The 144,179-nt window shown below is 37.3% G+C and overlaps 1 protein-coding gene, 1 non-coding gene and 1 pseudogene across 3 annotated transcripts; 1 reads left to right on the top strand and 2 right to left on the bottom strand.

Annotated features, from left to right (window-relative positions):
• Positions 1 to 77,791: 77,791 nt before the first annotated feature.
• On the top strand, positions 77,792 to 130,678 carry Peli1 (pellino E3 ubiquitin protein ligase 1). 2 transcript variants are annotated; one of them, XM_003467482.5, is made up of 7 exons: positions 77,792 to 77,962; positions 116,679 to 116,818; positions 118,955 to 119,084; positions 122,105 to 122,206; positions 125,744 to 125,941; positions 126,572 to 126,760; positions 128,323 to 130,678. In XM_003467482.5, the coding sequence occupies exons 2-7, from the start codon at positions 116,748 to 116,750 to the stop codon at positions 128,887 to 128,889; spliced, it is 1,257 nt and encodes a 418-aa protein (XP_003467530.1). In that variant the 5' UTR covers positions 77,792 to 77,962; positions 116,679 to 116,747; the 3' UTR covers positions 128,890 to 130,678. The 2 variants fall into 2 exon arrangements, with proteins under 2 accessions (XP_003467530.1, XP_063085583.1); XM_063229513.1 differs by lacking the exon at positions 77,792 to 77,962 and adding an exon at positions 106,944 to 107,119.
• LOC106027161 (large ribosomal subunit protein uL15-like) lies at positions 125,986 to 126,558 on the bottom strand (annotated as a pseudogene).
• A 151-nt stretch (positions 130,679 to 130,829) lies between the features above and the next one.
• On the bottom strand, positions 130,830 to 130,901 carry Trnaa-agc (transfer RNA alanine (anticodon AGC)). The gene has a single exon. It is a non-coding gene; the product is annotated as a tRNA-Ala (tRNA).
• Between the last annotated feature and the right edge of the window lie 13,278 nt (positions 130,902 to 144,179).

Below are 144,179 nucleotides of genomic sequence, written 5' to 3'. Positions count from 1 at the left end.
TCAAATGCAACTGTGTCTCAAGAACTAATGAGCTGTATTGAGCTCAGTCTAGGACTGTGGTTTGTGATTATCAGGTCCTCTGTCAAACTGGTCATCACATGAAAACTTTATTTTAAAAATATGATTCCTAAGCTCAGAAAACACTAGTCACCCCCAGCCAGCAAATGCTCCCTGCTGGCTTTCATCTTCAAATCTACACGTTTGTCAGGTGAATTATTTAATAGATGTGACAAAGTTCTTGAGGCTGCATTTGGATCCCTTATAACACAGCTCTGACAATCAAAGAATCTTGAAAGAAAATGCTCAGTAGACAGTTTGTCTTCAAAGTGCATCTCATTTTTTAAAAAATTTGGATGATATCATGAAGAAAAGTGGGTTTCATAGTCTGTCTCTGTCTCTGTCTCTGTCTCTGTTTCTGTCTCTGTCTCTGTCTCTCTCTGTCTCTGTCTCTGTCTCTCTCTGTCTCTGTCTCTCTGGAATTTGTTTTTGTCCTAAAAACAGTTCTCTTCCTTTTAGTCTACCGTTTCAAGACTCTGGATCATATTTGGAACAACAACAAGCTTCAGCCAAATGCTTTATGAGGAGGATATTGCTCAGGCTTAAAAGGATACACAAAGTCCTGCCCTGCCATTTTCCTTGAGGATTGATGTGTTCTACCAGTGCTCACTCTTCCCAGCACATACTGAAACTTTAAGCTTTTTTTTTAAACTATAGTACAGATTCTTTAAAGACCTTTTCTTTATATCTCTAAGATAATTAAGTATCTGACGCACTCACCATATTAATCAATGCTACTCAAATAGCAGAAATTAAGTTACTGGTGTCAAGATCCATCCAATCACTCAGCCTGAAAGCTGAACACAGTGCTACAAAAGCACAGAAGAGACTTCAAAGACAGTAGCAGTTTGCTATAGGGAAAGAAGGTAGGGAATGATTTCAAGTGACACAAAGTAATTATAAAGCACAAAAATGGGGGGGAGTGGGGAACCATACGAGGTATATTATTAGTTAGGCCGGGATTGGCTATGCTAAGATAACAAAGAAAACTCAGTAATCTGGCTTTCTTTTCTCATTTAAGATAAAACAAAACAAAATAATGCCAATTGGCCAGCTTTCCTGCAACAAAAACTCAAGATCCAGACAACTTCTATCTTACAATCCACTGTTTTAAAGTATTACACATCCTGGCATATGAACAAGAGAAAATTAACGTGAACTCAAGAGTACTGTATCTTCTGCTCACTTTTATGTTACCAAGAATTTGGTCACTGTCACAATCTTTCTGCAAAAGAAATGAAGACATGTCTGCTCATCTACTCAAGAAAGTGAAATGAAGTAGTGAATACATCTCATTGTGTCTCCTACAACAGGTTTAGAAGGCTGTAAGAAAACTGGCACACCTGGAAACCAGTGGGGATTATGGGTATAAAGTGGGGTGCAGAGAAGGTGCTTAGACAGTGCTAAAAGGATAAAAAGGTAAGTTGAACCAAAGCCACTGTGACAATCCAGGAGTAGGTAGGGTCGGAGCCTGAATACCATGCTGAGGGTAGTATGCCAGCTCCGCGGAATTTTTAAGATGGAACAGGGCACCAGGTGTGGGAGCACACACTTGGAATTCCAGCATTGGGAATGGTGAAACAGGAGGCTTGCCACAAGTTCTATGCCAGCCAGGGGGTACATGAGCTCAAGGCTAGCCTGAACTACATAGTGAGACCCTGTCTCAAGAGGACAAAAAAAAAAAGGAAAGGGGTAAACACAAGGAGATATGGTCAACAGAAAATCTTAGAGCGAAAACTTCTCAAGCAGAAATTTCCAATAAAGAGCCAACTCCTACCCCCAGGACCAGCCTGTGTTTCCTACTGCTTTCAGAATCAGTGCGGTTTTGTAGAATCTGAGACAGACCTTAAACCATTCTGAAACGCTCACTGCGGCACTATGATCATTCCCCTGGACGCTGGGGCATCCTTCCTCTAGCGCCTGGCACCCACTCCCTCATTGGCTTTCTCCTCCCGGCTGCACCCCAGCTCCCTCAGCAGGCTCTCTCTCCCCCTTCACTCTGGATCCAGCCTTCCTCCTTGACTTTGGCAAGTGCCATTTGAGCCTGTTACTTCTGGTAGGGCTCCGCCTCCAGCAGTGTGTGGCCCAACCCACTTTTCATTTTTCACCAGGCTTGTCCAATCACAAGGTAAAACAACAACAACAATAAACAATACTAAGTGCTTACTAAAAGCCAGGCAGTGTTCATGCCTTTTATGTAAGATGACTTGTTTTACTCTCTGACTAAATTCATGAGGCAGGTGGTGTGATCTTCATTTTCATAATGGAGGCAAAAGAGGCTTAATCTGCCACATTCATAGAGTTTACAAAGGGTCAAGCTGGAATCTGGAGCTGGAATAATCTGTAGCTTTTAACCATTATGCTATATTACTAATTAAAAGATGGGGGAAGCAGAGACACAATGGCTTCGAGTTCTTTAAAAACGTGAGTAGTAGCTGTAATTACGAAGAAAGAAGAGTCTGGGAAAGGAGATGCCACCAAGAATAGAAAGCCTCTCACAGAGTGGGTATCTGTTTCTTTAAAAGGGTCAAACTCCTGGAAAGAACATCCCTGATTTTTTCTCAGTGGAGTTTCACTCGTGCTGGCAGGTGGGTGGCAGATTCAGGGTCCTCCGATTGTGGCCTGTAGCTTGGCAAAGCCCCTGCGCACAGGCCCTCAGAGACCGTCCGGACGCACAGTCAGCCGAGCACACAAAATAAGACCTATTTTTTCAGCGCGCAGCTGGAGCGCACTCTGCGGTTCCCAGCTGCCGGGTGGCTGACCGCGAGCGGGGCCACGCCTCCTGATGAATATTCATGAGCGCCTGGTGCTCAGCGTCCAGCGTTTCAAAACCTCTAAAGGGATTATGAAGACCCACCGGGTTCCTCCTGGGGAATTAGATGGAAGCAAGGAGCTGGGCCTTTTCAGGGCTTGCTTTTGAGGGCTACAAAGAAGAGAGGGCACAAGGAAAAGGCACGTTCGTGGTTGCTAATCACGGAAAGCCAAGTTTATAAAGTTGCTCCCTGCTTCTTTAGCTTATCAAGCCTCTCAGTGTCCCTCCAACACAAACAAGGCGCCACCGTTACTGGTGTTTCACAGACGTTTTCTAGACTGGAAAGCGTGAAAATAACCAGAGCAAGCTGTTCTCAGAATTAAGTTGTCTTCTTAAATTTTAGTTAAACATCTGCGTTGATCATCTCTCCTCTCACGCACATGCCTGGGCATGGTGTTTTTAATTTTTGTTTTGTTTGGTTGGAGTGTTTTTGTTTTTGTGCTGGAGATTAAACCCAAGGCCTTCACATTGATCTACACCCTAACCCTTTGTATTTTGAGACAGGGTCTCTCTAAATCGCTAAATTGCCCTGGCTGGGCTCCAACTTGGAATCCTGCCTCAGTTTCCCTGTGTACCAGGATTATGCGTGTACATGGCCAGGCCCAGCCTGATTATGTGCTGTAATTTGCACACTTGCTTAATGAATCGAATCTACAGTTATTCCTGTCTCTATCAGTCTACGTTGCGGGCTAGTAATTTTCAATTTGAAAAATATATATCATCTTATATTTAGTTGAGATATAACCAGGGGATTAATCATATATATTTGCCTCTAATTTTTATTAATGTGGAGATATCCTGACACAGATCTTTGAAACAGTAAGTAACCCTAAAATGCATTTAATTGATTTATAAATCAAATTGAGCATTTTGGTAGCTCCACTATCTATTGCTGCCAAGGTCCACTTTAGAAGTCATTTAACATAAATTGCTAGAAACTTTGTTGAGTGCATCTATTCTATTAAGAACAGAAATTCTTTTCATTAAGAGAAAGGCTCTGTTTCTCACCTACAATCTGGAAATGAAAGAAATAACATTATTGGGAGGAAACCAAAGAAAAAAAGAATATGGTATAAAAAGTGTTTAGACACTTTAAATGAAAGCTGCTCCCTTACAGAAACTGAACAAATATGCAAATTCAGGGGTCTAACAGCTGTCAGCAGCCTATGAGACACTTTGGGAAGTAAACATGAATCAGCCAAAGGACGGGAACAAATGCCCCAGTGAATGTGGATTCTAGAAACTATAGCAAAGTAAATTTGCTATTAATTCCCAGCAGAATATGTTCAGATTGAATAGTTAAGTATCTAATGAACACTTTAAGAGGATGATCAGTAGTTCAGTGGATGTTCAGTGGAAACTGATCAGGCCAAACTTTAGGGAGTCTTTTTGTTTTTGTCTTTTTTTTTTTTTTTAATGAAGTGCTTGACTTCTTCACATTATAAAAACAAAGAACATCTTGACAAAAGGACACCCTATTTCCCTCATGCTGCATTTGTTTATTCTCCTACACTAGATTCAGTATTCAAAATCACTGAGCTGAACTTTTGGCAGCCAAAGCAAAGTAGACTCTAGAGCAAGAAGACACTAGGTTTTATTGCAGGCTCTGTACTTTACTAACTTTGTGTCTGTATCTGGACATCTCTATGTTTCAGTTTCCACATCTGCAAAATGGGAATAGAATACTTCGTAGATATTTTGAAAAATACAAATCGGGACAAAAAAAAGAAAAAGAAAAAACTAAAAAGTACAAATTGAGTGTGTAGAGTAGGCACTCAAGGAAGGGTGGGCATTGTTAAGATGCAATTTAAAAGATAAAAATTCAAATATACATCTAGGAAAGAAGAGAACTAAATAGTTCTTTAAAAAGAAAGTTTTGTATTTATTGAAAGTTTAATGTGAAATAACCAAATAACATGTTTCAGAAATAAACTATTAATAAAATAGGTATATGTAAGTCAAAAAGAGTTTCCATGAATTCTAGTTGGTCAGTCCTTTCTGAAATTCTGTCACTTTCTAGGTAGTAGACTTGAGAGGAAGCAGGAAAAAAAAAAATTCAGTATGAAGCAAGATCCAAAAACAACCAAAACTGAAAAATAGTTGAAAGAAAAAAATTTTTAATTCAGGAGAAGATGTTACAAAATGCTTATCTTCTAAAATTTGAAGACCTATGATATGGAATATGAAGTCTGATAGAAGATATGGTTATTGTATAAATTTTAAAAATTTATTACAGGGCCAGGGATTTAGCTCAGCGGCATAGGTGCCTGCCTTGCAAGCGTGTGGTCCTGAATTCAATCCCCAGTACAAAAAAAAAAAAAAATTATTACATTAAAAGATACATTGTCATTACTTTACCTCCAAATCTTCCTTCTTGCTTTCAACAGACGTATCCTATCATTTTTGTCACTTGCTGAAGCAGTCCTGGTAATCCTCCTGTGCGATTATCTTTAGTTGTGATGTGTGGCTGCCTCATGTCCTGAATATGTTCAAACATTTACCTTGCATGATCATTTTGACTTTGGGGAAGAGCCAGAAGTCACATGATGCCAGACCTGGAGGAGAAGGGAGATGAGGATGCCACCATGATGCTTCTCGCAAGCCTTTCCGATGCCTTTCTGGTGGATGACTCCTGGTAGCAGCAGTCACTGGATTTTCACTGCACCTCATGAAGACATGCGTAAACTGCTTCGGAAAGTGGCAAGAATGATGAATTAAGTCTGCTTAAAATGAGAGAGAGTGGGGCTGGGGATTTAGCTCAGCGGCGTAAGTGCCTGCCTTGAAAGCAGGCAGTTGTGAGTTCGATCCCTGGTACCAATAAAAAGGAAAAAGACAAAAAATAAATAAATAAATAAATAAATAAATAAATAAAAAAAAATAAAAATGAGAGTATTTTGAGAGAGATTAATGTAATGCATCTTTCAATGTAATAAACTTTTTAAATGTAAACATTCACCATATATTTCAATCACACTTCACATAGTGTAAACTTAGTGTGCACAGCTCTACATGGTACAATTATAACAAATGATTAGAAGTTACTATGAGATAGATTTTGAATTCAGCATGTAGAAGAGGTATTTAACAATGCAATGATCATTCTTGAAAGATAACCAGCTCAGATTATTCAAACAAGTATAATCCAGCTGTAAAGAATAGTGTAGAGGGCTGGGGATTTAGCTCAGTGGCATAAGTGCCTGCCTGGGAAGCATGAAGTCATAAGTTCAATCCCCCGTACCAAAAAAAAAAAAAAAAAAAAAAAAAAGAATAGTGTAGAAACTACTGGGGCACTGGAAAAATGAGTGACCTAGTCTTGGATCAGACTTAGTCATATACCATGAGCAACGCAGCACACCCAGCCATAGCAGGCATGATTAACTAATGACAATTTTCTTTCCCAATGAACCAAACTCAACCTGGCAATACTTTTAATGCAGTGCTCCAAGCTATCACCACCAATTCAGATGATCTCTTAATATCTCTAAGATCCTGCAACTTAGAAAATTTCCTCAATAATTATAAAATGTCTGTCAATTAATTAGAAGGAGAATCAAGAGTTAATTGTAAAAATATTTCCAGGTATCAGTATAAGCTTGTGGTTTATGACTTTATGAACATATATGTGGGCTGTCACATACATGGCTTGATTTTACCCAAAAATAGGAATCACATGAGGGAAATAATGCTGGTCACAGGGTCCCTTATATAGTGAATCCCCAACAGACCTTAATGACTTTACTTTATGAATATCTACTCATTTCTCTTCTGCACGATTCAAGTTTTTCAGTTCTTTATTAGATTTCAAACTTCTTGGGCTGGAGGTTTAGCTCAGCGGCATAAGCGCCTGCCTTGCAAGCAGGCAGTCGTGAGTTTGATCCCCGGTACCGATTAAAAAAAAAAAAAAAGATTTCAAACTTCTTTTGTGACTTGTAACTTTTGGTAAATCACAGAAGGTTGGTAGAAAAAGATAACATGATCACTTGACAGAAACAGTACTAGGGTACTTACAAGCCCTCAAGAAAAGTATCAAGGTATCAATGTAATAAAATTTTTAAATGTAAACATGTAAACAAGGTATCAAGAAAAGTGAGGATATTGTTGATAAGCAGATACGTTCAAAGAGATGTCAATAAGGAACTAAATTACAATGCTCAAAAGTATTAACAAGCTTAGAATTCAAGATAATGATTCTAAGCTAAAAGATAGGCAACCTGTACCTCTTCTAAAAAGAATAGTAGTTGAAAAAAGTGGATACAGGTCAATCTTGGCTCCTGAGCTAGCAATGAAGAAGAACAAAGAACCCAGTCTAACTCCCAAGGAGAAGAATGTTGATAAAAGAAATTCAAGGAAGAGAAAATAATCTTTAATAAATAACTTTGGACTAATTGGATATTGATGTGCAAAAATAAAACACTTTGATCCATACCTCACCATATACAACCTTAATCTAAAATGAATAATAAACTTAAATATAAAACTTGACTAGTCAAGTGTGGTGACACACATTTGTAATCCCAGTACTCAGGAGGCTGAGGCAGGAGGCTTGCCACAAATTTGAGGCCAACCTGTGTTACAAAGTGAATTTGAGGACAGACAAAACCGCATAATGAAAACATGTCTCAAAAAGACAAAGCAAACAGACAAAAAACAAATAGAAGCTTTAAAACTTCTTGAAGTTTTCTTTAAAAAAGTTAGAGTATTTAAATTTTTAAGAGAATTCCTGAAAAGTACAAGTAAATAAAAACATGTACAATCAAGATGCACATTAGCAAAAGTCATTCAATTGGTGCCCCACCACAGTGCCTCCAAAGGACAAGGGAGAGTGTCTTCGCCCCATCTAGGCAGGACATATTTAGCACAGAATTCTGGTCTCAGAAGGAGCTCCATCGTGTGGGCGTGGGAAACTGTGTGGGAAGAAGATTAGAGGAAGCTGCTGTTCTCAGCCCAGCAGTTCCCTAGAGTCCCTAATCTCCAGTCTGGGAGAAAGAACATGAACCCTGCTTGTCACTGGCCTACACTTGTGTGGCTACTTTTTAGCAGCCTGACCTGAACAGTTGGTGCTTAGCCAGGCAGGCCAGAACCCAAAAGAGGGAAGATACCAGTACTTACAGCTGCCTGAGCTAAGGAAGGAAGGAGGTGTGCACTGTACATCTCATGTCTTAAATTCTTGGACATAAAATTGTGACACCAGTTACAGCCTCCTCTTTCATCAGGATGAAGTGCCAATATGTCAAGAATTGTAAGAGAAGGTATGAAACAAATCTCTTGAAGGGATTCCTCTGGTGGTTGATTTTCTTAAAAAGTACCAAAACATTTCTTGCTTCTGGAACAATCAAAATCTTAGAAATATAAAGGCAATATGCTGTGAAAGTTTAAAATCTTTATCTATGGTATCAGGTTGTCTGGGCTCCAATTCTAGCCCAGACAACCTGACCAACATCTTTTATTAGCTATAAACTTGGCCTGGTTTTATTAAGATCTCTAATCTTAGTTTTCTCTTTGATAAAGTGGAGATGACAAAAAAAAGAACAAAATGTAGTACAGATATGCATTTTAACAGATGGTAAATATACGATGAGATAGAGATACAGGTTTTGGAGGAAACATTGGCAGAGCAAAGCCCAGAGACACTGGGGATCTACCCAACATCTCACAGCTAAATTAGACACAGAACTGTTTTTGAAAGATTGAAGTACCATCATTTTTCATTTCAGTCTCTTTTCCTGTCTTGATAGTTGGGATATTTTTCTGTTATCTCCTCTTTTTAAAAACGTCATCATCATCATCACCATCATTATTATTATTGATTGGTTTTTTTGAAACAGAGTCTCCCTTTGTAATTCAGGGTGGCCTTGAACTCACTATGTTGCCTCGCCTGGCCCTGAACTCATGGCAATCCTCCTGTCTCAGCCTCCAGAATGCTGACATTATGGGTGTGTACTACCTTGCCGAGCACCTCCTCTCTTTATGCCAGGCTGACAAAAACTTGCTCGTATTTTGCTGTATGATTTTCCTGACTTTACTGTGACCCCACATTCTTTCAGCACTCCTACGCTGCAAAAACTGAATACCATCTGTCATTTGATCAGTGTGCGACATCCCCTCAAGAGCTTGGTAAATACCTTTCCAGTGAAGCACCCTCCGTTTTAAGCAAAACGCAGTGTTATAATTTCACTTTTAAGATCCACTCAGGATAGAAGGGATGATAAGACAGGTCCATACACCATCACTCCCCACTGCAACATGACTATAAATATACCAAGATGTGCAGTTCCAGAGCTAACAACAAATTACTTAATGATCTTCCACTTCTAGGCTCTTAAGAGCCCTTCTCTCAGAAAGAAAAATAATGTGCTGGTTTCTACATCATCTCTTCAAATAATAGGCAGAAGCTATTATTCCCAAAAGATCTTCTAGTCACATAAGCTAACCCAGGTGGAACTCTCCTTTGCTCTCCTAACTCTTTTCCCTGAAGTCTATAGGGTAAAGTCAGAAACTGGCACAGGTTTCACTAATAACAGCTCACCAGAAGGACAAGCTGTTTGGAAATTAGGTCACATTCTAGGGCTTTTTGCCAGACTCATACACAGAATAGTAACATCAGTGCCAGAAGTATCTTTGGACACAAAGAAAAATGACAGATACTATTCTTCTGCTGGGAAATGCTAACCGGCTAGATTCCTAGTGGGTAGGGTCTTCTAGAGTGAAATTTTTCTAACAAAAATAAAGAGATTGAGAGGCAATGCTTTCAATGCCTGGTTTTCCAAAATAGAATTGGTTTTCATACTGTAATTTATATTCCCCATGCCTAAAATTCCTGGCATGGAGTAAGGAGTTAAAAGGAACAGAAAAATGACCATCTATTTTATTTCTCTTCCTCTATTATCCTATACCACATTATCTCAAGCATACTCATAAATAAGAACAAGCCTGACCATTGAAAAGCTCACTCCTTGTTGGTTTTGTTCTTGACGTTTGTGGAACATTTGATCAAATCTTCATGTCATCAAAGGCCTTTGCATGCTTACCGCATTGGTCTTGTTACATTACCTTGGAAGCGTACTAAGGAAAAGGACAAGTTTCTTCAACAGGTAGCCACTAGAGGCTGTTGGGAATGTAGATTCTCAGTCTCATCCCCAAAATCAAAATCTGCATTTTAATGAATCCCAGGAGAGCCGTGCAACATTCAGATTTGAAAAGCACTAGTGTAAGTCTGCTGGAAAGATGGATCCTCCAAATTATACTCACTGACCACTCTGCCCTGAGGGTGCACATCCTGGATTTATGTGGCCAGTTGACAATGATTTTTCAGAGAAGAATGAAAGACAAAAGACAAGGAGCCCACCAGATTTTAAAAGCTAACAAATTGACGAAGCCTTCAGATTCATGGCGAGGGACAGAGCATCTGCTTCAGGGGTCAGAGGTATGTTGTCAGCACAGCTAAATGAGTGGAATTCATTTTTGTACTTCTCAGCAAGACTCTGAATCTATCCAGGGTCCCTTGTTATTTTTCATAAAAACTATTGCCAAATCATTTCAAAAGTTGAAATTACAACCGATTGTCTAGTTGTCTATTAAAAGAATAAAGCTCCTTAGATGCACAAATTCCCATTCTAGAAGAAGTCAGTAGAAAATGTTAATCTGTCTGTGATAAATTATTTTATGTATTGATTTCTATGGCTTTTAGAGCTCTTAGCAGTAGAGTAAAGGCTAATCATTTTAGAATGTATGTGCACTTAGAGCATAGCCCCAGAGAGTAAGGAGCTAGCCCATTAGTCAAGACTATTTTATAAACAAATTGTAGACAAAAATTCCTTTCGCATGATAGAATTCTCCATTTCAACTCCTCTTTAGCATTTATAAGGCAGATAATACCAAGGATGGACAAACATTTAACAACCATCTGCTTTGCATGCAGAATTGGACAGAACAGTTCACATACAGCATACAGTTCACATCTTTCCTCTAAAATACTGCCAGCAGCATTTTTCAATGACACCCTCTCATTTGGTGCAAACTCGAAAACATGTGCCATGCCACTATTCTACTGGTGAAGCAGCATTTGTTATGAGGTTGTTTTAAGAGATTATATTATGCTTTAAGAGACTGACACACGACAGATAAAGGATGAGAGAAAATACTGGAAGCATCTACGATATATGCTCCTTTTTAGATTGAATTTGTTCACAAGTGTCTCACTGCTTACATGCTTCTCTGGATAAAATCCTATTAATTCTTCACAGAGCTCCTCTGTGAAACCATCTCAGAACCCACATGCTGGACTCCTCTATTCTCTGTGTTCTCATAGCAAGTCATATGACCTTTTAGTATAACATAGAACTCTATCTTACAGTTATTTGGCATGCTTTATTTCCATTGCTACACTAAATGTCCCTTTAAAGGTACTCCTTATAATCCCTCTTTAGAGCTGTTCCTTATTAAACCAATCTATCACAATGTTTGGCATACTGTGTACAGTCTACAAGTAGTCATTGATTTTAACAAACAAGGGTTGTTGAGTTCTCATTACTCATTATCTTGTATCTCAGTTTGACCAAAGAAAAATTACTCTGAAAAAGCAAATACTAGAAAGAAAGCAATGAGACTCTACTAAGGTTTAATTCTCTTGATCAACCAGTCATCCAATATTTAGCACCTACTGTGTTCTTGGAGTAAGAAAATTATAAATCAAGGAGAAAGAAATTCCAATTATGTTATAAACACAAAATGAAGGGGCAAGTAAAAGTCAAAAATATGTAGTAGCCAGAGTCTTATCAATTCTTTTTCTATACTATCTGTCTTCTTCCCACCGATTTTCTGAGGTCTTCAGTTTCTTAATTCCTTTGTTATGTCCCTTTACATGCATCAAGTGTAACGCCTATAACTCACTATTGTAAATAAAGAAATTCAGTTTGAGTCTAGGTGAGTTGGGATTCCCATCTGTTTCCCAGCAATGACTTGAGGACTAGCCCTGTACTCTTAAAGTAAGTTTCTGAAGGAGAATTTGGAAAAGACTGTGATCATCAAGGACTTTGGGGAAAAGGTGGCCCAGGAAATAAAGTACATGCAGCATGAGCGAGAAGAGAGGCGTTGTCTTCATCTTACAAGGTCAGCTGGGTTGTAATGAAATGTGGGCTGAAGGAGAAGCCATAGTTTAACACTGTTCCATTCAGTGTTTGTGTGTTGAGGAACTATAGGTGTCAGGCACTGTTCCACCACTGATGAATATAAGGCTGAAAAAAACAGACAAAGCTTCTGCACTGGTGGATCTTACTGCTCCCTTGTGATAAGTAGGAGACATTGTCTCAACAGAATACATGTTCTTTGAAAAGTGCTCCCAACTCCAAAAAATGAGGCCACTGGCTGAGTTTAATAAGAACATATGGTTTCAGTCACTCTCCTGGATTAAACTAGCCTCTTCCTCTTTGGATCAGGTTAGTTTGAAAAAAAAAAAAATGCAATTCCCCATTTTGAGCTGCTGTAGAGATACCGGCTGCCAGTCGGGCTGTCTACTACAGAGATCTCTCCCTCCTAAAGTTTTTGCTACAACTTTATGAAACAATATGAAACACTTTGCACTAGGATAACAAGCAGTATTGTTTTCCATCACCATTAAATAAAAATTCTCAAAGTAAGTAAATGCACAAGTAAATAAGAAGTACGATAGCTTGAAAGCAGCAGCCATGACGGGAAAGAGCAGAAATGGAAAAACATAAGCAGCCCTCGTGAGAGTCTACAGGAAAAGCCTGGCAGAAGGCCAAGACCCTACAATATATGTGGGGGAAAGCCTGAAAACTCTGGGTTATTTCTCTTACGAGTATCATATTTGCATACCCAGAGGCTGGCCAAGCCTGAGCAAATTTGGGTTTATACTTATTTTCTTCCCTTTTAAATGGTGAACACATTGAAGATAGAGACTATAATCTCAGGAGCTCCTAGAAGAGTGACTGGTATAGCTATTTGTCTAATCATGATGTGAGGAAGGAAAGAAGGAAATAAAAATATTCAATAATTGCAAATATTAAGATGGGTCTAGAGTTTAGCAAATGGCAGAAATTCATTCTGAGCCAAGCTGCGTGACAACATATCTCTATTAATATCAAATGTTAACATGAAGTGAAGGCATTGGAGATATTTCAAAAATACTTTGATAAATGGTAGCATTATTGGAACAGAACTCCAAGTTGGGACTGCATTTAAGGAAACACTTTGGATGTCTGAGCTGTGGCATGTGTGCTAAAATCTTTCTGATACGTTAGAGTCACACCTCGTGTGTCAAGTGCGAGATTGTGTTATTGATTATAAAGTCTGCAGGAATTCAAAAAAGAGCTCATTACCAGGGAAAGTTTTCCTCTATCTAATTTTTTAAAGGACTGGCATTATATTCTTGCCAGAGAAATACTGAACTAAAGAAATGGAGGGGGGAAAAAGGAGAGAGGAATGCTATTTTTAAAAACCAACCAGCATCTTAACAAAAAACTGAGAAAAATCATTACAATGGTGCCCCAAAAGAAAATCTAAAAAGAATGCAATGGATGATTTGTTTACAAATAATAGAAATAAATTTGGCTAGTTTAAGTAACAAAGAGGACTTGGAAGAATAACTGTAAAGCGATATTTAGCTAACTCATACCTATATCCTACACGTTTATGGTTGGTTGAGATTTATACTGCATCCTCTGTTAAATATTTTGGCCATCAGGTCACTGGAATTCTTCATAGAAGTCAAGGGCAATATGCAGTTATGCCCCCAAAAGGATAAGAAGCTATGTGCAAAATATAATAGTTTCGGGAAAGGTAACAGAAAGCTGATTCAAACAGGCTTATAACAGGCATTGGAAAACAATGACCTGTAGGCTGATCTACTGGAACACAGCCACATGAACTTATACACATACTATACAGGGCTACCACAGCAGATTTAACAAAGACCTTAAAATAGTTACTGTCAGGCACTTTGAAACTTATATAATAAGTCATTTTTTATTTAATATATTTTATTCATTGTCAAGGTGGGCTGAAAATGCCATTAAATGTCCAGGGATTTTAGAATTGTCTTTGCTGCATTTTTATGTGTTGCCCTTAGAGTCACCCTCATGGGGACAGGGGAGTGATAATGATAATCAGGATTATATGCTTCCTTCTTCATGACTAGCAGAAGAAAGAATAATTTTTCTGTGGGCATGAAGTACAAATCTTCAATCAGATTAGACCAGTTTAGGATACATCCCTATCATTGGATCAACACAGTCACTAAAGGATTGCCATGCACATATTGTTCAAAGTCCATCTGCAAACCCCTCCAGGGATGGATGGATCCAAAACCACCAGCACTGAGAAATAAAGTGCATGCTAAGTGAGTGTGCAAGACAGTGGAGGACTATGGGAAACCTAGGACTCTTATCTCTCTTCCATCTCTAAATTTCTGCTGTTCTCTTTGACTCTGATTCACTGTTTTTTGTTGTTAACATGGTTTCTTTCACTTCTCAATAACTCAGACATATTTACAGGCATAATATTTCATCTCAAACAGCTTGATATCTCTTGTTCTCTATCTTATTTCCAAGTGTCTGGGGGAAGATTTTCATTGGCTTAGGGAGAGGGTCAGGATCTCATTCGACCAAAAACAGCATCAGGTTCTAGAGTTTGGAAATTCTCACTATTACTATATAAAAAGCAGTGAGGAGTGGGTTAATTCTGGAAAAGGGTGTTGAGTGTAGAAGTCAACGGATGTCTGCTTTGGTATCTTTATTTCTTCATGTCAGACTAGATAACTTAACATTGTCTACTACAGGTGATTGTGTGTAGTAGGAATATTTTTTATTTTGAGAAACAGACACAAAAAAATAGCTGGTAGATCATTTCTGCTGCCTCGTCTGCCGTGCTGTCCTTGTATTCAAGGTTCAAGATGGCCTGCTGAGCTCTTGTAAATACATTCTCAGTGGTAGGCAGAAGACAGAGGAAGAGATAAAGAAGGAGAAAGAGTTATACACCAGCTGTCATCTCAGGAAAGTCCATGAAGTTTCCATATCTAGGCTGAGCAAAAGTCCCTTTTCTTTTGCTTGAACATCTACACACCCAGTTTAAGAAATCAGGGTTTCAAATGCTATCAAAAAAGCAGCATATGTTATGGGACAAATAGCAATTTCTGCGCACTGGTCATTTAGTGTTAGACTATGTCACAGGCTAAAACATGCTCTTTTTTCTTAGCTTATTTTTCATTGACAGCAATTGTATTTATTTATTAAGTACAATGTGATGATATGATTTGTTACAGAAAGATCTAGTCATGCTCCTTGACTCATGCATCACTTCTCCAACTTACTATTTTATGGTGAGTGAGGATGTTCAAAATCTATTCTCTTAAGCAATTTTTAAATAACAGTACAATGTACTGCATACATTTAAAAAGAGTTTCTGTGTAATTCAGGAATAAAAAGATACTTATGGAGGGAGGCAGGGGATAAGGTAGAGAAAGGTGATAAAAAAAGGAATTAAGTGTCATGACACAAACCAGCTTCATATAAGTAATATAACCATGAGAGGCAAACATGCACTAATAAATGTATTTTTAAAAAATTAAAAAATGGACCATGTTGGCACTTAGGACACTGGGAAACCAAGCAACCAGCCTGCCTCCCTGCTAAGCAATAGTGAGCCTACTGGTGCACGGCCTAGAGTCAAACATCCCACTTCCCCTGCCCCCTACTCCCCACCCCTCCCCGTTAGCAATTGGGAACCAGAAATCTGAGCATCTCCTGGGAGGCTGACCATAGCAAGTAAGGGGGACTTCCTTCTACCATCTCTTTGAAGGCAAATATTTTTATTACTGTTTTGCTCTATTCTGATTAATGGTACTGCTCTATTCAATATTCTGTTTTGATAAGTTCTATAATGTATTTCATTTTATTTTGATATACGTGATTGAAAGAACAACTATTGTAAAGATAACAAAATATGCTGTGATACCTATTACTGTTATCCCGGTAACCTGTTGTGAAGTTCTGTACCAATTTCACTGTACGATCTTAGTTGGCTTTATTCTGTCTTGTTCTGTTGTATTTTACTACTTTTAAAATTAAAAAAAAAAATTTAAAAATGAAACATGCTGGAGAGCTTAATCATGCAATTCATATCTTGCAGCTCTATAATTAAAAGTTAAACACATTAAAGTAATGGGAAAAGACACAAAATATAGTCATTATTTACTTATATCACTTACACCCTTCTAATGAAGACAATGTTCTCTCCTAATAAAAAATGATCTTCCAGCCTGTAACAGCCATTTTAAACAAAATTCTGTATAAACCTGTAAGTGCTGTGCTATAAAAGGAGACAGATTAATAGTCCTTAAATTCAGACACAGTCTTCGAAACATGAAATGCTGAAAAGTCATTATTTACATTCAGGAAACTTATTTTACTAAGCTATCAAAATGGAAATGTCCAGAATGACCTAGCATACTTGCCCAACTAAAGAAAGTATTCCAGTTTTTGCCTGTTGCAATGGTAGTTTGTAACTTGACTTTCAAATTTCGATTTATGGGCCTGCCTTTCTTATAGTGAATTTCCTATGAAAGAAGAGTCGCCTGATCTTCACCATGCTGCTCAGGTCTGTCCTTAATTGTGGCTGCCTTGAGATTGACTCAGTCAACTTAGATTTAGAAAAAAATTATAAAGCACACATCTAAAGCCTGTGAATGAATAGGGACTAGCGGTTTTGGCTTTTGGTTTTATTTTGTACCTGAAAATTTCCTGCAAAAGACAGCGTCACTGCCAAGGGTGTGCCAGCCATGTAGGGCAACACCCTTCCTGCAGTTAGGAAGTAGAAGAGCAAGTACATCAAGTATTATTTGAGAACAAGAATAGAACATTATTCTGAGCAATAAAGTGTTATTCAGATTCTACCAAAGTACACAGATGCTGTAACATGGTAATTATTCTAAGAAATAGTGTTTAATTTAGAAGTTACCTAACCTTTTTGGTTTCTATTTTTGATGACATTTGTAATCTAAATGAGCAACAGACCTGTTTCTCTCAGCCTTTCACATCAAACTTCAACCCTGATTTGCAATTTTATTTTAGGATCAGCATCCCAGTTTTTACTGTTCAGTCTGCATGTCAGGATTTAAGGTCTTTCTAGACTCAAGCAATCTGGAGACAAAGAATGGAAAAGTAAAAGCAATTATTAGTGCTGTTATTTTCAAGCAAGGAAAAAGAGTGACCATGTCACAGGTTGATTGTCCCTTCCTCTTCTGCACTGCCCTTACATGTCTGAGCAGAAAAGGACGTCGCAGAATGGCTGATGTTTGTTGAGTGTTGAGACTTTGGTCTTTCCATGTCAACCAACAAAGTAACCAAATCAACATCAGCTGTACTTAATTAACTTGTATATCCACTTATTAATTCATTCCTCCAGCAATAGTTTCTCAAGCACCTATCTGTCTTGAACTCTGTACTAAATTGTACATAAACCTCAGAAGGGAACATTTCAGGCTAAGGGATCAAACACATCTGAGATATTGAAGAACAGCAAAGACACCACAGTGACTGGATTGAAATCAATGAAGGTGAGGTTAGCAGGAATTGAAGCCAAAAAAATGAAAACAAATAGGTCATATGGGTTGTGTAGATATTTGTAATCATTCATATTTACCCTGCATGAAAAGGGGTACCATTAAGTGAACAGGAACAAGATATGTCTGACTTACATTTTTGAAGCAGCATTTTGACTGGATTTTTGAGGGTAGGCCATCTAGACTAAGACTATCAGAGCAAGGGGCAGAAGCAAGAAGACTTGTTAGAAAGCTTTTGTGATAAATCCTAGAGAGAGATGATGATGCTTCAAACCAGAAGGGCAGTAGTGAAAGTGGTGAAAAGTAGTTAGATTTGGTTATATTTTGAAGGAGAAACAATTAAGATTTGGATGCAAGAAAAAAAGAGAGAGGGATGAAGGAGGACTCTTAAAGATTTTGGGGAGAGTCAGCATCAGTGGAGATATTGCAGGTTGCAGATGAGCAGGAACACGGGTTTAGATTTAAGTCTGAGTGTTGAGTAGCCATAGGATGAAGGTCTACAGTTCGGGAAAGTAGTCTGAGCTGGAGATACACAATAGGTGGTTTCTACCTGATGGTTAAAGCTATGAAATTGGGTGAGATCACCCATAGAATAATGAGAAGAGACCCAAGAACTGAGCCCTTGACCCTTCACAATTAGAAGACCAAGGCAATAGGAAGGCCCAGCAGAAGAGTCTGAGAAGAAATGCCCAGTGGGCAAGAGGAATATGAAGAAAGAATATGTCCTGGAAGATAAGTGATTAAACTGGTCAGGAAAAGGGAGTTACCAACTCAGTGAGACACTATGGACACACACCTAAGATGCAGCCTGAGAACTGACCAGTGAACAGTGTAAGTCATCAGTGGGTTTGAAAAGACAGTCTAGATAGAGCATCCATGGGAGGAACACCTGTTTGGAGAGAGATTAGGAAATGACAAGAAGAGACAAATTATAGGCAGCAAACATAGATAATCCTTTGGGGGGAAAAAAACTTTGCTTTAAAAAAAAAAGATACAAAAGTGGAGTTGAAGCTAGTCCAATTTTTCTTAAATGTTTTCATTGTGTATTCATGTAAAAATTCAGTAGTTAGGGGCTGGGGATTTAGCTCAGCGGCATAAGCGCCTGCCTTGCAAGCAGGCAGTCATGAGTTTGATCCCCGGTACTGATAAAAAGGAAAAAGACAAAAAAAAAAAATTCAATAGTTACCAAATGAATGTCATATTTTTTTCCAAGCAGGAGAACATGTTTTATGTCTTATAAGTATCTAATAAATATGTTGTACTTACTAGTAAATTAATTGCTTACTATGAAATTACTTGAACTATAAATACTCTTTCCTGTTTAAGGTCATTTTAGAGATTATAAAAATCATTTAATTACAAAATTCCTTTATGCAAAAGAGACTTTCTCAAATTGATAAATGTTTTGGATTGCATATTGTCTTTCATCTCAAAATGCTACCATTGGGGCTGAGGATTTAGCTCAGTGGCATAAGCACCTGCCTTGCAAGCAGGCAGTCATGAGTTCGATCCCCGGTACTGATAAAAAAGAAAAAGACAAAAAAAAAAAAAAATACTACCATTTATCTCAGAAGGAACATCACGGTGAACATAAGCGCGGTGACCTTTGCTGCTTCCCAGGGCTCTGCACCTCTTGCACCTCTTGCACCTTTCCAGTAGCCCAGAAGGGAAGAGCGCGAGGGGAAGATGAAGAGAGATGAAGAAGAATCTTTGATGCCAGAGTTAACTCCAGTGACTAATTCTGAATCCAGCTCTAGTGTTTCATTCTGATGACTTCAAATCCAAAAGTGTGTGCACATTTGTTTTGTGTTAGTCAGCTTTGTGTCATTTTAACAAAATACTCAAACCACAACATGTATGTTTTTAAGATTGCTTTTCTTAGGCAAGGGTATGCAGAAACAGCAGGAAATTTTTACTATTTTGTTCTTTAATACATTCAAACCAGGCCTAAGCCATATTATAGTATCTAAGTCACTGATACTATTCTGAAACTCATTTTTTAAAAATCTGATTTAACTTAGTTTTGAAAACATCCTCAAAAGAGATATTAACTATTTCATCTGCAGAGATAAAGGTCATTTGCAAGTAAAGAGAATGTTTCATCTTATAGTTTTTCATTTATGCAAATCATTCCTCACCTAGTTTTATAAATTGTTTCATTTTTCAGAATAAATAGTAAAGTCCTATTTAATATACTACAGAAGAATATATTACTAATGCATTTTAAAACTAACAACTACTGTGCTTGCTTCCTAGCATATATACTAAAATTACTAACAATTACTAATTTTCAGAATTGCAATAACCTGTAAGATGAATACACTATGAGGAAAACTCATTGCTGTGCTGGCAACTGCTCAGTTACATGCAGAAAAATGATCAATAGCACTAGCGCTGCTCCAGGACTGGAAATCAGTGTGGCGACCTAAGAAGTGGCAGTGAAGGAGTGAACTTGCATCTAGACATTGGTGACATGGGCACAGCACAGGACTTTAGAGGGTGGTGTAGAATGGTCTTAAAGGCAGAACATTCCTGGGTTGCAGGACTTTGCATTCCCTTGCAGACCAGCTCCTGTGGGGACAACCTCGTCCCCATGCAGCAGAAAGAGCAATGCACAGAGTGTCACCTGTGAAAGCCCTGGAGACCTGCCAGAAAGAGAAGTTTTGGGACCCGCCAGCCGAGTGCACCTGCAGCAACAGAGCCAGTCCTTGGGTGGATGCAGGAGTGTGGATCTTTGTCCATGGTAGAAGATAAAAGGGAATCAGAATGTTTACCCATATTCATGAGAGGTGGCAGCAGGAATCTTTAGAAGAAGAAGGTGTTTTATTTCTTTAAGTGAAATTAAGATGTGAAGAAATCAAGAATTTCATCATTTGAATAATACGTTAAGTTTCCACTGAACACTTGACTCCCTTTTACGTCTTAATCTATGGAAATGGAAATGGAAGTAAGTGGTAACACATTTGGGGTCAAAGCTAGCACAATCTATAGCCCAGATTTCAGGTAGTCAGAGTGGCTTAAGCAGTGTAGGCCTCCCTTGTCACAGCAAATCAGTGTCCTCCAACATAACGATTTTTCTTCATATGCAGATAACAGCAGGCTGACAGATTCCACTCTTCTGCATGTGATCAGGCGGAGTTTGAAGAGAGTTAATATGTTTGTTGCCAACTTCCCATATACCAGAAGTACCATCAGGTACCAGGAGCACCACTGCACACGTTCTCCATACGTCATGAAGCAACAGCCAGGAGGTCGTTTTCAATTTAAGGAGAAAGAATACTTAAGGAGAGGTATCTTAGCTTAGTTTGGCTTTAATATTTAAGAGTTTGAGACTGATTAAGATGTAGAGCTAGGATTCCTTTTTTTTTTTTCTTTTTGGTACAAGGGATCAAACTCATGACATGCTTACCACGCAAGCACTGAGCTGCTGAACTAAATCCCCAGCCTGTAGAGCTAGGAGACAGTGGTCAAGATCAGAATTTTGAGAGGCTCCAACAGTTGTACCTTTCCTGCCACCAAAACTCAGTTATACTTCTCCTGAGTTCATGTCTGCCTCATCTTTCACCCTGAACTTTGCACAATGCATAAGAGGCCCACAGTATACTGGGGATGGGAAGCAGAGCCTTTTTCTCAGCACCCCCATGATGTTTCCTGCTCTTCTGCAGGAGAATGATGTGAAGGACAGTGATAACACCCTGGCCTCAAAGGAAAAGGGACCTTTGGTGATAATGTGTACCAGGGCCTGGGAGTGAACACTGAAGATGAATTCTTGGCTGCTTAGTTCAAAGATACAAGGTGCTGAATTTAGCAAGACCTGCTTTTCTCTTGAACAGAATGGAGTGAAAGCTTAATCCTGCCATGGCTTGCTTGGTGCCCCAAAGTTGTAGAGCCCTGTTGAGATGCTATAGCAGTCAGGAAGATAAGGAAGTCCTGACCCCCTTAACACTATGGAGGGGCAGTCTCTTTTGCCAGACACCGTGTTCCATCAGGCCGGGGGACTTCTGGGCTGTGCCTGACTCTTCCCTGGCCTGGGTGGTATGCTGATTAGGCCTTTATTCTCTTTCCCTCTGCTTGATTACCTGACATAATAACACAGCCTACATGTCTACTGTTTCAAGGGTATGATATATTTTCCTAGTGGTTAAAAAACAAAGTTTTAGAGCCAAGATGTAGCTCAGTGGTACAATATGTATATAGTAAGCATGAGAGCTGGGATTTGATGCCCAGTACTAAAAAGGAGATAGATAGAGAAAGAGAGAGAGAGAGAGAGGTTTATCTCCCATTTGCCAAGCTCTATACTTTCAATAAAACAAAAACTTGAAATCACACAGCCTGACCTCTGAATCTCAGTCCCTAGATTTACCAACTAGATGTCTTGGAGCCAATCATTAACCCTCCAAGGACCTAGTTTCCTCAGCAGCTAAGACATGGGGGGGAGGAGATGTTATTTTGCCTACCTTCATGGGCGACGGGCAAGAGAGTTTATGCAGGTAAATCGCGGCAACTAGTGAACGCAACAGTTCGTGGCTATCAAAGTCCATTGTGGCTAAGGAGGATTCAGATAGAAGCCTCCTAGACAAACCCTGGAGGGCAAGAGCTATTGCTAAGTGGGCAGGGGCCAAGTTTCCTGGGAACTCGCAGGAATGGCTATCAGGACAGCTCCCAGCACCTCAAATGTGCTGATTTTTCCTCCGGTGGAACTGAAACTATTGAACTTTGCAAAGGTCACCTGCGGCTAAAAATCTATTCCCCCGAGAATCCCACACCACAAAATATACACAGTTGCACCCACACACACAGACACCAATTTTGTTTAAAATCAATCAAAATTCAAAGAAGCCGGTCAGTACCAGAACACGATTTGCTCAAGATGTGAACCTCTGTCTAGAGAGATACTGGAGCTTATCACTTGGAGGATTATTTATAAAAATCTGGATAAAACAAAGAAAGCTAGGGTAGGAACACCATCGTGGCGGCCGTGGTTAGCTGGAAGAGTTTCCTAAAAGAAACAACTGATAGCTTGATTTTGATTTAAGCTCTTCTTATATACTTGTTCGTTCCACCTCATAGGTCAGCAGCTCTTTCTGCAAGATGTATCAAAAGGAGGTGCCTAAAGCTAAACTAAAGATCAACAATATTGCTTTCAAAAATATTTTCACTTCCTATTATTGCTCTCTGCTTCTTCTTGGGATCCTTCCCATTATTTCGCTAATAATAACATCTCAAAGACCCATGAAACGAATCTCAAAGTGATACAGATTTATAGCTGAGTAAATATGAGCATAGGCTTTTGAGATTCCACAGATTTGGGAGTCAGCTTAATACCAGCCAGGATATTTTGACTGTTCTAACTTTCCAGACCCTTGGTTTGCTGTGTTAAATGGATCATTTTACTACCATTTTTTTTGTTGTTGTTGTTTTACCATATTTGGGATTGAACTCAGGACATGCTAGACCAAGCACTCGCACTAAGCTGCATCCCAAATCCCCGCTGATGGATCTATATAAGGCCTACTTCTCTAAATTGTTGACAGGATCAGTGAAAAATGTATGCAAAGTCGCTAATGCTGTGTATATCACACAGGAAGCACTCAGTAGGTGGTACTAAGTAAAAAAGTAATGGTTTCTTTTTTAACAAAGGCGTTTCTCTCCATATGTAATCGGGTGAAATGATCTAATAAAACAATTATTTATGATATTTGTGATGACATCATATAACCCAAATTCCTATAGAGTTTTTAATCAGTCAGAAGCCCACAGCAGTCTCTGGGCCTAATCTTCAAATTCAGTATCTTTGTAGCAAAGAACTAGAGGAAGGGAAAAGGTGCCACTGTATTAATACATCATTGTTCCCTATTTCCCAAAGGCTGTTGTCCTCTTCTCTTGATAACTCTTCAGTTCCCAGAGAGCAGAGACTCTTGGGAAACAGGAAGCCAGTGAGAAAATCCCCAGATGAGTATCAGCAGTATATCTCTTTGGTAACAGTTTGTCAAAAGGGGGAAGTTCCCCCACCAATTCTCAAAAACAGTCTCTCAAGAAAGCTTATAAAAGGTTAATTTGGGAAATCCCCTCAGAGCCAACTAAACAGAAATGGAAAACTGCCTCTGAAGAGAAATCTGAATGAGTAAGCCACTTAGTGGCTGTCTGGGGAGCACTCTGTGTAAACCCTTACTCCTACTTCTGCCTGGCCTCCCCTTTTGCATCTTGATCTGGAGTGTTACCTTGAGGGGACCCATTCGCCAGAGCCACTTGACAGCCACTCACCCAGACTCCCAACCCAGGGAATTAATGCTTCACCTCCTGGTCTGTTGATATGAGCTGCGGCTAAGCCACATTCACTTCCCGTTAGGACCTCCTGTGACCTCCCTCACCCCCACCCTGTCAGCTTGTCAGTTTCCCTTGTCACCTCGAGCCACAGCAAGTCCATCAGGTTTTACTGGGTTGCAATCTAAATGTGACCTTAGGGTCACATTTCTTAGCTGCAGCAAAGCTCCAAGAGGCAGGGAGGAATCCTTCCCATGGGGAAGAATTTTTAAAAAAAAATCACATAAATGTCCTATGAAGGACTTAGAATAGTATATCCACTGGTGAATTTGAGCAGAGAAAGTACATAAATGTGGTTGAAAAGGGGTCCCAGGTGGGGGGAGGGGGGTCCTGGCTTTGGGGATCCTTGATCTGCAGATCAAGGGAGACACAGTTCACCGCTGCAGCCAGCTCTCTGTGAATCACTCCCAATCGCACAGATTTTGTGTGTGTGTGTGTGTTGCTTTATTTCTTTATATATGGTTTAAAATGACCATTTCAGGGAAATAACAAAAAAGAAATTTTGGTACAACAGAAAAGAAAATAGACTCTTCTGTGACAGCTTACATTTCTTTTACTATATACTTACCCAAAATAAATATCAAATCTTGGAAGAGTTTTTAAAAGGAAAAAGTACTCTGAGTCTAAAATTCTATAAGAAAGTATATTCTACTAGTGCGTGTGCCCTTTCATGCAGTGAAACCCATCATTGTGTGATTCACAATGCCAGATTCCACTTCCAATTTTGTTGACTCTTAGAAAACACCTTGGCAAAACCACTCTTCCCATGTTTTTAGAAAAGCATGGCTCTTTTTCACTTTACTTCCTATGGCTTTGTTAAGATTCTTTCTCCAAAAATTGTAAAGATTTTCAGGTACCTTCTTTTCCCCATGCTTGGAAAAGGACTCCAGAGGACTCCATTTGGGTTTGCATGTAACCTAGAAATTAGTGTAATCCTTAAATTCATTTTATATACACAATTAATAATTACAATGATCTTTTGTAGTACTGGGGGTGGAATCTTGAGCCTTCACACTGAGCTACAAACCCAGCCCATATTTTTGTTTTCCATTTAATTTTGATAGATGGTCTCAATAAGTTGCTAAATTGCCCAAGCTGGTTCCAATTTACAATCTCCTTGCCTCAGCCTCTCAGAGTTTTGGGATTACAGGCATGTGCCAGCAGGCTCAGATTTTAAACTACTGTCAAAGTCTTCTACACTCAAAAATTCTAGGTAGATCAACAGCCTACGCTCAAGGATATTATTTCCATTTCTCATTTGGGTACTATGTGACATTCAATTTTAAATTTCTATCATGATCAAGGAATATTCCTGATTTCAGGGAAATTTTTCATCTGCTTTCATCACTACTGTAGTTATGAATTTGCAATCAATTAAGTGAGGGTGCACATCAGCAAAAAACACTGCCTTTAATGCAGGCACAGATGAAAAGGATTCCGAAAAGGATCTGAGAGCAATAAATAAACTAATAAAAAAGGAAGCATGGAGCAACTTTGATGGAAGTAAGCTGTTTGCCTTTGCCCTGGAAAGTTTATAGTGCTTTAAACAATTGTAAACATGTCAGTATACATGGATACCGTTTCCATAGTAGCATAGCAACAGTTAGGAGTTTCTCCAAACATATCCAAAAAGAAACTAAAAATAGCTTGTCTTCAATATCAAAATACATACATATACACATTCAGGCAACAGTACACAAAATGTTGTGTAACTAGAATTTCTGCAGACACCAATCTTTCATAAAGTCAAGTCGAGTTAGCTTTAAAACTCAGGAAGTCCACTACCTTTAGAAATGGGATAGAAACCAAGTAGTCCAAGAGGGAAAGGTAGATGCCACTCTGAATTCTGAATCAGAGCCTCTTACACAACGTCTCCAGCCATTGCACATAACACTTCCCTCGTCCTAAAGGGCTACTATAACCTGGTCACCTTTTGCTCCCACCTAACTTGGAGTTGAATGTACAATACATACAAATATCTCCATCTTGGTATTCTCTTATCTTTTTAAATTTTCCAGTTCATTTCTTTCATCATCCCTATGGAAACTGGACAGGACTTGCATTTTTTAAAATAATGTAAAACCACATGTCACCCTTAAACTGATGCCGAGTGACAGAAACAGTGATTCCAAAATGAAGAAAGACTGTCAGTACATGTTTTTGGCACTGTTTGTACTTTCTATTTATATCCAAGAATTACAAGTATTTCAAAAACATCACCTACTTAAGAAGTACTATTACTAGAGTATACATAATTTATCATCCAACTTGAGACATTTTTGGGAGTGAAAAGGGGTAACTTACAAATACATTGGGGAAGGCTTGGGATTTAGCTCAGTGGCTTAACACTTACCTAGTAAGTGCAAGGTTGTGAGTTTGATCCCTGGTACAAAAAAAAAAAAGGTACCAAAAAGAAAAGAAAAAAAATTACATTGGGGAAGCAAATGTCAGCCAAGACTATCCTATCAGTCCCAGACCAATAGATGTCACACAGGAAAGTGTAAGTGTCTTGGGGGCAGGGATGATAGTTCATATTTTTATATCATTACCATTCCCTGTAATACTTTATGAGTAATTACAGAATTCAGTAAGTGCTAGGTAGAAGAATGCATTGTATTTTTATAAAACCTTTAAAATATTTTCATATGTAAAACTAAGCTGAACTTAATGCCTTTTTTAGGTCTACGATCTGCATGTTAAGTTTAAATAAAATCTCACGCAGCACTAAAGGGTGAATCTTCCTTCTTCATAATCCAGTCTTCTCCATAAAAGTAAAAAAGACAAAATTAGAAAAGTAAAATATATCTATGAGTCATAAAAAGGATAATTCTATCAGCTTAGGCTAGCTTATGAAAGCACTAAGAATGGTTAGAGTATAAATTCAGATAAGAAGCAATTTCATAATGCCTAGAATGGTTGTTATCATGGTTTCATTTTTCTTTGCCAAGAATGTTGGCCCCTAGGGAGAAGTGCAGAGCAAATATCAATTGAGTACACTCTGACATGGAAGAATGCTCTTTGTTTTTCATGATGTAGAGTTGAGAAGAGTACTAGCCGTTGGTGAACTCCTGGGAATAAAGATATGATCATCTTAACTTTCCTGCCTGGATCTGCCAGTAGCACAAAGAATGCCTTCCACTAGTCGTTATCCCGTTGGACGGCCTACAATTTCTGGTTTATAGCTTGCATCTAAGGATTGCCGTGGGAAGTCATCATTATGTTCAAGAAAGCATTTATTGATCCTTCTACGAAAAGTGCTATCAATCTCCTTGCTCCTCAGTAAAGAGACAGCAGAATTTGAGAGGGAGGCGATATTGCCTGCCTTCATGATCTCAGACCTGGCAGTCTCCCATTTATTTGGGCTGGCAGTCAGGTTATTCTATAGGATGTTTCGTAAACTCTCAGGGCTTCAGGTTTTTCATCTTTCAAAGTGGAAAGACAATAATTCTAGCATTACTAGATTAAATGGGGGTTAAATAATAATAGTATAAAATATCTAGGACATGAATATGGGCAAATAATGTTGTCCAGCTTTATATTTCTTTAGACATTTGGCAACAGTGCAACAGGGAGAAAATTTTGTAATTAAATGCAATATTATGCTTTTATGTTTTTAATCCAAATCAAACCAAGTGTTTAACTAAGACCAGAAGGAATCTGCTACATCTTAGGCAACTTACAAACTAGATCCTATTCTTATCCACCTCCCCAGAATTCAATTGCTTATTATTCTAACAACAAGAAGATTTCACTTTTTTTTATTATTAGTATTCATTAAGTGCCATCCAGCTCAAACCTGTTTATGTTGGGCTCTATGGAACCACTCCATTTCATGGAAAGCTGAAGGCCTAAACCAAAAGAATGATATCTCTTTTGCTAACAATTAATTTAGAGATTAGGAAAGTTTCAAAGAAGTGAGTTTTTATAGATTATGCAAAACTTAATATTTAATGAATTTTTGATGGGGGTGGGGGAATAGGCTCTTTGTAAATATCAAATCATGTTGTTATCTCAGAGAGTGTGCCAGGTGGTTAAATAGAGCCAAATTCTGTTTAGCTTGATAATTACTGAATTTGACATTTATAGAGGTTCTTTTTTAATTCTGGGAAAAAGAAATGCACAAACTGATTAAATTACAAAATGTTTCAACTCTATTATCCTAATACAATTACCCCACAGACTACGTTGCCATAAGAAGTCTTTGGGACAACTGCTGATGTTTAGAAAGATGGAATAACAGGGATACAATTCACTCAAATGCCATCACAGTGCAGTTTTAGCAAATGAAATTGAGCATTAATCTTCCTAATCTAGAGTATGGTTAAGAATTCCTAGGGTATTATTACTCATGCCCAACACAGGGTCTTTTGTCCAATAAATGCACCCTAACATTCAAAGTGAAGAATGGCAAAGAAAATAAGACAGTCAAGATGGCAAGTCAAGACAGTCAAGACAGTCAAGTCTGGCTGATGGGAAAATAAATCATATAAGTGTGGGTAGGTATATCTGAGCCAAAAGAAAGAAAGATAAAAATCAACTGTTACCAATTGGACAGGGCTGCCAGGCAAGAATCAATTTATTTGTTATCCAATAGATCACTTATGGTAACTGAATATCACTTTTGAGGCCACCTAACTGATTAGGGTCACAAGCCTAGATTCTATAGAAAGAAAATTTGTTGTACGAAGAGAACACTCTACCCAGTTGACAATGACTGCAAAACTGTCCTTCAAAATTAAAGAATATTCATTTGTGTACCTAATGTTGACAAGTGACCTTGCGCACCTAACAAATTAGTTCCTTCCCACTAGCCTGGTTCCTCTTCTGTTTCCTTCATGCTAACTGTTCTAATGTGCAAGCATTTTGTTAATTTGTTTGTCAGCCTGGTGTCATGTTGGCAGTCTCGGTCTGTCTTTTTTATTACAACATCAGCTTCAACAAAGCAGGATTGATCTTGGCTTAAACATTTCAAAATCCCCAACCTCTAACACAGATCCTGGCACACTGGACTACACGGGGAATGTTTATTGGATAAATTAATCAATTAATGAACAGCTATGAGAACAGATTTGATTCTATTTAAAATCTGGTTACTTGGAGTTAAGTCCAAGAAGCACAAAAAAGTAATCGACCTGTGTCATGCCTAAAAATTGAGGTAAAATACTATAATTTCATCCTAAGTGATTCACAGACCTTAACCTTGGCTCTACAGGTCATACAAGACAGAATTGCACAATGCTATGAGCACTGTTGTCTTTACTAGGATAAATATGTGTCCCCTAATATAATTCCTGGAATGATAATGCTAATTTGAATGTATAATTTGTGCCACTTTTTAAATTATCCCTTTTTTGTGGTTTCAATGAGGTTTTTATTCTTTTTAGTTACATCATTTTTAAAAGCCAGTTTCAGGCATTACCTCAGAGTCCTACATAACTCAAGTATCTTCCATAATGCACAGAGAGGAATGTTCTACCCATAACCCTCACTTTAGAAAACTCCCCAGTTGTCAGCTGAATCTCATAAACAAAGTGTTCTTTCAGAGCTGAAGGAACCGCAACTGAACGGTTGATCAGATGAACCCAGGCCTCCATGGTATAATGACGTCATTAGAAACACAAGAGTCTTACTGAGAAAATAGATCAATATTTAGTATCTTGTATCCCTACTGGGTTTTCCATCACTATTATGGCTTCATGTTCTGCCACTTCCCTCATTTCTAACTCCAGTTTGTCTTCAGGGAAAATAGAAAGGCTGGTCTAGGAATAATAGTAACACAAATGTAGAAACACTTTCAACAAAATAAATTTTTCATCACTTGCTTGTGGTTTGTTAACAGCAAGATTTGGTATTTAATAAATACTTTTTTCTGCTATATTCTAAAACATCTTAGTGCATTTTTGATACTAAGCAGAAGGACTTTAATCTTTATGAACTATCTCTCAGGCTAAGGGAAAGGCAAAATACTGTTTAATTATCTGTAAGTCTGTTTACAATATCAAGCATCCAGCTGATTCTTGGTCTTGTCCACTGTAAACACAACATACTGTTGCCAATTTTCCACTCACACTGTACAACAATTTCTAATTGTCACATGTTTAGCTTACTTTCTTACTAAAGATTAAATTAAGACTAAATCTTGGAATAATATAAGTTTAAACTTCTTGCTGAAATTTTTGGGTTTGGAGCTGATAGCAGAGCTCAGGATTGTTACTGTGATCAGCCTGAAGTGATGTAATCTGATGTGTCGTGAATATCTGTGCCAGGCCCTTGTCACCACCATCTTTCCTGTACATAATATTTCCATTTGCATCACTAAGAGGTTGCCAACTTAAGTATCTTACAGACATGTGTTCTTACAGACCTGTGAAGATATACCAAATCCCATATACAAACACTGATATGCAATAGTCAATCTGATAACTGAGACGGTCACTAAGTGACTGAGTGAGTAGCTGGTATAGTATGTATACACTGGCCAACAGAATGATTCATGTTCCAGATGGAACAGAGTGGGATGCTAAAGATATCATCATACTATTCAGAATGATATGCAATTTTAAACTTATAGATTGTTTATTTCTAGAATTTCCCAACTAATCTCTTCATACTATAGTTGACCACAGGTAAATAAAACCACAGAAAGCAGAATTGCAGATATGGCAGAACTAATGGAACAGCAAAAAATTATTACTAGGGTAAAAATGGGATATGTCAAATGGAGTGTGTTAATGAAAGACCAATGTTGCCTAATGAGACCACAGTTAGAGTATGATGTGACAGAACTGGTTTTTAAAAATATTTCTTAAACAGCTGGTAGCAACAGCACAGAGTATATTTCTGTGATAAAGAACACAAGAATGACAGACCTAATGGCTACACCCTAATGCCTCTTGAGACTCAGATGGCACCAAGGAACTTTTAACTCTCTAGTTTGGAAATAATTAATTGTTCATTGGAAATAACTATTTTCTATAAACTTACCTTTGTTTCTAAGCAGTCTGAGCCATTCCAATATCTGACTATCTCCTGATAGTTTATGCAGGAGTAGAGGAGAAAACAGGCAAAGACCAATTATTCTGAGATTGCAGGAACATTTATAGAATCATCTGTACCTTTAGACCTCAACTTGCCTCTTCAGAATCTGCCAAGAACTTTGGCAGGAGTCTAATACAGTATCTCTATAAGGCAAAAAGGTGGTCCACTGGCTTAATGATTTGTTCTTAAATAATTCAACCTACTAAACAATATAATTTTTTCTCACCCACATAATTGCTCAATGCTGGTGTTTCTGGGTGGCAGCTTTCCCCCTTATCATTCAAATACCCAGTTTATTTTCATCTTGTGGTTCTACCATCTGCACCCAGCCAGCAGATGGGGAGGTAAAATGAAGAAGCCCCACGCACTTTTTAAACATGTGGCCTAGTAGAGACACATAACTGTTTCATCGTGTTTTACTGGTGATCACTTGGGTGTAAGGAGTTGAGGAGGCAGGACATGCTGAAAAATCAACTTCTGCCTTGAAGCCACATCTCAGCAACAACCCCATTATGGAAAGAGGAGAATTTTTGGCTCCATTAGCCATATCTGCCATAAAAATTTCAAACTTACTATTCTGAATATGCTTAGGGTTTATTTCTAGACCCACTTCTCCTGAAATAGAGTGCCCCCAAAATATTTAAGACCTTGTGATTTGGGTTTTTTTTGTTCCTGTTGTTTTGATATGTGTGTTTAATATAGATTTTTACTGGCTCATATAAAGGCATCAGGTGCTTGGAAAATGGCCTCATCCCTCATCTAAGGAAACCTTCTATCATGTTCCAAAGACCAAATTACATTGCATTTCTTGGTAGATCAGAATGAAAAATTTACTAATGATTTTCACAGATTGTCTATTAATTTTCCATTTCCAATTTGGGGTTACACAATCACTTAATACAGTTTGTCTCCAAATGCTTAAATTTATGCATGCAATAACTGAATTGCTTAACTATCTGAGAGAAAAGAATAATTGGTCATCCATAAGCATAGATTCATGAAAAGGGAGAGGAACTTCCCCAAAACTAGGTTTATAGTCTAAATATAGATAGACTAACATTGAAATTGACTTCAGTGATCATAAATAGTTAGTTAGAAGTTGCTGCTTCCCAGTCAATCAATAAGCAGTTTATCACTAAAGTCTTCCAACTTTCACCCACTCCCTAACATAGGCCTTTCACATCTCTAAATCTTCTGATGGTAGCACAAAGCACAGGATATTGGCCAATAGCTTGCTTGTAGTATGGCTCCAGACTCCAGACAACTGTTTGTTTTAATCTAGTAGCACAGTTACATTCTTAGTAGTTTGCATACTACTGAGCACCTCTCCTTCTATATAATTAACTGCTTGAAAGCAGAATCTAAATTATATTAACCTATTTCCCACAACATTTGTCCAGCACATAATCAATGCCTAACATTTTTAAAATTTGAATTGTCAAGTTACAGGTGAACCTGGACCCTCGTCCTACAACTAAGGCTGAATCCAGATGATGCTTCCATGAAGTTAGCTACAGGATGCCCACACTGCGTTTGTTAGCTCGAGTGGATGGGCTCTTAGTTTCCTTCTCATACACTCTCTAGTTCTGTTTCTTTTTCACCAAAGATGCTGATGTCACTCAATCATGCTTTTACAGTTTCATGTGATAAAAAAAGGAACTTGAAAAGGAAAAGGAAATCTTGGCCCACCCTCACTCCTATCTTCCTTTTTTCCTTTCTTGGTTTCCATGTTGGTCATGTGGCAGCCACTAGAAGTGAGAACTGAGGCTTCCTGTAGGGAAGCACATCTGAGCCTCCTGCTTGGTCTTTTCTTACCCTTACTTATATTCAGATACCAAACAGTCATCCTGTTCCTTTTAGTTATTCAGAAAATGGAATCTAACCCCAGCTTTCTCCACTGTGAAACCGAACACACACAGACACCTCAGCAATAGCTACGAAGGCAGCAGAACCCGAGATTTACAGTAAAGAAAGAGGAAGGAAACAAGGGAAATATCATGATGTGGTGGTGGGGGAAACATGGAAAATGGAATCATAACCTCAGATTTGTGATCTGGCTCTTTTCTTTATCATCTGACTGACCCTAGACAAGTTAGGTCATCCCTTTGGATCTCATTCCCCATTATAGAATATGAAATCTCAATTAGGGTATCTTTAATATCTTTCCCAGGCCTGGAAGGATGACACATTAGTATGGCTAACCGAGCTTCCATCTCCAGTCTGCTAGAGATCTGGATTTCAACCCAAGGATCTGCCATGTATCTTTTTGAGTTTTGTCTGCCAACTCAACACATGGACTAGATATAAAATATTACCCAGTGAATTGTTATATTTCTTTCTTTTTCCATTTAGAAGAACACAGAAATACATATCCCATCCCAATAAAACAGAATTCCATTTTTTAAAAAATATAAAATAACACTTTCCTGAGCACAACACCACCCCCTGATGTTATCTCTCCAGGGCTTACTATGGGAGGATAACAAGTCCTAAGTTGCTTCTCCTCTACTTGAGAGTTCAGTAAAGGAAATAATGTCCCCAAGTAAAGAAACAGCTTTAATTTCTGAGCTCTTGTTGGAGTAGAGTCTTGTTTGCCAAAATGTTCTAATGGGCTTAACACAGTAGGAGTTAAGGTATTATCTAGTAATAGGAGAAAAGAACTAAAAATGTTCTGTATTAAAGTAAAAAAAAAAAAGAATTCTGTCTTCCTTGTGAGCACAGGAATTTGGGCAGATACGTTGTTTTTTGGGGGGGAGGGGATGTTTTCTTGCCCTTACACTATACTATTCAGTCTCTAAGAATTGTTGCTTTTTCTTTGTGCATGCTTGTAGCATGTGTGTGTTTAACTTGTATGTGTGTTTATACTTGTGTGTTTATGTGTGCTAGGGAAGAGATGTAAAGATGTAGAGGAAAGATGTTATCATATTCACCCATCCAAAGCCTGCAGAGACAATTAGAAACATCTGCACAAGGCAGGAGCAAAGAAACCTTGGAAGGCACCTTTCTCGGAGGGCTGGAGCTTACTATCAATTGCCATACTAAAGTCCCAGTGTGCTATTTCTTACTGAAAAACTCAGATTGAGAAATGATGTCATGATGTCATTAGATTCCAAGTCCGATGAAAGGAAGTATCTAGTATTGTCCTTTCTAGATTTTTCCCTTCAGCGGAGAATTTTGTCCCTGAACCCAGTTAGTAAGGAAATAAGAAGAGAAACAGAAAGTTATAGATCTCCTAGGTATCTGACTGTTCCTATTTCCTTCTCCCACCTTTAAATCCACTCCAAAAAGAGCAGTAGCTGAACTGGGCATGGTGGTACCCGTCTGTTATACCAGCACTAGAGAGGCTGAGGTAGGAAGACTGCCATAAATTCAAGGGCAGCCTAGTTACAAGGTGAGTTCAAGGCCAGCCTGAACTACATAATGAGACCTTGTCTCAAAAAAAAAAAAACAAGAGAGAGAGAGAGAGGAGAGAGAGAGAGAGAGAGAGAGAGAGAGAGAGAGAGAGAGAGAGAAGAAAAAGGAGAAGGAAGAGGAAAAGAAAAGGAGAAAGGGAGAAAAGAAAGAGAAGTAGCCCAGAAGAGCAAGATACAAATCCAAGATTAAAGAGTGGACCCCTCTCAGTGAGAAGAGGGGAAGTCTGAAACATGGTTAGATCAGAGGGCACCCCCAGAGGAACTATGAAATTGAATGATTTTGCTTCTCTGTGCTGAAACATGCATTTTTCAGTGGGGTGACCACTGCCAGGGGACAAAAATTGGTCCTTAGTGAATGAAAATAACTCTGAAAGCATAATGGTTTCTAATCAGCCAAAAGACCAGAGTAAATAAACAAATAGATTTTTATATCTGGGGTACTTAGATTTCATAGGAAGAGTGGGTGTTGGGTGAGAAAAAATGTCTAAAAAATTTCCTTAAAGGAAGTAATGCTTTAAAAAAAAGTTGAAGGATATTACACTAGAACAATCAAATTTAGTCTTCAGTTTCACTCCTTTGTAATTCCCTTTTGTTATCTCTGTTCTTCATTGTAAAACATCATAAAGGAAGGTTTTAGGCTAGGTATGTAGCTCAGTATAAACGATTTGCCTAGTATGTAGAGGCCCCTACGTTCAATATCCAGTAGTGCAACACACACACACACACACACACACACTTTATATTAGAAGGGATGAATAGGTTGAACATTAGGGGATAAATATGGAAAGAGAGCAGCAAGAAACCAGGGACTCAGGTGGAGACAAATAGCGATGGAAGCTCAAGGAGAGATGACAGCTGCGGGAGGAACCACAGTCAAATAGATAACTCAGAAACTGTCAGGGTTCTGTCTGTAATCCCAGCACTTGGGCGGCTAAAATAGGAAGATCAGAAGTTTAAGCCTAACCTGGGCAATTAGAACTAGTCTCAAAATAAAAAATAAAGGCTAAAGATTTAGCGTAATGGTGCCCCTGGGCTCAGTCTTCTGTGGTGCAATTAAAAAAAAAAAAAAAAAAAAGAGGGGCTGGGGATTTAGCTCAGCGGCATAAGCGCCTGCCTTCCAATAGGCAGTCGTGAGTTCGATCCCTGGTACCGATGGAAAAAAAAAAAGAAACTGACAAGGAACCACTTTCCCTCCAGGTCTCAAATTGTGGTCCCAGAACCAGCCACCTCTGCATCACTGGGAACTTTTTAGAAATGTAAATTCTCAGGTCTCTAGACCAGCTACATCAGAAACTTGGGTTGAGGCCTGGCCAACTTGTTTATGAAACTTTTGAATTTGAGAGCTACTGGGCTGAAGACAGGTGACCCAAAGGCTATGGGGAGACAATCTTTAAGGGATAGGAGGGAATAAAAGGTGTACAAAAAACTTGCCACTCTCAAGTTCTTAATCATTTTTAAATTTTTTTCTTTTAGATTCTAGCAATACCAGAGTTGGTCATTTTCACCAAGAAGGAAAACAGATCTGCAGCCAAATGTGCTGAGCACAAAGTGAAGGGAAGTCTGTAATAAGGTGGCTAATTAAAGCTGTGTGGGTAATCGAGGCAGGCAAGTCAAGGACAGTCAGTTTCAGACTTGTCTTAGCTGGTTCTGCTATCTTCCCTGATCATCTAAGCCAAATAATCAGCAATCGCTTTATCTTATGCTGTGTAGTCATGGCAGAAACGCTCATAAAGTACTACTAATCTATGCCAGAAAGATTAAGTTATTTACTCAAGTTCCTAAGCAGGGAAACAAAGTTAACTATTCAAGATCACACTATCGCTGAAGGGCAAGAAACAAACTCCAAGGTCTGACTCTGAACTTTGAAGTATCATGTTCACATTTTCGAAAAAAAATTCTTTCATTCCGAATGAGCTATGTAATTTTGATTTGCAACTTTAGTTTTTTCTACTTATGAAGACTTCACCAGGTTTTGTCCTAAAAATATTTTACTATGTTAGCAAGAGGAAAACTTAGGATGAATGTAAAGCAGGTGGTGACAACTCACTTTGGTTTGTACCTTCCTAGCCCACTGTCACCTGTATGAATTCACCAAGCCCCAGGTTAAGACCCAGGATTCCTACAGTGTTTTTCTCAGAGTTGATCTGTCAGAGATCTATTATCATAGACTAATTATAGAAGAAACTCCGAGTAAAAATGACTTTCCAGAAACTTCAGTCCTAGTCCTTTCCCTAACCTACGCTACACAGCTGGCCCTCAGTGAAAGCACACTGAGGATTCTTTTCCCAGCTCAAACTGTTGCCAAGTCTGGAAAAACTTGTTTGCTGTGATTTTTGCTCTGAATGTAATAATTATGCTTCCATATTATCTCTCTCTCTCTCTCTCTCTCTCTCTCTCTCTCTCTCTCTCGTACTGGGAATCAAACTCAGGACCTTGTGCTTGTCAGGCAGGTGTTATGCCACTGAGCTATATCCCCTGTCCTCCATTTTACTTCTATATAATAACTGAAATGGGCTTGTAGTAAGTGTTTTGACTAAGGTAGCTAAGATTAATCTAGGATTGTTGAGTGCTCTCTACCATCGAGATTTCTCTAACTGTGCCAATTAATGTATGATGTTTATAATAATTTTCATCCTGTGTTTCTCAAAATTATGTTCTGGTCTTAATGACATGTTAAATTTCAGGTCCTATGAATTTTTGCCTATGTAGTTATTTGGAAGCTCATAGCATATCTTTGGTCATGGGTTGTCAAATCCAATCCTTTGTAGATTTGTAAGAGATCTACTTCAAATCAACATTCTAGTTACCAACTCTTTGATGCACACCAACCTAAGATTTAAAGGCAAGGTATTTCTACAAAAGAGGGGAAATGCTTTTGAGATATGTGAAGCTCAGTCCCCTGCCCCAAACCCTCCACCTAATGTTTTGTGAATTTTTTTTAATATCCTTTTTGAACAGGTGAGGAAATGAGACACTAGCATCTTATTATATTATCAGGTGAGTATAGATGTAAATTTTACAATTTTCTTTGGCATTTGTGAAATAATTCACACTTAGTAGCAGGTGTGATCCTTCTTAAAGTCGTTTCTAACCAGTTGCGAAGCTTGCCCTACCCAGGTGTACATTTTATTTATACTGTGAAGTTATACCCAGCAGAGCCTATATGCCAGAACAGACCTCTCTTCGTGCAAGTTGAATATAAGCTAATCAAACCACACCGCCAACGCAAGCCTCAGCCACAAGTAATAAGGGGTAATGTTTAATGAGCACTTAACTATTTGCAGCACAGATATAAATGTTTATGTGTATTTACTTGAGTTTCATAACAACCTGGTACTTTCATTACCCTCATTTTACAAATGAGAAAAGTCAGAAAAATTAAGTAATTTACCCAAGGTCGCCCAGTTGGTGAGTAGTGGAGCCAGATAACCAAAGCCCTAACATATGACTTGGAAAAATCTCCTCCTTAGTTTTTTTAAATCCCACTTTACGTATTTTATGCCTTGGGGTTGATTAGACTAGAGTCCTGGTTGTCTTTAAGCTCCTTTGTTTCCCTGAGCCCTGTCCTTGGGATAGTCACATCTCTGCCTCCAGCTGGAGTCACACAGAAAGCCTGAACATCTGACACTCATTGGTCATGCCTCCTCCCATTGGAAACTAATTTCATGCTGGGCTTAGGGATGCATGCAAGAGCATTATCTCCTGCTGCAAGCGGAAGCCCCAGGGGTATAAGTATGTTCTCCCTCCAAGGCTAAACTTGGAGAAACTGAGGCACTCTAACAAAGCAGAAGCAACCTCATTCATCACATTGTCACTTCTCTCAAAGCTTTCTCTGAAGACCTGACTGTGAGGTGAAATCCACCTCACACCCAAGTCAAAGTAGATTGTTCACAAGCAAAATTTGTTTCTGTTAGAAGCAAGTGTTTACTGCTCCTTCCTCTTTTGGATTATCTAAGATGATCAGATGTCCAGGTACAAGACTTCTGACCCACATGTATAGCCTTGAATGTCCTGCACTATTAATCAGCATTAGCTTATGAAGTCTACAGAATGAAAAAGTCTGTCTGTGAATACCAAATTCACTGTCCTTTTTCCCACCCCACCAAATAGTTGTGTCAAAAGCAACCTCAGGCAGCAATTGTTCTGTTCAACATCTGTCCATTTGAGATCATCTTGGGGGTCTGCTTTATCTCAGCCAGAGTCCAAATTCAAGGGGTATTTTAGTATGTGCCACTACTGGAACAGGTTAATACTCCTGCATATGACTTTAATAATAATAATCAAGGTTAGTATCCACAACTCATTTGAAGAATTTTCCTAAAATACCTAGGGATTTTGGAGCTTATTTAGGGAGGATTCTAACCATAAGAATAAGCACAAAGCCAGGCTCCCTGGTATGGCTGAACTGCAGCATAAATAATTTCCTCCTCTTTCCACAGTCCACAGGGATTTATAGTGCCTGCCCCAAGCCTGCAGAGGTGAACACCCCAATGACTTCTGTCCTCCTAACACTTCACAATGGCATCTTCAGAAAGATCCTTGGACACCAACTATTTATTTTCAAAAAGTTCAGTGGGAATTATTTTAATTTAAGAAATACCCATGACAGCTGGTTTGGGGGCAACTTTTCCAAACATGCTGTAACAAACTTGGCAATTTTAGCTAAATCACATCCTGTTCTTCAGACGCTTGACTCAAATTTTTCTTTACTACATTAAATCTGTATCTGGAATATGGAAGCTTTCAGGGGTTAGCTATGTCAACCCAACCATAAAGACAGCTTCCCAGGTTGGTTTGCATTTTCTAGGAGAACAAATCTAAATACTTTTATTCAAAGAAAACAATAACAGGAGCATTCAATAGTCAACTTGAATATTTAATATTTAATGAAAAATTTCTGGACTTTTATGGAGGGATACCTAATGAAACTAACAGATTCAAGAAATGCCAAAGCGGCTGGAGATTTAGCTCAGTGGCATAAGTACCTGCCAGGCAAGTGTGAGGAAATGAGTTCGATCCTCGGTGCTGCAAAAAAAAAAAAAAAAAAAGTTAAAAAAAAAAAATAAGGGGCTGGGGATTTAGCTCAGCAGCATAAGCACCTGCCTTGCAAGCAGGCAGTCGTGAGTTCGATCCCTGGTACCGATAAAATCGAAAAAGACAAAAAATAAATGAATGCCAAAGCCCCTAAAAATAAGGAGAAAAAAATACTGTCTTAGCAATAGGCTAGACTGTTTTCCTAAGTGTTAATCACTAAACACTGTTTCAGATTCTGAATGACTTAGTATGTTATACCTGATCCTTGTTCAACAAACAGCTGTCTAATGTTTACTATGTATTGGACATTTTCCTGAATATTTTACTATATTAACCTTTTCACTTAAAATCTTCAGAAAAAATTCTAAATTTTATAAATTGTATACATAATGTTGTTATTTCTGTAGGTGCCTTATAGAAGTTGTGCCTTTAAGAATACTTTTTGCTATGTCACTAAAATTAATGTTGAAAAAGACTGTACATTCTGCATCCCTGAAATAAATATGATATTTTTCGATCAGATCACTAGCATTATGTTGTTTAAAATAAAAATGAATATGGTCTTCAAATGTTTATCTTTCTGTTATTTAATTCTCCTAGTTTGAAAAGCTCCCAATTACTGACAGTTGTATTTTTCTCAAGTTCTGTTGACTACCGCATCAAAAGTGACTGAGATTTGCTTTAAGTCTCTCTTTGTGTTCTGTTTTGTTTGCTTTAAGTTTTAAGAAAATTATTTTTCTATAAAAAGCTTCACAGAAATTACAATAACATTAGGCAGCACAGTAGTCACAAAGAATTCTTTAGAGTTAGAATGTTCAGTCCTGTGACCTTTGGTAGTTACTTAATTTTCTAGATCTCTCTCTCTCTTCATCAGTAAAACAAAAATACATTTTTTATGCCATCCTCAAAGTTACTGTGAGGATCAATTTAAAAAATACTTGTGTTATGGTTTGAACATGACTTGCCTTCACCAAAAGTCAATATTGAGACCCAGCCCTTCATGTAACAATATGGAGAGGTGGTGGGGCCTTTACAAGATGTCTGAGGTCTGGGGGGAATCAGTCTTCACAAACAGACTAATGCTTTTTTTGTGAAATGCTTTAATTAATGCAGAACTCAGCCCCTTCTTCTACATATGCCCACTTCTGCTTTTTCTGCCATGCTATGATACAGAACGCAGTCCTCACCAGATGCCAAGCTAATGTCAATACCATGCACTTAGGCCTTCAAAATTGTGAGCCAAAATAAACTCATTTTCTTTAATAAATTTTCCAGTCTCCTTTATTGCATGACAGGCTGTGTTGAGAGATCTTACATAGTCTATCTCATTTAATCCTTTATAGTCTCATACAGCAAGGAAAGATTCCTTCCCACTTTTCTAGGTTAGGAAAGTAAGGGTCAGAGAAATTAGGTAACTTCTTCAATGTCATATAACAGGGCAGGGATGTGCTACAAGGTTTGTGAGACTCCAAAGCTCATTTTCACATGGAAGCTTAAACTTACCAAATTGCTTTTGCTATATTGCACACAAATATGGATTGTCTCTCATTTTCTCTCTGTCTCTGTCCCTGTCTCTCTCTCTCTCTCTCTCTCTCTCTCTCTCTCACTCTCTCTCTCTCTCTCTCTCTCTCTCTCTCTCTGTTTCTTTCTTTCTTTTGAGACAAAGTTTTGCTATGTAGCTCAGGCTGGCCTTGATTTACTCTGTAGCCCAGATTGGCTTCAAACTAGGGGCAATTTTCCTGCCTCAACCTCCTGAGTGCTGGAATTACAGGCATATACCACCATAGCCAGCTGGATTGCCATTTTCAAGTTTATATTATTTAATATATAGCTGCATGAGGCCACTTATTTTATATTACATTATCATAAATAACAAATGTGTCTTCCACCATGTTTAGCTCCTCCATCATTCAGTTCAAACATACTGTGCCAAAAGTTTTTCTTGGCATATGGAAGAAACTCAAGATCCATAGAAAACAGCAATGCGTGCTTCTTTGATTCCCAATACTAGATGAGGTAAATCTTGACCTAAGTTGGATTTTAGCTATTACTAATCATCTCTATACATTTTTCCTTTTATTCAACAAACAGTTGTTGAATTCTTGGTGCATGACTCATAGATCCTGCCTACAAGGAACTTAGGATTTAATAAGAAAGAGAAAATACATAAAAAGATCAAGTAATGGTAGATGCTAGAAGAAAAGTACAGATAAAATGCTACGGAGTCTCAAGGATAGTAGTTATTTCATACTGGAGACAGAAGGATCAAAGAAGCCTCAGCTACCTTTGTAGCATCTTCAATTAACTGTCCCACCCATGTACAAACTATTCATTAATTTGCTTCAAAATAATATAGAAAGGGGTAAGCAGGTGAGGGTGTGAATGAAAGGAGACTGGCCATGAATCAAGCTGAGGGATGAAAGAAAGTTCATGGAGCTTCATTATACTGCTGTCTCTGTCTTAAGACACTTAAAATTTTGCATGATAAAACCTTAAAATACTCTACAAGACAATTTGTGCAGCAAACTTTATGTACAAGAATGCATAACAGTGGCTTGAGTCTGTTGGCCTAATTGGGCAGAGAGGACATTAGTGACCACAGTGAAATGAACTGAGTTCTCCCTGCATCATTCTTCACAGACATAAACGTACTCAAATAGAATTCTTTTTTTGTACCAGGGATCGAACTCACAACTGAGCACTTGCAAGGGAGGCGCTTAAGCCGCTGAGCTAAATCCCCAATCCATCAACCAGAATTCTTAAATAAAAACTGTAGGTTAGAAAAGATGGGAATAGGACAACAACACAGGGATTCCTCTAGTAGAAATGCCTACTTCCAGAACAGACCGAGCATATACCCTTTCAAGAAAGCAGTCTGCTAGAAAGACCTAACCAGAGGAGTGAATGGAGATTAAAGACAAGAAATAGAGATAATTTTCAAAGAGGGACCTTTGCCTTTAGTGGACAAAGAGCCCTGAGCAACTGGCTCATTTTGCTTCTATCTAATTTAGGCAAGGGAGCAAGCAATTAGGTTGATGGAAATTTCATCTGTTTCTCGTTATTTGCAAAGGGTACCCAGGTAAGTATTTCTCTAAACTAGATCTCAGTCGTCGTCGACTTCTTTGGAACATGCAATGTGTCAGCATGCCAGCACACTGCCAAAAGGGGAAAAGCTTTCTGTTCTCTCCTTTGTGTCCACGGGAAAGGTCAACTGGGCCTTGATCCTTATGACAGAGTTTCCCCACACACCCTGATAAAAACAATCAGTGTGGGTTTTACAGAAAACTGAACTCAGTACAAGTAATAAAGTTCAGAGGTTCTGGAGTATCTGCAGTCTTGAATTGTGGAGTAGCATCCTGTCACTCAGATAACTCATAGAAATCCTAAAATAGGCTCAGAGAAGGACATGGTGCCAATATCTACAAGATAAAAGTTTCCCGAATGTTCTTGATGTGTGCTGTATAGTGATTTCTGTTAAGTAAATACAATACAACTTTGGTATAAGCCTGCATGTTACTTAATTCAGGTGCTCAGGTTTATCAGGAAAAGAATAAAAGTGGGGAGGACAGAGCTCATTTACTTGGCAGCATTCCCGAAAACTGGGAAGATTTGTGAGACACTGCTCTGGTAGAAATTCTACATACACTTCTGCACTCTTTTGAGGATGAGAAAATATCTCCTAGAAATTCTCCCTGGATGCTTTACCAGATGCTTTACCAAGGTGTTTTGAGGAGGCCATGCCATCCTGACTCCAACCCCAATTAAAGTTACAGCAGGTAAAATTAGAGAGTGTCACATGCTACTTTAATTCCGTCCTGCCATACTTTAGTGGCTTCTCATTTGAGAGTACATAATTATCATTTCACAGTTAAATTTGATTATGAGCTAGAACTTCCAAGGAGATTAGAGTTCTACATGCCAACTAGATTCCAATTTTTATTTATTGTCTTTTGGGATAGTTTTGTTTCCTGAACTCTAGGATCAACTGTTTCCCAAATAATCACCATAGGGCACTGGGAAATATTTAATAGAAAAGATCAGTGCTGTTTTATATAGCATATTTACAAGAGATATAATTTGTCTGCACGCTAAACCTATTGGTATTCAGTAAAGATTTATTTTTCCAGTGTCCTAAAATGTTTCTTTAGGGAAATGTAATTCACCTGACATTCTTGCCTTTTATACTTACATGCATGTGTGTACCCACATGAGTGTGTGAATATATATATTTTTATACATGTATGAATTCTATACTTTATTTAAATAACAGAAAAAGAAGCTCTTACAGGGGCTTCTGCTTTATATAATAAGAGTCAAAATGTCTTGGAAACTCCCTGGATATACTGTAATTAACTGTTCTACTTTCAGTTTTGATAGACTTAATACTTCTAAGCCACCAGGCTCTTGACATTCTTCTTCTTTCTAAAAAGAAACAGTGATTTTGTGTACATGTATAGTCAGTATGATAATTATCTAAATTTGCTTCTACCAACCCCGTTTAATCTTTATAGTGTCAACTGATAATATCCATTCCTTTCCTAAGACCAAATGTTTTTCAGATCCCAGGTCACAGGTCATTTCCTTGGGGGACATCAGAAAACTTAAAAGAGGTTGTAAAGCTTGGTTATCCTCACAGAAATCAGTCACATGGGATAAACTCATAACCTTCAGTTCTAATTCCCACCAGCTGTGTGATTATTTGATTAGTGTCTCTTCCCTGAGACTATATAAATTCTATGAAGGTAGTAGGGCCTCTGTCAGCGTTGCGGACCATTATTTTCTTAGTGCCTGGAACAAAGAAAGACCCTGGTAAATACTTATAGATATAACAAATGAATATATATATATATATATATATATATATATGAGTTAAAATTCTCAAGGAGAATTTATCAATAACACTTTAAAACTTCTAGCTTCTAGCACATGTGGCTATTTAAACTTAACTTTAAATTAATTAAAACTAAAACATCCAGTTCCTTGATTGTACTAGCTCCATTTGAAGTGGTCAATAGTCACAGGGAACAGGCTGTCAAACTTGGACAGTGCAGATTAGGAGGCATTTCCATCACTGTAAAATTTCCACTGGACAGAACAGCTCAAATAACTCTAGAATTATAGTTGAAAGACAATATTATTTTAAGATCAATCAAATTATTATTTTTGCTGCCATTAATATTAACTGTGAATTACATTCTTTTTTATGAAACTAGTCCCATTCAATGATGAAATTTAATTCCAAAATATACAACAATCATTTAGTTACTTTGATTTGTGGGAGTCCAAGGGTTTGTAACTCCTATATACTTTCCTGAGTACTCAAAAGAACCCTTGAAATTGGTAAAATACACTTCTGTAAAAGTACATTTATCATACAGGCCAGCTGTGCACTGTTTTGGATAAAAATGAGAAAGATACAGAGTGCTCTAGAAATCATTAGTGTATGAGGAATAGGAATTGGTATTAATTTACTTAATTATGTTAAATACATGATTGCACACATTCTGAAATTGTAATTATGTGTTAAACTGATATAGTCTTCCAAATGAATTATATTCAGTGTATTTGGTAACATCTTTTTCTCCAACAATTAAGCTTTTAAAAAAAAAAAGTACAAGGATTCATTCTTGTTATCTTATTCTATAAATTATAAACAAATATTTTGTTTTTGAGAGCAGAGTTTAGAAAGTTTTCAGGGTTTAAGAGAACAAACATATCACTTATACTTAGTTAAAAGTAATATCTTGATTTATATGCTAAGCAGCTAAAAAGCCTCTTTAATGATACAAATTTTAGAGCAAGTATAAGAGGGTAGTGGAGATGATATAAAGAACAGGACAGATACCCAGAATAACACACACAAACCAGAAAACAGCAAACCAGGAGGAATTTGCAAATGCAGATTACTGCCAAATACCTCTTAGAGAAAGCAAGTTTTCATGTCTCCTTCTAATAAACGAGACTATTCCCACTTATCTCCATCTCTACAAAAAATGAAGATTCCATCCATCAAATTTATGGTTACCTTATATGCATCTATATTTTAAATTATATACCACAAATTTTGTCAATTTTATCAATTTTATTTTCTTTCTTTATTAGAAATCGAACCTGCCTAACACTGGGCAACATCCCCAGCTCTGTATTTTGAGACAAAATCTCACTAAACTGCCTTAACTTGGAATTTTCTTGCCTCATCTTCCAAGTTGTTGGGATTAGAGCTGTGTACCACCACACTCAACTCAAATCTAGGTCCCTTCTCCATAGCTTTTGTTGTTGTTTGTTTGTTTGTGACAGGGTCTTGTTATGTAATTCATGCTGCATTTGAATGTATGATCCTCCTGCCTCAGCCTCCCAAATGCTGAGACTACCAGAGGGTACCGCCATGTCTCCCTCAAATCCAGCATTTGAATAAGTCATTTTAACAACCCTTATTTGGTTTCAGTAAGTTAATCAAAGCTATGAACACTGGCATTGTATTTGCCAAGTAATTTTCTCAGTGCCAAAAATGCTGCTCAATATAACTGAAACATTATCATGTATCATATTATAGTACCTTCAAAATTTCAAAACATCTGTGTTCTAAACTGTAGGAAGTCAAGTTTTCCCTAATAGCATACTTAAAAACTTCGAGCTCTTTAAATTGAGAAGTATGCAACCTTTTTAAAAGTGCATTTGCAGAGACAGAACCCATGTCAGCTTACAACTAAATCTTAGATATCCTGCTTCACTCTTTCAGTCAGTCTTAACATCTCAAGATTTTTCACTTACAAAATGCATGTCACATTTGACAAAGATGAAATTGTATTGTTTTGTTCTCCCACTTGACTTTTTGAGCAATTCAATCTTGCTTCTTAGAAGGACAGTATAAGGTTGTCAGAATGCCACACAGAAAATGTATCAAAAGGGACTTTAAGGAATGGACTGGAGAGAAGGGATCAGTTGAACACAAAATAGAATTAGAAGGTTCATATCTCTAGTCTGCTGGTTTCTACATGGAAAATCAAGGATCTGCCAACCCCTTTGCAATCTCTCCTCTCATAGATAATTAGTTGCTGGGAGTTGGAAGTTTATCTACCCTTTAGGTTGAAGCAGATTAACAATGAAATAAGGTGGGGTGAGAGATAATAAGGACCAATGAGTGAAAATTATGATAAGTCCCATCTGAAAACACTGAATTTTTTTAAAAAGAGTTTTTAAAGCAGTACACAAGCCCACTTTGTACAATCTCTGAAATTGCAAATTTGGAGTTTTTGCTTTAGTAGGCAGTTTGAACTTGGGATATGAGTAAAAGATTTACTTCCTAGAGTAAGATAAGGAATTTTTTGTTTCATAAAAGTCATAAAGCCATGCTTTAAAAGGGACAAGGGAGTCTGTCTAAAGCAAGTTTTTCATGTTTTAGATTATAAAATTATATCTAACTATGAGCTACTTTAACCTTTCTTCAACTTTTTTCCATTTCTCTCCCCAAATACTTCCAACTTTCTCTTAGCTGGATCAAAGTATTTTGTCTAAAGGGCTCCATACTAAGTTCTTCCTGACTATTTATATTATCTCAGACCATTGAGGACACTTACAATTTGCCCCAAATTTGTGTAAAACAATAATAACATAAAAGGAACTTTGAGCCATGTGTGGTGGCACACATCTTGAATCCTAGAATTCTGGGAAGCTGAGAGAGAAAAGTCAAAAGTTCAAACCATCCTGGACAATTTAGTAATTTAGCAGAGCTTGTCTCAAAATAATAAAATAAAATAAAATGAGGGAGGATGCTGAGATCAGGGGAAAACCCCGATATCAATACCTAGAATTTTTTTTAAAAAGTAAAGAAAAGAAACTTTGAGATGGATCCTTTGGTAGCTTTGAAGACACTGTATTTCTGAAAATGATTTTTCTACAGTTAGTATTGCTACTTTTAATGGAAAGAGTATTTAAAATGGTTGGGTTTACATTACACTGGTGTAAACTGGTACTGTGTTTAAAGCTTATGTGATTTGGGGCAGACAAATAATCTCCTAACTTTGATGTCTTTATCTGTTAATGTGAAAGATGATGCTACATCTACTTCATAGGTTATTAAAATTATATATGCTGATGCACAAAAAGATGCCTTGTGGATCACCTAGAAAATATACAACAAATAACACCCAGTTTGTTACATTTTCCACACTTACTAATTATCCTGAACACTGGTGCTATAGTAACAATGATAATGAGAAATTTGGTAAAATGGCACTTAGAACAAAAAAATGGTATGTAGATAAAACAGGACACATGACCGAAAATAGATTAAAAACAGACAAAAAATTCAAATGGAAGCTTTTTAGGTACTTATTATGTGTCTAACACTGTAATAAGTGCTTTCTTTGTATGTACCAAATCTCATTACTTTTCACAACATCCGCATGATTTATGAACTCCCAATAATGACATGTTTAAAATGATGCAAGGAGTTGAAGTAGACCTAGCTTTTCTCAGAATCCTCTTCCTGTATGACCACGTGTAGCATCTGCATCAGATTTGGCAGTCACAAAAGAGGGGGCAGCTGTTACTCTCTGAGGATTAGTTTAGATTCAGTAATGGGCAAAAAGAGGTCCCAGCAAGTCTAGCAGTCTGCTCTCCTCTATTTCACGTCCTGCTAGTTTTGGAGATCTCTGACCCGACCCCCCTCCCCCCAACTGATGAAACAGTGTCACCTGCCTGGTGCTTGAACATAAACTTTCTGTTGCATAATATATGTGATTTAAACTTAAAAACTCTCTGCCAGCTCCTTATGTGCAGCCCATTTCAGCAGCTGAACACGTCTGCCTTCTCAGATGGACCGATGTGTTGGCCTCTCTGTTTTTCCAACACCCTCTTCAGATCTTAACTTCCCCCATTTCCCACAGTAGTGGTTGTTTACCCTGTTGAATCTTGAGTAATACAAGATAGTGACATCAAGGTGAGATTAATTAGTTTACCAAGGTCACTCAGCAAGCCCAAATTGGAGCTTTAATCTGTTTCCAGAGCCCATGCTCTTAATAACCACAGCAAGAAAGACAAGAGATCAAGCTTGCAGACTATAAATAAAAAGGGAGGAAGCAGGAGACAGAAAGACAAGGAGGAGAGGAAGGAAGGAAGGAAGGAAGGAAGGAAGGAAGGAAGGAAGGAAGGAAGGAAACCATAAGATAAGCAATGTGGAGAGAAAAAAAGTGAAGAGGAATCAAAGCTAAAGGGAAAGGGTGGTAGCATTCTCAGTCTATCTGCTTTTCCAATACTTCATTTTTAGGACAGAGGACTGTAAGCATGGTTAATACATACCAGAGGGCTTCCGAGTGCTAGTGCTCAGCTGTAGAAAGCAGATGCCATTTTTATTTTATTCTTCCATTAGAAACTAGGTTTAAATTTTCATAGAAGTTTGTTGCTTTTTGACTGAGGACCTAACCATTTACAGAAATTATTCCCTCTTTTTTTAGCCATTGTTAATCTGGCTTTTACAGCCTTGCATAAGTCAATGATAAAAAGCCTATAAAGTAGCAACCTTTACTATAGATTTTATCTAAGAGTTGAGAAATCAAATATTTTATGCAACAGAACAATGACTAATAATTTAATTGCAGTTCATTATGTTCTACTGGAGTGATTATCAATTTAACTGTGATATTCAACATGCAGGACATGGCAAATTTTGTGCATAGTTCCAAAATAGAGGTGTGAAATATCACTTTCCCATGTGACTGTTTGGTTTACCCTAGATATTTACTATGTATAATATTACTGCTACCAAGGAAACATACAAGTTAAAAACAAGTTGAAAATACTTTTGAGTTTTACTTTCTACTTTAAGGCAGCTAAGATTAAAAATATGCTGTGGAGGGCACTGAAAGTGCTCTTCAAATGTCCTAATGTGCATGGAGGCGAGAAGACACTGTGCCTGACTTTCAGGACAAAGCATCTCACCCTGCTACCATCTGCATGACTGCTCAAGCACTGCTCTGGAGTTGCTTTTAAGCTCTGGCCAGCATGCTTTTGGCAAGAGTGTACCAGGAAAACAGGTTTCATGAGAAGACAGTGACAGACGTTATGACCGTCTTACCCTAAGCCATTCCCTCTCTTAAAGCACTATCTCCTCAAAGCTCCATGCAGCCACTGTCCTTAGTCACAGTTTGGGCTATAAAGATATAAAGGAGACACCAATCTTGTGTTTATAACTGGTTGCCCTGTTTCTGTCCCAAATGGGGTTGAGAACAGCATGTTTCACTCAATACATCCTTTAAAATGCATGTATTGTGAAAGACAGCCTCCTGTCTGTATTTATTTCAATAGATTAAAGTGAATTCTGCCCCTTTAGAGGATAATACAGCCTCAAAATGATATCAGAATGTAGGAATTAAATGTATTATTACTTATTAAGAATAATTTTAGTATATTGCTACAAATTTTATTTGAATTATTATAATAACTAATTGTTCAATGTGTATTATCACTGTGAATAAGGAGATGTAATGTTAATTGTCTGAGACTCCTGAGACAAGACTTGGAAAATCATTATAAAGCCCAATTCCTGGCAGCTGTCACCACACGGAACTGAGCACACAGAGCCCCAACACCCTCAGCCTGTGTTCTGTACATTATTTATACTTATTTTCATAGATAGTTTCCCTACTAGTTTTCAATTCTGTCAGATCTAGCCTTCTGATATTTTCGTATCCGTAGCTTCAGATGTGACCCACGTTACCAGTTCTAGAGTTCATGCCTTCACAACCTCACTCTGCTGGAAAACTATCTTTAGCTACCAGTTAGTGAAGATTTCTCGTAAATTCTGTTATGATTTGTATTCTCTATCCCAAGAAGAATGAAGTTTCCCCAAGCTCCAAAAAAATCCCAGAACCACTTGGGGCAGAGATGAAACATGATAGCCATTTGCTGTTTCTTTAATACCAACTCTGCAGCAACCAACAAAGAGGATTGCATAGATTGGAACAATCTGCAGTTATGATGATGATGCAATATTGGTGACTACAGCAATGAGTTTGGCTTCTTGCATTATCCTCTACTAATCTAATTTTACTTTTGGTGGAGGCACCTTCTTATCATGGTTCATCCTCCTGTTACCAGCTAAGATCTTACGAGGAGCTGGGTTGAAGGAGCGTATATATCTTCAGTACAAGAAGTATCTCACAGAGAAGTGCCGTGGTGACAAATGAATATTATCTACATTTTTCACCTGGGCCTGTAACATATTCACTCATTTCCCCTCTTTTGCCTCCTTGTCAAGTTCCTGACAGCTTTGAGCACCACTTTGCCAACCCACGTGATACTTCCCCTGCCTTAGAAGAGTCAAGATTTTAGATGCAAACTACTGAAATGAACTTTATCTTCAGCAGAAAATAAATTTATTGGAATCTCCTAGAACTGAAGAACTAGATTCCAGAAATGAGCCAGAACTAAGAGAAGCTAAGAGATCAGAGCAGCCAAACAAATATTCATGTCTCAATAAGGTATCTTGGGTCGTTATCACTGAATCATCCCTGCTTCACAACACATGGAAACCCCTTGGAGACTGCATTGCTGGACACTGGGTGCTGCTGCCACCATCCCTCCTACCAAAATAAATATTTCTTGGCTTTGTTTCTCCAGTCCAGGGTCCCTAATGGTCTAGATTACATAATATGGCCTCTTTCCTACAAATATGAAACTGAGCTTCTGGCCTTGCACTTTAATACTGGGAAGCCGGTCCTACATCTACCATTAAAGGAATTTCTTGCACAGAAAGGGGTTTATATATTGATGCTAAAAACAAAACTACTACATGATTGTAATCAGACATGGCATCTCCTAATTTGGCTCAGTATAATCTCTAATCCCAGAGAGCATCAGACTCTACTTTCATATTATAAGCCAGGTTTTGACTTTCTGTACTCCATGAAGCTCCAACTTATACCCATCCTAGTTGTCAGAGCTTAACATCCAGCTAAGCAATTACAATTTATAATAACATTGTCCCAGTGGGTGCCCCAACTTAAAACAATTTTAATAGCTATTTTCCTGCTTCATATAACCAGGTCATATTATGCCCTTAATATATACACATTTAAAATATACTAAGGTATTTGAGTATTTTGTACAATTATCGAAGGATTAAGAAATAATTTTCTTTTGGGTTCTTGGGTTTGAATAATAACATACTTATTAACACTTACTATGCATTGGTACATAAATTCATCACTATTATTCCATAAATATTGTTATCACTTAGCTTTAAAATAACGAATCTGCAGCTCAGTGTGGCTATGTGATTTGCCCACAAGAGGAGTAAAGTCAAAATTTAAATTTATTCTGATTCCTCAGTCTATATTTTCCCCACTAAATCATGCAGCCTCAGGAAACTGAGGCTGGAAACAGTAGGTAGGTATACAATTCTATATGTAGAAGCACTATAAAAATAGACAGATGAAATTATGCATTTTAATTTTGATTCAGATTCTAGGATGCATGCTTACTGTTTCTTGCTTGATGATTTACTTTCCACATGTGCCTAACAGAAAAGATAACCAAGACAGAGTATGAGAGGGGAAAAAATGTGTCCTAATGCCAGAGTCAGAATTAACTTGAGCCTACTTGGCAAGCACGAGGTCCTGAGTTCAATTCCCAGTACACCCCACACACATGCCACATTATCTTGAACAAAGAAAAAAAGTTTAAAAAGGGAATTTTCTTTATGATGAGGTTTATTTTGAACTGCTTGTGCTTCTATGACACTTTTCAAATTATAAATAATACTGGGAATCTGCCATTAAATATTGTTTCTTTAATGAAAATGTTTGCAAGTTTTTACAAGAATACTTCAGTACTTTTCACTGACTCTCTTTCCCTACTTGGCTGTGACTCATGGATAACACCATGATTTATTGGCCTTTTATCACAGTGCCTGACAAAAAGGAAGGACAAAAACAAGCTTTCTCTTCCAACCAGAGAGTTCTTCCTCGCATTCAATATCCTTAATAGTATAGCAACCTCTTTCTTAAAAGGGAAGTAAATTCAAGTTCAGCTAACACTCACCAAGCACCTACTGTATGTCAGAAGCTTTCATGTACAACACTTTATGTTAAAACCTAATAACTCTATACAACTATTATCGCTTCCACTTTTCAGAAGTGAACACAGTCTCAAAGAGGTTAACTACTTTGCCCAAGATTATACAGCTAATGAGAGAAAGGACTGGAAGTTGTATTGGTAGAGATTGTGTTTATGGTAACAAAATACTTGAGGCTAGGAACTTTATAAAGTGGTTTATTTGGCTTATAGCTTGGATCCTGGAAGTCAAAGATCAGGTGACTTCATCTGTTTAGCTTCTTTTGAGGGCCCATTTAAATGAGAATTTGGCTCAAAAGTATTACATGGCAGAGAAGAAGGAAGCGAATTGGCTGAGGGCAGAAGAAGGCAGCATATGAGGTGGCTTTGCTGTGTAACGATTCACTCTCACAAGAACTAACCTGGCTCCTGAGAGAAACTCATTAATCCCTATGGAGGGTGATGCTCCAATAATGTACTTTCTTCCCACAAGGCTCCACCTCTTACAGATTCCATGATTTTCCAAAGCTGCCTCACTGTGGACCAATGATGTATGCTTCTTATTGGAAGAAGACTGTTTCCTCCAATAACAGAGGTCAAGCCTGGTCTCTGCACTCTTTCCTTTCTCACTGCTCCATCTCCACATTACGCCAACCCACATATCGTCTTTCAGTGGACTCATGACATTCCATTTTATATCCCTGAAAGAGGGATGAGTTTTTTACATAGCATCTTAAATTATGGGAAATACTGTAATGGTTTCTCAAAATAATATTAAATGCACTATCCTTATTCTATATTATCATTATCTCTTGATAAGGAGCTGGTATTGAAGATCTTTGTAGTGTTTATACTGTTTCATGATAACTTAGAATAACCTGTGATAACTTAACAGTGGGAAGACATCTCTGATTTTGCTTGTTTGCTTGTTTTTTGAGGAGGGATCTCTATCTAGTTCACACTGGCCTGAAGTCACTACACTGATCTTGAACTCATGGAAATCCTATTCTGCAGCCTCCTGAGGGTTGGACTTATAGGCACATGCCACCACATCTGGCAACATCTCTGATTTTTAAAAATGTTTGCATTGTTTTCATGGATAACTTGTATAATCTGTAGCTAATGTACAGTAGTTTAATTGGTTTCTTTAATATAGTGCAGTCTTTTCAGAGGTAATGAGAGTTTTTGATTGGCAGCTAGAAGGAGAGCAATTAGGGAGTTGAAGCTATTTGCAAAGGCAGTGGGGTATACGAGGGAAAAAATCTCAGGCGAAAGTTAAACAAGAAAGGGGAATGTTAGAGAGTATAGTTCAAAATGGGAATAAGAATTTTAAGAGGAAAATAATGTACCCCAAACACAGTCTACCATACATTAAAAAAGATTCTCCCTAAGAGACTATACTGAGACAGATGGTGACATTAAACCAAAAAGAAGTTTTAATTTATATTTATAAGTTGATTAAATGCCCAAGGTCAACCAAAATAGTCCATAATTTATACTTTAACATCAAAACAAGTTTAAGTCACTGATTATTATACTGCCCTAAAACAACTGTTGATTTTTGTATGTATTATTTAAAAATCCTCAAGGTTGAGTATCTAGTTCATGGCCAGGTGTGGTGGCAAACACCTGTAATCCCAGCACTCTGAAACAGTCAGGCAGGAAGACTGCATGTTCAAGCCCAGCCTGGGTCACTTATGCAATTTAAGGAGATCAAACGGGTCAGAACTCTGCTTTAAACCTTGAGTTGCTCAGTCTAGTTTTCCTATCTCATGTAAGCTCAACAAAAATTTTGTCTCAACTCAGAAGCCGTTGGTCAATTTCTAGGTCAAGACCAAGACCTTTGTATAACCAGTTCCATGCCCAGTAGGCACAGTAATAGAATAATATCCCCACTCTAACTTGGAAGGTCTGTTTGCTGGACACTGCAACATAGTGCCTACCACACAGAGAGTCCCTGTCTCACTGGACTCCACGCTCCAGACAAGGGGAAGAGATCCAAAAAATCTTTAAGCAGAAGTGATCCTGTTTTTTATTTTATAATAATGATCTAATCCCAATAGCTGTTGCTAACTGAACTGAGGAGATATGCCTGACCCAGAGAAAGCTAAGTTGAGGCTCCCCAGTAGCTTATGAAGTGATCTGATTCAAGAGCATTTGAAATCTGATGATACAAGTGTTCCAAAGAAAGGCAACTGGCAATTCAAGTAAATAAGCAAAAATGTGCAGATTCAGAAGAAAACTTCAGTAGTGGACTGGTAGGGATAAACAAGAAAGAATCCTAAACAATCACAGTCATATTTTCTGAGACAGCTGGCTGTGGTTTCTGTTTTCCCTAAAACTCCATTACTTATTTAAATTATCCTGAATTTTCCGGAGCTCCATGCATCTTTAGAAAAGACTAAATTTTGTGGTAATCCTATTTGTGATATAATATTTATACATTCAGCCAGCTGAAAGTATTCAGTTATTCAATTTTTTTTTTTTTTTTTTTTTTTGGTACCAGGGATCGAACTCATGACCTCACACTTCCCAGGCAGGTGCTTATGCTGCTGAGCTAAATCCCTGGCATTGTCAGAGGTTATCACATGCTCAACCACTTCAAAGAGCCAAGAAATGTGATTTGCCAAGAACTAAGAAAACTAGAAATACAAGTGAATCAGACTCCCAAATGTGGGTACTTTGCTACTGTCCCTTGAGCCTCACATCAGTGCCCTATGTGAATCATTTTAGTGGCTCCTCTGCTTCACTGAAACCCATCAGATAATGTTACACGCATGTCATTTACTCACCTTGGATTCACACCTAGCCACACCTCTTGCCACTGGCAACTTTGATACTTTAAAAATAAATAACAAAACATGCAACAAGCAGGGACTTGTTTACATAGATGCTGTCAGTTGTGTTTCTTTCCCTTTTAAAATAAGAATAGTAACAAGAACAATGAATTTTTGCCATGAGGAGGGGAGAAACAAAAGATGAGGAAAGCTAATGAGATCATCTCAGGATAACCAAACTATTGCAATTTATTTCTTTAAAAATTATTAAGGCCAGGTATAGTAGTACATGACTAATTCCAGTACTCTGGAGGCTGAGGCAGGAGGATCACTGCGAGTTTGAGGCCAGCCTGGGCCATATGAGTTCAAATGCAGCCTAGACTACTTAGAAAGACCCTCTCTCAAAAAAATCAAAGATAAATAAATGTAAGTTATTACAGAAGATGAATTCAATCTAAAAAGAAATAAGAGGAACTGAAGTTCACTGATATGTACTATCGACATTACTTATACATAGACATGATTTCATTTATTTACTACCTAGAAACATCTATACATTGTTAACTCTTTGACTGTTCACTAAACTGTGACATGAAGAGGTTATGTGATTCTCCCAAAGTCACACAACTAATATATAATATTGTGAAAATTCAACAGACACTTCTAAAACCTGCCCTCCAAATGCATGTTTCTCATAATTTCATGAGGCATGCAAATCAGCAAATTTAAAATACATTCTAGGAAAGACAACCCAGATTTTCTGGGGCCATTCCAAAAAGAAATATGGTTCAAGAAAGACTGAGCTGATTTTAGGAAAGTCTCCTAGGCTTTTAAAGATGGCAATCTCTCACATATTCATTTACATATTCACTTATTCAAAAGGCTTTAATGAGTCAGGATAAAAAGCAAATGAGGATAAAAAGATAAGTTTGAAATCTCTGTTCTCAAGTTGCTAACTATATTTAGGCATAGATCCATGAGTAAACAGACAATTATGATATAGTGGTATAAGAGCTGTGATAGAAATAAACAAGTGATATTGAGAGTTCTCACCCAGTGTTGTTATTCAGTTTCCTGGGAAACAGATTTCAGATGGAGATTTGTGTGCAAGTGATTTGCTTTCAGGATCAGCACCTGTAGGGCGAAGTGAAAGAAGCTGAATTGGGCAGTGGGAAAAGTTGGGTTGTGCCATACTTGCAACAAAGCCCCCGGCCGTTCTATGGGAGAATTACAGAATTAGAATGGCCTGAAGAGTAGCCACGGCTGGGGTAATGGGACCAGGTTTTATACTTCTATATCAACTAGTCATTGCATGTAGGCTGCTGCTAGAAAGGAAAGCATGACCACAAGTTCTCTTCAACCAAGGCCAATCTTCACAATGAAATAAAGCCAAAACCTTTAGTTACTAACACTCAACACTTATGGAAATGAGGCTCTGGTCCTGCAGGAATAGAGAAATACAAGCAGCACTCCATAGTACCCATCATGTAAAAGCTCATGGACAATTCCCTAAAGGACTAGTAGGAGTCCAGGAATATGGCACATACAAAAACATGGCAGGCCTACCGTGTTCTGGGAGGCCTACCATGACTGTAGGACTGAGTATACTATATAAGGGAAAGCAGAAAGTGCTAAGATTGGAAAGGCAGGTAGAGGCCAGCTGTGACAGTAATCCCAGAAAGAAGAAGAATATTTAAATTGACAAGTCGCAGTAAATGGAATTTGCAGTAGCAGCAAAAATTGAGGGAAGAGAACAGATCCTAGGGATATGAAGTAAGCAAAATTAAAGAAACTTAAGATATGAATTAAATGTTTTGGGTAGGACAAATTAAAGAGTAGTGCATACCTCTAAATCTAGAACTTGGGAGACGGAGGCAGGAGGATCGCCCTGAGGCCAGCCTAGGCTACATGGCTAAACTATATAGCAATAACCTATCTCAGACAAACAAACAAACAGAATGATTCAGGTATGTTTACATCCATTTTTTGATATAAGTCTGGGGGAAAGGTGACAAGTTTAGTTTTGAATATACGGTCTATGAAACATGAAGATATCTCTAACTACAAATGCTGGCTCTTTTCTGGACTCAAGAGATAAATCTGAATTGGGGATAGAACCAGATCAACACAAAGTGGTAGGTAGGAGCTGTGGAGTAGACAAATCAGCTGAGGAGTTTGTACACTAGAGTGTACAGAGACACAGAAGTAACGCAGTGATTAAGGTGGAGGAAAGCCCACAAAATGTGTTTAAATTTAGGAGAAAAAAATGTAGGTGGAAATCAGGAAAGAAGGCTATCTTGAAAGTGAAAGGAATAGAGTATCCAGTATAGTGGCCTCCACTAAAAGATAAAGAAAACCAATTTGTCAGAGTATTGCAATGGTCACAGGTTACCTCCACAGGTAACAATGTGAAGACATGGTCAGAATAAAAGGAAAGGAAACATGGATGAACTTTGTAGATGCTATGCTATGTGAAATAAATCAACTACAAAAAATCAAACACTGCCTGATTTTACTTATTGGGGATACCTAGAGTTATCAAACTCAGAGACAGAAAATAAAATGCGGATTACCAAGACTTGGGAGTAGAGCAAATGAAGAGTGTTTGATGGTCATAGCTTCCATCTGGGAAAGTGAGAAAGTTCTGGAGATTGATGGCAGTGGTGGCTGTACAACAAGGTAAACATACTTGATGCCACAGAACTGCCTATTTTAAAACAGCAAATTTTGTGTTCTGTATATTTCATTATGAAAGAGATTAAAAACAAAAGAATAAATGAAAAATGAGGAAATGAAGGGGCTGAATATAGACCCTCTCAAGAAGCTTAAAAGGGAAGAAAAAGGACAAATAGGGGAATAGCTAATATAAGATGTAGGATCAGGGGCAGACAGACGCACAGCACATTAAACAAGGGGAGACAAAATGATGGTAAAATAGCAGTCTTGAGAGCTGTTTGTGAATCATTCTGGCAGTTAGTGAAGTGATATAATACAAGTAGAAATTGTAATCATGTAGTATGGCAAAAAGTCTGGCTTTCCTCACATAATGGACTCAAACTGAAAAAAGTCTGGAAATCAACATCCAGTTTACTGTGACTGTTTTAAGCAACTAATTGTGGCCCACACAAGGCACTTACAGATTGGATCAGTCAATCAATCAGACAGAACAGTGTACACAATGAATAGATGCACTGATAATGTTGTGATATGTAAATTTTCATCTTAAATTTACATGTTAGATAATGTTTTATTTAAGAAAGTGAAAAATTTTATGAACTTTGAAGATTATTGAATTTGAAGACAAAAATATTGTCTAAAATTTGCATTCTTTTTTTTTTCTTTTTGTCTTTTTCCTTTTTATCGGTACGAGGGATAGAACTCACGACTGCCTGCTTGCAAGGCATGCGCTTATGCCACTGAGCTAAATACCCAGCCCCTAAAAGTTGCATTCTTAAGTATTTCTCTGAATTCAAATGTACTATGTTATTTCTATAGTATGTTATTCAAAATACTTGCAAGAAAATATATTTAGGTGATGAGCTTCCTTGAATTTCAGGGAAAAAATAAGTAAAAGAGTAAATTATTTTCCATCGAGTGAAAAAAAAAAAAAAAAGGAGATTCTTGTTTAAAATGCCATAACTGGGGCTGGGGATTTAGCTCAGCGGCATAAGTACCTGCCTTGCTAGCAGGAGGTCGTGAGTTCAATCCCTGGTACTGATAAAAGTGAAAAAGACAAAAAAAAAAAAAAGTGCCATAACTAATTTGTATAGTTTAGATTTGTCTGAATGGTCTGTAAATTATCATCAGATGCAATGTTCAAATACTGTACTTCATAAAGGTTTATGAAGTACAAAGAAAAGGATCCTTAATGCATTCACCCATGCACATACACATATACTCACCAGCGCTTGTAGAAGATTTGGCTGTTGGCCATGATTACATAAATTTGCATCATTTCCTAGTTATATAAAGATACAAGACCCAGAAATAAAATATAAACAGAACTATTCTCTCAGAAGTGCCCTGACCATGAATTGAGTTTGGGGCTTTCTGTGACAACCTTTATAATCAGTTTATAGAAATATATTGATTCAGGGCTGGAGATTTTAGCTCAATGGCATAAGTGCCTGCCTTGCAAGCCTGTGGTCGTGAGTTCGATCCCTGGTACCGGTAAAAATACAAAAAAAAAAAATCAAAAACTATGTATTTCTCTCAAATTGCACTGAATGCAGTTTATCCCTTTGTCTTTTTGTAGCTTGGAGGGCAGATTATGGATCATGATTAGCATTACAAAACCAATCATCAATTTAGCACTACACATGGGAAAAGTATAGAAAATTGAATTAAGTATGCATTTTAAAACCTATCAATTACATTGTTCTTTTACATATACTCTTTGTTTACCTGAAACCAATTAGACCTATTCAAAATCAACTACTTATTAAACGTTCTAAATTTTGGCCCAGAATACCCGATTTTTAAGTTATCAAGAAATTGCATGATAGGGGAACATCCAATTGTTTTATTTTTCTAATTTGAGTTCCTGATAAATTATATTTTTCAGTAAGCTGTAAAAGACATTTAAAATACTGTATGATTCTGTATTAACACATAAACGTAGTTGGTTTTAAAATGTTAAGACCATTTTTGTTGGACACTGTGACACAAAATAATGTTAATTTTTATTTAATATGTCTATTTATACTATTTTCCAAAGTAGAAAACTTATTTAATCATTTGAAAAGAGGTATTCCACACAGGAGAATTTTCTAGGTACTTTAAGTATATTCCTTTATATTCACAAATTAGTTATATTGTAATCACATTTATTTTTTAACTTTTTAAAATATGTCATATATAACCCTGCTTTCTCAAACAATGAATAGTCAGCAATTTCTTGATTATTGGTGATAATTTTACAGATTCATTATTTTACCATCTTTATATTCAACGATTTATGCATTCAACAAAGCCCTCAAGTTCCAGTCTACTGTTTTAAGTCACTTTCTCATCTCTGGCACAAATACTCCAATTTAAAAGCAGAGAAGTTTATTTTGGATCACCTTTTTAATCCGTAATTGACCAGTTCCAAGGCAGGAAGTCATAGTGCAAGGGAGGAAAGTTGCTCATGTCATGAAGGCCAGGAAGCAGAGAAAGGAAAGAAGAGCCATGGCGATTAACCATTCCTAGTTATGCTTACAGTAACCTGTCACTTCTTACCAGATCCCATCTCCTAACTAAGCATAGCACCCTCATAGTCCCCACAGATCCCTCATGTGAGCACTGAGGCCTTTGACTGACATCCCAGATCTACACCATAACAATGGAGCATGTTCAAGAATGCTGCCTTCTCTGTGGAGTAGCCTGGGAGAGATGCATTTTAAGTTATGATGTTTGTGTGTTTCTGTTAGAGTAGTGGGAATGAAGGGAAATAATTAAGATTTGACGCCAGATAGATCTGGATTCCAATCTTAGATCAACTATTTACTAATTGTAAATTTAGAGAAACATATTCTACTTTTCAAAGCCTGTTTCCTCAGCTGGAAAGTGACACCGTGACTTCAGAATGGTTGCAAAGAATAAATCGAGCACACAGTAATTATCTTTAACCTTCAGTTCTCTTTTCTGTGTTCTGATTTTGGTGTCAGTTCTTGCTCCTGCCAGCACCTGCTTCCTCACTGTAACTCGTTACGTCTCCACTAGGAAAGCAGGAACCACTTGACCCTCATAGCTATATTTTTGGCTTTTGGAGCTTGACTTTCATACCTGAAAATGTGAGCTTCCATGAGACACTCATGTTTGAATCCTGATTCTACCACTGAAAGGTTCTTGCCCTAGTATAAATTACTGGACAATTATGGCGGTGGTCTAACATGGCAGAAGGCTAAAGCAGGATTGCCCGCCACTTCCTGCTTCTTCTTCAGCCCTAATTGCCACTCCCCTTCCTGTTTACACAAAGAAAATTCCAATCAGTTCCTCACACATCATCAATGCCTGCCCCATGCATCATTCCGATCAGAGGTCCTATAACCCTCTGCCTCTCATATCAGGTCGAAGGAGACAGCCCAAATCACCATGGGTTGTGTGCTCCTTTGCACGGCCTCAATGAACCTGTTTGTGTCTTTTTTGTACTTTTCACGTCTCTATTGCACCAGAAAACTCTAACAACCACTTTCTACTATGTGATCCTGGAAAAATTACTCAACCTCCTTCTGTCTCAGTTTTCTCATCTAAAAAATGAGGGGAATCATCATACCTGTCTCAGAAGTTAACTTAGTTGTTTGTGTAATTATTCTTCACACACAGTTAAAATATAATATTAGCATATGTAAGGATTGGCAAAACATTTTGATTGTTTCTGTGTTCTCTAACCAGGGGGTTGAAATAATCAAATGTACAAGTATTTACATGAGTTGAAAATATGAGAAACTTCTAATGAAGTTTGTGAGTGTGATAGCTAATCTTGATTGTCAATTTGATTGTTTTGAGAATCACCTAGGAGATTAGTAAAAAATGACCTTGGGTGTGTCTGCATGGGTGTTAGAGGCATGGTTTAGGGACTGTATTTGGTACCTGGCCCCTTCCTCTCCAGTTCTTCCCCAGCACTCTGCTTTTTGGCTTTCAAGAGTTGAGCAACTTTCTCCACCATGCCCTTCTGCCATGTTTAGTCCTTGAAGCCAGCCAATTACAGATAGAAATCTCTGAAACCCTGAACTAAAAATAAGTATTTTCTCCTTTTTGCTGTTTATGTCAGGTATTTGGTCACAGCATCAAAAAGCTGTGAACTTTATACTTTTTCAATCTTTTCCTCTTCCTTTTCATCATCATCATCGTTATCATTATTATTGTTATTATTAACATCAGCAATACATCAAGGGTTTTCCTTCTACTTCTGGGCTGGGAAGTCCTGTTTTATTGCTGGATAAATGATCTCAAGTCAATTAACATTTTTGACATATATAACTGTAGACAACCTATCTGTTTCTATATTTTTTCTTTTTTTTTCTGAGTATATGAGTTGATTCCATTTACAAATGATTTAAAATTTTCTTCTGAAAGCAAGCAGTCTGCCTGTGCTATCACATACAAATTTTTGCCTTTCATTTATGTGTGGCCAACCTTGTCCACAGTGAAGTCCACAATTCACCAAGTTATCAGCAAAAATTAAGAAGGCTCACATTTATAAATTTTAACACCTAACTTGACCGGAGCCGCGGGAGACAGGAGACCAAACTCGAGCAGGATCAGCTCTCAAACTTTATTACGTACAGCGAACCGGACCTAACAAGGTCCGCCACCCTCAACGTTGATTCCTCTTCCGCCGTTGGGGGCAGGAACAACCTCTTATAAGGGGAAGCAGTATCCAATCACAGAGAAGCGCGCCTAACAAGCTGATAGGCTAGCGTCACGGGTAACTGGGCAGATATGACAATTTGGCGGGCTTGTTCAGGCCGGGAAGAACCCGGAAGCAGGAAATGGGCGCCATTCATAGGCGGCTTCCCACATCTCCCCCTTTTTTATTTATTAAAATAGGATGGTTTGTGGGTCCCTCCAAGGTGTCTATGACGTTGTTGCTGTTAGACACCTAGGAGTGGGCCTACCTTGTAGGCCGAGGCATGAGAGAATGTAGAGGTCTATACCCTGCTGTGCATCACCTTGTTTTGTGCATATCCTTGCGCCAGGACCATGCTCAAGGTGAGTGGTTCATTTTTTCGCAGGGCCAGGCTTTTGTGAACCGAACCTGGATGCATATAGACATTCATTCCTGCCTTCCCCCCAACCTTCGAGGCGGATGGCACTGCAGTACCCTTGGTCTCGCATCTCAATGCCAATAATTTGACTCCAGAAGGGACCCCTGGCCTTATAGGCCATGTATATCTGAGTGGAGCCTGTCTTAGGTTGACCGGGAGGGCTTTTCCCGTCTTACCCGTCATTGGCTTGCCCACTCAGCTCTTATAGCTGATGTTCTGCAATGTGAAGGAGATATGCGGCGGCCTGCTGGCCTGATGGGCCACCTGCTGCCATTTGCATGGCTGCCATAGCTGTGATCTTAACCTGCTGCTGAGTTTGTATGAGGCGATCTAACAAGCATTTAATAACCACAAGCCCCACTAGGAAGGTCACGGCAATCAGGATCCAAGTAGTCAGGTTGGGCCAGGAGAACCAGGAGGTGACGCGTTCCCACAAACTGGCTATTTTTAACAGTGTTGGTCAAATTTGTGCGAACAGGGGTGATTAATAGGAACCCACAGAATAGAAAAAGCTCCAAACCAGACATTTTAGTTTGTAGATGGTCTCGGGCGCTGAGCGTCGATCCCAGAAGGGTCGAGTTGACTTGTGTCCGCGGGCTTATCCTCCTGTGCTTTATCAGGAACTGGTGGGGAGTTTACTGCTCGCGTCAATCTTTCCGGGACCCACAGCGGTTCGCAGCCTGGTTCCTGTGGGAAGACACAAACCGCACCTCGGGTCCAGCTAATCACTGGATCCGGGCCCATCCATTGTCCTGTAAGGACATCTTTCCATCTCACCAGCCCTTTGTCGGCCGGGGACGGGTTATTGTGCTCCATGGCAGGGGAATGATTATTGTGATTAAGATTTAAAAAATTTATGGTAAAGAGTGCCAATGATATTCTTCCTTTGGGCGTTAGGCCATGGCCTATTCCCTCCTTTTGTTTTTGTAAGACATCCTTGAGTGTCCGATGGGATCGCTCAATGATGCCTTGTCCTTGGGGGTTGTAAGGAATGCCATGTTTAAGAGTGACTTCCATTTGTTGACAAAATGTCATAAAAATTTTGCTGGTATAGGCAGGACCATTGTCTGTTTTTAGTATATTGGGCTTTCCCCAAGCAGCCCAGGCTGCCAGGCAATGATTAATAACGTGGGTGGCCCTTTCTCCGGGTTCTGCCGAGGCAAACATAACCTGGGAGGCGGTATCTACCGAAACATGAACATATTTAAGTTTTCCGAATTCTGGGATGTGTGTAACATCCATTTGCCAAATATGATTTGGGCGAAGTCCTCTTGGGTTAATGCCAATAGATTGTTGGGGTGAAGAGATCACACAAGCTGGGCAATACCGTACAATCTCTCGTGCTTGTGCTCTCGTGATGTTGAAGCGCGCCATGAGGGTGCGGGCATTAACATGGAACTGAGAGTGGAATTTTTGGGCTGCTTCCAGAGGGTTGGGAAAGGTGAAGACCCATATCGGGCGCGTGGCCGAGTCTGCCAAGGCATTGCCCTCCGCCAAGGGCCCAGGTAAATTAGTATGGGCTCTGATATGTGAGATGAACACTTTTGAGGTTCTATTCCATAGCTGATGTTGAATACCTAGGAATATGGAGGCTACCGTTGAAGAGGGTTTAATGGGACCCGCCGTCTCCAGAACTTGGAGAGCATTTACCACATACTTGGAGTCCGACAGGAGGTTAACATCGCCTGGAAAGCAACGTAAGACCTCCTGTATTATCTGGAGCTCGACCACCTGGGGTTGGTCTGGAGTAAATTGGATAGTTTTTGGCTCTTGACCCATAACCACATATGCGCCTATGCCTGATTTGGAGCCATCCGTGAAGATTATTGGAGCTCCAGTTATGGGGTATGCGGATGTAACCTTGGGAAAAATCACAGGGTGTACTGTAATAAACTGAAGTAGTGGGTCTTTTGGGAATTGATTATCTATGGTCCCTTGAAATGTACACCGGAGAATCGCCCAGGAATCTAGACATGTTGTTAAGGTCTCAATTTGTTCTCTTGTGTATGGTACATGTAGGGAGGAAGGAGGCACCCCAAAGTGTTGTATGGCTCGTGAGATGCCCTCTAGAGAAAGGGAAGCGACCGCGTCTGGATAATGGTCAATAGCCTTAGCAGGAGACATTTTTGGGTGGACCCAAAGCAAGGGTCCTTGCTGCCAAATGACAGCCGTAGGTTGTCTAGCTGTTTTGAGAACGCACAAGGCGAAGGTCTTTTCTGGATTAATACGCCTTAATGCGGCCGTGGTCAGGGCCCGCTCTACTGCTTGTAGTGCCACTTCTGCCTCCGGCGTAAGTTCTCGGGATGAATTTAAGTCAGGGTCTCCCTTAAGTAAGTCAAACAGGGGTTTCAATTTGCTGTTAGGTAAGGCCAAGTACGGCCTGATCCAATTGATATCCCCAACTAATTTTTGCATGTCATGTAAACTTAGGATCGTATCACGCCGGATAACCAATTTTAATGGTGATACCTGAGAGGAAGTAATTTTTGTCCCTAAATATTGGGCTATCTCTGACCGCTGGATCTTGTCTGGGGCAATGTGCAGATTAGCGGCTCTAAGAGTAGAGACCAGCTGTCTAAGCATTTGCTCTAAGCTCGCGAGGTCCTTTCCTGATATTAGGATGTCGTCCATATAATGGAGGCATCTATTTTTTGGGAATTTATGTCTTATGGGCTCTATGACAGCGTCGACAAACAATTGGCACATAGTGGGACTGTTGGTCATCCCTTGGGGTAACATTATCCACTCATATCTAAGGTCTGGCTTTTCCTGATTAATAGTGGGCAAGGTAAAAGCGAAGCGAGGTGAATCATCTGGGTGAAGAGGGATGGAGAAAAAGCAATCTTTAAGATCGATGACATAGACCGGCCAATTTTGTGGGAGCGCTGATAGTGCAGGCATGCCTCTCTGAACCGCACCCAGGGGTTGCATCTGAGCATTGACTGCCCTCAGGTCATGGAGGAGCCGCCATTTTCCCGAGCGCTTTTTAATGACAAAAATAGGGGTATTCCAGGGGGAGGTTGATGGTCTGATATGTCCCGCCTGGAGTTGGTTCTGAATTAGCTCCAGAGCGGCTTCTGCCTTCTCCTTTGGTAGGGGCCACTGTTGAACCCACACAGGGGTGTCAGTTTTCCAAGTAATTTTTATGGGTTCAGGTGTGAGAAGGCTTTCAGTGACCCCTAGGAAAAACCCAGTCCTTTTTTGTCTTGTTTGGGGCTGCCTTGAATAGGCGAGGTTCGGCCTTGTAGGTGAACGCCTAGGCCCTTTCCAGGGATATACCCTTGTTTTAGCAACATGGAGTGAGCTTTTTGGGAGTAGATGTTAGTTAAGGTGATGCCCATGTCTGTCAAAATATCTCTTCCCCATAGAGATACGGGAAGCTGGAGTACGAAGGGACGGAAGTGACCAGAATGACCTTCCTTGTCGCGCCATGTCAGGAGCGAAGCACTCACCTTAGGGGCGTGGACAAACCCAAGCCCCTGTAGGCTCTGGGATGCCACATCTGTGGGCCAAGAGCTAGGCCAATCTTTTTGTGAAATGATTGAGCGATCTGCTCCTGTGTCAAGCAAGCCTTTAATGGGTCTGCCATTGATGTCAATGGTTAGCATAGGACGTTCTTGCAACGTCAAATGTAAGCCTTCAAAGGTATCCCCGGAAGAGCCGAAGCCCTGAGCGCCTCGGGTCAGGTTTCTCGCGGGGAAGTTTTTATGAAGGCTTGGTAGAACCAACAGCTGGGCTATTTTATCTCCTTTATTAATGATAATCGTGCCTTGTAGGGCTTGAACCATAATTTTGATTGTGCCAGTGAAATCTGAGTCAATTACACCTGGGATGATTGTAAGGCCCCTGAGTGCCACCGAGGACCTCCCCAATAGAAGTCCGACCGTGTCTGGCGGAAGGGGATTTGGCAGGGAGGTTTCAACTAATTGTACTCCCATCTCAGGTGTTAATAGGAGGTCGGAGGTGGCACTGAGGTCCAGCCCTGCTGAGCCTGGGGTTGCCCGCCTAAAGGGACCTGGGGTATTTGTGGTTGCTGGGGCTGGAACTGAAGGAAGGTTTGGGCCAGAGGGGGCCCCGCCTGCAGGAGGGGCCCCCTTCGGCCGTTTTTTGGCTGATTGTCTGGACGTCCTGAAAGCCTATTGCCATCTTTATCGAATATCGACCGGCACTCGGCTGCTGAATGATTACCTTTTTGGCATCTTGGGCATAATCCAGGGCCAGGGGCTCCTCCCTGCCCGATCTGTTTGTTGGGGCAATTACGCTTAATGTGTCCTAGTTGGCCACAGCCAAAGCAAGAAGTGTTGTTTCTATTTTTATTTCTATTGCCCCCTACCCGAGGCTTGCCTCCGTTGGCAGCGCCTTGAAGGGCAGCGACCATGGCGGCAACGAGCCCGTGATTAGTTACCGGGCCGCCCAGTTCACGGCACAGGCGTGTCCACTCTTCTAAAGACCTATTTTTGTTGGACCTTAGGACATCACGACACTCTTTAGTGCACTGTTCGAAAATCAGTTGTTTTATGAGAGGGTGAGCCACCTCAGTGTCTGGAAAAATTCTGTTAGCGGCCTCAAGCATGCGGGCCACGAAATCGGAGAAGGGCTCCCCCTGCTGTTGTAAAATTTTTGTGAGGTGGCCCGTATGCTCTCCCTTTCCAGCCAGCCGTCTCCAGGCCTGAAGGCCACAGCGACTGATTTGTTCATAAACCTGGCGAGGGTACTGGGTCTGATCTTCCTCGAAAGCTCCTCGCCCTAATAACATGTCTCTGTTCCAATCTCTTTGGCCATGTTCCCGGTTAGCCGCCGCCTGCTCTACGCAGAATTCCTCATTCCAAGACTTCCAATCTAAATACTGTCCGGGGGAAAGGCAGGCACGCGCCAGCTGGGTCCAATCTCCCGGAGTTAAATACAGGCCAGCCAATGCCTCTAAAAGCGCCATGGTAAATGGTGCATTGGGCCCATAAGCTGAAACTGCATCCTTGATAGCTTTAAGTTGTTTAATTTCTAAGGGCTCATAATATCCTCCTCCTCCCCTGCCTCCTACTTGTACCGGGAATGCATGAAGACCGGGACACTCAAAGGGAAGCCGCGACCATACCCTCTGGTGGAAGGAACGTCCTCCTCCTCCCCCAGAAGGGGGCGCAGGAGGTAACCCAGGAAATAGCTCTCCCTCTAACCAGGGCGGTGCCATGGATTGTGGGCGCCCTCCGGCGGCCACGGGTGGAGGTGGCAGCCCAGGGAGCAACTCCTCTTCCGGCCACGGCGGTGCAGTAGGGCCTGGCGTCCTAAAGGGGGCGACCATGGGTCGTGAGCTTGCCAGGGAACGGAAGGGCCTAAGTTCCTCCCTCGAAGCGGAGTAGCTCGGGCAGGGTGGTGTTTGGTTCCCCTTTTTATCTTCCCGAGCCCTAAGTTCCTTTTTTAACGGTGTAGGAGGGTCATGCTTAGCAAAGACGACCTCCTCTTCTGAGCCCTCCGAATCCCAATCAGAATCGGAGCCCTTGTGTTTCTCTGGAGGCCCAAAGTCAGGTGTGACTTCGGGCTCCTCCGAGCACTCGGATCGAGCTTTGTCAAGAGCCTGTCGGGCTGAGCAAAGCCCGGGGGTTTGTTTGTCCGTCAGACAAGCCCTAATCAGTTCCCACAGGGGTAAAACCATGGGATCCAAGCGTCCCTCTTCTCGGGCGCATCTAAGATCCCCTCCTAACTTCTCCCATGACGGGAGGGTTAGAGAGCCCGTGGGCCAAAACCAGGGGGCAATCTCATTAACACTATCCAAAAACCTCGAAAGGGTGACCCGGTTTATGTAGATGCCTCGGGTCCGCAGCAGGACTCTTAGGGAGTCAGCGAGGGGTTTGCGAGCAGCGTTGCCCATAATGGCAAAGCGAAAGCGAAACAAATGCAAGGGGAAAAGAAAAAAAAAGAAAAAAAAGACCGGCGTCCACCCGTGTGGCGCTCAAAATCTGTTAGGTGCGTCCACCCAACCCAGGCGATTCAGTACTCACCTGTCCCGGGAACCGCTGTATCTCACGTAGCTGATCAGGGTGAAGAGAAGAGGTGCTCGGGGCCTTCCGTTGTTGTTGAGCCGGGTTCTCCGTCGTACCGCAGGTGACAGCAGTCGCGCCCGCGCGTCGCTGAACCTTCCCCGTGCGGGCTACCAGATGACCGGAGCCGCGGGAGACAGGAGACCAAACTCGAGCAGGATCAGCTCTCAAACTTTATTACGTACAGCGAACCGGACCTAACAAGGTCCGCCACCCTCAACGTTGATTCCTCTTCCGCCGTTGGGGGCAGGAACAACCTCTTATAAGGGGAAGCAGTATCCAATCACAGAGAAGCGCGCCTAACAAGCTGATAGGCTAGCGTCACGGGTAACTGGGCAGATATGACAATTTGGCGGGCTTGTTCAGGCCGGGAAGAACCCGGAAGCAGGAAATGGGCGCCATTCATAGGCGGCTTCCCACATAACTCATTTTATAATTGAATAAAATTGTCCAATATTTGCATTGTATTTCATTTCTTTGTGTTTAAGTATCATTTGTTTATCTTTAACCATTATCCCTGCCTAATCTTCTAGTTGAATGCTGCTGGAATTTCAAAATGGAAAATGAGGATGAATAGCTGTGGTTAAGGAATACGTAGCAACAGATTCTTTAGGATAGAACAATGATCTCGTGATTTATATTCTTCTAGTTGAACAAATAGATCTAGAAATTGAATAAACAAAATTTTAATTAAACCTCAAGTTATGAAAAAGCTTACTTCATGTCAATCTCATGGCTATATTGTACTATGTTCCTTTGATGCTTACTTATCGAGATATACCATATCTTTCAATAGACTCTTAATGGCAATTTCTTTTCTCTGTGTGTCTAAACAGGCACATGTACACTTTCTGTTCTTTTATTCCCTGGACATTTTTTATTACTCAGTAAATCTAAGGAGCTGTTTGAAGTACGTACGTGTTACAGTTGGGTAGTGAGGACTTAGGCACAACATGCTAGAGATTGAAAATCCAAAGTCTTTCCCACAGAGGAAATAAGAACTTGGGAGAGAGGATATTCTTGGCATGATCAGAACATTTCAAGAGGTATTTGGCGTTTGCTCAGTGATTTCAAAATAGCAGAGTTTTTCCAAGGCGAGAAGTAAGAGAAAACAGTACGGGCCAGCTAAAGACCATTCCTAAATCTCAGGTCTGATTTTAAATTTAACATTATATACAGTCACTAATCTGGTCCCTTGTTACCCCTTGAAGCTTGACATGGGATCTGTCTTCAGACAAATTAGAAAAGTTCTGATTTGATTTTTCAATATCACTTGCTTGTCTGTAGCCCCTAACCTAGTCTAATCCTACAGTGGAATAATCTGTCAGAAGTTTCAACTGGAGCATAAAGGATGAGGGAAAGAACTTATTGTTGTATCAATTCTGCTACTTCATGTGAACAAAATGAAGTTTTTACTGAATTACCTTTTATTCTTGTCAATCAGTAAAACAATTTTTTTTTTTTTGGCATGGGGGGGGGTGGGACCAGGGATCTAACTCCACGCCCTTGTGCTTGCCAAGCAAGTACTTGTGCTGCTGAGCTAAATCTTCAACAGTAAAACAACTTTTGAGAGACAGGGCTTTCTTGGATTCTGGTTTTTGGTGAGATAAGAATTACTTCTCAGAATTTTACTAAATTCTCTTAAGACTGGCCCATCAGAAAAGAAAATGTCGACATCTGAAATAGTAATGATAATCTTATTAGCAAAGTGGTGTTCTTCAAAAGTTTATAGAAGTGGACTTTCAACCCCTTTTTGTCTGTAGTAAGAGATTTTTAAAAATGACCTAGATCCAGTCTTTGAAATTCTTATAGGTAGAAAAAAGCAGTGCGTGTCAGGAGGATGCTGGTAGGCAAAAGGAAACCCAGGCTATGGTTTAGGGCATGCTTTTAGGAGCTGTCAGTGTGAGAGCATCTTATGAACAGGGATTCTAAAGAGTTTTATAGGAATCCTAATTGAGTTTGGGATGGACACTGATCTCTCAACATAGAGATACAGGTTAAAGTTTCCAAGATAATATCAGGCTGTCTCTGTGGCTTCTCTCTAAGAAGAATCTTTGGTTGAGTGTCTGATCTAAAAGGAAAGTTTAAGGATGACAGTGAAGTGAAAGTTTAGTGGCTTGTTTTCTATAGTTATTATCCAAAAGAATAGGAGTAGAGACTAAACATATAAAAATGATAAATGTTTAAGGAGATGGAAATGCTAATGAGTTTGATCACTATGTGTATTTCATGTATATATCAAGTTGTTATATTACACCTAAGTACAAATACTGTGCTAAAAAAAGGAGCCAACAAACTACATCTTATGGGTCAAATCCAGCCAGTTGCCTGTTTTTGTAAATAAAATTTCATAATTGTGTGTGTGTTTTTGTGTGTGCACACGCAAAGAGTATTAGTTAACAGCTAATATTTGGAGAACTTGGCTCATCTTAGGCATCCCCCTTGTTATTCCTGAAGTTTTAAATTTTCCATGACACAAAGTATTTCACTTTTTTTTTTTTTTTAGAGATACATCAATCAATGACAGGGATAGTCCTTATTTGGATCTCAGTTGAAAAAAACTATCTGGACATTTAAGAGTATAAGAAAATATTTGAGATTCTTTTTGATGTGATAGTGATATTGCATTTATACTTTTTAAAAAGACACTCCCTTTTTAAGAGTTACTATGGAAACACAAAAGCATGCATAGGACATCAAGAGTTTGTTTCAAAATAAACTAGTAAGTGTGGTAGTTACAGATCAAACAAGACTGATGAATGAACAGCTGAAACTGTTGAAGCTGGATAATATGGTCTTTATGAGACTATTCTCTCTCCCTCTATGGATGTTGAAATTTTATAGAGTAAAAAGTTTTAAAATCGTACACTTTAAACTGGGCGTGGTAGCACATGCCTATAATCCTAGCCCTGGGTGGGGGGGGAATGGTCTGAGGCAGGAGGATCACCCCCAGCTTGAGGCCAGCCTGGGCTACACAGTAAATTTAAGGCCAACCTACAGTAGAGTGTGAGATCCTGTCTCAAAACAAAACAAAACCTTAGAAAAAAAATCTCCCAACAATTGAAAAAGCTCAATCTGGCTAGGTCTAGCAAAGGAGACCGAATGTATGCTAATGTGTGATGCTGATTTTTTCTGAGTAGAGAAAGGCTGGGAGCCCAGGCTGGTACACTAGAAGTGGGCGTGTGATGACTCCGTTGGGAGGCTGGAGCTTTGTGCTGGACGCAGCGGGGTGCAGTTGTGAAGCGACCGATCTGAGAGGTAACTGTGGAGGCTGGACAAGCAGGAGACAAGATGATTCAGCCAGGATACGAAACCACATGGAGGGATCCTCTGAGAAAATATTAAAGCAGTAGCAATTCCAAGACTGTAACTCCTGAAGGATCCATCCTGAGAAAGACAAGTCAAAAAGAAATTTTGGCAAAATCTAGGAATCTTGTACTTAAGGTCTATGAAGAGATTACATACAAAAAATGAAGAGGTTAGAAAATAACTTGCTATTTTAGTTACTAAGGTAAAAGACAACTAGAAGAAAATAAGGAGGAAGGAAGAGGGCTATAAAGGCCCCTGCCTAACTGGAGGGACTTACTAAATTTAAATATAGTTGCTACCCTAAACTCTCCTCCTAACCCAGCCTGATTCCTCAGTATCCCCTAGCAACCTAATAAGGTTGCATATTACCACTCCAGAGGAGGGAAAGATAACAATGTGTTTTATTTTTCCTTAAACACTAATGAAGTAGTATTTTAGAAAGTTTGATGCGCTCTTAAAAGTAGTATTGGTGAAATACTTCGGAAAATAATAAAACAAGTGGTTGTAGACAAATATCTGAAATAGTTTTCCAGCATTAATGAAAAAATTTGTTCCTACATTATGGCAGTCTGAGCTACGCAATTGGGGTCATCTTTTCTGATGCAAATATGTAGAAATCTGGGTAAATGTAACAACAAAAGCAACAATGAGATAAATAACTGAAGTTGAGAGAAAGATGAGAAACAGAAGTAGTTTTTGCCAGGAAAAAAAATGCAGCCGGGATAAAAAAAAGATTGCAGAAGACTTCAAAGCCGGGGATATGAATATGGGCCTAAGTGACCGAGGGCCAGAATTTTACTGCACGTGAAAGGCATAGAAGATGTGATCTACTGCTCTTACTGCAGGCTTTAAGAACTGAGTTTTCTACTTTACTCATTCTGTAGTATTTTTGATATTCCAAAATAACTGCTTGTATACATGTGGTTTGAACAAATACAGAGAATATATAGGCTACATTCTTTGAAGTACAAGCATATTCCTTTAAAACATTAAAATTTTAACTAGTTTGCCTTTGACATTTTCCAAATATATGTAAAATGTCAGAGCCAGAATTTGGGGCCTACAAATCTTTTGAGTGAAAGCCCAGGCCTTCAAATTGTGTGCCATTTACAGGTTTAAAATAGGAACATGTTCTATGTTGGCTATGAGCTATTTGGAGACTTTGAGGACATTAGAAGAGAATAATTTTAATTTTGGAAAGAATGTTGGAAGATAGAATTTGTTTTTCTCACAATTTAAGAGACTCTAGAGTTGGCATGTCTGCTGTATGGACATCAGGCACAAAAATTTCTTCCATATTTCTGTTTCTTCATTCATATTTTTGTGTGCTTGTTTGTTTTTAGGATTTCATCCTATCTCTATTATTAACTTTTTGGTTCTATTTGTTTTATTTTTGATGTGTTCTAAGGCTTAGAAATGCTAACATATCATAATTTATTTTCAAATAATATCACTTTAAGTATAATGTAAGATCTTTCTAAACAATATAATCTAATTTTCACATTCCATTTTTTGAGTAATTTATTTTCAAACATTCTATTTCTACATGTACTAATACCCTCTGTGAGTGTTGTTACTTTTGCTCTAAAATAAATTCTTTAGATTTTTGTTAATGAAGAGGAAACGACTTTCATATTTACTCATATGCTTATCATTTCAAGGGTCTCTTTTTCATATGAATCCAAATTTCACTGTATTTTTCTTACTCGGAAGAAGTTGCTGTAACATTTCTTATAGCACAATTATAGTGGGCACATGGGCTCACCCTCCCGACTCCTGCCATTTTTGAAAGATATTTTCTTTACATGCCAGGTTTTTCTTTCTCTCCTTCAGCACTTAGAAAAAAATGCTTTTTCACTGTATTCTGATTTACAGAGTTTCTAACCTGAAATCTACTGAATTTTTGTCTTAATTCCACTATTTAAAATATGCTTTTCTCTTCTGGCTGCTTTCAATATTTTCTCTTTATCACTGGTTTCAACAGTTTGATGAAAAGAAAAAAAAATTTAAACTACAGTTTGGTGGTGATGTCGTTTGCAGTGGTTTTTATAAATATGCATTTATTCTGTTTAGGGCTTCTTGAACCCGTGGGTTTTTAATTTTCATCAAATGTAACAATATTTTTAGCTGTATTAATTCAAATCACTTTGGTGTCACTCCACCTGGTCTTTCTTCCATCTGGAGCTGAAAGCATACAAGTATTAAATGCTTGATAATATTATCCCACAGGTTACTGATGTTCTATTTTGGGAATGTTTTTCTTTAGTTTTTTTTTTCTTCCATGTGCTTTATTTTGGCAGATTCTATTGCTACATCTTTAAGTATATTAACTTGTTTTTTTCTCAGTGTCTAATTTGCCTCTGAATGTCAGTCTGACCCCAGTGAAATTTTTATTTTAGAAATTGTGATTTTAATCCCTAGATTCTATTTTTTTACAGCTTTGTTTCTACATATAGAAGAAATTTATCATTTACTGAGCTAATATGTTCAAACACTAATTCTATCATCTCTGTTATTTGTAACTTTATGTAAACTGACTTTACTTCCTGGGTTATATAGATTATACTTTTTACTCCTTTCTATGTCTTGGTTCTCTTGTCACTTCTCAGGTGACTTCTTGCCTACTTATTAAGTGCTGTTGTTTTCTGAAGTTCTACTATTGACTCTTCCTTTCTCTGCTCACATGCTGTCTCAGAGTGAGCTCATATATTTCCATAATTTCAATGACCGCCTATATGATGGTATATCCCTATTCTATGTTCTTATCTTCTGTTTCCCTGATCTGTCTCTTCAGAGCCCAACAATTATATGTGTAATGGCTCCCTTTCATTTCTCCTAGATGTCCAGACCCATCTCAAACTCAACATATTCAAAGAGAACATATCAAATTCCTCTTCAAAAGTGTTCAGACTTCTTTGTTCCCTAAATCAATGAATGATATCACTAACATAAAAATACAAGCCAGAAATCTTGGCTTCTTTTTGTAGTAGTTATTATGATCACCTTCCCAGACTCCATTCTTCTTATTCTGGACAATCACCTCAGGTTTCACTGGGATAGCTACACCTCCTCATCCAGCTTTGGGGGTAAACTGGCTCCTTCTGCTCTGGAAGCAGACATATGTCTTCAACTTAATATAATTAGCCGCATGTTAACTCCTGCCACCATTTCTTGTTTATGTGTGGACACGTGACTTTATTATTGATGCTTCTGGGAATGGAATTTTCTCTCTTTCAAAAAGAGTTTCCAAAAGTGACACGTTTTCTTGGACACAGATGGTAAAACTTATAGCCAGAGCAGTTATTGACAACAATCATTTGAACATGTAGCTAATACTAAGGAAGGAAAGGCAAAGGAAATGAAAAAGAAATGTGTCCTTAATGATATTCTCAGGTTGAATCAATCACCCTGGTGGCCATCTCTTTTCCCCTGGCTTTCTAGATAGATGGGTCAATAAATCTCCTTTATTGGTTTAGCCAATAAAGAGATTGAGTTTTCTACAGCTTGCAACCAAAACATCATAATTCATAGCTTTCTTTCACTGTCAGTCCCAAACACAAAAAATTACCCATTAGGTTCTATTAATTACCTTCAGTTCTGTCTCTTCTGCTGCCAGTGCCTTAGTTCAGTGCCCTATCATTTCCACTATAATACTGTATCAGATCCCATATATGCTACACTGCAGAGAGTGTGTTTCTAAAATACGTATCTTAACAAAATTTCATCTGCATAAAATTCCTTGTGGCTTTCTACTATTTCCAGAAAGAATTCCAAGAAGTTTAGTACATTATAAAAGTCTCTTCATGATCTAAATGATCAACCTTTCTTTTTTGAGCATCTTCTTTTCCCACTCCTCCCAACTCTGTCCTATGACTGGCCGTGCTGATGGTAGAACTGTTTGCTGAACCAGAATGTTCTTTGGTCACACGTTCTTGTTTTTCCACATGCTATTCTTCTAGCCCCACTTTCTCACCTACTTCTCTATTTCCCTTTCTCTACTAAATTAACACAAATACATCAATTCCTCTCAAATTCAAATGATCTTTGAAATATTTCCTGACCTTGCCCACAACTGAAGGTACTAAGCACTTTCCTATTATGATTCTGACCATATTATTTATTTGCCTCCTTCTTTTGTAAAGTAAGTACTTTAAAATCAAGGAAAGTGTCTTTCATATGTTTATCTCTATTTCTGGGGGCCAATAAAGTGTCTGGTACATAGTAGACATTCAGTAAGATTTTTTGTGGTCTACAGTCATCAGAGACTCCATATTGAAAACCTTCATTCTTCTTTCACTAAATATGTATCAGATGCCTGAGAATTAATTTTCTTCTTCTAGTGTGTGAGGCTCTGGGTAGAGAGAGAAGGGAAAACAAAGCAGACTTTGTTAAAGGCAGTTACCTTTATTCCTGTGGCGAGCCAGTAATGTATCCTAACTTTCTCCACCCTTCTCATCACTATCTACGCATACCTAAGTGCCCAAACTGGGTGTAGACTTAGCTGGCCAGCCCAACAACATACTCATACCTTGGTTCAGAGTTTTCATTGCCAAATAAAAGTTAGCCAACACATATATACAGAAAACAAATTTCAGCTTTCCAGTTCTCTTTTGAACTTATGGGTATCTTATGGAATTTATATGTCTTAAATATGTACGCTTTAAAATGAGCAAATCTGGATTATTTTTCACATGAAATACACTAATCTTCTTTGTGTGTGTACATACCGGGAATCAAACTGAGGACCTTGCACTTGACAGGTAGGGGCTGCACCACTGAGCTACATCCCTAGCCCCTCGACCACGGTGATCTTAATCCTGAACTTCACCTTTGCTGGTACTAGAGTTACATATGACTAACTGAGCAAAGAAATAATGGGATTGTTAGTCGTGATATTCCTAACAACTTTATGTTCCAATTTGTTAAATTATTGAAAGCAACTAGATTCCAATAACTTAAGAAATTTGAATGTAAGACAGGATTTACTTGAAGGAAAACGTATGTATTTCTCATTTAGAATTTATGGAAGAAAATTAAGCAGAGGAAAGGCTGAAATATCCGGAGGAAGCTGGATTTCATGGGGAACTTGTGAGTGTAGGGTAGTTGTTGGGGGTGGAACAAAGTACATGGGATTGGCTATGGACCGGATCCCCAACAACAGGGTGATACAGAATTGGCCTTGTTTAGTCAACGCAGCCCTAAACTTGCTCGCCGAGTCTGTGACCATGGTAACGCCGAGTGGGGTTGAGAGCCGACCATCTCCTTTGAGCTTGCGCAGTAGTGTGAACTCGGTTGGATCCTAGTCTACCCAGCATTGATTGTGTTCTCGCAACTGGAAAACTACAATTCCCAAGAGAACCCGCGGCCCCGCCTCCTTCATTGGCCCTCCCCGTCCTCCACTCTCAGGCCCCGCCTTCCGGCTAGTCCCCTCCCCTCCCTCGGAGTGTGTGTCAGTGACCCAGAGGCGGTCCGTCGGGGGGCGCCGCCACCACCTCCGCCTCCGCTAGCAGGCAAAGGATCCGTAGCACCCTGTCTGCCCGACCGGATTTGTCTCCAGCCCTTCGGGAGCGCACCAAAAGCGGGCCCGCGCTTTTCCCTCGCGTCGCGGCTTCTAAGCCCTCGGCTCCGCGGTCAACTTCGCCTCACCAGGCTCGGCCGGCTGGCGCGGAAGGCGGCGACGGAACGCCGGGCTGTGTGCTTGCGCTGCTGCTCGCACACTCACACTTCGTCCCCACGCTGCGCGTTTCTGGGGCCCGTGCTGGCATTCCGGCCACCAGCAATTGTCCGGTGAGTGCGGGCGGAAGGGGTCGCGGCGGGGCCAGCGGAGGTGCGGGGAAGGAAGGCGCGCAACTTCCTCGGTGGCTTCCCGGCCGGCCGGTCTCCCAGCCGGCCTGTGTGCCCCCGCATCCCGCCGCGCGAGGAAGCCGAGGGGTTGGAGTTTGCGACGCCCGCATCCTGCGCCCTCGCGGGAGGAAGCGCCTTTGTCAGGACCCGGCCCGGCGCACCCTCCCCCACCTCCCGCGCAGTGCCGCGTCTAACTCGGAGCCCCGCGCGCCGCCGGCCGCGCTCCTGCAGCAGGAGGGAGCTCTGCCGGTGGCGGGAGGCCGAGCGAAATGAAACAGAAACAAAGGGGGCAGTGGGCTTTTCTTTTGTTTATGCGAATCTGATAACTTCTTTCTCCTTCCTTACGTAACGCAGATTTCCAAGTTAGTCATTCTTTTTATTGTTGTGATCGTTGTCATCATCTCTGCGTCTCTCCCATTTTTTTTCATCTTTGAATTTGAGAACGTTTTAAAAACACTAATTTCACCTTCGGGGCCCTAACGAAACAAGTTAGTATGCCGGTTTCCGAAAGTGGGTAAACTGAGGTCTGGAAAGCTCTTATTGATCGATACTCTTGATCCACTGTGTCTCGTGTCTGAGCATCTGAAAGCGTTTATGAGCAATAACTCGTTCTCCAGTGCCTCGTGGAAAAGTTAAAAATGCTAATTTTACTTACAGGTTAACTAAAGTCAGAAAGAAGTCTGGGTAATTGTTAGGTAGTTGAAACAATAATTCTTCTTGCATGGTGTTTGCATGTTAGAACCTCAAAGGGCTTCCCGAGGAATGTTCGGAGTGGGGGAAATACTGTACTGTAAATCATAAACTCGTCTCACCTTCTGCTTTTTTTTTAGGCAAAGGGTCAGTGATGAAGAAGGGATTTTTTAACTGTCCACTTAACAAATTTAGTCAGTACACTCAAGGAAAAGTATTTTGGCTTGAGCTCCACCAACATTCTCATAATTTATCCATTAATGTGTCAATAAATACTAAGCGTCTTACCCATATTAAGTTGTGCTAAGAACTAAAGTTTTGAGGTTGTGAAAGATTGTTTTCTTTTAAAGGCCTTACTTTTTCTTTGCACAATGTTACTTTGTTTACATTGCAAGTGATCTTTTGTTTCGTTGTCATTTTCTTCATTGAATGTCACTCAAAATTGAGGAAAAATGAGTTTATCGTTCAGTTGACGTGCTAGTATCAATTTATATTTTGACTTGTGGAGAAGGTAGCTTTTTGCTGGTCTTTATAACTAATAGAAAATGTTCTCTGAGTAATCAGATTTATATCTTTCAAAACATTGTCCTGTTTGAATAAATACATGAATTCTTTATTTTTTATATATGCTAACAACTTCTGGAATAAAATACTTACTCAGCAATCTTATTAATTTTGATAGCTTTTTTTTGGATGGGAGTACCAAAGTAGAAGTTAGCAAAATTGAAATCAAGCATCATTTCTACAAGATCTTTCCTGAGATGAATAATAATCAGAACTGTAGTAATAGTGGCTACTTATCCTAAATTCCTTTGTATTTAAATTTGTATGAAATGGTTGCATCAGAAAATGAAAGTGAGACATTTATTCTCTCTCCAACCCTCTGACCTAGCCCCTTTCTGTAGTTCAAAAGCTATTGGAATTTAGAACAGTTAGGTGTGTGGACCGCTGTATGTGCGATAGTGAAATGAGTCTAATGTCTCATTTAAAAGTTTAAGGTTTTTAAGGAGGAATTAGTATTTATTGACCTAAAAAAAAAAAAAAAAAAAAACTGCAAATGTGCAGATTTTGAAGTTATCTAAGCGAGTTTTTGAAACTGGCGTTTCATCATTTCCTAACACTGCTGTTCCCCACCTGCCTTTGGCATTTAAGCAATCTAAACAGTTGGGTTATATTAAACTTTTCCTATAGTACTTACCAAACTGATTTACCATTGTCATTATATGTAGTTAGGTAAGCTACTAGCACAGTGTCTTTGTTCAGTCTCTAGACTCCAGAGGCAAAAGTCACTTGATGAAGTCTGACCTTACAAATTTCCTGATTTCTTAGAGATCCTTCAAAACAAATGACCAAAAAGTATTTGCTGAGAAACTGGATTTAGTACTCCAGTTGCCAGTGGGACAAAATATAAGAGGACACTTCAGGGTATTTCAATTTGGCTTAGTCTACCTTTCAGATTGTCAGAATGTCAGTTTTTATTTTACCTTCTGTCATTTCTCAACATGCTTAGTTGTGACTGTCTTGTTGCTTAGATGATAAAAACTATAATTCTGTTTTCTGAACATCTAATGTTTTCATAAAGTAGATACTGTAGCAGTTAAAAATTTTAAGCCAAAAGATTAAAAACTAGCTTTCTAACATATATACAGGTATTTTACCATGAAATATCAGTATAGCTCTGTCCTAGCACTTCAGTCAGAAAAGCTTTTAGGGATTATTTCATTACATATATTTTAATTGCATTAAATTTTGACTATGTATATATAATGGCACTGAGGTAGTTTTAGGAATTTCTTTGGGAAAACTGTTATTCCAATTATGTTTTTTGACCAAAGAAAATGAAGCCAACTGAAAAGCCAATTGAGGTGTAGCTCAGTGGTAGAGCACTTGCCTACCATGCATGAAACCCTGAGGTCATTCCCTTGTGCCACTTTAAAAAAAAAAAAAAGCAAAAGAAAACAATGTGAAAAAAATTGATAAAAATAATTCTGCAGTATAATATTAGTGATTCCTGGTAACATTTATAAATAAATGACAAAATTGTAACAAACAGTGAATTCTGTTTATTCTTTTTATAGATTTTTAGCGATCTTTTCCAGATTCCTTTTATATTTATTACACAAAAGTAAATAGAAGTCATTCTTTGAAGGGATTTAGATGGTATATTGTTGCTTTCTTTGTCAAAGTTTGACCTCTGCTAGACAAGTTTCCTCTGAGTAAAGTGTGAGAACCTCAGGACAAGAAATACTGGTCACTGAAAGATTTGGATATGATTTCAAGTTCTGCCACTACCTTTTTTCACGTTACCCTGAGTAGCTCACTCCTTTTTAATTTTTTCCTTCAGAGGTTGAAAATAATTGCCTAACATTACACTAAATATGTCCCAAATTTTGGTTGCTGAATGAATTTAAAAATGATAGGAAACACAAGACTTTTACATGGATAACAGGGAATTACAGGGTTTTTATTATTAGAAATAGGTAATCAAAATATAAACATTTTGGAAGCATTGCGTTAGCATAGCTGCTTTCAGAAATAAGCTTTGAGAGAATCCATTAGGTGATTTGAGAGAAATAAATTGTAAATAATTTTTGAAAGACCTTATTTATTTTAAAATGTACAATATTTTTCTCTTGTCATGATAAATTCCATTTCAGAAAAATGACGTTTTATATATTACTCATATCACTCCTGTAATACTTTTACAACTTAAAATACCATTTATAGAAAGAGAGAATGTGTTACTGGTGACTATAAATGGGAAAGTCTTTGCAAGTCTTCATCTCCCAGTTAATCGTGACCATTCATGTAGTTTTTTAAAAAAAGTAACTCAATACAGATGTAATTTACTTCCTTTTTGAAGCATTTGTTGCTGATTTTTATTTTATAATGAACCTCTTGGGATGTTACTAATTCAAAAAATATTTGGTATCCCTAGTTTCCTCACCATATTCTGTAGCTTCTTTTTTTGTTTGTTTTTCTTTTTAATTACACTTTTTTTCTCTTACTGTCTAAAATAAACTAAGAAATACTTAAGAAATATAGTCAGTAATTTATACTAATAGGGAGCTTTCTGATTTATTTTGGAGGTGGAAGTACACTTTTGAACTGTATTAGGGACAGTCCGTAGTATCACCTTGAGTACCAAATATGATTACTTGGTAGTGGCTGCCTAGGCATGATGGCTCACGTTTATGATTCCAGCACTTAGGAAGCTGAAACAGGAGGATCACTGCAAGTTGTAGTTCAGCCTCGGCTACATAGTGAGGCCACGGCCAGCCTGAACTATATAGGAGACCCTGTCTCATAAAAAGAAAACCTAAAAGTAGAATTTCTGGTTCAGGATTAGCAGGAGAAAGGAGTACTGGATTCATAATTTCTGCTGTTGGATGGGCAGTGGACTTTTGGCATAAATATTCATTCTGTAAGTATTGAATACTTTTGCATTTTAGGCAGTGGTCTGGGTTCTGACATCATTTAGTCCAAAATCTCTACCTTCCTGGTTTTTATATTTTACTAGCAAGAGCCAGACAATAAAATAGTTTATGTTTCAAGAAAAAAGTGACTTAGATTCCTCAATTTTAAAAAACAAGTAATAAGAGGTGGATTTAAAAGAGATATAAAAGTCATATGCACCAAATGTAATGCATGGACCTTAGATCCTGCCTTGAGCAAATAGTAAAGAGACATTTGTGAAAAATTAGGGAAATTTGAACACTGGATATTTAGCGAAAAGTAATTGTTAATTTTTTTAAATGGTGTAGTATAATTTTTTTGAGAAGATACATAATAAAGTATGAGCTAACTGGGATAGGTGAAAGAAAAGAAAGGAAAAAGATAATAGATCTATGTGTATACATACATATATATAGCTAAGATGATTATACTAATTCTAATAGTTCTTGAAAGAGAACTATTAATACTCAAACGATTAGATCAATTTTGCGTGTCTATATGTGGTAATCTAAGCAAGTCTTGAAGATGGCAATATGCAATATAACAACCATTGTTAAATTCCTACATCTTGTTTTAAAAGCCTATATTATTGTTTTAGGGTTTTTGTTATTTGTCTTTTTTGCTTGTGTTTTTTTTTTCTCTTTAAAATAAAAAAATAAAGTATGAGCTAAATGTAATGTGTGGATTTTTTTTTTGCTTTAAAATAATTTGAAAGGGAGCGTATCAGTGAAACAAAATTAAAATAAATAAAATAGTGAAAATTGTTGAAGGTAGTTACCATAGAGATGCATTAAATTTCATATATTTTGTCTACTTTTGTGTATGTTTGAAATTTTCCATAAAAAATTTTTAAACATACAAGTAAAATTGAGAAGAAGAAGAAAGGGAATTGTGAAATATAGTGTGAGATAGGCGGAGGATAACTGCCCTGAAAAAGACCTCATTGAGCCAAACATGGTGGCACACACATGTAATTCCAGCACTCAGGAGGCTGAGGCAGAAGGTCACCATGAATCTGAGCCCTGCCTGGGCTACATAGTGAGTTCAAGACCAACATGAACTACATAGCAAGACCTTGTCTCAAACAAAACAAAGTAAAATAAAATTTCATTGAGAAAATAACACATACTTCAGTAAAGATCTAAAGTTGGTGACAGAGCAACCATCTGAGTTAGGTTAGGTTAAGACATTCCAGAGAGAGGGAACAGCAAACACAGTGGCTGTGAAATGCAAGTATGCCTGACTACAAGAAACTACACGGCTAGAGTGGATGGATTGGGGTGAGAGTAGCAGGTGAAAAAGTCAGGTGGTAAAGGGAAGGTAGGGAACAGGTTGTATAAGGATTGTTTCAATGTAAAATCTGTACAGGCTTACCTAAAATGAGTCTTATTCTAGAACAGTCACTGGGGAAGCCATGCCTGTGCTTACTGAACAGTTACATTACTCAGAATATTTTAGGGTTTTTAAACCTTGTCTCGTAAATCAGTCTAAGAACCACATGGGAAAATAGCTTATTACTTTGCATTTTCTCCTTGTTTTTAAGGAAAAAATGGTCATTAAACACATGACACTTCATCTTATTTATTAGATATGACTGTGAAAAGGTTTTGATACAAAGAAAACAGGAATAACTTGAGGCTATTTCTAAAAATCATATCCATTCAGAAAAAGGCAATTACTGTTTCTGAAAATCAGATCCACATACCCAGACTAAAAAGCAGTTTTACTAAGATTCTGGGTAATTGTAGCATCATTTGGAATAAACTTGTGAATGCTTTGAGTAACTAACATGAAAGAGCTATGTGCATTTGGATATTAGATTTTATCTAATACTTTAAAACAAACATATACACACAATATCAAGTGCATATTTATTTGTATTACATTTAAGACTAAAGGGGGTGCCATTTTTATATGTAGTAAAATTTATAGCTTTCTGTTGCTATGGTGTATAATTGGGAAACCGAAAGACTAACATATGTGATGTTAAGGATTAATCTGTCAGCTCTTATATTCATGCTTCATTTCTCAGATTAGTAGTTTTAAATTTTAAATCTTCACTAAAACTATGGGGAAAATTGGATTTCATCCAAATTTTAAGTGCCAAGGAAAAACTTTCAACAATTTTGGATTTTTTAGAATAAATTTTACTCTAGGACAGTATGCTTTGCTAGTTTTGAATGGTTATTATATTAGTTCACTCTTTATAGGGTTAGTTTTTGTAGCCTGGGAAACTAAACTTAATTTCAATGATTTTTACTTTAGTGATAATGATGGATAAATAAAATTGTTCTTTTTTCTAATTATTTGTAATAGTGGGAAAGCACAACTTTTTCATTTATATTTTTAACCAATAATATTTATAATTAATGGCAATAAGCAGAATTTGTGAACTTTTATTATATAGTGAATAATATGTGATCACTAAGACTATAAGTGCATAACTGTATAAGGATCAAAGCCTCCTATTTTTAAACATTTTTCATTAAGTTGTTACAAACTAGGTTCTTAAATTTACTCAATTTCTATCCCTTTGGTCTATTCCTGTCTCTGTGTGTATATATAGATAACCAGACCATTTTTATTGTATATATACAATTAGAATTGAGCAATTACAATGAATTATTAAATTATTTTAAATAATAGCCTATTAGCAGAGCCCATGTTTAGTACCTGGGCCTTTCATTAACTCTGAAAGTCTAAAAAGCTATATTTGGTTCATCTCTAAAATAAAAAATGGCAGTACTTTTTCATAAAAGGACTTTGATATTCTATGATAACTATACTAATGTGAGGCTTTATTTTAGAATTACTTTCATTGTGTTTGTTGGTAGGATTATGAATTTCTTTTTCATTTCTATTTTTGTGGAATAAAAAACTTACAATGGAAGGAAAAAGGGGGCTAGGGAGCTAGAGAGAAAAGAAAAGAAACAAACTGATTCTCAGAAAATAATAAACATGGCCAGGAATAATAATTGTAACTTGGATCTACTTAAGCATTGATAACCATTAGAACTAAGAATCAAGTTTTTAAATTACAAACAGAAATAATACAACTTTAAAGAAATTTCTATGCAAAAAGAACATCTTTGTTATGTTAATTTTTAGTATCAATCATGGTACAATCTTGGGAAATAATAGTAAAAGTAACAAGACATGAAAAATCGGTCTAGTGTGCTTTGTAGACTTTTGCAGCAGTAGTTTCCAGGTACATTTCCAGGTATATTGCAAGGTAGTCATCATTCCATGTCCTTACCTCTCACACCTTTATCTCTTTATTACTCTGCTACTGCTTCTCTTTATGACTCTTTGTCACCTGCAGTCATGCCCACTGTTCTTCCACACTGTCTTATAAAATAGATTTAGAATGATTTAAGTACCTAAACAGATAATGTATGAATGCCAAATACCTGCTTGTGCCCTGTGTACTTATCTTTTTAAACTTTCCGTGCTGTGTGTGTGTGTGTGTGTGTGTGTGTGTCTCTGTCTGTCTGTCTGTCTGTCTGTCTGTCTGTCTGATAGAGATGGTGTACTCTGTCAGGCAGTCACCAAGAGAAACTACTAGACCTACAAGAAAAAAAAAATTGTTTTAAAGTTTGCTAATGTGGGAAACAGTAGTAAACTTACTGATTTGAAAATGTAAAAATTCTGCGTTATCCAGGACCTGTGTTCTTCACGTAACAAAGTTTGATAGTTAGGAGCATAGTCGAATTTCAAAGTATTTTTAAAAGCTCTTAATATTGTCTTTTCTAAAAATGTCAGACAATTGGGGACTTTATCAGCACTATAATAATATAGCTAGTCATATATGATATTAAGGGAAAACTGAGCTGCTTTTTTTTGTTTGTGTGTTTGTTTTGTTTTTCGGTACCATGGGTTGAACTCACAATCTCACCCTTACCAGGCAAGCACTTGAGCTGCTGAGTTAAATCCCTGGCCCTTTGAGCTGCTTTTTGACAGCCAAGTAGATGAAAAGATAGATAATGTGATATAATAAGTATAGATCTATTCCTTCCTTCCACAAGAATGAATTAAAGAACTGGTTGGTCGCAGTTTTCCTAGTTGATTATTGTAAGGCTCAACTTGTCAGTTGCCTTTAGGAGGCAGAGTTAAATTAAAGGTTTTTTTTTTAAACAATAAATGTAAACAATTGAAAATTCTTTATTGGTTCCTTAAAACCTTAATGTACTGTATTCCTGGTTCTAGGCAGATACTCACTGTCCTTACTACTTTGTGTTCCTCTGGGCTTATGCCAGATTTAATACACTGCATGTAATAGTACTAAAAGCTGATTTTCCGTCTTTTTTTTTTTTGTCTTTTTCATTTTTATCGGTACCGGGAATCGAACTCACGACCACCTGTTTGCAAGGCAGGTGCTTATGCCATTGAGCTAAATCCCCAGCCCCTGTGATTTTCTGTCATTCTAAACTGTAGCTTACGTGATGGATTTTTCTTTGAATTGTTTCTCACTGTTATTCTTTAAATTTACCATTGAAACTCCAAAATATCGAACTTACAAAGTAGTTAAGTTTATCATTCATAAATGTTAAAAAAATGTGTCTTATTGAAACGACAGCCTATATGCAAACTTTAGTGTATCAGAAAACTTTTTAAATGTACTTACTGCTTCACTGTAATTTCATGTAAAGTAACATGATTTAATCTGTAAACTCGTCCTGTTTGATCACCAAAGTAGGGATGATAAATTTCATGGTGGGCTTACTATTGAACATAGAGCAGATCTGTGGCTGATGATACCAGGCATTTTTAATTCATCACTGATATTTTTTCAACAAAAAGAAAATCATTTTGCTGAAGTGTCTCTTTTAGAAATAGTATATTGATTTATTTGCACATAGTTTGGCTACACTGGTCTCTTAAAGCTTTAGCTAGAATTTGCCTCCTAAAGCTGTCTTTAAAATGGCTCCCAGAAACAATTTGCTAGGTTTCATAACTGAGTAGGCTGTTAATGATTCAGTAAGCCCCCTCATTTTCCTCCTACCCCTTTGTATTGAAAGCTCCTTCATAGTGTCTAGGTGCCCTGAGTCATCATGGGTAAACGCTATAAAAAACAATTGTCATATGGAAAAATTTACCATGAAGTAAAATTGTCAGGAAACAGTCTGAGTCAGAGATCATTCATTGATCACAGTGATACAACCTAAAGGTTGTGGGCTTCATTTAAATGTTTCAATGTACTTACATATATGTCTTTGTTATAGGATTGCAAAGTCTATAATATCTTGTGAAGTCTTTTATTCTAGTTAAATTTTATTGGTTTGATTTTTATTATCTATTACATGAAAAGAAAATTTTAAAGTTGAATGCATATATCAGGAGCTTTTTAAATAGAATGAATGAAGTTAGGGGACCTAGAGTTTTACTATTTTATTCAGTATGTGACTTATTATGTTTTATTTAACCTAATTGGACCTTGCCAGTGACATAGCTCAGTGTCACAGTGCCTGCCTTGCAAGAGCAAGACAACAAAAAATACTAAATCTCTTTGGGCCTTAGTTTACCTATGTTTTCAAGGTCAGCTATTCTATAGCACTTAGGCCCTTTTTGGGAACCAACCCATGGCAAATAAATGTAATGGCTGATCCCTAACCAAGTGCAGATTCCTTTTTTTTTTTGATTCCTTTTTGATAGAGCACTGTCAGGAACTATATAGTTGGCATTCTAGATAAAATCTGTTTGTCATCTCAACCACATAAGTTATTTTCCAGCTCTGAAATTCCAGGACTTTAGTTTGCATAGAAAAAGTTCTTTTCTTGGAGACTGTTGTGTCTTTACATTGAGGGAGCAGGATTGAAACTTATGGTATGAATTTAAGAGTTCTTTGTAGTCAGGTAGAACGTTTATGTTTCATGTAGTAGTGTTTAAAACAAAAAGTTGAACATTCACAAGAACATTTTAAATTCCAAATGGAATGGAATCAAATCAAAATGGTTAGTAATAATATGATTTAAATTCACTTCAAGTTCTAAATGTTCAATGGGATAAACCTCAGATTAGTGAAGTTCAAAGTGATGTTTGGAGTGCATTCTGTAAGGTCAATAGAACAAATGCTACACCCAGAAATAAAGGTTCCAGTTTTGACTCTGCAAACATTTTTTTAACCTGGTTAGATCTTCATCTATATAATCAAACCCGTGTTTCTTGAACGTTAATGTATTACATGAATCATCTAGAGGTTGTATTAAAATGCATATTCTGACTTTGTAAATCTGGATGAGGCTTGAGAGTCTTCATTTTCACTAAGCTTCTACATAGGCTATTGCATGGGCCATAGGCCACACATTGAAAACACTGGGAAATTCGCAAGGCTCCTGATTTAAAGGAAACCTTAACTCTACTTTCTCTCCAACTGTTTTATATCATCACTCCATGTGTTCTTTTGGAAGCCTCTTATACCTGAGCTGAGTCTGTGTTTTCTAAGTCAAATAGCGCCTTGGTTTTGATGTTTTTCCCTCTTCTGAACACATTTGCTATAAGCATTGTTCCGGTTAAAAATAAGGTAGTGTAATAAGAAGAGGTTTTGCTGATATAAAACCTGGATTCAAATTCCTTCTCCACTGATTAGGAGCTTTGTTGATGTGGGCAGTTGACTCAGTTTACTTAATGTGATAAGCTTCTGAATACCTTCCTAGCAATGCTATTGAATAAACGTACTTTATTCAGTTCTCAGTGCTATCAAGGATAAAGTAGATTAATGAAAAATTGAACAATATTTTTATTATTCTTACTGGCATTCTTACATGCTTTGGTAGAAAGAGAAAGAAGAGAGGAGAAAAACTGTCCCTAGTCCAGGACCTCCTATACTCTGCAATTAATTTTTCAACTGCCTACTGAAAATAGTAATTTAGATTTGCTTATTTTTCTATTACACCTCTTTTAAACCTGACAAAGGTTAATGTTTCTTTCTGTACATGCCCTTCAGGAACATGTCATTTCTGCTTAATTTCTCAAGTACTATTTTCCTTTATCTTCACTGTTAACCACTTAGGTCAACTCTACATCATCTTTCATTTAGGTTATTTTTATCTTATCTGGTTTGTTCTAGGCATCACATGTTCCTCATACATCCTTGTCTTAGTTACTTTTTACTAGTCACTGAGACAAAATGCCGGATGCTCAAAGTTAAGGAAGGAAAGGTTTATTTCTTACAGTTCTTGGAGGTTTCAGTCCATACTCAGTACCAAGCCAGGATGGCATGGCGGAGCCACTATTCATAGTCACAGCAAATAGCAAGGTACAAACCAGCAAGAGAGACACACACACACACACACACACACACACACACACACCTTCTTCCCGCCATTATATCATATGCTGGCTTCATCCTAGGTGGCTGTAGCATTCATAGTACCAACTGAGCGCTAGACAACGACCCAATCACAAATGCTAGATTTGGTCAAGTCTATAATTCATGAGGCTTGGGGGCCAAACATAAACCATGACATTCCACCCTTGGCCCCCAAAGACTCATGCACATCCTTTATACAAAAGACATTTAGTCCATCTCTTAAGAGTTACCGAAGTCCTAACAGGTTCAATATTGCTGAAAACCTCAAGTCCTGAGTCTCCTCTGAGATCTGAGGCAAACTCTAAATTGTAACCCCTGTACAAATGAAACAAGGTTAAACATTTCCAAAATGCAAAAACACAATATAAACATTACCTTCCAAAAGTTACAAGAAGGAACACAAAGTATTGGAAACAAAGCAAGTCCAGCATCCAGCAGGGGGAGTTCCATGCTCAGCATCTGAAGCAATCTGGTCGCAAGCTCCAAAAGGCTTGTATGATTCCACCTCCATGGCGCTTCCAGGGATTTCAGCTCCCACAGCTTCTCTCTTAAGCCTCCTTTGCTCAGTTTTTACATCTTTCCTTGGATGATCCATGTTCCTGGCTTTTCCAAACTTCTGGGGTCTCCACTGAACCTTTGGTTTCACCCTTACAACTTTACATATTGCCCTCTGAGGGGCATACTGCTTGGCCTCCCAGGCCTTTTGCAGTCGGGGTGGAAGCTGTCTTATCCTCAGAATTTGTGCATTTTCCTTGCACCTAAAATCAGTGCCATGTGGATGCTGCCCAGGTTTGTTGCCAGCTGGAACAGAGGCCAAGCTTTTCTCTCTCTTGGATGGAGGGGTCAAGTGCCTGGATCGCTGGGCCCTGTGAACCTGATTGTGAGAAAGAACTTCTCTTATGTCACTGCCATTCTGGAACCTGGTGTGGCTGCTACTATTTTGGAACCTCATATGTCTGCCACCATTCTGGAATATGGTGTGGCTGCTGTCATTTTGGAACCTCATTTGGCCTCTGCCACTATTCTGGAGCATGGTGCTCTGCAGCTTTCTCCTCTGAGCAGTTTTTCACTTTTTCAGTTTTGAGTCTACAAAGGATGGAGACCTGCTGCTTGCTGGGATGCCCCCTAGCCATCTTTTTTATTTCTGTATTCCTTCTCAGCAATCAAAGTTTCAGCTCTATCTTTACAATCCACAGCTTTACTGGAGATTTCATTCTGGCCAAACTCACAGCATTTTAAATTATCCTGTTGGGCTTTTTTGCTCTTGATTTGCAACATAAGTCTGGCTTTTTAAAAAAAACCAACAATAGCCATGCCTCAGCCTCAACATTTGGCTGCATTGAAATTTCTTCTCCCAGATTAATCAGTCTACTGCCCTTAATCTTAGTCTCAGGCACAGTCTCTGGACACCAGCAAAATACAGACAAACTTTCTGCCAAGCCATAACATATATCACCTGGAGTTCAACAACCAATGTAGTCCTTATTTCCAACAGAAGCTTCGTGAGCCTAGTCTTTACCAGCAGGCTTTTTATCCGCCTTCTGGTCTCCTGACTTCTGACTAGAATCTCCTCTACAGAACAGCCTAAGCTCTTCCAGCTCTGTGCATTCAGGTGGCATCTTTGAACCTTTCCATATTCTGCCCACAAGCCATTGCCAAAGGCTCTAGAATCACATGGTCAGGTATAGTCACAGCAATGACCCCACTTCACTGGTAACAAATTCTTAGTACTTTTTACTTGCTGCTGAGATAAAATACTTGATGCCCAAAGTTAGGGAAGGAAAGGTTTATTTCTTAGAGTTCTTGGAGGTTTCAGTCCATATTCAGTTGGCTCCAAGGCAGGGTGGCATGGCAGAGCCCCCTCTTACGGCCGCAGCAAACAGCAAGGCGCAAACTGGCAAAAGAGGGAGACACATCTTCTTTCTGCCATTATATCATATGCTGGTTCCACCCCTAGGCAGGTATAGCATTCATAGCACCAATCGAGCACTGGACAATGAACCAATCACAAATGCCAGATTTTGTCAAGTCCATAATTCATGAGGCTTGGGAGCCATTGACATAAATCCTCTGTATTGCTTTCAAAGTTAATTTTCCTAAAAATTCTTTTTTCAAAACCCAGTATTCCTTAAATACCTACACTATAGAAAGTAGTGCAGGCATTGGTTATATGATAAAACAACATGAGGAGTTCAGTCTTAATAAAAATCACAAAATAGATATTAAAATCTAGTATACAAGTAAATACGAATACAAATAAATACAATTAATACTTTGTAAATACAGGACATGAGATATTAACAGGAAGAAACCTTGTTATATTGGGTGCTTAAAGAAAGTTTTCTGAGAAATTAAACACTTGAGCAATCTCAGGATCAAGGACTCAACTAGGTAAAGGCCAGGAGCAATAAATATTGTTCCAGGCTTAGAATAAGTACAACATGAGCAAAAACCTCAGAGAAGGAGAGTATGTTGAGTATGTATTAGGTGTCAAATTCAAAACATACTAATGGTCAAGCTAAGATATGGAAGATGAAGGAGAAGTATTAAACACATTCAGATTGCTCATACAAACAATAGTGCTGTTTACTGGAGCAGAATGACTAGGAGAGGAAATATTGGGGTGAGGCAATGGAACCATTTTAGTTAAGAATCTGAAAAAAATAAATGAAGTTATGCTAGTCCTCTGTACTGTTGCCCCATTTCCTATAAGAACTGTTCCAGATTGTATTTTGGCTTACACTGTTTTTATGTAGTTTATCCAGCTGACTTCTCTAGCTTTTCCCTATCTTTCATTACTGTTCTTAATAATTCTTAATTTTCTCAAAATAGTTTTAAATCTTTGCATATGTTATTCCCTTTTCCTGTAATACCTGTCTCTGACTGAGACCTTTTCATTATTGAAATCCATTCTGAAACATTATTGTATAGAACTGGCTGTAGGTTTAGATTAGGGCCATAGGCCTCTTCACCGAATGCCTGTGTGATCGCACTTAACATATTATTTTGGAATTTTCCTTTTAACATATCTGAATACAATGGGGCTGAGGGTTTAGCTCAGGGGTGTAAGAGCCTACCTGGCAAGTGTGAGACTATGAGTTTGATCCCTGGTACAAAAAAAAAAATCTGAATACACTTTACTAGTGAGCTGTGTACACAGAGATCTAAGCTTATCTTTGTGTTTCCAGGATTTAGGGAGCATAGGAATATCTCAGAAAATGAATGGTTGATGTTGTTTTCATAAAGGTGGCCTAGCAAGCCCTCTCTGAATTGACAGCATACCCAAGCCACTGGAGGGAGAGCCAGACACCAGTCTTTTCCTATGAGTCTGTGCCATGCGGACTGCAGGGGATGAGAACAAGAAGTCATCAAGAGGAAAACCCTCCCTGCAAATAGGTGCTGTGCATGGGCTGCTAGAGGGAGAGCTAGATGCCAGCCCCTTCTATTACTTGTGCTGGAAAACAAGAGGAGCCAATCCCCGCCCCCGAAGCTGTAAGCAACTGGCTGATCCAGAGAAGCAAGGCTACCATGGTGGCTGCTGAGGTAGAATACAATTTAATGCTTGTAGTGTTTAGTGTTTCACTGACTTTGCAGGTCCAAAGCTGGTGGTCTGATCATCTATTCAGAGGATGGCAATACATAATGTAACACCTACAGGGGATCTTCTTCTGCAGGTGGTGACCATTGTTGATTGCTTATTATCTTGTTGTGAAGTCCTGTATCATTTTCATTGTTTTGTTGGGTTGGGTTTTGTTTTGTTTGATTTTATTGTATCCAATGGTATGGGCAGCTATTTCCAAGATAACAAGATATATTATGGTAACCATTTTGGATTTACTATTATCTTGTTTTAAAGTCCTTTATTACATTCATAGTTTTGTTTTTATTGGTTCTATTCTGTTCTGCTTTGTTTAATTTTTACTATGTCTGAAGGTATCTGCAGCTATTTTGAAGACAGCAGGAGGCATTATGGTCACCACTGTTGATTTCCTATTGTTTTGAAGTCTTATGTCACTTTCACTGGTTTGTTTTGATTGGCTTTGTTCTGTTTTGCTTTGCTGGGTTTTATTCTTTTTAAAATAAAAATAAATAAAAGCAGCCTAAAGTACTCCTACCCTTCAAACTGGGGTTAGTGTTCTTTATTTCCGTCAGACCCAAACTGCTTTTATACGTTATGTTGACATTTAATTATCTGACGTAAGTTTCTTAAGGGTGGAGACCAAGTCTCCCTAGTGCCTTATACAGTGGTCAAATTGCAATTAGGAAGATTCCATTAAATCATAGTTTCGTTGTGGAATTTCTCACAATAATGTCCTTAGTGGGTGAGCATTAATGAAGTATTGTAATAAGAGGAACAAAGATCCAATATCAATAATATCTCAAATGCTTGCTTGCTGTTCTTCATTTTAAAAAAGTGTATAATGATGCTAATTAAATAATAAAATCACAGTATTCTTTGAAATAACTGTGGAGATCACTTATATCTCCATGTTTCTAAGTCCAGTGACATTCATGTTACTGAGTTTGTTGTCAGCCTTGCTTTTAGATTTTTTTCTTACTCCACATTCTTTCTAGGTAGTTCATCTGTATGTTGAAGATGTCCAGATTTATATAGTTCTAGTCCATATCTCTTCTTCAGGTTCTAGACTCATATGTATTATCTGTCCAAGATGTCTCAACTGTACCTCAAACTCCCAGGTCTAGGAGCCTCAAAAGTATCAGTCTAAAGAGAATTTTGAAATAATGTACTACTTTTCATAGAACTTAGTTTCCAGCATTGTTTCTTCCTATCCAAAATTCTCTTCACCATGAAATAGTTCCCATATAGTAATTTCTAAACAGTTCATAAATTTAGGTAACTAGAAATTGACTGTCAGAAGAACTCTAAAAGTAAGCCTTATTGAACTCTACTACTATTCGTAAATTATTTGTCTTGATAGATCTTTGAGGTGAAGTAATCTGAAGAGGGTGTGATGATTCCAAGTATAGGCTCTTAATCAGATTAAGACTTTTTAGGTTCCAATTGCAGATATCAGCCCTACCACTTTCATTAGTTTTGTGACCTCAGACAATTTACTAAACTAACCTACATCTCACTTTCCTCCTCAATAAAATAGAAATGATATTATTTATTGCCTAAGAATATTATTAGGAATTAAAGAATATGTAAAGCTTTATGAAAAATACTTAGCAATTAACATTAAGACTGCATATGTTAGTTATTGTTGCTTATTATTATCTGATGTTTACAGGTGAAGAAATTGAACTGTAGTGAAACTGGTTCACTTCTACAACTATTAAATGACGGTGCAATAGTCAGTCTGACTCCAGGACTCCTTTAATCATTCTATTTTACTTCAGTTTAAATCGCTATCTCATCTTTATGCATAGATTCCATAGTCTCATCATGATCAGAGGACTATTGTAATGCATAGTAGCACTCATCTGAGATCTAGAACTAAAATAAGTAAAGTCTCACCTCAGTGTGATCTAAAAAGCATGAGAATATACATCTCAACTCTGTTTTATTTCATGTGCATTGTTTTTCTCCCTTTCTTGTTAGCAGTTAAGTCACTAAAGTTCCTAGAAAGTGGAAGTACGTTTTAAATTAGTTTTTTTGCAGTAGCTTTAGTTTTATCTTAATTCGGTTAAATTTTTTGCTAACCATTTTGGAAATGATTTGGGGACTTGATAGCCATAACCTCAGAGTCCTTAAAATCAGGAATTTTTGTTAATATGATTAGCTATCAACTTTTTAAAATGTTTTGCCTGTTGCTGTAAGTTCCAAACATTTTAATTTCCCAAGAAGTTATTTTCTGAATTTTAATTTTTATCAGATACTTTTTGAATAAGAACTTTGATTTTAGTATTTTGATGTCTCTATATTAAATTCTGTATATAGTTGAATTGACTTCATTTTATAAGCTTCAGTCACTGACACTCATTTATGACTTACCAAAAATGAAAAGCACATTTGGTTGCTGTTTAAAGTTTCTACAGATGATTTGTTTGTCCCTTTCCCCATCTTCCCATTAGTTGTTATTTTCTTTTTTCCATTGTAAGTTTTTTATTCTTTGAGGCAGATTTTTTCCCTTGGTATTAAGACAATAAGAGACAGAAGATTCAAAATCTTTTTTATAAGTTTGAATTTGGGGCAGGAGGACCTTCAGAGGAGGACACACTTTGAAAACAGCCAGAGTCACGTGAGAAAGTGTTGAGTTTGAAACTGAATTTTGTGACTGAAGTGTTTATTCTTGGGAATGCAAACACACTATTATGAAATAGTTTTGTATTAGTTAAGATTCTTTTTGTTGTAACAGAAAACTCAACTCAAAACAAAATTAAAGCAGGGAAAAAAAACATATGTATTAGTTTGTGTAAATTGGTTCAGAATACATGGGGCTTCAAGAATGGCTCCACTCAAGTCTGACATAATGTTATGAAGGTTCAATTTGCATACATTTCTTAGCACTGCTTCCCTAATATTGACCCTATAATCTACCTATAGGTGAGCAAAAGATAACTTCCACTCTTTTAGCCCCTAAATCCTCAAGGTCATGATTGGCTGAAAAGGGTGACCATCTTTTTCCTCGAAAAACTAGCAAGTCTCGTTACATCTCACTGGCTCTGACTGACCCATGCCCTAGTGGCCAGGGGAATCTGAAGCTCTGAGTTTTAAGACAGAGGTACGCCCAGCTGAGAGTGAGAAAGTAATTAACTCCACCAGATAGACATAAACTATAGGTAAAAGAGGGTTTTCCTCCAAAAAGGAAATAAAGATCCATTATACCAAAGGAAGGGTGAATACTTGGTGGGCAGCAAAAAATAGATGTCTGTAATGCTGGATAGTACTTTTTCCATTGTAAAAATTAACATTCATCTAGGAAAGACTTTTAAAATACTATAAAATGCTCTCTCCCTCCATTTTATACTAATTTTTGTTTTATATGAATCCACTTCCAGATTACTATTTTTTGTGTGTTTTATTTGTTTTGTGCCAGAAACAGAACTCAGAACCAGGCTCTTGCGAGGTACATGCTGTGCTGCTGAGCTATCTCTCTAGCCATATTAATATTTTAAAACAATATATAAATTGGATTGCTAAGACTTTGCATCTGAGGGCTTTCAAAACTTGGTGTTACTTTAATAAATACAATATTTTTGTTAGCTGTAGTAATCAAATTTGTTGATGCCTAGTTCTTTAATGTCTTAAGCAGAATGGTCTTGGAACCAAGAAATTAGTACAGAACCATGAAAGACAAGATCCTCAACTAGGATCTTGGCATTGAGCAGAGTGAGACTTAAGAGTGAGGGCTCTGAATAGCACTAATAGGCTTTATGTACTAATTTCTGTAAATTATTTTAGTCTGAAAATAAAAACTGGGTTCTTAACCAAAAAGAAAAATAAGATACTTATGGTGTGGCTACTATTCCTTTTTAACATTAAAAAGTAAGAAATAAAGTAGAAAATAATACAGTATAGTGTCTAGTACAGTCATTTTAGATGAGTCCTCCTATTTATGTTAATTTGTATATCAATGAAAATATTCATCCTCAAAAGACTTAATATTCCAGTGTCTAGAACTGTTTTTAAGTTTGTTGATCCCATAGAAATATTTTTGCTTTATCTACCAAATTAAATATTTAATAAAATCTAACTTAACATTGTAAAAATACCTTCTTTTCCTTTATTCTTTCAGTTTTAAGCACTGAAAAATAAGCAGGACCATTTCTGCCTTAGAGAAGTATTCAGTTTCAATAGGCAGTGTAACACAAGGTCCTCGCTGTCTGTGATGCAAAGCTAGACAAGGTTGGAGATAAACTATGGGAACTAAAAAATGAATATACCTGAATTAGGGAATAAAGACTCCCTGATTGAAAATGGCATGTCAAGTAGAGATTGAAGTATTATTAGAGTTTTTTTATGTTTATAGTGATAGCATTAAAAACAGGTTTTCGCTGAACATTTAATATGTATTGTTTCATTTTTGTCGACAATATCGTATGTGTGTAATACAAAGAGGGACAGCATTGTCACTTTAAATTTGGGTAAAAGTTGGAAATAATTTGCATTATGGCAGATCCAAAGGGAACATGGTTTGAAATCTTAAAAACTCAAAGTTAGTGAAGTATATTGAGATGTATCAAATAAAGAACTTTTTACTACAACTACCACAGAATCATCTCTTAACAAAAAATTACATTGCATTTTTCAGCAGATAGTGTGAGAATTTACCAATATGTACATTGGCTTAAAATGATGAATTTTAATCCTCTGTCATTTACAGAAATTCTGTGGTTGTATGAATCAGTAAATACTAGAAACTATAGACTGTATGCTACATCTTCTAGAATTGGCATTGTATTTGTTGTTTATATAGGTCTTGTGTGTTTTACAGAGAGAGGATGGTTCATATAAACTCCCCTTTCAGAGATACAATGACTTTAACAGTGGTCTTGGAAAATTTATAGCTATACATTTATTGAAGAATATTTTTATAATTAGAAAAATAGAAGATAGTATGTTCTGTGGGTTAAGAATTTCAGGCTCCAGTAGTCTTTTTAAAAAGATACTAAGAGCAATGAAATAAAACCTATTTAAATGTGGTTTTAATTGCAGTTTCTGGGTTATATGTTTTTTTAAAAACCAGCTCACTTAGTTTAAATAAATATATCTTACTTTATGGTATTCTGAGCCTCATATTTTTTTCACTGAATGCCAGGGGTACTTTAAAATGCCTCCATTTATGTTTCTCTACAAAGGATTGTTCTGACTGTAAGTTTAAGTGATTTTCACAATTTATTGCTATCTAAAAATTTCCCTTGACTTCACATTTTGTTCTGATGTCTTGGTTTCTTTGCTCTGCCCACACAATGCTGAAACCTAGGGAAGCAAGAGTTGCAGAGTAATCCAATGAATTTAAGAACCCTGGCTTTCTTTCAAAACAAAATAACCTTTATTATAAGATTGTTTTTATTGATACCAAAAAAGGAGAGGCTTTGGCAAGTGTTCAATAAATGTGTGAATAAGCTAATTGATTTTGTTGGCATGAATAGGAAGCTTTGCTACTTGTCCTTGTAGATATTTGGCTCAGTAAATAAAATGATGGTGAAAGGTTTTTAAAAAATTCTGGATCCAAATACCAGCAATGTGTGTCTCTCTTTTGTTTTTTTAAAAAAGTAATCTAATAACTAGGCATTTGTTTGTATTTATGAAAAGGAATCATGTTAATTTACCAAACCCAGTGGTTTAGGAGCCAGGGATTTACCTCAGGTATAAGTACCTGCCTGGCAAGTGCAAGGTCGTGAGTTCGATCTCTGGTACCAAAAAGCAAACATCAAACAACAAAAAATCCCCAGTGGTTTGAAAATGTTTAATATATGAAAATATTGAAGGGTCCTTGCTGAGAATACTAAGCTGTGTGTGATTTAGAGACATATATAAAGTTTAAACATACTATAATACATTGTATAATTCCAGTAAAGACTTGAGACAAAGGACAAATAATGAGAATGATACGAGCAAAGTAAGAATTTAAACTCATTATGGATATCACATTAGTCCAACACAGTCTTTAACTCCATTTAGAAATGTAAAATTTGGGAAATCTTTAAGATTCTGATAAAAGAAATTCTATGGGTGTTAGAATAGGAACAGAAATGTTAGTGGAAATTAGAATGTATCTGATTACTCAGTTTAAAAGCAGAGATTATTTCACAAATAACTATTTACTTTTAAGACTATTAGGTAATTGAAATAGTAAATCTCAGAAAAATTCGAGAAAAAAAACTCATTAGCACCTTCAAAGTAGGAACTTTTTACATCAGTGTTTTACCACTATGCAGGGCTACAGTAGACATTTTATAAATGTTTACTGAACTAATGTAATACTTAAAAAATTTTTAGGTAAGACAATATTATTTTTCTGGGATTTAAATCTGCACCTCTTCTTCTGCACCACTATTATATCTCAGTTTTTATACAAACAGGTTCTCCGATTTGATTGTGAAGAAGAAAATTGATTGATACATCTGTCTACTAAGCTTTGCCCAGAGTTAAAATTACTTGAAGAGGAACTTGATGCAAGAGTTGTTTTCTGATACCTAGTTTAGAAGAGTGATGCTAAATTACATGAATTCATATATAAATCGGCAATACAGATAAAAGTGAGAAATGATTTGAAAAAAGGAATAGAGTCCTGTTTTGGTCCTGTCATGTCTTCTAGGCTACGTATTCTTGAACTCTTTATTGTCCTGCCTTATCCTCCAGTGTTGGAATTGCAGATGTGTGCCACCACACTGAGCCTAGATAGCCTGGGTACTGGTGAGTCCTAACAGTGTGTTAAAGGGAAGTTAAATTGCAACTTTCAGGTGTCAGCTTTGCCAACAACCTAGATTTTCTAGGTTAGTTCCTATTTCAATTAGCGCTTTGACAATGAGGAAAAGAACTACAGTTAGTAAACTCAGTTGTTACAGACAAGGTCCAGTTACAAATAGTGGAATTACAGGGAAGATTAAAATAACATTTACTTTTTTTTTTTTTTTTTTTGCCTTTTCCCTTTTTTTTTTTATCGGTACTGGGAATCGAACTCATGACTGCCTGCTTGCAAGGCAGGCGCTTATGCCGCTGACCTAAATCCCCAGCCCCATGACATTTACTTTTAATGCAACAGAAGTTCTCAGAAGACATCCTTTCCAGTTCAAGGCACATTTATCAGTACTAACAACCAGATTCGCTTAACATTGATTAGACATTGCTGTGATGTTATGATCTATTAAAGTACAGTATCCCGAAAGTTTGTACAGAATCATTGCCTCTCTGGAAAGTTTTCAAGTAAACTTAATGAAGTAGAACTTGATAGATTTTTGTGCTTTCTTTATTGCTTGTTTTATAACAGCCTGAGCTTTTACATATTAGTATGCTTTAAGGGAACTTCTTTTAGGTCTTGATAAGTGTATCATTGAAAGAGGGGGAGAATCAATAATTTTTACAGTTTTTCTTGACACTGAACTGAATTTTAAAAATAGATTTGACGTACAAATATTAATAGTTATGAATAATTACTTTTGTTCCAGACCACTAACTCCTACTTATTTTTATCTATAAATAAACTCATATTTGATCAAATTTGTCCTGTTTCTCAATACCTAGTTGTGAAGATTATATCCAGTATGAGAGATTCTATCTGATTAATGTTGGACTGGCTGGTTTTACATAATTTAATAATCGTTCTCCAGCTTTACATGCAATTTATTTCTTTAACATGCTTACATCCTAGAAATGTGCAACCCAGCTCGCTTGAAAGAAGAGCCACACTACCGGTCTATTCTTGATCCATTCACATTGTGGAAAAAAAAGGGGGAGATACAAAGCTATCCCTACCTGGTGACAGGCTCTTGCTTTCCTTTAGGGTGACTTCCTCTTGGGAGAAATTGAACAGTAACATACACAAGCACCCTGTATTCATCATATGGAGTTTCATGAATAGGAATTACCAAGATGTGTCTGGAGAATTAGTAACTACAGAAAAGGCCAGGCTTTGTCTTTTGTGACATTAGTTTATAGCCTACATCTTTTGTTCTATCTTAAGGCATATGCCATATCTTTCTCCATCATTAGATTAACCTCTCATATATCACTTGCATCTATTATGAAATGTAACTCTTTGAGAGATGATTGCCCAAAAACCCTCAAAGTGTATTTTATGTGTGCCATACAGCCTATATTTTTTAATAAGACTATCCCAATACTCCACTCAAATTTGGCACAATAATAGTTTACTACTGTAATTTAGTAATAAGCAGACAATTTTAAGTTTGATGTGACACATTATTTTTGTAGTCACTACTGTTATCATACCTATTTTACATATTAGTATGCTTTAAAAATAGATTTAACGTACAAATATTAATAGTTATGAAGAAGGTGGTGTTTGTTTAATTATGCAGTATAAAATAGTAAAAATGCTTAAATTAGATCTCAACTTTTGCCACTTAGCTTGTACATCACTGTAAGCTAATTATTTAGCCTGATTTCTTCATCTGTCGTAGGACAGTTGTAAAGATTGAGTTCAACATATGTGAAGTTCTATCCCAGCACTCAGGAAACTGAGGGAGGAGGATTGCTGTGTGTGTGAGGCCAACCTGGGCTACCTAGTAAACTCAAGGACAGTTTGAACTACACAGTGAGACATTGTCTCAAAAAAAAAAAAATTGTGAAATTTTTAGTACAGTACCTGCTATATACATTTTTTTTTCTGTTTTCTGAAACCTCATTAAAGGGTTTTAATTAAGTGATATTCAATCCTTGTCCTGATTCTGAAGGCCCACAATATCAGGCATTTCTTATCTTTCCAACTACATCTCTCTCAGGTATTAAATATTTTCCTGTACTTGCTGATACGAAGTTACGAAGACATGGTACTTGATTTCCTCAAACTTCGTCTTTATTGGTCTCCTGAACAACATTTCACTCCACAGTATGTACTGACTTAGCTTTTCTTGAGCATACAGTGTACCTCCCACACTGAATCACCTTTATCTCAGTGCAGTTGTTTCTCCATTTATTAAAATCTAGGCTGTTTCCCAGGGTTTAGCTCAAATACTTTTCTTTTCATGAAGCTTTTCCATGAGTCCTTTTTCATCAAATGGCAACATTTTTCTTTGAAATCTTACAATACTTACATGTTTTGCATTAATATTATATCTATCTTGTACTATCCTTCTTTCATAATCATAAATCAACAAGTGTTGTTAACCAAACTTACATCTAATGTACATTTTCTCAAAAAAAAATTGTGTGGATTTGACAAGTGAAAAACTGAGCACATGTAGATCTTCAATAAAAACTTACTGCACAGTAGCAAATGCCATTTGTATGAATTGCATTGTGGGTTAGAGGAACATGACCTAAGCATCATCCTTGAGGCAGAACTAGGAAGAAATAATTTGCACATCTGTTGAAAGTATGGCCAGAGGTAATGACTATGAGGAATGAGTTCTTGTTTATATTCTTGGAAATATTGGAGGTCATTAGAGAAGAAGCAAGCTATCAGAGGTCATTTGTGTTCAAAGGTAAAACTAAGCCTAGAGTATGACAAAAACAAAAACAGATCTGTGAAAAAAAATCTGAAAAGGCCTACAAATTGTGAGGCAAGGGTACCTTATTTTGAATATTTTGCGAAGGAGTGATTTTTAAAAGTTCCAGGGTACTGAAAGCTTACCATTCATCTCTGCACTCAGCTTAAGTAATTGGCACAGGTTCATCTAGACTCAAGTCAAGAATAATATTAGAAAGTTTAAGATACTGTAAGCCAAGCTGGATATGTAAGAGTATGGGAAAGATCACTGAGATTCAGGTTCATTTGCTAAAGTGATCACTTTAACTTGATTCCTACCAGCCAAAACAGCTACTTAGTTTTAATTACGATTTTTTGTTTGGTTTGGGGTTTTTTGGTTGCTTGGGGGGGGGGTCTGTTTTTGTTTGGTTGATGGGGAAGTGTTAAACACAGGGCCTGGCATGTGTTAGGCATACTTTGCTCCCCTGAGCTCCAATATCAGCCTTGGTTGCCTTTCATTTTTGTTTTTGACTGACCTCTACATTATTACTAATCAAACATCACTGGAAATAAAAGCACGTATAGAAATAAAAAGGTGTTTTTAGTACTGAGAATTCAGACTGGGAAAGAAAAATTTAATTTTAACCTTTTATCTCTAAAGAATATGATTCTTTATCCTGTTATAAAAAATATAATAGGTTAGAAGATATGGAGGTTTTATCTTTATTGCCTTCTTAGAGCTGTGTGAGAAAAATATGTTTTCTTAGATTACTTGATACAAACCAGGGCTTGAATATATAAAGATTTTTTATACTCTTTAATGCTCAGTTTTTATTAAGGTAGAACGATGATATATCAGATGGAATGCAAATATTTCAGTTACTTGAAGGTTCAGTAAGAAATCAATTTCCAAAATTAAGGGAGTAGGCTAGGGATTTAGCTCAGCGGAGGAAGTGCCTGCTTGGCAAACGCGAAGTGGTGAGTTTGATCCCCAGTACAAAAAAAAAAAAAAAAATTAAGAGTTAATATTTTAGTCCAGAAAATAGCAGGTTGTGTTCTGGAATCAAGCTGAAAGTATAATCAGTCACACTTGCATCTTTATGAGTATTGAACCTGTCATGTCTAACTCGTGAGCAGTTTCATCAGCTTAGAATTGTATGACAGGATCCCTAGATAACAGAATCTTAAAATATAGCCAGATCATCTTTGTAGGTAAACTTTTGAACTGAATGTGTATATTGGACCAGCAGGATATCTGAGCAGAATTATTTTACTATAATGCAGGCGGGCCTGCTGCCAGTTTCTCAAATAAGCAAAAGAAGAGTTGGGCAGATTTGTAACAACAGCTTCAGGACATGTGACACAGTTATGGAATGCTAGAAGGAATAGAAATAAACTGGCCAGCTACAGGAAATGATGGCTCATTTTGTTCCATAACATTGGTGTCAAGGTGCTGTTTTAGTGATGTTCCCTAAAAGCATAGCCCTTCTGTGAATCAGAGCTATTGTCCTGTGTACACATTGTTGAGAATCTTTTGTAGGTAAACATATTGCCACCAAAATGTATTTTTATGACTCTTTAAAAGGTAACTATTTATAAGTGGGACATTGAATAATTCTAATTAAGGTCACAAAGGATACTTACTGACTTTACAGTTATTATTAGTAATGTACTGTTCCATATAGTGTAATTAAATTAAATCTCAGCTAGTCTAGATAGCCATTTGCATAGGTGACTGTGGTCTGTGAGTATCTATCAAGTTTAGGGGTCTGGTAGAGTTACTTTTTACAGTAGGGTTGAACAGTTGGGGGGTACAAAAGAAATTTAATAAGAATATCAAGTATCTAGATTCAACTTGAATTTCACTTTAATGGGTGAGGTACCTAGATTTGTGGTGCATTAACATTTACTCTGATGACTTGATTTTAGAATTCTTAAAAAAAAAAAAAATACCTTGGAGATGTGGTATTTTCCTAGCTTGTGCAAGGCCCAGTACCAAAAGGCAGGGGGGGGGGGGGGATTTAGCTCAGCAGCATAAGCACCTGCCTGGCAAGCGCGCTGTCTTCAGTTTAATCCCTGGTACCAGGAAAACAAAAACAAAAAAATTAAAATTCTTAAATGTAATTAAGCACAAAGCAGGTTTACTTCTGGCTATTTAGAGGAAACATTATCTCCATTTACAACCATTCTCCATTAGAAAACATCTCTTTTTTTCTGAGGAAAGTTATGGGGAATTGGACTAGCAGGCAGTAACTCCTCAAATGGAATCGATAAATGGGATATCTAAGAACAACAGAAGCCATTAAATAGGGACCCTTCCCCAGCTATTAGATGAAGCTTGTCCAATCCCAACTTAACACAGAGAACTGCTTCATTCCTTTGTGTTCGTGAGCACCCAGGAAATCTTAATTTATTTAAAGAACAAAGCTAGAAATAAACAAGCGTTATCAATTGACAATGTAGTTGGATATTCCCCTATTTTTAGGCCTGGGTTAAGTATTTTGTGACCAGATCTGCTCCCCCACCCCGTTTAATAGTGCTGAAAAGGTACACTTTGTTTATGTATGAATTTACTTTTTTAAATGAAATATTTAACAAATTGAGTATTACACTAAATCTGTTACAATGGGCTATTTTACTACCGTGAAAAGATTGTTCAGTGTCTTACACTTCATATATAGAGCATTTATGTGGTTCATTTAGACAGCCTTTTAAGAAATAGAATACTCTTTTGAAGTACCTTATTTCATAACTTGATGTTAAGCCTGTATTAAAAATTATTCTTTGCTGCTGTTTACTTCCGTTTCTTCCCTTTTGGGCCATACACTTCCTAAGGGAGAAGTGAAGTGGATTTTCATTTCAACCAATAGGATCTGGAATTATGCAGTGTTTACCTATTTTGCGTAATGCAGGCCCACCCACACACGTTTATGAAGTGCGTAAGTGAAAGAACACAGAGCAGATAGCTAGCTATTCAGTGTGATTCCAAGTATAATTGGCAGATGCTTTAGTACTATCTGGATTTTATCCTCTGGTGAAAAGAAAGGTTGTTTGTATAGCAATGGAAAAAAGGTAGGTATTCTGTGGCTTAATTTTAAGTATTATGTTGCTGATGCTTTAGGTTAAAGTAAGCTTGAAAAAGGAATGATTTGAAGCATAATCAAATGTAGTTTTTTCATGTTCGGCTTTAGAAGTATGTTTTATGAATTAAATTTCCTTCCATCTTAGGGAAAGGGCTGGATAAATCTCAAGCTCATCTTCCATCAGTCACAAAGGAAGCCTAAGAAATATAACTACAGGTGTTTTATTGTCTGTTCATGATATGTCAACAGAATACTGAAAGCTTTTCATTTCTAATCTATTTGTACTCCAAGCAACAGTGCTTAGTTTTTTACATGCTTTAGAATATAATATTTTCTGTTATTTTCTTTTCAGTTTCAAATTTGAGAATTTTATTGCTCTCAGAAGGAAATTGGTAGCCAGAATGATTGGTGCTATCATTGTACTTTGCTTAGCCATTAACAGTTTATTGACAATCTTTATTTTTTAGCTGTAAATCTTTTCTTGAGAATCTCTCAAAAAAGCAATCTGGGCCTTTGTGATAATTAAATTTTATTATTTAGTATTTGAACATTATTATAAGGTAGAAGGGAATCATAATTTTTTTTTTTTAGAATATTAACATTCGTACTTTATGGGGAGTTTAAATAATGTTAGTACCTGAATATTTTTGTTAATCATGTGTTACAGTAGGAAGAGATTTAATGTTCAGGTCTGATGATTCACTAGGAGTACTGTGTTAAAAATGGACAATTTTTTTCATCAGTGTGATTTTCTGAATTTTCTTTTCACTAAAGGAAAAATATAGTTGAAAATTTTCTTCCTTTAGGAAATACTTGAAAAGTTTAATCTGATTTCTAGAACATGAACATTTGTAATCATTTTTTAATTCAATTTTCTAATATATTTGTGGGAGAAATACCCTCTTGTATACATGTGAAATGTCAATGAGAAAAGTTGCAAATTAGAGGGGAAATTGATCATAATATACCTAATAGAAGTAATTATAATGTGATAATGTAATAATCATAGTGGAAATGGAAATTCATATTTCAGAAATATGTATTTATCACTTTCCTAATGAACAGAGTTAAGAATACCATATTGAGTGATTTAAAATAGTCATTGTACTTTTTAAAAAAATAAATGTTTTAGCCTCCCACACACAGTCTTTACTGTCAAAAAAATTTACAGGCAACACATAATAATTTGACCAAAGAAAAATCAACAACTGTTTTTAAAACTTTCTATAAAACAAAAAGATGAAACACTTTTCTGACGGTGAGAGTGGTAATAATGTTCATTTCTTTTTTTTTTTTGTAGGTTGTAGTTGTAGGAGACACACCTCTCTCTCACAATCCCCAGACCTGAGCAGTACAGGGGATGGAATCCAGGGCTTATACAGTGAGCTATGTCCTTAACCCTTTACTTTATTATAAGAGAGGGTCTTGATACTGTGTGTTATCCAGGCTGGGCTTCAGTTTACAGTGGTTCCCACCTTAGCACCCAGAGTGCTAAGGTTTACAGGTATGTGTCACTGTGCCCAGCTCTGTCTTTTTTTTTGGTCAGCTTTTAATAATGATTTCTTTCTATTGATAGTTGATGTTAAGAGATTTAATTTGTAATTTGAAGTTTTGACTACATTTTTCTTTTTTCATTTCTTTTGAATGAAGCTCATTAAGGAATTTTGAAATGAAAAGATTTTAAGTTAACTTCTCTATAAAAGGAGGCAATAGATGTTGCAACTTACTTGATTTAGATATCCCCTTTGGGAATTCAATATATAGTGTTAAACCTTGAAACAACTGTTATTTCAGTGGTTTTTTAAAGGCCTTTGATTGTGGTTTAGGATCTGTTATATATTAGGAACAGTAGACGAGGGTTTTCTACATTCAAATTTTCTACAAAGAATAAATTATAAATATTTATTAAGATACCAAAAAGTAAAGATGAATCTCTGAGACAGTAATTAAATCTTATGTGATGGGATATATGACCATTAAGTCAACAAAGTAGTAAGATACATTTTGAATGCCTAACTGAACACATCAGAGGAATTTAACAGATGCTTGATTTTTCTCATTATATCTTTAGAAATTGCTTTTAATGCTTGCAGTTTGAATAATTTTAAGATAACTAAAGAAAGAAACAGTGTATTTAGCAAATGAACTATAAGCACATGGCCCAATATTCAAACCTCTTTGAAGCTTTCTTGTTCTCATTCTGTCCTCATGACAAATCCTTTGAAGTGTGAGAAGTATTGTCACCATTTTGTAGGATGTGAAAATCATGTGTTGCAGAGCTGGTTTTTAAATGTCATCAAGGATTCTGGGCATAACCTTTTTTATCAAGGACCCACGTTTTCAGAATTGGCCTTACATAGTTGTGGCTTTACAAGTATCTCTTCTAGTTTGAGTAAAATACTATCACAAAGAAATAATTAGTGATAATTTAAGAAAATCTTTCAAGATTGTAAGGTTTATATTTTAAGGCTTGACATGAAATATGTCAGAATAAGCTATTCTACTGCTTATTCTTTACTCTTTCTCAGCTTCAATTTTTCTTTTTCTTTTTTATTTATTTTTGAGGTAACATCTCACTGTGTAGTTCAGGCTGGTCTTCAACTCACTGCATATCCCAGATTGGCCTTGAATTTGCAGCAATCCTCCTGCTTTAGCTTTCCAAGTGTTGGGGTTATAGGAATGTACCACCATTCCTGGCTCTCATAAATTCTTATTTTAAGAGTTGGATTCATGTAGATAGATGGACAGAAGTAATACTATCAATACAATGAACCATATTAGTAATACTATGTATAGATTATTGTAATCCTTCTAAAGATTTCACTGCAAACATTAATTCAGAAGCTATGGTACAATAAAATATACAAAGTGTTTTCTGAGCTAATACCTAGTCCTAGAAGGGCATTCAGGGGTAAAATTGTGTTCCTGTTTTTTTTTTTAAAGGAAAAAAACCATAAAACGTGGTTTTGCTAAATTCTGTTCAATGTATGAATGCATCACTTTGATAGAGATATTGCTTTGTCCAGTGAGTAGCCATACTTGTGCAGTCACAGCTTTCCCGAGCAAAACAGTTACATAAACTAGACTTTTACCTCAAAGAAAGGACATAAAACTATGGGCACTGACTTGGCGAGATCAGACAACATGGAATTTTCTTACCTGCAAGTCATAGCACGGGTAAAAACAGGCAAACTTTGACTCTAGAATTCGTATTTTATGCATTAGATACAAAGGTTTTGTTTGGGTTGTTTGTTTGTTTTCTATTTTTGCTTTTTAAATTTTTATTTTGAAATGATTTTAGCCTTACAATGAAATTGGAAAATGAATACTCCAAGTTTACATACATCCTTTATTCAGCTTCCTCTTAATATTAGCAGAGTATATTTCTCAAAACCAAGAAATTAAATTAACATTGGTACGTACAAGTTACTCAACTGTAAACCATACTCCAGCTTACTAGTTTTACCATTATTCTGTTCCAGAATCCAATTCAGGATCCCACTATTTGCATTTAATTGTTGCATTTTATAATCTCTTCCAATCCAGGACTTCACCCTTTTTCCATGTCTTTCATGACTATCAGACTTGTTAACACATAGTTAGTGTAAAATGTCAGTTTGTCTGGTGTTTTCTTGTAATTAGATTGAGGTTATGCATTTTTTGGCAGCATACTTCATTGTATCATAATCAGTAAATATGTGATACTAAACTGTCTTCTCCTAGTAATGGCGAATGTTTTAAACCTTTCAGTGGTAATGCCTGCTGTGGCAACTATTTTTTATAGGCAGTGTTAAACTCAGTCGATTTTAACACAGCCAAATTTCTTTTTTTCTTTTTTTTTTCATTTTTATCGGTACCAGGGATCGAACTCACGACTGCCTGCTTGCAAGGCAGGCGCTTATGCCGCTGAGCTAAATCCCCAGGCCCAACACAGCCAGATTTCTACCACTGTGAACTTGTAACTGTTTTCCCCTATATAATTAATAAGAATCTTAGGGGAAATAATTTGAGACTATCATAGCCTTTATTTTTAAGTGATGAAACTTGGTTAGTGTTTTAATAAAAATAAAGACAAAAGAAAATTCAAGTGATAGTGTTTCTGGGAGTCAATAGCTCCAATAGTTATTAAGTGATTTTTGAAATAAGCCCATGATCTATATAAACTAGAAATGATGACCATCACTTAGTGTTCTATTTTTCAGTTTCATAGATTGGTGTTGGCTTAGTGTTTGGGGAAAACCATTTTGTTTTCCAGATTTAAACTTTAGCCAAGGGACTTTTCAGCTCAGCTTCAAACAACTGGTTACATTACTGAGAAAGTTAAATCCTTAGTTATTTCTGTAGAAGTCCATTCTTAAATTTCTGCCTCTTAGAACAATAGCGTTGTTTATATAAGTTGGCACTGTGAAATACTTTATGGTATGAAAGGAGTTGGGGAAATTTTTTGGTTTATTGTTTAATTTAGTCCCAGTATAGTTTTTTTCTCAGTGTACTTTAAAGCTTAATTATTTCAGCAGTTCCAGAGTGGTAGAGCTTTGTTTGATTACCTATAAAGTGAGGGTTATCATAGTTTCTATCATGAGGCTTAAACTGGTTAATAGATATAAAGTGCTTAGTACAGTGCTTGACACAGAGGTGGAACCCACATTAACCATTGTGAAAATGGACTACCTGTGTTAGAAAGTGGTAGAATGTCCCATAAATAAACTTTTGTCTTTTTGTTCCAAATAAGTACCAAATCCAACAAAATTTCTACTTTCTGCAGAATTTTATATGATACTCAAACGGTTACTAGGGGAATTTTTAATCTTGCTTTTTGAGAAGTATATTATCATTTTAGGAACTTTAGTAGAATTATTGAGTATAGGCCAGGGTTAACAGGAACAATAAAAGTATTTGAGTTATTTGTGTTTTTAAAATATATTTTTCAGGTCTGAAGAATTAAGTAAGTATTTGGAGGTAGGCTGATGAGGTTATATTTAAGTAACCCCCTTCCCTAATCAGGAATAATGCCTTGCAGTTTTTCTTGGCTTTCACATTTAAAAAACACATGAAGCCTTTTGTCTCTAAACTGTCTGGACTCAATTGTAATAATGTTTTTCTTCCTGATGGTACTCAGAAATTTTGCCTGAGTGCAGTACCCTGCTTTTCCCCTGCATTCTTTTCTTCCCTCCTCATTTTTAAAATAAATATGAAGGGTTGGAGAATTAGCTCAGTGGCATAAGCGCCTGCTTTGCAAGCACGAGGTCTTGAGTTTGATCCCCAGTACTAAAAAAGTAACAATAAAATAAAAAAGAAAGGTCCACTTCATTTACTCGTTTTTTTGGTTGGTCATTACCAGAAAGCAGAGTTAACAAATAAAATGAGCATTGAGAAAGTGACAAAACTTAAGATAATCTCAAAAAGCTCTAATCATAGTTGTGAAGTTAAGTTAGTAGTCTATGCTGAAGTGTAACTTGTACATTTAGGACTTATTCTATACAAGTACATGTTCTAGTTTCTCTCCTAAATGATCCCATAATAGGGTCTCTTCCTTAACAACCCATTCAGTCTTGTCTGTGGTGTGATTTAGTTGTATCAGAAATTCTAGACTACTTCATCTCTAGGAGTCTGTGTTTCTCCACTTATGAAATGATTGTATCAAATATAGTTGTGACAAAAATTAAATGGTTTAATGTATGTTGCTATATATGGATTTCAGTTCTAGCCCTGCCAGACTGTTTTGGCTTTGAGTCAATCACTTGGCTTTTCCATCCACTCAGTTCCCTTGCCTAGAAAATGGAGTTAGTAAACTTATCTACTCAATCTACAGGGCTGTTGTGAGGGTCAAATAAAATAATATTTTGCAAAAGCATTTTGCTAATATTCTATGTCTGTACAAGATAGACCTTAATGGGAGATTAATACAAATTAACACCTCTTAACTGAAGCGGATTTTCCCATGTTTCTAAAGCCTGATTTTAGTTTTAGAAATGGGCCTCATAGGTCAAGAAGGTGATGCTTCTGTATCTGCCTCTAGCTCTAGCCTTATACCTGTTTCTGTGACCACTCTGTGACCATTTGAGAGAAATTGTCAAAACAGAATTTTTAAGTGCACAAAAACATTAATTAATTGCCATTAAGGCAAGATCATAATTCTCACAACCACTGTTTTCAGTTATGGTAACATACTGAAACTAACAGTTAACTTCAAAATTGTTGCCTTTAATGACACAAAGCTTAATGTAAATAACATTTTAAATATCAGAGTCAGTCAGATGTTAATAAATACTTTACCTTACTGGATGCCAATCTGTCAAAAGTAGAAGTCTACCTTATTACAACAAATTCTGTCCCTAGTTCAAGATTAGAGCTTTGATTGTCGCAGAATGGGATTGCTGAATCATCTGCGGTGCCCTCTTACAATGTCAAAATGTCAGTGGTGCCTAGGCTGAGTTTAGAGAAGCAAACACTGTTCTTGGGAACAAGTATGTTGTTTTTACAGGGGGATGAAAATAAGTCACCTTTGTAGGTGACAGACTCTCAGCATGTCATTTGACTACCCAGTGAGGAAAGGAGAGTTTGGGAGTTTACACAGGTGGTGCTCTTTATCTTTGGAAGATGAACATAGACTTGACTTCCTCCACTCCTGTGTGGAGAACCTAAAAGATGGAAAGTGATAACCTCCAGTAGTGTAACCTCTAGCCACCAGCTGTGACACTGTTTCTCCTTGTGTGTAAAAGTACTTAATTAAGGCTGCTAATTGTGAAAAAAGGAAGAAGGGGATTACATTTTCACTCTTAGCAAGAAACTGCTGTGGATCTACTTATGTTCAATTATCAGCGGCATTGGTTTCATAGAATGGCTGTACCACAAATATACCTAAGGTTCTTTCAGTTTGAGTCATCCTTTTGAAATCAACCACAGGGAGACTCTCTTGTGTAGATGGAAACCTGTTTCATCAGAGATAATATATGCAATCCACATATTTTCTCAACATAAAGAAGCGTTGTAACATTTTCATTTCAACAGATTGTCTTTTTCTGTTTTTCGCTCAGCACTTCTTCATGCCTACCTACTCACCTGCCAAAATAGGAGTGTTCAAAAGTTGTGTAATTATCTAGGAGATTTGTATTGTCCCTTACTTGGTTATTTGTTTCGGATCTTTTTATTTTTTCAGGGCACAGATTTTATACTTGTTTAGTAGGTGGCAACAAAAGGCTGCAGTGCAGTGTAACTAGTGAAAGAAAATGTGTTATGTTGAGGAACAGTGATTGATTTTTCAGCTTCCCTTCTGGTAAAACTGAGATGCATTTTGTGGAAATCTTTCCTTTGGGAAGTTTTGTTGTAAAAATAATTGTATTTTACTGGCTTCCAAAGAATAAATGATTAAATTGTTATATCATTCAAATTAGTAAGATCATTCATAATAAATACGTATTTTATGCCCAGCTTTTAATATTTTTTCAAACACACACAGAAAATAATACTATCCAGAATATATTTCTTGAAAAAAATTGTTATAATTAAAGTTGAGTTCTGAAGTTGAGAGAAACATGTTTACTTTTCAGGGTTCAAGCAGAGCTTTAAAATAGATTTTGTAGAAAACAGCCTTATTATCTGTCTTAGAAAGATATTCTAACATTTTGTCCACTCTTGGGTAGAATTAATGGTGTTATTTCATGTTCTTAAAGCTGGATCATACTGGGATGAGATCAGACCCATTAACTTAATTGGAGACCAACAAGTGGGACCAGTACTTAAAGCATTGGGATATTCTTTGTAGACATATCCATTTCAAAATCTGGAGTGTATGACTTCAGGAATTCATTCTGAAAAATTATATTACTCATATTTTAGAATATAGAAAAAATATATAAAGAGAATGAATGCAAAGCGACTATCAGGCTCTCTGAGGTGATATTAAAACTTTTTACTCATGAATCTTGGTGTAAAGATTTCAGCAATCTCTTTTATGACAAGCACCTATGAATGTATGTTAGAATTGCAGTGAAAGACACTAAGAGAAAGAGAGTCATGGCACATTTTATTTATAGTTTAGAAATGCCAGTTATATATCAACAGATTATGTCATTTTAAACTTAAAGTGTTCTCTTTGGTCATTTATGTATATAAACAATACTACTGAATTGTTTTTAGATTATAAGAGAGAATAGATGCCAACTTTGTTTTCTGATTAGAACTTTGCTGTATCGGATGAAGTAATTCAGTAATAGACCTTTTAAAGGACCTAAGCAGAATAAAATTAGATCGGATTGGAAATGTATTGTTTTTCTTAGCTACTTTGGCCAAGGGCTCTAAAAAATATAGGATAAGAGATATATGCTATCCCTATCTTTATTGTTTTCTTCTTGTTTTGTTTTGTCTAAGTTAAAAATTGTGACTTTTGCTACAGAGGAAGTAGAACTAAAACCTAAATAAAATAGTGCAGTACATGTTATTTGTAAATTCTTCTGTCAGTACCAGATGGTTGATTATAGACTTTCCACTTCCAAAATTCTATTCATTCTACTTTAGTCTCTTAATTTTTAGAGAGCAGGAAACAGATTGCTTCGTTTAAAGAGAACTTAGAACACAAGTTAGACATGTGATATACTAATATCAGTCAAATAAGTCATAACATTTTCAAATTTTGTCATATATGAGTACTAATTCTGTTTACTATTACTTATATTGACTTCTACTTTAAATAATCTTACTTGTTAAAAGAATCTTTTTTCCACTAAACATAGAAAGCGATCATTTTTTTTGAAATAGAAAGTAAGCAGGAATCCAAATCAAAACAAAGCAGTGTTTGATTATTTCTAAGTATTATTTAAAGTTAATTTAAATTCAATTGATTAATGTTATTAAATTTTTAATTTTTGCTTTTGTTGGTCAGAAATATGCCAAGGAAGTATTTTCATGTTTGATGACAGGACCTGAGTTGTCTAAAAGAAAGGCACAGTAAAAGCCTTTAGTTAAGTTTTTAAAATGGACTGACTTTTTAAAATGGAGTGCTATTCTTAGGGAGGAAATGATTTCACATATACCAGAAAGAAGGACTTGTTACATGGAACCAAAGTTGTTCTTTAATTAATTTGAGTTTAAAAAACTTTTTTGAAATTGAAGTTTTTTACTTAGCACGGCATCCATCAGTTTCTTTTTCTAAATAGGGAATTTTATCATGGTAGTTTATTTACTTAAGTAAAATATTTTCACACAATCCCAGTGTCTGACAATTCTGGTGATATCTGTTACCTCTAATTAATTAATATTTCACCAGTAAAAGCAGATTTATCTTGGGAAATGAGAGGGAATCTTTTTAGTTCATTTGAATGGAGGAGATGTTTTTATTAAAATAGTTCTAGGCTGAGGATATAGCTCGGCAGCACAAGTGCCTGATTGGCAAGTACAAGGTCTTGAGTTCAATTCTCAGTACAAAAAAAAAAAAAATTCTAATGAATATGTTGTATTTTATTAAACCACTTTTTAAAAAAATGAATACATTTGTCCAAATGGTTTTTCTAAAAGTATTTTGTCACTTCCAAAAGAGTTAAAAGGAGTCAACTGGCTCAGCTTTCTCCTTTGACTTTGCTTAATCATTTAGCTACAAACATTCTGTGTTGTGTCTCCCCAAAATTGGTACTATATGGGGACTCTGTCTCACTGAGGAATCCATTCATTCAGATAATTTGTTTTCTCTACAGATAAGGAAATTCTTTATGCTTTAAAGCTGTTTTCTTTGCCTTCAGTTTTCAACTTAAATATGGATATGTCTTGGTGTGGTATCTTTAGGGTTATGCAATGTGCAGTTTGTTCAGCTTCTTGAATCTATAGCTTTCTCTTTCCAAACTTCAGTCATTATTTTGAATGTTCTTTCAGCTCTGCTTTTTCTCTCTCTATCTTGTAGTGTAGTTTCTTTACTAGATCTTTTCCATTTTGCTGTTGAGCCCATCTTTGTTTATTTTGGTTAATATATGATTTCTAATTCTAAAATTTCTACTTGCTTCTTTATATCATCTATATTTTTTCTGGTCCCAAATAGTTTTATAACTACTTACAGAAGCATTTTATCATGACTGCTTTCAACTCTTTGTCAGGTAATTCTTAAATCTGTGTCATCTCAATTTTGTCATCTTCTGACTACTCTTTAGCCTTTTAAAAAATATTTCTAGTACTTGAGATGATAAGTGATTTCTACTTAAAACATATTATGGTTTAAGGCTCTGGATGTCTCCTAAACTCCTAGTTCCACTGACTTTTTCTTGACACTGCTTTAGTAGGGCAGTAAGGGATATCTTTTTGTTACTGTGAGGTACATACAGAAGTCCAGGTTCCCTCCATTGTTACACAAGGAAGATCCTTCTTGCAATTACGGAGGGGAGTGGAATTGGGGTTATCCTAGTTGGTCTCCAGTGACGTAATTGGGTAAATGTAGGAGTGTGCCTAGTCATAAGAGTAAAAGTTCTAGAACATTGTACCTCCTCTTTCTAGTTCACAAGATGAAGCCAGAGATCCCTACTTAGCTTTTGCTGGGAAAAGGGATACTCTCAATATATTCTGGAGTAGAACAGTTATTGTTAGTTTTGTCTTCCAATGCTGTCTTGTTCTTGTTCCTTTAACTTAAATTTAAGTTTCTGTTATGGCTTTTTCTCCCCAAGTACCAGGTGGCCTTTCCAGGTTGCTGGCTTCTTCAGCTTGGGTATGTTAGTCAGAAAGAAGACCCAGAGAAATTATTGTCATGTTGGTTTTTAAATACTGAAGTCCCTACATGTTCTGCCTCTCTTCACTTTTCATGTCACCTTACAGTGTATATATAATGCCTAGGGTTTCTAGTTGTGCTTTGCAGAAATAATAGAGAAAGATACATTTCTATCTTCCTGTAAGTGGAAGGCCCCACATTTACATTTTGATCTGTTTGTGGCAAATAAATAATCATTACTGGGGGAAATGTTACATACTTCATTTATCATGTGATGATTTCCATTATAATATTCTCAAGTAGATTACTGGAAAATAGTATCTTTATTTAAACTGAAATTTATTGTACTTATTATTAATGAAAAACTTTGCCTCTCTAGGAAATAATGCAAAAAGTGTCCCAAAGTTCCTGACCAGTGAATAAAGATTTGAGAAAGACAACCAAGCTCATGTTTTCTCCTGATCAAGAAAATCATCCATCCAAAGCACCAGTAAAATATGGTGAACTCATTGTCTTAGGGTAAGACAGCGGATGAATGATAAAATTGAATAATACAGTAATTTTTGTTTCTAGAACAAAAGTACTTTTTTTTGTAGAATTTATATCCTCTAAACAAGAATTTAAAGCTACAGGGTAAGATTATAAAATTAAGAAACTTACAAGTTTCATATTTCTGCTATTTTTATAGTACCTAAATACTGCATAAACTTTACCTCATCCTTACCCAAAACAAGCCATTGTTTGCCTTCTGTGTCCCATCTATTAAAAAACTTGCCTCAAAGAAGAATCCTTCTCCTGCTTGCCATTATTTTGTGTAGATGAATATTTCTTTTGCTTCTCTCAGGTAGTTGTTGCTTTGTGTTTAAGGTCCAGCTGCACTGTGCTTCTCAATGAAAGAAGAGAGTGAATGATGCCCAAGGATGTAGCTAATTGTTTGCTTCAATGATATCAGTGCAACTCCCATAGGAAGAATACAGATTGAAGAATAATTTCAGTATTTCGGTTGATTCAGTCTAAGCTTATCATAATTTTTCAAGGGAACAGTGTTAGTCTGTTAGTGTAAGTGAGAACATTCGTTGTGTCAGATGAGAGAGTAAAAGAAACTGTAAAGATATAGTAGAGTTATTAGCTGGAATCTTAGATTCCAGCGCTTACTTGAGCACTGCTAGCTGTGTGACCTTGGGCCAGTCAGTTATTTTGAGCCTTAGTTTCTTCCCCTGTAAAAGATAATTATGATCAATTATGACCCTTTATTTTGGGGGATTTATCTCAGAAACCAAACTTAAAACATTCTAAAAAACAAAACTGGACAAGGCTGTCCATTTTCTGCTGTTGTATTTTAGAAAGAAGTTTTGAGTTCAGTAATGCAGCATGAGAATAGAGACCATAGGTCCAGAAGAATGAGTCATGCAATTGGAATGCAAAGGCAGTAAGGAGCCCATAGGAAGCAACATGTTACATAGAACAGAAAGCTAACATATTAGCCAAGGGGCCCTACTTTGTGCTTGTAGCAAAAGGAGCAAAAAAGTATAAGGGCTTTCTGCCAGTACAAAGTGTTTTATGTTTTATAAGAGATCACTATAATTTCTATAGATGGCAGTCATTGAGTAAACTCTCTTCTTAGCTTTAAAACATGTCTTCCTTGTCAGCCATTTTTTAAGGCAATTTTAAAATCACCCACCTCTCCCACATCAGGTCTCTCCCTCATGCCTGCATCATTGTTCTCTAGACTGATCAGCTGTCTGAGAGATCATCAAACCAAAGATTTTTGTCTGGGTTGGAGAACTCTGAATAAAGTTTATTATTAAGTTACTGTTGATGCCTCAATGAAGCATGACAATAAAGAATGACAAACATGGCAGACGTACCAGGATTCAAATTCTAGCTTTGTGTCAATGTGTGTGAACTTCAGAAAATAATTCCTCTAGTTTCCTAACCTGTAAAAATGGAAACATTGATGTTAGTCTTACAGTTGTTGTGAGTGATGTGTGGGATAGAACTTAGTGTCTGGTGTGTAGTACACACACAAGTACTTTTGTTTGGCTTTGCTTTTAGCATTTCCCCTATTGTTTCAATTCTTGTCTGCTTCACAGAGAAATGGTCATATAGCTTAATCAACAAAACTGTATTTTACAGACATCTCAGTTAAACGGAGTCTGCCAGCATAAAGAGAGGGGTTCTGTGTGTCTATGTAGGTAGCTAACAACTAAAAAGTTTAGCTACCTGAAGTGTTTGCTTCACAATTAAAGGGGATTCTATTTTAAGCAATACATTTTCTTTATAAGTTGTATAAGCACATGCAAAAACATTCACTTGAAGAAAATAGGAAAAAAGTGAGTCATAAGGAATCAGATATGTTAATCAGCTCATGATTATCTTTAGTAAGAAAGTGGAAATATATCAATAACATGATGCTTGGTATAATAAAAAATACATTTCTCAATGATTTTAAATGTAGCCCGAAAGAATAGCATTTAGTTTCATATCCAGGCAGCTGGCCTGGAGATCAGCAGTTGCTACAAGGAATCTGAGATAATTATTATGTGGCCAATAGATAATGAATTGAGAATTGATTCTGCAAAGCAGTGTAAAGCACATTTTACAATTATATGATTCTTACAAGAAGTCACCTAAACTTATTTTTTCCTCCCTCAGGTATAATGGGTCTCTCCCAAATGGTGATAGAGGAAGAAGGAAAAGCAGGTTTGCTTTGTTTAAAAGACCTAAGGCAAATGGGGTGAAGCCCAGCACTGTGCATATTGCATGTACTCCTCAGGCTGCAAAGGTAAAAAGTAAAAATAAAAAAGCTAAGTAAAATTAAGTTGAAGAAATTGAAAGATGTATGTGTTGCTTATATTTGCTAGCATTCTCCTCAGATTCCTGTTTTGGAAATTTCCTTTTCTTGGATTGAAGCAGAGACTTTAGAGACACGATATTTGAAAGGCTGTTGTATGAGAGAACTTGGGCATGTTTTTAAATAACAAAACAGGATCAGTGGGTGGAAACTAGAAGGAAACATCCCCATTCCTTATTTTAAAAGGTGGACATGGGCCAGGTTTTATCTGGTAATGTTTAGAATTGTATAGCCATCCACCCTCAAAGAAAGGGGGTTGCTATTCTGTTATTACAGCGGCCTGGTTTGGACTGGTGAAAGCATATCATGCATAACATATATTTGGGGATCAGAAGTCTGTTTGGATAAAGTAATTTTTTGGCTAGAGGTCTTTGTCTAAGAGTCTATCAATGCCCTTTCAAGTGTGAGTGTGATGGTGGGGGTTGAAGGGGGTGTTATAACTCTCGGCTTTTACCCCAGCCCCCTATACAAAGTAGACCTCAGTAGTTATTAGATTGAATTAAAGCTTTAGAAGCAAATACTTAATCATATTTACAATATAGCTACTTGCCTACCGAGCTTCATTAATGCTTCTATGCCCCTTTTCCTTTTTCTACCTAAATCTTCAGAACCTGAACCACCAGTTAAGGCACTTGGACTTTTTTTCTGTAATGACAGACAAGTAGAGGAAGCTTCAGGTCTTACATTGTCTGCAAATTCCTTTACTTGCAGTTTTATAACATAAACTGAATTTGATATTTTGATGAATAAATAAAAATTAAGGAGTCCTTTGGCTCTGAAAGTACCCATATTTTTAGCTAAGCAGCTCTAGAGTATGTATTCATGTTATGTACTATCTGAGATTTACCTTTCTAAATTAAATACATGAGAGACAGTGGGCTCACAGCTCCTGCAAGAAGTTGGATATTTTACTTTGTTTTATATCCAGTTTGGGGTATAAAACAGTCTTCAGTCTTGTCTAGGCCTTCTCTGTTAGTATTTGGAAACCAGTGAATGTTGAAAAAAGACAGGTTTTTAAAGTGCTTCTTTTTGCTTCTTTGCAAAGAAGGTATGTGGAAACGTATGTCTTATTTATCCTAGTCTGAGAAATTTATTGCGGTATTTTCCCCCACAGGAGTGTGCTTGATATTTTGGTGTGCTATTCTTTTTTTTTTTTTTTTGTCTTTTTTTTTTTGTCTTTTTCCTTTTTATCGGTACCGGGTATCGAACCCACGACTGCCTGCTTGCAAGGCAGGCGCTTATGCCACTGAGCTAAATCCCCAGCCCCTGGTGTGCTATTCTTCATTGTACAGGACTGTCCCACATATTAGAAAATATTTATGTAATATTTTTGGTCCCCCAACCACCAAGTACCATTTGAGCCCTCAGATCATTGTGACAATCAAAAAATGCACTTTTCATGTATTTAAATGCCCTTTAGATAGCCAGTATTACCCTGTGGTTGAGAACTGCTATAAGGAAACAATATTTATAGTCTCTACCTCTAAATTTCCAGTTTTATATCTGTCTTTTCATTTTTTACTCTTCATGCCTCTTGTTTTTTCATTGTTCTTTCCTTTTCATCTTTATCAGGCTACAAGAATCTTAGGTATCAAAGGATTGACTCCTTTTTTTAATTTTGGAGGAATATGTTAGTGAAGTTGTGATGAAACCCTTATTGTTTAGTTTAGCAATCATCTGGGATGAGTGATTTAAACCCTGGCTGCCAGTTCAGTGAGACTCAAACATAATAGTTCTTATTCCTAATTGAAGTGTAGCTTCAGTAGCTAAAAAATAATTTCAAAATTTTTTTCAAATCATACAAAAGTGTTTTTGAACCTCTTTAGACATTAATAATTAACTTGCAAAATTCCAGGCAGTTATTTGAAAAGTCATTTGCTTAACATTGAATTTTTAGATTTTAAAATCTGAAGCAATTATGTAATGTTCACGAATACATAGATTTGTGGTTAAAAAATTAACAAAAACAGGTATAAATCTTCTATACTGCATTCTTGAGGTTAAATCAGCTTTATGGACAAAGGGGAATAGGGAGGGACTTGTAAGCAATCTCAATTACATCTTTTTTAAAAAAATTAGAAGCAAATGTCATTTTAAACCTTGATAAAGCTGAGTAGTTAGCAACCAAGCTTTTGTTTTATTTTCTGGGGAGAATTTGAAAATTAATCTTCTCAGTCTTAAAGCTTACGTTTTAAGGCTTTAGTCACTAAAAATTGAAACAAAGTAAAACATTAAAAATGCCATGCTTAAGAAACATTTTAGCTTACTTTTTATGTGTAATCATTTTCTTTTGTCTTTTGTATCTGTTTTTCTTCTAAGCAACCTGTTTTCACTTCCTTTGTTCAATAACTGAGTTCTCCATCCCTTCCCATATTATCGTGTCATATACATAGAAAATGCCTGAAAACAAAACTTTTGACAGTGTTTTTAGTATGACATCAGAAATACAGTCATAAGCATTATACCCAATTCCTTTGATAATGTTTAATTGTTCTCTGAATTTTTCTAGCATAGGCAAACATTTGTCATCAATAGAGTCACAAATTGGTTAGAAAACCATCTAACTTTGCTTATTGATTAATTTTATAACAATACTTTTTAATATTATCTTGCAAGATTTTCTGTTTTTTCTTAGAAAGGTACTGAATACTGGTTTCAGTTTCTGTGTGGTTTTGATCACATTATGGTTTTAAACATTTATAAGGAAGATCCAAATTTTACAAGTTTTGATTTTTTAAAATTACATTCTTACTCTTAATTGATTCTTCTGAGCAAAGGCATTGTCACAATTGAGCATGTACAAGGATTACTAATCTCTACCCTACATTTAAAGAGAGAAATGAGTAACTGTATCATATATGTGGTAAATAGTTCTACCTTCTTTAATGAAAAGACTTTCTGATTTGGTTTACCTGCCTACTAATTTTTGCTATTAACCTTTTCATTTGTAGGCAATAAGCAATAAGGACCAGCATAGCATATCATACACTTTATCTCGGGCCCAGACAGTGGTGGTTGAATATACTCATGACAGCAACACCGATATGTTTCAGGTATTACAACATATGAATATTTTTTCTTAAAGAGTAAAAAAGTCTGTAGTCAGTGATATTGCTATGGTCCAATTAAGGATTATTTTTAAAATGTATTAATTTCTCAGGTTCACATATAAAAGTTGTGTAACATGAGTAAAAGATGGGCTCTGGAATCAGAATTCCTGGTAAACTTTAGTCACTGTGTGCCGCTGTACAGATAATAGCATCTCCCTCATGACCGTTAGAAAGCTTAAATGAGTTTGTGCATGTAAAGTACTCAGAGCTGTGCCAGCTATGTAGTAAACACTTGTAAATATTGGCTGATGTTATCCAAAAATAGAAACCCATAAAAATTTTGCACATATGTATTACTTTTTCTACCACTACTTTCCATCTTCCTCCCAAGGCAACAAAAAGTTCAGGCAGTTTCTAATGATTGATACATAATGTGAAGTCATTAATGAATGAGCTATTGGTATCATGTACTTGTTTTTCTGTACACATTCAGTCATAACTGATGGTACAACCCAAATTTGTTTTTTCTTTCATTCTTTGTGTCAGTACGGTACTGTTTTTACAAACTGATGTAGAACAGTTAAGCCTCCCAATATAAAATTGTTGATCTTTTTTATTACTGGATTTTCTAAAAAGAAAAAGTACTAGGTTTTCTAAGAAACCTAAGTAGGATATAAATTGTCTAGTAATGTTGTTCTTACTATTATTGTCCCAATTAATTTTCCATTTTTGTTTATTTTACATGATTATTTTACATGAAGATATATATGTATACATACATATATCTTCCTTGCTTTTACCAAACCTAATAATATCCTTCTAATGACAAAGATTTTGATCCCAACAAAAACATAGCATAAAGTTTTAGAGTGATTTTCTACATTTTATTTCACTGATAAGCATTTAAAATAATTATATGTAGTTTTTTTAAAAAATCAGGATGCTCCTAAGGCTGGACATGGCTACATACACCTGAAATCATAGTACTGTGGGAGGTTGAGGCAGGGAATTGCAGGCTTGAGCCCAGCCTGGACAACTTCGCAAGACCCTGTCTTAAAATTTTAAAATATTCAAAGGGCCAATGTGAACTCAGTGCCTAAGTTCTCAGTTCAGTTATTGTAAAAAGATGATAGATAGGTAGATAGATAGATAATTTCATCATAGACTACAGTTTTGGCTTCAAAAAGTACTTGTAATTGTTATCTCTTACCTTTTGTGATTAGTTTTTCTCTTTTTCATAGAGTATAGAATTTTTCCGAGTATCACAAATTACACCTATTCTGCAGGCATTGTACCTATGGAAAAATTCAAACATTTCTGCATCAAAAGGACAAATATATCAAGTATCCAAACTGCCCTAATAAGTTCTTTGAGGAACTGGTTTTATAAACATTTTGGATTATCTGACTTACACCAAACTTTTTTTAATGTTTAATCCGTCAGATATTCACTCTTTCTCTATTACATGTTTAAGTGCTATACTATGTCTAAATGTAAAGTACAGATTTCTGATTAAGGGGAGAAAGGGTCTTTAAAGTATAGTACCTTTATTTAGATCTTTTTTTTAATTAGATTACGTAGGGTTTTTGCCAGTAACCAGTAAAATATCATCTGACAAATGAGATGACAGAAGAATATTAGTAGGATAGAAGAGTGGTGAATGAGCTACTGGTAGTACTACTAGTGTACAGAAATGGTAAGAAGTCAGGCTGGCTTGATAGAAAGGGAGTGAATCCTCAATCAGTTTCTAACTGTATTATGTATGTGTTTGTGTGGTTATGGGGATCAAATCAAGTGCCGCGGGTGTGCTGGGCAGGCACTACCACTGAGCCCAACATCTATATTTTTAAAGCCAACTGTAGCACTTAGAAAAATAATTATTGGTATTTATCATAATAAAATTATGACATCTGATCATATGACAATATGACAGATTTTGACATCTGATCATAGTTGAGTAAGTTTTTCTCTTTGTGGGTTTTAAGCATTCTTCATTCTCACTTGTCTCTACCAATATTGCTTTGGTAGCTTCGGTCTTCTCCAAGGTCTAGAGCAACTGTTGACTCTAGAACTCTCTTCCCTATCAGGCTTTTGCCTGATTGTTAGTATTGATTCCCAGTCTTGTCCTTGGCTTATGCCTGTCATTAAAAAAGCTTTTTATTTTGGAAAGTCTTTTTAATTTCAAAGATCTAGAATAAGGCCAGGGATATAGCTCAGTGGCACAAGACCTGTCTGGCAAACACAAGTTGGGAATCCTAAGTTCGATTCCCAGTATTAAAAAAAAAAAAAAAATCTGGAACATTTTCTTTGGATGTCATTATCTTAAAGACTAAAACCTGTGGGACATCCAATCTTACATATGCTAACTACCATAAAACTATCCAAACTAAACATAAAGGTGTCTTATTTGATTACAGGACCAAAATGCTACAGGGTTTTATCTAAAAGTGTGTCGTTATGAGGAGCTCTTGAGGCTCAGCTACCCAAATATTACTTTTAAGATTTAGGATCCTTGTAAAGGGTTAGTATTTTTCTTGGTACCCACATTCTTCAGTTTTTTGATACTGCTTTGTAACAAATAACGAAGTGATCATTTAGAATGTCACTTATATCATCCACTTATTTTTTTTCACTTTAACTTTCAAAATAAAAATAATTTATTATTTACAAGCTATTCTGACGATGTTTTTAATTCTCTGACATCTCACCCAGTCAGAACTCTTTATCTAAGAACCTTCTCGCTCAGAAATCTGAGCAGGAAACAAGAGGAAAATAAAAAGAACATCTAGACATATAAAATAAATGTCACAAAGTCTATGCATAAACAAAATTTTTTTTTGTTTTTCCTGGAGAATTCCTTCAGCTTTCACTGAGAACTGTTTGAAATACTGTTCTTTGAAGTTTGATTTGTTTGATATTCCCACCCACCTCAGAATAAAAGCAGCTGGTCAGAGAAGAGGCTTATTGTTGCAAACAAGTATGACCAAAAGCTAGAAATGATAGTTTATAACCTGATAGAAATGGGGAAAATCTGTGAAACATATGCCCATAAAAACTTAAGGCTATGCAGTCCCTTAACATAAGGATCAGTGTTCTTGTTGAACATGAAGACATCATTGCATTTCAGTTTTTATAAATAATACTCAGTGATCTGGAATCTTTGTAATAGATCCACTTAGTATATTCAATATACTATGTCTAAAAACAAAGATAAGAGTAATCCATGTTAGGCATTTTCTACCCAAAAGGGTTAAAGTCTGTAGCCATGTAGAAGTCTCAAGCATCTGAATTTTCATTTCCCTGAGGGTTTCATAAATTCGTCATAAGTTCCCATTTTATTCTGTGCTCCAAGTGATGACCATATCAGAGAGAGTCTTACCAGATTAGTTTTCAAGATGTAGATACCCCCAAAGTTAAGTGTGATAAGTTTAAGCTTTAAAATTTTAGGGGCTTCATGTTTGACAATATTACTGCCTTTTTGGAATGGATTTTCCATTGTATTTTTTGAATGAGTCTTCCAAGTATTTCTTTTTCTCATAGATTGGTCGGTCAACTGAAAGTCCAATTGATTTTGTAGTAACTGACACAGTCCCTGGAAGTCAAAGCAATTCTGATACACAGTCAGTGCAAAGCACTATATCAAGATTTGCCTGTAGAATAATATGTGAACGGAATCCCCCTTTCACAGCACGGATTTATGCTGCAGGATTTGATTCGTCAAAAAACATCTTTCTTGGGGTAAGATGCTATTCTTTCTTTCTTTTTAACCATTTGTTGGCATTTTAATGAGCCCCCAGTCCTATGGCTTCAAGCCACAGAGACACCTCTCCAATACCCTTAATCTTTTCCTCAGCTGTTCTGTGAAGAATTTGGCCTTGGTGATGACAGGCTGCTTTGGGAGCTTTCCCTTCCCAAGTACTTTGTAGTGGCCCAGTCAAATTACATCAATGATGGGAGCCACTCCAGTCTTGTTTTTGGCAGCATTTACTCGTGTTTCTCACTGACCATTGTCCACAGTTTATCAAGGTTGACAGTTGGGCAGAAGCTCTGATTTCTCTTTAAGTGGTAATACCTCATACCAGCCTTCCCAAAGTAACCTGGGTGATACTTACTGAAGTTGATCCTGTGGTAATGCACGCCTCCAGCGTTACCCCGACCTCCCTCCCGGGTGCTTCCTGTGCTTGGGGATGCAGCCATGGCCGTGGCTCACGTGGCCCGGAAGCTTCAGGTCTTCCTTAAGTCTGGATGGCATGTCAGCAACCAAGACAAAAGATGATGCTTTTTTTTTTCTAAACGATACATTCTTTTGTACTAGTTTCTATTTCCAAATTACAAATAAATGGAGGCTCACTGTTGTTCTTTCTGTAGGAAAAGGCTGCCAAATGGAAGACACCTGATGGGCAGATGGACGGCTTGACCACTAATGGTGTTCTTGTGATGCATCCACGCAATGGGTTCACAGAAGACTCTAAACCTGGAATATGGAGAGAAATATCAGTGTGTGGAAATGTATTCAGCCTTCGTGAAACCAGATCAGCCCAGCAAAGAGGAAAAATGGTAAGTAATGAGTGGGAGCTTTTTGTGTAGCTACTGTGAACACATAGAATGAGTTCAACTAAATAAATTGTAAATATTTTTGAAGCTGACATGGTGGCGTATGCCTGTAACCCCAGCACTTGGGAGGCTAAGGCAGGAGCATTACTATGAGTTCAAGACCAGCCTGGGCTACAAATTGAGTTCAAAGTCAGCCTGAACTGCATAGTGAGATACTGTCTCAAAAAATCCAAATAAATAAAAATGAAAAATTTTGAGAAACTCCTGAATCTATTACCAACACAAACAACTAAGATCAAGCATGAACTGTCAAGCACTGATTACCAAGTATACTAGAAGATAAAATTTATTCATTTGTCCTCTTATGCTAATACATTTTAAAACCTTAGTTATCCTAGATTAAACAGCACTTTGACCTTTCTACTTCTAATTTTGATCTAAATATCTTTGACTGTATTTACCTAGTTAAAAATTTTAGGCTGTTGCTTAGCCAGATTTTTTAACATAAACTATCTGTAAGGCTAAAAAGAGAGCTATTTGCAGTGCATAGTGCTTATATTCTGAGTGGAGTTGCTGCGTATTCATGACACGTCCTTATTCCTTCTCCTCCTCTCCCGCACTTTCCCTCTATATCATAGTCCCCTTCCTTTGCCTTTTATTTTGGTCTTTATTTATAATTTGAGTTTCTCATATAAAAGAACCCATGCAATATTTAAGTTTATGTGTCTGATTTATTTTACTTAACACTGTTCTCCAGGTGCATCCATTTTGCAAACACATAATAAAAATAAAGAAAAGTTAATATATTATGAAGTATGATAAAAATATACGGTGAATGTTTAAATTTTTAAAAAGTTATTATAGTAAATGACACGTTACTATTCTTCCTTTTATAATACTCCCCCTCACTAAAAACACACTTACCCCATCATTCTTGCTACTTTCTGAGGCAATTCTGAAATCCCTCTTTCACAAATGCCTTTATGAGGTATGATCAAAAATGCAGTGAATGCTGCTGCTGAGTGCCGTGCAGTGGAGAGGAAAGGCAGGTTTGTGAAAACATTATGGTATGCTGTCATCCACTGAGTCTGGCATTGTGGGCCTTCTGGCTCTTGCCCAAAGTCAAAATTAGCATGAAGGGTGGATGTCCTAAATCAGTTTAGGACATCAAGGGAGTCACAATAGCATAACTAAAGTTAGTTTACAAAACGGGACTTCTAGAACTGCTTCAGAAAGTGGCAGAAACAGTGGGGTAAGTGTTCAAGGTAGGGAGTAGAGGGCTTGGTGTGTCTTGAGAGTGATTATTAGTGCACTGTAATACATTTTTAAAAATCTAAATGTTCACCATATATTTCAGTCTCACTGCATATTGTTCAGTATTTTAAACTTGATTCTCAAACTTATATTTGACTAACTGCAATTTGAGTTTCTTATTTAGTGAATAATCCTAGAAAAACCTCATTTCTTGAGTAAGGAATCTCAAGTCCTTATGTGACCAAAGGTCTTAATGTGAAAATCCAAAACATGTAGTAACTATGTTTTTTGTGTGATTTTGGCTCCTCTAGGTGGAAATTGAAACCAATCAGTTACAAGATGGCTCATTAATTGACCTCTGCGGTGCAACATTGCTCTGGCGTACTGCAGAAGGCCTTTCCCACACTCCAACCGTGAAGCATTTAGAAGCTTTAAGACAGGAAATTAATGCAGCAAGACCTCAGTGCCCTGTAGGGTTCAACACACTAGCATTTCCCAGTATGAAGAGGAAAGATGTTGTAGATGAAAAACAACCATGGGTGTATCTAAACTGCGGCCATGTACATGGCTATCATAACTGGGGAAACAAAGAAGAATGTGATGGAAAAGATCGTGAATGTCCAATGTGTAGATCCGTTGGTCCATATGTCCCTCTGTGGCTCGGATGTGAAGCTGGATTTTATGTGGACGCCGGCCCTCCAACCCATGCATTTAGCCCTTGTGGGCACGTGTGTTCAGAGAAGACAACAGCCTATTGGTCCCAGATCCCGCTTCCTCACGGTACTCATACTTTTCACGCAGCCTGTCCCTTTTGTGCACATCAGTTGGCTGGTGAACAAGGATACATCAGACTGATTTTCCAAGGACCACTAGACTAATAAACAGTTGTCCTCTGGGACTATATTATAAATTTATAAGCTAAGTGAGTTTGGTTTTCCAACCTGTTATCCACATTACAGTTTCTCTGCTCTGGTTATTTGCATTAAGATGAAGAACTTTTTTAAACATTTATAATAAATAATAGCAATTTCTGAGCAAAAATCTAGGAAATTCAAGTAAATGAATTTTTGAAAGTATGAGACTTCTGAATTCTGAGTTTTTGAAAATATATTTTGAGGAGAAAAAGACATAGTCTAATTTGATGCCTTCATTTTAGTGTTTTTGAATCACCCAGCCTCAGTGTTAAGAAATTGTTTTGTATAACTGAGGATACTGTTGGTTCAAACTATGTTAGTTTACAGTTTGTTGCAAACATTGTAAAATACAGCAACATGTATATTAACTTTTATTCTGTTTATTTTAGAAAATGTAGAATGTCTTGATAGAGTAGCATGGTAATGATGGTGTCACACCTTTGGTGTGATTGGTAGCTTAGTGAGTGCATAGCTCAAGGATTTGTCAAGTTAGAAGGACAAGAAAGTTTTTCCCACCCCCATCTAAGTGTAGAATTTGGTAAATTAAAATACTATAAAACCAAATTCACATTACCATTGTGTAAGAGGTGTTTGTTTTTAACTACATTGAAGATAATCAGGAAAGATTTTTTTCCTTAATGTTTCTCTCAAATGTAGTACTATAACAAAACTTAATGCTAAGAAACATTTTATATACTCCTTTGAATATGCAATTTAATCTAGATTATCTATTTTTCTCCCATGATAACTAATCTTTTTTTAGTATCAATAACATTTGGCAAGTTTATTTTTTGGGTATGAACTGGTTCTTCTATTCACTTTCTAGAAAAAAAAAGCATAAATTAACAAGAAAAGGATATAAATTGATTTGCTGTTAGAAAAAGAAACGCTTAATTATTCTGTATGTGGTTTTATCCAAGCATTAGAAAATGTAGAAGTATCAAGGACTGAATGACAATAGTACTCCCCTTTTTTAACCCAGCAGATCAGCCTTAACTGTGGGCTTGAATATTAAGGAGTGTTAACCACAGTGTGACTCAAGTAAAGGTGTGGTTGGTGCACAAGCACCAGTGAATGACAGCAGAGGGGAGGGACACACTTGAAAGATCTGTTATGTTCTACTCCAGTAAGTCCTCTGCTTTCAGAAGCAAAAAAAAGTTTATTCTCCTCAAACCGCTCTTTCAAATGCTCCACAAGGAAAGTACAGTCCATTGCACTACATCAACCCCTTTTTGATACTTGTAGAAATCAGTATACTTTCAAATTAAACAGGATCATGTTTTTAGTCTTTTGATTCCTTTGAAAAGTGTATGATACTTAATTGACAGCAGATTTTTGTATGTGGTAGCATAGCTTTAATTTATCATATTACATCACTGTTCTGAATTTTAAAAAAACTTTTTGTTTAAAAAAAAACTTTGTCACTTAGAAGCCATGACCTATTTTATTTTACTTTGTCAAAATTCCTTGTTTTAAAAAATGATCGTTTGGGTTCACTCAGGAAGTGCATGTCAGGAAGCTTGTATTATAAGTTTTTTAGTTGTGATGTATCAGTAACTGCTGTTACCCCTTTTTCAAAAAAATAGAATTGATTTCGAAGTTTTCTAGATTGTCACACGCTTTGTGACTAATGCAAGGAAATCAAGTCCTGTGTTGTATTTGTTCTAATTATTTCTATTCAGGCTATATATTGTAGCTTAATTTTTATTTGCAATTAATTTATTCAAACTAAGTAAATACTTTTCAAAATAGATATTTGAGTTTGTCTCTGTGAGTTCCTTTTTGTATAGCAAGAGTTGGCCACCAGAAGTGAAAACTAGACAAATCTACTCTATATTTTAAGAATACTCCTTTGAAATAGATGTGGAGTTTACACTTAATGTTTGTTTGTTGTTTATTTGTTTTGGTGATGCTGGGACTGGAACCCAGGGCCTCTCGCATGCTAGGCAGGCACTCTGCCACTGAGCTACACCACTAGTCTTGGTTGCTTTTATTAGTACATATATCATGTTTCATTCCTTGTGTGGTGCTGGTACTTGGACATAACATCTGTAGTCCTTTTTCAGTCCTCTTCGCTGCCTCCTCCCATCTCCACTCATTTCTTCATCTCCTTCCTTCCTTTTTTTTTTGGTACATACAATACAACAATCCCAATTCCTTTTTTTCATCTCTTATTCTTCCTCCTTCACTTGTGAGAAGAATTTATCTCCCTGCTTCCTATTATTTGTTTTATTTTGCTCTTTATTTTGCTCTGAGATAAAAATAAAGGATCTTGCTAAATTGCCTAGATTGTCCTCAAGCTTGTGGTCTTCCAGCCTCCCAGGTGGCTGCAATTGCTGGAACGTGCCACCATCCAGGCAAGGTAACACTTGAAAGTTTCTGGTTCTCTTTGCAAATAACCTCTTATTTATTAATAAAGAAACTTAGTGGTTAAGAATTGAAGCCCTTCTCTTGTGAGTCCTTGGAGAGTTAGTTCTTTGTAATAAGTACTTCAATGATTATAAAGTTTCATGTTCTTCCTAAAGCATCTGAATTTTCCTTTGGCAGTTGAGAATATATCTGGTTCACTTGCTATCAAATTCAAGTTTTAATAACTTAGGCAGTGTAAGTCACTAGGTGTTTCTGTTCAAGCATTCTGAATGTCAGTTTTGTCTTTTTGCCAGTGACTAATAGAACACTTTTATTTATGCATTTGTATTAAAGTAATATCAGTATTTTAAATCTTTTAAATGCATTCTCAAGAAAGAGAATCTTTTTTTTTTTTTTTTTTTTTTTTTTTTTTTGGTCTTTTTCCTTTTTATCGGTACTGGAGATCGAACTCAGGACTGCCTGCTTGCAAGGCAGGCGCTTATGCCACTGAGCTAAATCCCCAGCCCCAAGAAGAAGAATCTTTATGGTTTAACTTTGTTTAAAAATGGTTTAACTCTTACCAAAATAATTTCATATTTAAAAGTTGTATTAATTTGCATAGGAAATTCAGAGTTGCCTTTCAGCTAATGTATTAGTCATAAAACATGAAGGGCAGACATTCAATCTTTTTACCAGGTTATCTTTTTTAAGCTGTAATTCATATAAAAATCTTCCAGTACATGTAAAGCAAGATAGAAACAAATGATAATGAAAATCTATAACATCTAATACTTGAGTATCTCTGCTACACTCTTCCCTCAAGAAACTTCAAGGACCAAGAGTGACCCATGACCTGACACAGACTGAGTAAAGGCACCAATAGAAATCCATCCATTATTCCGTTAAAAGTATAAGGTAAATAATTCTAACACTTTGACCCTTCATTCCAGTGTATCGTGTGCTGTGCTACTTCAAAAGCTAGCAGAAATGCTAGTTAATCTGCAATGCATCCCTTTCTGTATGCTCCTAAGCATTAACCCTGTAGTAAATCAAATGATCAAAAGTACATAATTGAACTATATCTAACACCCCCATTTTTGGAATTATTTATATAAAGTGTACTTTAAAAACTTGCCTTCCAATTGTATCTGTTTATTCATATAATAGGATACTGTGCACCAAATCTTGCTGGGTGATATACCAGGAAGATGCCTACTTTGATGTGATTTGTATTGTAATGAGGAAGATAGAAATGAGTAAGAAAAATAAATATTACAGCACGATAGGTGGCAAGAGTGCCGATGGACACGTGGAAAAGGAAGGAAGGGGCACGTGTGTGTTGGGGGTGTAGTGTTTATCAAATGGGAGGGCCTGCGAGAGTGGGGTTTGAGTAAAGATTTGAAGGAGCTGAAGGGTAGCGTTGCCCAGGAGAAGAGCTTTTAGGCAAAAGAAAGTCATCACAAGGACCTTGAAATGGAAGCCTGCCCAGAATACTTCTGTAAGAACAAAGAAGTCAGTGTGGCAAGGAGGTATGAAAAACGGGAAGAGTCGTAAAGTTAAAATGACAGAAAGGGGCGATTTGGGATGAAATGGGATTATGAAAGGCCGTCCGGGACTTGAGACTTGTGTTCGGAGTGGTTGGGAGACTGGAGAGTTTTGAACGTGGAATGACCTGCTCTCACTGCTGGCTGAATAAACTCCAGACCGAAGGTGAGAACTGGAGGACTTGCAGTAATCCTGGAGAGAAAAGACAGTGGCTGGCAGGAGGGTGATGGGACCGAGATGGTTTGAGAAGAGATCAGATTTGGGGTATTTTTTGCAGACGACTGACATTTGCTAGCAGATTAGAACAGTGATTCCACCCAGGTATCACGGCATAGCTCTGGCACGGCACAAAGCCCAGAGTTCAGTTAATGGCGTGTGTGCACAGACACACACACACACACACACACACAGACTTGGTTCATTCAGTCAGTTTCAGCAGCTGGAAGAGTAGAATTAATAAGGCTACAGGCGTGCTGATGGTGGAAATGGGAACATGAGGTGGAGCTCCTTTTACACAAGATTTTTGCCAAATATGAAATGTCCATTTTTCTAAACTACTGAAGTTCCCAGTTACTACGATTATGATCAGTGTCCTCTATACACCCTGTGCTAGTTTAGAAACAAATCAACAAAGCGTTCCTCTGGGTTAATGGAGGACTTCCTTTCATTGAAATAGAATTTGGACAACTCATGTTTCTGTCTTTGCTTTGGCTACTCTGAGGAAATGAAATTCTGTTTTCAACTGCAGTAACTTCCTGTAACAAGTATTCTGACAGTTTTTCTTCCTTCTCACTCATGTACACTTTTTTACTTGGCTCTTGTCTTTTTAAATAAAATCTCCCCAGTTTTCAGTATGTGACTGCTTCAGATCCCTTTTGCAGTGGTAAGAATACAAAGGTCTTTTTATATTCAAGTGCTTATAAAAAATTCTTTTGAAAGTTTTATAAATGCAGCTTTTAATATCCACTTGACTTAAGAAACCATGCCTCTACTTGATAATTGTCAACAGCAAAAGGAGTAGCAAATAAGATCAAAAGAGTTTTCCTAGTAATTGTCATAAAGCATCATATCCAACATTGTGTTAGATGATGTGGTGAAAACGTTAGATTCTTTAGGTCCACATTAGATTGTAAGCCCTGCTATGTAGGTCAAAATTAACAGCTAAATTCATCACAGCTAACACTTGTTTGCTCTGTGTCAGGTACTGTTCTATGTACCACACTAACAATATTAGAGATACTTAAAAATTCTTAGGAGGTAAGGAATGACTATCTCCATTTTGCAGTGAAGACCAGCCATAGCAATATAAGTCGCCCAAGTTTCACGCAGTTTGTGATGGAAGGACTTAGAATTTGAAGTTTGAAAGTCTTGTCTTATTTGTGTGTACAAAGCCACTGTATTTTCTACTTCTCTCGTGTTAGTGTCGGAATGCACCGAACGGATTCTTTTGTAAGCCGGTAAATAAATAACGTGTATACATGATACTTCCTGAGCCACCTGGTAGATGCTCAGGAACTATTCCTTGGATGATGAAAGGAAACTGAGAACTCAAGTTTTAAGCTACCAAAACAGTCTCCAAATGGGTACATTAGCGAAAAGACAAAAGAATGATTACAAGTTTTTGATCAGAAAATACATTTACCTAGGCTGAAAAAGACAAGAAAAAAGGAGATACTACACAAATGGCACTAATGAAGTTTGATGGACAGTGAGAAGAAAACCATGGATAGTGCCAGAAGAGACACAAAGGGTTATTGTGTAGTGAAGAAATACCAGTCATAGTCAAAACACTTGTCATCAGACATTTAATTTTTTAAGAACCTATTACTGATAAGGAAAGACATGGAAGGCATCCCGTATTGAAAACAAAACTTAAGATTAGATGTTCCTGAAATTGGACAATACAGTATTATTGTAAAATTTTTGATTTTTTAAAATTAGAATATAAATTCAGGAGGTCTTGGCAATCAAGTTACAGATGAGAAAACCAAACCCTAGTTAGGTAATATGATTATTGATAGATATGATATTCCAATTTCAACCCTCTGTGTCTGTCTTCATTCCCTTGACTGTGTAAGTTAAGTCACTAAGACAGATGTATTATTATTATCATTATTTGGTACCAGGGATTGAACTCACAGCTTCATGCTTGCCAGGCAGGCACTTGTGCCACAGAGCTAAATCCCCAGCCATGTTTTGATTATTGAAGCAGAGGCAAGTAGCTTTTATTTTTAAATTACAAGTCTGCAGAATTAAAGTAATCTGTTATAGAAATAATGATTCCAATTTAGGGGATGGTCTGTTTCAGATTTCATTATTCCTGGTCTAGAAATGAAAGAGTGGAGAGGATCAAGAGTATTGCTAGGTGCAGCGACACGCCCATGTAGTTCCAGCTGTGAAAACTGTTTGAGGCCAAAAATTCAAGGGCATGCTGGGTAGAAATACCCCAGCACTGTCTACAGCCCTCTGGGATTTTACACAAATCTGTGATGAACCTCTCAGCAAATGTGAGTGCTCACTAACACAGCTCTTGTTTTATTTTTCTATTTCTGGTGAAATAGTTATTTCAGATACCACATATGCAGAAATTTCAAACATTTAGAGGCTCTTCAATTTCACTTGGCTTTGTCAGGTTCTTTTTTGAAAATCAGTTACTTGGGTGGTAATGAATGACCTAAAATGTAATAATGACTATATTGTCAAACAGTTAAAATTTTTCTCAGTCACAATAGAGTTGAACAATAGTAATCTGAACTTCACATGGCCAGAAAGTTGTCCAAACCTTGAATCATGATGCTCAAATCCCTATGTAGGGAGCAAAGTTGAATAAGACCAGGTATACAGGGGCAAGTCAGATGGTGGCACAGGCCATCAGGTATGTGTGTAGTACCTAGGAGGTCCCAAAGCAACAAATGGCTTAGGGGGTAGCTGAGGAGGGGTAGTAAGAATTCCCCACTGATAAATGTTAGGATAGATGAGTATTCCAAACTTGAGTTTGCATGGCAGTTGGAGAGGACAAGCAGTTTCTTGGAGAGAGGTCCAAGAAGCATACAGATTTTTTAAATACACACACACACACACACACACACACACACACACACGTATGTACTCCAAATAGCAGCTCCAAATTTTAGAATAATTTCTCAGAATGACTGGTGTTCATTTGAATGTGTAAATTCTCGTAAGTTTCTGTTATTTCTGACTTATATGTTAGTGTCATTTCTATATACAGCATGAATGCTGATGTTGATTATATTTTTTATTCAAAAATGCAATCGTAGCAAAAATTTCTAAAGCATACTATGCAAATTTGGTGTCTTACTGCAGAGGGTAATATAACTGTGGAGTGATACTTGTCATGTGATGAAACGAAAATCAAAGATGCTACTCTTGGGATGTGACCTTTTACAGAAAAAAAGCATTAAAAGTTCTTTAGTGCTTTGCTTTATGCTTGTGGGTTTTTTTTTTTTTTTTATCTTTGAGAGTTAACAGTCAAGGGTTTATTGGGAATTGCTTGTATAGTGTCATTATTGCAGCTGACTTCAAATGTGGCCATATTTATTTACCAAAGTATTTTAATTCCTCTTTAATACAAAAGAGCGATTGAAAATATTTTCTGGGTGGGATTTCACAGCTTCCGACAAGGCATCAGTCCAAGCCTTAATCCAGCCTGGCCTTCAATACCAGTCCTTAGATGTTCCTTTATCAGAGTACAACAATGGGCAGTTATTCCCTGTAAATAAACTAACCACTAACTGAGTAAAGAGAATTAGAAAATATCAAAATAAGCATCCTAGTCTTCGAAAGGATTCTTTCACTAAAGCCAGTATTCCCTGTAACTTTGTAATATATTACTTTTAACTCATTGGCTCTACCTATGGTCATGAACCTCATTACCTGTAATCCTATGGCAAAAACAAACAAACAAACAAAAATATATATATATACACACACATACACAATATATATTATATGAAACACATTTTATATGAATATTTTTTTCCAATCCTTTTGACATCAATGAATGAATTCTCGTTCTACATCATCTTAGTTCTTTAGGTCTCTGGTGTTAGTCTTTTGTGTGGAATTAGACTTGTTCAGCCTCTTGGTTTGGTTAGCTCAGTAGCTTCTTTTGAAAAAAATTCAGAATATGTTAAATGAATGATGATAGTGTCTTCATTCTGTGGACCTTTTTAGTCATTCAATAGCTAATGGAAAGGATAGCCAAAATAATTCAAGTTGAAGCACTTTGGAAAGTATAGCTTGGATGTTTAGTTAGGGGAACAGAATGCATAGCAATGAACCAACATAGCGAATTCTCTTAACAGATTCCAAGAATCTGTCCCTACTAGCTTGTATTGAAACTTAATCATATGTTGAGCTGTGACATCAATTTGAACAGTATTTTGATCTGCAAAAATATTTTGTTGTAATTCAAAGAAAAGTAATTGATGCACTTTTTCATGCATGCCTTCATTATGATTAAGTTTGAACTTGCTTCCCAATGAAGTGTACTATAAAATGGGAGTGCCATGAACAAGGGAATTGATATACAGAAATACGCATTTTTTTTCTCTGAAAATATTGTGTTAATTTAAACATTGAGTTATTTGAAACGTCAACCTGGATTTCCAAATATGCTTGAGGACCCAGTAGGTTTACACAGAAACAAGAAGCTTATACCTCATTGAATAAAAACATTTCCAGAAAATATATTTTGTTACTTTGTTTCTCTAAAATCTCTTTATCTGTAAAAGTGATACAAGGCTTTATTTGCAAAATAAGGTATAATTAAAGGGATAACTCCTCTTGGATAGAAATCACACATTGACTCTTAAGGTATTCTTTTATGTGCTTCTGTTTTCATAGTGCATCTCCAACTAACACAGCATTCCTGAAGTGCCAGCACTTGTCTTTTATTTTCTGGTGATGTGTTTATGCCAACTAGCCTTATCTTGGGTGCAAACAAAGATAATGCCATGTTTTTATGGAATTTCAGATCATCAGTTCTCTTCCCGATAGAGTAGTACAGTTGGCAATTAATTCATCTTTGATCCTATTTCTTCTGTTCTATGACCAGCAACCTCACAACATGTGCCAAGAGCTAATCTACTAGAATGATGAGAGTATGGGTTGTGCAGTACGTCATGATAAGTAATGATTACACAAACAGCTCAGAGCAAAATTCTTTTGTAATGTTAGTAATGTGATTTGGACTTCTATGCTGGGACTGAATCAGTCTAATTTTTTTCTGCTTCTTACAGTCTGGTAGGCCTTTGGCAATAGAGGAATGGTGTCCCTCTCTTGAAAGGAGGCCTGGGGCTGGAGGTTTAGCTCAGTGGCATAAGAACCTGCCTTGCAAGCAGGCGGTCGTGAGTTCGATCCCCGGTACCGATAAAAATGAAAAAGACAAAAAAAAAAAAAAAAAGAAAGAAAGGAGGCCTGTGTAAGAGAATAACTGTACAAGAAACAAAGATTTGATTGTTCATAAACCTAAGTAGGTTATAGAAAGTAAAAGGATGTCTTGCATTGTCAGTCTGCAGTTAAATATTTATTGAATTTTCAAGCAGCTTAAAACTGGACTCTTCATCATGCATATGTTGAAGAGCTATCTTTTAATTTTCTAGCAAACCTGAGATCACAGGATAGGGGAGAGGAACTCCGCTTTTGAGAACAGTAGGAAAGTAACAGGAGTGTTTGCTACTAGTCGTGCCAAAGCTTTCTCTTTATCCTTGGGATTCTTGGGAAAACCTCAAACAAGGAGACCTATTGGCAACATATGCTGGGAAGCAAGAGTTAGTTTTAATCTGATCTTTTTTTCTTCATGAATATAAAAATTTACAGACTTCTCTTAAAATTAGGGTTTAAGAAAAACATTAAAGCTATCTGAAGAAAGGGAGTCTTTCGTTTCACTCATGGTGACAGTGGCTGTTACACTGATTATCTTTTAATTGCCTGACTCGTCAGAAATGTTTATCCATTAAGAAAGGGAAGCATGTGTTGAATACTGAAACCCTACTTTGGATTCATTTATTCAGTAAAAATATAGAGAACGAAGTGAGAAGCACCTGAGATAATATTAAGATTTTTAAAAATAATTATGGTTTCTACCCTCACCTTGCTGAAAGTCTAGTAGAAGGTAAATAAGCAATCACAATATGGTGTGGTAAGTGCTAGGATGAAAACAAAATCTTTGAGAGCACATGAAAGGGGCACTGGAGGTCAGAGAAGACTCTAGGTAGAAGAGGAGTGGGCCAAGGTCCTAGGGGAAGAGGGAGGCCGAGGCAGGTGGGGGTTTTGGGGTGAGGGTTGCCAAAAGAGAATAATCAGCTCTTGGAGAGGCTCAGCACTGATAAGAAAATGGGATGTATTTGAGAAACTGAGGTTGAATCTGGCTAAGTGACGAGTAAAGAGAAAGAAATAGCAAAAGAAAAAAATCAAAGATTCAGGCAAAAGATATCACAGTGTTTTAGTTAGCCATGTCAGGATGTAGAGCTTCATCCTCAGGACCGTGGGGACCACGGATGGGAGGATCAGATCTCCATATCTGGAAGATCACTGTGGTTACACTGTGGGAAATCTGTCCGAGATCACTAGAGGCAGAGAGACAACAGGAAGAGATGATGGGGACGGAGGTCTACAAAGGGAAACAGCTATGGAAATGGAAAGCGGATGATCTGAGACATTGTAACTATTTAAGAGTAAAGGAGGCAAGGGATTATGGTTGATTGGATAAAAGAGCTATGACTCTGGCTTTGGTAAATAGGTGATTGATTTATACGGAAGGGAAATAAGAGGAATGTAGTTAGGGATCACCCTAAGATATCCACATTCATTTTCAGTTGAATATGAGTCTAAAGACCCCAAAATGAGATCTACCTTAGAAACAGATTTGGAGAAAATCAACATAAGGCCCTAAAGTGAGTCAGATTCCTAGAAAGTCATGAACTAGAGATACTGAGATTAACATTTTAAGGAGTAGGTGGAAAAGAAAAATCCTAAAAAGACTGAGAGAAAGAAGTGTCAAAAGGAAAAAGAAAACCAGAAAAGGTCAATGACATTAAGGCAGAAAAGAATGCTTCAGTGAGAAGTGGTATATTGTTCCACATTACTGAGGAATAAAGTAAGCTAAGGTTAGGAAAGTCCGCTGGAGGTAGCTACCAAAAATAAATAGATAGATAAATATATGTTGGTACTTTGATCAGCAGAATATTGCAGAGGTTTTAAGATGACCCATGAGAATGAAATCAGCAAAGTCAAGCAGTATGATTATGGTGGGAAAGAAAAGGGTGAGAGAGGGTGAAGGGAGGGAAGGAAGAAGGAAAGACCGGAAGAAGATGCAAGGTTTAAGGAGAAAATTTACTTTCTCCTTTGTTTTGCAAGTGAGAAGTACTGAGGATGTTTTCGTTTTTGTTTGTACCGGGACTGAACTCACTACCGCCTGCTTGCAAGGCAGGTACTTATGCCGCTGAGCTAAATCCCCAACCTGTATTACTGAGGATGTTTGCAAACTAAAAGGCAGGAGTCTAGAGGAGGACGATAATAAATATAGGGCAGTCCTGAGTAAGAGGGAGGAGAAGAGAGGCTACACCGCAGAGCGGGGATTAACTTTAGGCAGCTAATTTCACTGTAACTGGAAGAAAGGAAAACCCAAAATAGTCAGGGCAGGGCATGGTGGCACCTACCTCATAATCCCAGCTATTCCAGAGGCTGAGGCAGGAGGATTGCAAGTTTGAGGCCAGACTGGGCGATTTAGCAAATAAAAATTAAAAGGTCTTAGGGATGTGGCTCAATGGGAGCGCATTCTTGGGTTTAATCCCCAGTACTGCTTAATAAAAAAGGGGAAGGGTGGGGGTTCCAGTGGAGAGACAGATCTTGGAAGTGGGCATGGTTTATCTCTTCCTTCTTAGATAAGTAGAGGGAAGGGGGTAAAGAAGAGGGAGGTCTGAAAAACATGAAGACTTGAAGTGACTGCTGGAGAGAACTGTAAAGACGGGGACAGCACGGAGGAATCAGTTGGTGTTGGAAAATTTACTAATTAGAGGCACTAATGTGCTTAGTCATATGCTTTGACCAGAAGTAGACACCTAAAATATGGTCTAATATTTTAAAATTGGTCTGCCTGAAAATGACAGGTAACAGTTGCTTAAACACGAAAGTTGTTTACTGTCTTACAGAAAAATCAAGTAGATGAATAATGCTTTGAACAGAGCTTCATGGTGTCAGGAATGCAGACTTTCTAGTCCTCAGCATTTGGCTTCCACAACGTGACTCAATATGGTTTCTTCAACCCATCCATTTTGTGTAACTTTAAAAAAAAAGCATCTGCTGTTTCTACTTAAATCCTTTGACCAGAAATTAGTCCCTTAGTACATCTAGTCACAAAGGAGGCTGACAAACACATCCTTTAATATGAATGGCCCTGTACTCAGTTAAATTTTTGAGCCTGTTTTCAGAGGAATCTGGGAGATACCAAGAATCACCACCAGAGCAGAGTTTAGCTAGGCAGATGTGACCAAATAGGGCTAAGAAGTAAACTATAGTCAAGAGCATAGTTAAAATAACAGAATAGTGTGAGGTGGGATTTAAGGAAAAGACAAAGGGAGCCAATAACAGGAAGGAACTAGAAGCCTAGTGATTTTTGTTCAGGTAATCCAACCTAGCCCAGTATGACTTTTGTTTGTTTGTATAGTGTTATCACTATACAGTGATGCCTCAGTTATCAAATTTAGTTTGTTACAAATTCATATTCAATTACTGCAATGTTCGAGAACTGAAAATATTTGCCCTATAAAAAATAATGGAAATGCAAATCACTGATTCCAAGATCCAAAACTTAAAAAATTTTTTTCCAGGACTTTAACAAATTTCACTGTGATTTCTTTCTTTAACTATTGTGATTCTCAGTTTTCTTCTTAGTTTGATTGCTGGTATCACTATCTTTGGAACCATGGTTACAATATTTTATGCAAATAAAATGCAAAAAATAAAATACAAAATAACACAATGATGAATGCTTCAACACACTAACACAAGGACTCCACGTTGTCTGGGCGAGAGAAGAGCTGAGACTGAAGGATTTCACTTTTGTGTTGCGGACTAGCCTATAAAGGTTTTTTCAAGTTGGATTTTTGGTTGAACTATTGAGCAAAATTATAAACACTGGGCAGAATTTTTCAAACTGTGATGTTCAAGTAGTGGAAAGTTAAGCCTGGACCAAGGTATCATTGTCTACTCAATGCTGTCCTCAAATTTGTGATCCTTCTGCATCAGCCTCCTTCCAGTGTGAATTTTGTACTTTAGGAAATTGAACATGATCTAAACCAGTGCTTCCTTGCAGGGGTACTATTGGCATTTTGAGCAGGCCAGTTCTTCCCTGCATAAGACTGTCCTGTGTGTTGAGACAGGTGATGTTTCTATTCTCCCCATCACTGCCACCTGAATGTCATTGTCACTTCCAGTCATAACATAGCAATATACAAATACAATCCTGTGCCACATGAGGCTATTTCAGTCAATGGCATGCTGTGCATGTGATAATGGACATACCATTTAGCCTACATGTGTAATTGGTTATATCATTACTATGGCTGGGTGCTTTTGGGAAGTCTGTGGACCTTTAGAAGCTGGGGCCCAGTGGGAAGTCCTTAGTCCTCTGGGGTGCAGCCTTAAAAGGGACTGTGGGACCCCAACCTCTGTCTCGCCCACCTCCTGTTTTATGATATAACCTTCATGCATTCCCACCATGATGTACCACCCTAGCCAAATGCCCACCTTATCTTAGTCTAGAGCGTCCAAAACTGTGAACCAAAATAATCATTTTTTCTTTATAAATTGTCTTGAATATTTCATTATAGTGATGGAAAGCTGACTAATACAACCCTCCAGGGTTGTGTAAGTACCTGCTATGATATTCCCATATTGATGAAATTACCTAATAATGCATTCCTTAGAATTATTTGTTAAGTGATACTATACTCCCAAAGAGGTGATACCATTTGCAGTTGAGAATCAGTGATCCAAATTAATCACAGTGATCTCAGTTCCCTTACTACTTTGATTGGCTAAAGTGTGGACAATTTAGTTCAGAGCTAAAGGAATTATTAGTACATGTCATTCTGCTGGTCATCATGATTGGTTCAGGCTGTTCCAATTAATAAAAGATCAGGCTTTTGTTTGAAGGTGGGTTTTTCTTGTTGTTGTTGTTTTGGGTTTGTTTTGTTTTTGTTTTTTGGTAGTACAGGGGATCAAACTCAGGACCTCACACTTGCCAGGCAGGAGCTTATGCCACTGAGTTAAATCCCCAGCCCCTTGTTTGAAATTTGAAGACTCCTCAGGACCTCTGAGTATAATGAAAGAGCACATAGGCCTATTTGCTGATGACATCTACCCTATAGAACCAATCCCAAAGTAAGCAAACACTTAGGATTGTGGAATAGAGAAGCAAAAATACAAGGTCCTCAGTAAGTTTGATCTACAAGACCCTTGTCACTGCTAAATCTTGAGTTACTTGAACCAATAAATCCCATTAATGTTTAAACCAATTAGACTTGAGTTTTCTATTACCTCCAAATGAAAACATACTAACTAGTAACAGAAAGAACTAAAGGATGCTGAGTCAGGAGTGACATATATATAAGGAAGGATGTAAAGGAGAGTAAGAGATATGATAGATGAATAAAAGGGCGTATATCTTGGCCAGAGACTGAGGAAAACAGGGAAATGACATATGCTGAGTTTGCTCTAATGCAAGAGTTTACAAAAATCAGTTCATTCTCTTGGACTGGGAGTTACAAGTAATCAGAACAGTTCTAGCGTTGTTTTAGGATAACTCAGTGAGGTTAATATTATTTCATCGTGTAAGGAAAGAAACTTGAAATTCACACAAGGGCCTAAAGCTAGTAGCTGGCAGAGGTAAACCCTGCCGCGTTTGACCCTAGGACTCAAGTTCTTCTGCTACCTCCCCCATTGCTATATGATGCCAAAGGGGTGGAAATAACCAGAGTGGGGACCAGCACCCCCTGTTAGCCCTTCCCAGCTTCAATCCAGAATATCAGGCAAACATGACTGGGTCAGAATGATTGTCACCTCCTGTAGAGGGAATTGTCCACCTACAAGATTATCATTCTGGGGACCGGGGGTTTAGCTCACAGCGTAAGTGCCTGGTTGGCAAACGTGAGGTCATGAGTTTGATTCCCGGCACACACACAAAAAAAGATTATGGTTCTGTGTTTGGAGTACAAAACACAATGGGTTGTGGGCTAGTTGGAGAGACAAGACAGACAACTTACAGAATTAACATCAACACAGAAAAAGTGCACAGTGCCTGCCTTGTAAGTGTGAGATCATGAGTTTAATTC

The sequence above is a fragment of the Cavia porcellus genome, unplaced genomic scaffold (assembly GCF_034190915.1).
Source record: "Cavia porcellus strain 051 isolate PalLab524CR breed Dunkin Hartley unplaced genomic scaffold, mCavPor4.1 scaffold_18, whole genome shotgun sequence".
Classification (NCBI taxonomy): Eukaryota; Metazoa; Chordata; class Mammalia; order Rodentia; family Caviidae; genus Cavia; species Cavia porcellus.
This window is presented reverse-complemented; position numbering and strand designations above follow the sequence as displayed.

What these genes read in the sequence shown, in the direction of transcription:
- Peli1 (XM_003467482.5), top strand. Translation starts at nt 116,748, where the DNA reads ATGTTTTCTCCTGATCAAGAAAATCATCCATCCAAAGCACCAGTAAAA. An exon ending in GGTGAACTCATTGTCTTAGG is followed by an intron (nt 116,819 to 118,954) that starts GTAAGACAGCGG and finishes TTCCTCCCTCAG; the next exon opens with GTATAATGGGTCTCTCCCAA. An exon ending in GCAACACCGATATGTTTCAG is followed by an intron (nt 122,207 to 125,743) that starts GTATTACAACAT and finishes TTTTTCTCATAG; the next exon opens with ATTGGTCGGTCAACTGAAAG.